This window comes from Pongo pygmaeus, chromosome 20, assembly GCF_028885625.2.
Source record: "Pongo pygmaeus isolate AG05252 chromosome 20, NHGRI_mPonPyg2-v2.0_pri, whole genome shotgun sequence".
NCBI classification, from domain to species: Eukaryota; Metazoa; Chordata; class Mammalia; order Primates; family Hominidae; genus Pongo; species Pongo pygmaeus.
This window is the reverse complement of record NC_072393.2, coordinates 18,348,939-18,474,146: the sequence shown is the minus strand read 5'-3', so window position 1 is coordinate 18,474,146 and position 125,208 is coordinate 18,348,939. Positions and strand designations below refer to the sequence as shown.

At 53.4% G+C, this 125,208-nt stretch overlaps 3 protein-coding genes across 6 annotated transcripts; all 3 read right to left on the bottom strand.

Moving 5' to 3' along the window:
• Nucleotides 1-25,033: 25,033 nt before the first annotated feature.
• ARRDC2 (arrestin domain containing 2) lies at nucleotides 25,034-36,461 on the bottom strand. 3 transcript variants are annotated; one of them, XM_054465259.2, is made up of 9 exons: nucleotides 31,783-33,649; nucleotides 30,568-31,564; nucleotides 30,374-30,440; nucleotides 30,033-30,180; nucleotides 29,461-29,563; nucleotides 29,117-29,373; nucleotides 28,798-28,960; nucleotides 28,427-28,584; nucleotides 25,034-26,223 (listed from the first exon to the last, which is right to left on the bottom strand). In XM_054465259.2, the coding sequence occupies exons 2-9, from the start codon at nucleotides 30,839-30,841 to the stop codon at nucleotides 26,170-26,172; spliced, it is 1,224 nt and encodes a 407-aa protein (XP_054321234.1). In that variant the 5' UTR covers nucleotides 30,842-31,564; nucleotides 31,783-33,649; the 3' UTR covers nucleotides 25,034-26,169. The 3 variants fall into 3 exon arrangements, with proteins under 3 accessions (XP_054321234.1, XP_054321236.1, XP_054321235.1); XM_054465261.2 differs by lacking the exons at nucleotides 30,568-31,564; nucleotides 31,783-33,649 and adding an exon at nucleotides 35,981-36,461; XM_054465260.2 differs by having other exon boundaries at nucleotides 30,568-33,649.
• Nucleotides 36,462-37,499: 1,038 nt separating this feature from the next.
• Nucleotides 37,500-84,789, bottom strand: KCNN1 (potassium calcium-activated channel subfamily N member 1). Of its 2 annotated transcripts, XM_054465734.2 has the most exons (10): nucleotides 84,725-84,789; nucleotides 82,386-82,506; nucleotides 62,972-63,454; nucleotides 61,955-62,050; nucleotides 55,371-55,789; nucleotides 52,045-52,186; nucleotides 49,025-49,135; nucleotides 47,718-47,845; nucleotides 44,016-44,085; nucleotides 37,535-39,428 (listed from the first exon to the last, which is right to left on the bottom strand). In XM_054465734.2, the coding sequence occupies exons 3-10, from the start codon at nucleotides 63,371-63,373 to the stop codon at nucleotides 39,174-39,176; spliced, it is 1,623 nt and encodes a 540-aa protein (XP_054321709.1). In that variant the 5' UTR covers nucleotides 63,374-63,454; nucleotides 82,386-82,506; nucleotides 84,725-84,789; the 3' UTR covers nucleotides 37,535-39,173. The 2 variants fall into 2 exon arrangements, with proteins under 2 accessions (XP_054321708.1, XP_054321709.1); XM_054465733.2 differs by lacking the exons at nucleotides 82,386-82,506; nucleotides 84,725-84,789 and adding an exon at nucleotides 69,871-70,081 and having other exon boundaries at nucleotides 37,500-39,428.
• An 8,291-nt stretch (nucleotides 84,790-93,080) lies between these two features.
• CCDC124 (coiled-coil domain containing 124) lies at nucleotides 93,081-105,277 on the bottom strand. The gene is made up of 5 exons (XM_054465543.2): nucleotides 104,826-105,277; nucleotides 100,497-100,666; nucleotides 94,220-94,409; nucleotides 93,690-93,804; nucleotides 93,081-93,558 (listed from the first exon to the last, which is right to left on the bottom strand). The coding sequence occupies exons 2-5, from the start codon at nucleotides 100,653-100,655 to the stop codon at nucleotides 93,351-93,353; spliced, it is 672 nt and encodes a 223-aa protein (XP_054321518.1). The 5' UTR covers nucleotides 100,656-100,666; nucleotides 104,826-105,277; the 3' UTR covers nucleotides 93,081-93,350.
• Nucleotides 105,278-125,208: the final 19,931 nt, after the last annotated feature.

Sequence of the window (125,208 nt, the reverse complement as noted above, 5' to 3'; positions counted from 1 at the left end):
CCCTCAAGTTCACCTATATTTTCTACCAAGACATTAAAGCTTTCTTTTGGGCCAGGCACAGTGGCTCATGCCTGTAATCCCAGCACTTTGGGAGGCTGAGGCAGGAGAATCACTTGAGACCAGGAGTTCAAGACTAGCGTGTGCAACATAGCAAGACCCTGTCTCTACAAAAAAAAATTTAAAAAGAATAGTCAGGCATGGTAATGTGTGCCTGTAAGTTTGAGGCTGCAGTGAGTGTACTCCAGCCTGGGTGACAAAGCAAGACCCTGTCTAAAAAAATAAAAAGGTTAATTTTGTTATATTTTTGTGTGTAACTCCTTAACCGATGTGGAGTTTTGTTTTACATATTGTGTGAAGTAGAGAACCAATATTGTTTTCAACATGGTCTCCCATTTCCCAGATCCTTTTATGGGATAGCCTCCCCTCCCCACTGCTGGGACAGACCCTCTCCTTCTTGAAGCAAAATTCCTGACCTGCATAGGGCTGTCTGTGGGCATTTAATTCTAATCCATTGGTCAATGTGCTTTTTTCTGTGCCAGTATTTTGCTGACTTAATTACAGGCTTTGTCATGGTTCCAATATCTGGTATGTCAGGTAGGACCGCCCTGTTCTTCTGCAGTAATGTCCCAACTATTTGCAACCCTCTGCTGCTCCAGTTAAATGTTTCGATTATCATATTGAGTTCCAGGGAAAGCTCTGACATGACTTTAATTGGGACTGTGTTGAAACTACAGAGGGGGAAATTAATTTAATATGTTTATTCTCTCACAGCTTTGGAAGCTAGAAGTCTGAAATAAGGTATCTGCAAGATTGGTTCCTTCTGGTGGGTTGGGACTATTAAATGAGTTAATCAGCATCTTTATGAACCTCAGCCTTCCTGTCCATGAACATGGTATACCCACCATCTCTTTAGCCTCAGTAGTCTCTCTCCACATTGTGTGTGTGTGTGTGTGTGTGTGTGTGTGTGTATGCGTGTGTGTGTTTTCTGGGAGACAGAGGCACTAAGTCTTTATTGGGAAGAATGTCCATCCACCTTCCCTCGCTGCAGATGATGAGACATACTCAGGGTTAGGGTACAATGGCAGGTTTTAGCTGGTACTTCTTTTCCAAAGCAGGTGGCAGTCAACAACCCCTCAAGTAGTGGTAGCAATCTGTAAACTAGGTTTCAGACTTTTTGGGTGCTATCAGGGAGAGAAGCAGGTCTGGCTGGATCCCTCCGGAGTTTTCCTTCTCCATGTCCCATCCCAAGGGAATGTCAGCATTGGCAGTGGCATAGTGAGTCCATTCAGGACACTCAGAATGTTACAGAGTGGCTTTCAAACATTGCCCTTGAAGCTGAAGCCAAAGATGGCATCCACCCCCAGCCCATATAGCTCATTGATCAGCATGGGCTCTGGGGGCATTTCACCAAGCAAAAGAATGCCCCTTTCCTGACGGTGGGTCACCAGCATAGTGTAGGGTGTCTTGTTGGGTCTTTTGGGGTCAAAGATGATTGGCTGGTGACCAAAATGTTTGGGGTGTCAGGCACAGAGCAGGCTACCTTCTCCATTATTCCCTGAGCCATGGATGATCGGGACATGGATATGGGAGGATATGCCTTGGCAATGACGGTGGAACAGCTGAGCCCAGCCAATTCTGTAAGTTGGGCCATGCTGGTACTCATGAAACAACTCCTCATCCATGGCCCGGGCCCCCTCCTGGTGCAGGAATTTCACTGCTGTGCTTGCCATGACCTCCAAGTCCCCACAGACAGTGGAGTTAAGCCACTGTGGTCCCCAGCAGGTGTGTCCTGGACATCCATCTTACATCATTAATCTCTCTTAATACAGTTTGTGTCTCTTTCCCTGCAGAGTTGGAAACACTTTTTGATTCCTTTATTCCTCTTTCTTTTCTTTCTTTCTTTTTTCTTTTGAGACAGAGTCTCGCTCTGTCACCCAGGCTGGAGTGCAGTGGCACAATCTCGGCTCACTGCAAGCTCTGCCTCCTGGGTTCACACCATTCTCCTGCCTCAGCCTCCCGAGTAGCTGGGACTGCAGGCGCCCACCACCACAGCTAATTTTTTGTATTTTTAGTAGAGACGGGGTTTCACCGTGTTAGCCAGGATGGTCTCGATCTCCTGACCTCGTGATCTGCCCACCTCAGCCTCCCAGAGTGCTGGAATTACAGGTGTGAGCCACCGTGCCCAGCCTTTTTTTTTTTTTTCTTAGATGGAGTCTCACTCTGTCACCCAGGCTGGATGCAGTGGCACAGTCTCCTCTTTCTTGATGCAGGGGTCTGTCCTGAGCTTCCACGGCACCAGATGATTTCTTCTCCACTATGTTCCTGATTCTACTAGATTTTCTCACACCTGCTATTTCTGCCTTTTTTTTTTTTTTTTTTTTAAAGACATAGTCTCACTCTGTCTCCCAGGCTGGAGTGCAGTGGCACAGTCATGGCTCACTGCAGCCTTCACCTCCTAGGTTCAAGCTATTCTCCTGCCTCAGCCTCCCAAGTAGCTAGGATCACAGGTGCATGCCACTATGCCTGGCTAATTTTTTTTTTGTGTGTGTGACGGAGTCTCGCTTTGTCACCCAGACTGGAGTGCAGTGGCGCGATCTTGGATCACTGCAACCTCTGCCTCCCAAGTTCAAGCGATTCTCTGCCTCAGCCTCCCAAGTAGCTGAAAGTACAGGCATCCACCACCACGCCCAGCTAATATTTTGTATTTTTATTACAGACAGGGTTTCACTATGCTGGCCAGGCTGGTCTCAAACTCCTGGCCTCAGGCGATCCACCCTCCTCAGCCTCCCAAAGTGCTGGGATTACAGGGGTGAACCACGACACCCGGCTCTATTTTGTATTTTTGTAGCAACGAGGTTTCGCCATGTTGCCCAGGCTGGTCTCGAACTCCTGGGCTCAAGTGATCCTCCCGCTTGGCCTCCTAAAGTGCTGAGATTACAGGTGTGGGCCACTGCACTGCACCCAGCTCCCTTAGGGCCACATTGCTGAGTCCCCAATGGGGCTCCTCTGTGTCCCTTTGCCTGAGCCACCAGCTCCCCGACTGGGACACTGAGTCCAGCTTCCAAGTGACCCTGGAACAGCATAGTATCGGGATCAAGACCACAGGATGCCACCCTGGCCTGGGCTCCTCGCTCCCAAGATTGTTCTAGAATCTAAGCAGCCCCAGGACTGGACATTTCAAAGGGGCAGGTGTGCAATGGGATGTGACCAGGAACTGGCTGATCCTGGGACATCGCTGCTGCTGCCTCGCTGCGCTGGCAGGGAAGTGCTTGATGATTAGCAGTTGGCCATTTGGATGATGACAAGATGTCAGAGTGAGACTTTAGGTTGGCTCACACCAGCGTAAAACAAATGAACGCAGCTGAGAAGACAAAAGACACTAAATCCAACCTGGGACTTATTTCTCCCGCTCTGACAATGCCCACTGCACCAGGCCCAACCCACCCTGTCCTCACAATGACCCCATGCGCAAGGGGGTGATGAACCTCATTGTCCAGATGAGGAAACTGAGGCACGCATCTGTATGTCTGAGACTGATGGGCATCATGGCTCACACCTGTAATCCCAGCTCTTTGGGAGGCTGAGGCAGGAGGATTGCATGAGCCCATGAGTTCAAGACCAGCCCGGGCAGGCCAGGCGTGGTGGCTCACGCTTGTAATCCCAGCACTTTGGAAGGCCGAGGCGGGCGGATCACAAGGTCAGGAGATCGAGACCACGGTGAAACCCAGTCTCTACTAAAAATACAAAAAATTAGCTGGGCATGGTGGTGGGCACCTGTAGTCCCAGCTGCTGGGGCAGCTGAGGCAGGAGAATGGCGTGAACCTGGGAGGTGGAGCTTGCAGTGAGCCGAGATCACGCCACTGCGCTCCAGCCTGGGAGACAGAGCAAGGCTCTGTCTCAAAAAAAAAAAAAGAAGACCAGCCCGGGCAACATAGCAAGATCCCATCTCTACCCCAAAAAAATAAATAAATAAAAAGGACTGTTTTATCCAGATTGATAGTTCCAGGGCTATTACGCATGGAACCGGAGCCATGGTGCCTGATTCAGTATGGCTGTAACCGCCATACTATCTCCACTTCTAAACTGACTGCTTTAAGGCTGGGTGTGGTGGCTCATTCCTGTAATCCCAGCACTTTGGGAGGCTAAGGCAGGAGGATCGCTTGAGGACAGGAAGTCGAGGCTGCAGTGAGACTTGATTACACCACTGCCCTCCAGCCTGGCTGACAGACTGAGACCCTGTCTCAATAATAAATAAATAAATTGACTGCTTTCTCCTTTTTTTCTGTGTTTCTTTAATGGTATGCTCACATATGTTTCATGAATGCTTTGAATATAGCAAGTTAATACTTAAAACACAGATGTGTTTTATTTTGAAGCAAGAAAAAGAACATGAACAGACACATCTGGATAGCTAGGGTATGTAGCAAGAGACCACTCTTCATCATTCCAGAGCTGGAACTAATAACACGAGTTTTCCAAAACAGAAGACTTTGTATAAAGCATTTGAATTTTTTTCTTTTTTTTTTTTTTTGAGACAGAGTTTTGCTCTGTCACCCAGGCTGGAGTGCAATGGCGCGATCTCGGTTCACTGCAACCTCCACCTCCTGGGTTCAAGCAATTCTCCTGCCTCAGCCTCCCAAGTAGCTGGTAGGACAGGCGCCCACCACCATGCCCGGCTAATTTTTGTATTTTTAGTAGAGATGGGGTTTCACCATGATGGCCAGGTTGGTCTCAAACTCCTGACCTTAGTTGATCCACCTGCCTCAGCCTCCCAAAGTGCTGGGATTACAGGCGTGAGCCACCACACCCGGGCTTCTTTTTTTTTTCTTGAGACAGTCTCACTCTATTGCCCAGGCTGGAGCGCAGTGGCACCATCACAGCTCACTGCAGGCTCAGCTTTCTGGGCTCAAGTGATCCTTCCATCTCAGCCTCTCCGGTAGCTGTGACTAAAGGCCTAGTCACAAGAACCATTGTGTAACATTCTGAGTGTCCACTGCCACACCTGGTTAATTTAAAAAAAATTTTTTTGTAGAGATGGGGGGTCTCCCTACATTGCCCAGGCTGGTCTCAAACTCCTGGGCTCAAGTGATCCTTCCACCTCCCAAAGTGCTGGGATTACAGGTGTGAACCACCACTCCTGGCCTGGATTTTATTCTTATGTTTTTTTTTTTCTCACGTTCTCAAAATAAAATATTAAATACATAAATTTTGAGTCAAGTGTATTAAGGTGTAACTTATATCCAATAAAGTACAGTTGAATGAGTTTTGTTTTGTTTTTTTGAGACAGGGTCTCACTCTGTCACCCAGGCTGGAATGCAGTCATGTGATCTTGGCTCACTGCAACCCCTGCCTCCCGGGTTCAAGAGATTCTCCCGCCTCAGCCTCCTGAGACGCTAGGATTACAGGCACACGCCACCATGTACGGCTGATTTTGGTATTTTCAGTAGAGATGGGGTTTCACCATGTTGCCCAGGCTGGTCTCGAACTCCTGACCTCAAGTGATCCTCCCACCTCGGCCTCTCAAAGTACTGGGATTACAGGCATAAGCCATGGTGCCCAGCGAAGCACATTTTTCCTTATGGGGTTAACAGTGAGTTTCAGACAGTTACATATACAACGGGGGTGGGGGGATAAATAAAAGTGAGGGGCCTTCCTGCAGCAAGCCCCCGGGGCTGAGCTCACAGGGGCCCAGCAGCCTGAGATGCAAGGTTGGCTCTTGGTCACCTGCAGTTGGCTAAAGTCCCATTTCATGGCCAGTGCTACTGAGGCTAGAGACAAAGGACCCAGTGGGCTCAAATGTGGCCCTGGATGCTGGCCCTCCATCTTCTCACCTCAAAAGCAAGGATAAGGCCAGGCGTAGTGGCTCACACTTGTAATCTCAACACTTTGGGAAGCCGAGGCAGGAGGATCGCTTGAGCCCAGGAGTTTGAGACCAGCCTGGGCAACATGGCAAGATCCCATCTCTTTAAAAAAAAAAAAAAAGTTATTAGCCTTGCACGGTGACAGGCACCTATAGTCCCAGCTACTCGAGAGGCTGAGGCAGGAGGATCACTTGCGCCTGGGAAGTCCAGGTTGCAGTGAGCTGCGATCGTGCCACTGCACTCCAGCCTGGGCGACAGAGCAAGATCCGGCCTAAAAAAAACAAAAGGTAAGGATAAAAGAGAAAGGTGAAGGCCAGACGCAGTGGCTCACGCCTGTCACCCCAGCACTTTGGGAGGCTGAGGCGGGCTGATCACTTGAGGCCAGGAGTTCAAGACCAGCCTGCTCAACATGGTGAAACCCTGTCTCTACTAAAAATACAAAAATTAGCCAGGTATGGTGGCGCACGCCTATAATCCCAGCCACTCGGGAGGCTGAGGCAGGAGAATCATTTGAACTCAGGAAGCAGAGGTTGCAATCAGCCGAGATCGCACCACTGCACTCCAGCCTGGGCGACAGAACAAGACTCTGTCTAAAAAAAAAAAGACAGAGACAAGGTCTTGTTCTCTCACTCAGGCTGGAATGCAGTGGTGCAATCATGGCCCACTGCGGCCTTGACCTTCTGTGCTCAAGGGATTCTCCTGCCTCAGCCTCCCGAGTTTGGGACTATAGGTGTGCACCACCACACCTGGCTAAGTTTTAAATTTCTAAGATTTTTTTTGTGATGTGGGAGGCTTCATCACAGGGGGATCAGGTTTAGCAAATACACATCCAGGCACCCCGTTAACTTTGAATTTCAGAGAAACAACTGTCTTAGTCAGCTTTCTGCTTTGCAATAACAGAATACCACAGGCTGGGTAATCTATAAACAATTGAAGTTTATTTGGCTTGTGGTTCTGGAGGCTGGGAAGTCCAAGATTGGGCCATATCCGGCGAGGGTCTCCTTGCTGTGTTATGACGTGGTGCAGGCATCATCTGGTAAGAGAAACATGCCAGAGAGCAAGGGAAGCCCCAAACAGCCCTGCCTTGGCCTGCCTTGGCCTGCCTTGGCCTGCCTTGCCCTGCCTTGCCCTGCCCTGCCCTGCCCTGCCCTGCCCTGCCCTGCCCTGCCTTGCCTTTCCCTGCCTTGCCTTGCCTTTTTTTCTCAGACAGAGTCTTGCTCTGTCGCCCAGGAGTGCAGTGGTATGATCTTGGCTCACTGTAACCTCCGCCTCCTGGGTTCAAGCTACTTTCCTGCCTCAGCCTCCCAAGTAGCTGGGATTACAGGCACATGCCACCATGCTCAGCCAATTTTTTGTATTTTTAGTAGAGACAGGGTTTCACCGTGTTAACCAGGATGGTCTCGATCTCCTGACCTAGTGATCTGCCTGCCTCGGTCTCCCAAAGTGCTGGGATTACAGGCATGAGCCATGGCACCTGGCCAGGCTTTTCTTTTAAATATTTATTTATTTTTACATTAAAAAAAATTTAAAGACAGGTTATTACTCTGTTGCCCAGGCTGGAGTGCAGTGGTACAATCTTGGCTCACTGCAGCCTTGACCTCCTCCCGGGCTCAAGCAATCCTCCTGCCTCAGCCTCTTGAGTAGCTGGGACCATAGGCCCACACAACCACACCCAGCTAATTTTGTTCTTTTTTGTAGAGATGGGGTCTCACTATACATATATATACTATAAATATATAATATATATGCATGTATGTATCTATATGTATGATATATATTTTCATATATTATATATATATTTTAGAGACATGTATTTGTCTCTAAAACAGAGACAGGGTCTTGCTCTGTCTCTCAGGCTGGGGTGCAGTGGTGCAATCATAACTCACTGCAGCCTTGAACTCCTAGGCTCAAGCGATCCTCCCACCTCAGCCTCCTGAGTAGCTGGGACTACAGGTGCATACGACCACACTGAGCTAATTTTTAGATTTTTTGTAGAGATGGAGTCTCACTGTGTTGCCCAGGCTGTTCTCAAACCCCTGGGCTCAAGCGATCCTCCTGCCTTGCACTGGGGTTACTGGTGTGAGCCACTGTGTCCAGCCCAATCTCACTTTTCTTTTTTTTTTTTGAGACAGAGTCTTGTCCTGTCACCCAGGCTGGAGTGCAGTGGCACGATCTCGGCTCATTGCAACCTCTGCCTCCCTGGCTCAGACAATTCTCCTGCCTCAGCCTCCTGAGTAACTAGGATTAAAGGCATGTGCCACCATGCCTGGGTAATTTTTGTTTTTTTTAGTAGAGGCGGGGTTTCACTATGTTGGCCAGGCTGGTCTTGAACTCCTGACCTCAGGTGATCTGCTTGCCTTGGCCTCCCAAAGTGCTGGGATTACAGACATGAGCCACTGTGCCCGGCCTCCAATCTCACTTTTTTTTTTTTTTTTTTTTTTGAGACAGAGTCTCACTCTGTCCCCCAGGCTGGAGTGCAATGGCAGGATCTTGGTTCACTACAACCTCTGCCTCCTAGGTTCAAGCAATTCTCCTGCCTCAGCTTCCCGAGTAGCTGGGATTACAGGCGTCTGCCACCACGCCCAGCTCATTTTTGTATTTTTAGGAGAGACGGGGTTTCACCATGTTGGCCAAGCTGGTCTCAAACTGCTGACCTCAAGTGATCTGCCTGCCTCAGCCTCTCAAAGTGCTGGGATTACAGGTGTGAGCCACCATGCCCAGCCTCCAATCTCACTTTTATAACAAATCCATTCCCACAATGACAAACCCACTCCAGTGATCGAATCATCTCTTAAAGGTCCCACCTCTCAACACTATTGCTTTCCGGATTAAGTTTCAAACATATGAACTTTGGGGGACCATTCAAACCACAGCAACAATGAATAATTTTTTTTTTTAGTATAAGTATATCCCAAATGTTGCATGGGATATACTTACACTAAAACCAAATTCAACATTGATCTGAACTTCACATTTAGCTGAGTAGCCTATCTTTTATCTGGCTACCTGGCTTCATCATCATGCCCATTTTACAGATGAGGAGGCAGAGGCCCAGAAAGGTTAAGTAATATGCCTGAGGCAGCACAGCCAGGGATGAGCAGAAGGAGAATCTAACCAAGATCATGGGTCCCACAGCCTTCAGGGTTGCCTCATTCCCCACCCTGGCTAGAGGTGGCCACAGGAGAGAAGCCCAACTTGCCAGGACCTCAGTACCCTGTAAACAGCTGGAGAGGTGCCAGTCCTATCCACCATCTGGACTTGGGTATCTGGAAGTGGGGCTGACTCATCCCCTGTAAACAGCCAGTCTCCTGTCACTGTAAACAGCTGGCATCTAGAGACGCTGTCACAGTGCCCAACTCGCAGTGTGACTTATCCGTGACCCGATACTTTGCCATCAGCCTGTCACTCGATACTTAGTAAACAGTATCCTGAGAGTGGACAGTAGTTGGTGGTTAACACGGTGCTGGGGGCCCCCAGGCAGGGTTGGACTTAAACCCAGGTCCTGACACCTGATTAGCCATCAGCGCTTGCTGTGTTCTGATACTTTGTAAAAAAAAGACTAATCCTGATACTTGCTATCTGTCAGTGATGAAACCCTGTTAGCCATAAATCTGTCCTCATACTTTATCAGCTGGTAACTTTAAACAAAGTTCTGATACTCTGTAAACACAAATCGTGACACTTATGATCCATCAGGCGTTGGCAAACTTCAGCTTTAACCATGACCCCAAAACAGTATTCACTTATTTTTCCCTTTTTTTTTTTTTTGAGACAGTCTCACTCTGTCGCCCAGGCTGGAATGCAGCAGCATAATCTCGGCTCACTGCAACCTCTGCCTCCCAGGCTCAAGCAAATCTTCCACCTCAGCCTCCCGAGTAGCTAGGACCACACCCAGATAATTACTGTATTTTTAGTAGAGACAGGGTTTCACCATGTTGGCCAGGCTGGTCTAGAACTCTTGGCCTCAAGTGATCCGCCTGCCCCAGCCTCCCAAAGTGCTGCTGGGATTATAGGTGTGAGCCACCGCTCCTGGCTCCTTTTTTTTTTTTTTTTTTTTTGAGATGGCTTTCACTCTTGTCTCCCAGGCTGGAATGCAATGCCTTCATCTTGGCTCACTAACCTCCACCTCCTGGGTTCAAGCAATTCTCCTGCCTCAGCCTCCTGAGTAGCTGGGATTACAGGCGCCTGCCACCACGCCCGGCTAGTTTGGGTTTTTTTTTTTTCTTTCTTTTTTGTATTTTCAGTGGAGACAGGGTTTCACCATGTTGGCCAGGCTGGTCTCCATGCCCGGCCCTGGCTCCCTCCTTTTTTTAGAGACAAGATCTTTCTCAGTCACCTAAGCTAGAGTGCAGTGGCGGGATCATAGCCCACTGCAGCTTCGAACTCCCAGGCTTAAGTGATCCTCCCACCTCAGCCTACTGAATACCTGAGACTACAGGCATCCCAGCTAATTTTTAAAACTTTTTGTAAGGATGAGGTGGGGGGGGTCTCCCTATGTTGCCCAGGCTGGTCTTGAACTCCTGGCCTCAAAAGGTCCTCTCACTTCAGCTTCCCCAAGCACTGGGATTAGAGGCAAGAACCACCATGCCTGGCCTACATTTTAAAATGACTGAAAAACTACCAGAGGAAGACTATTTGATGACATGTGAAAATTACATGAAATTCACACTTCAGTGTCCATGAACAGAGTTTTCCTGGGATACAGCCATGCTCACTTATTTGTGTATATGAATGCTTTCAAACAGCCGCAGAGTAGAGTAATTGCAAAAGAGACTGTGGAGCCAGTAAAGCTTCAAATATTTCCTATCTGGCCCTTTATAGAAAATGTTTGCCAATTCCTGATCTAAGCTCTTGGGCAGTCACTGTTCTTTATATTGAATTTAATACTCTGTTAATAGTCAATGGTCCACAGTGTTCACATGCAATGCAAACTGTGAGTCTTTTCACTTTGTAAAAGTCATATCCGAGACCAGGCGCGGTGGCTCACGCCTGTAATCCCAGCACTTTGGGAGGCCAAGGCAGGTGGATCACCTGAGGTCGGGAGTTTGAGACCAGCCAGATCAACATGGAGAAACACCGTCTCTATTAAAAATAAACACAAAATCAGACGGGCGTGGTGGCACATGCCTGTAATCCCAGCTACTCGGGAGGCTGAGACAGGAGAATCACTTGAACCCGGGAGGTGGAGGTTGTAGTGAGCTGAGATAATGCCATTGCACTCCAGCCTGGGCAACAAGAGCGAAACTCTGTCTCAAAAAACAAAACAAACAAACAAAAGTCATATCCTAACGGGCGTGGCGGCTCATGCCTGTAATCCAGCACGTTGGGAGGCAGAGTGGGGAGGAATCGTTTGAGTCCAGGAGTTCGAGACCAGGCTGGTCAACATGGTGAGACCTGTCTCTATAAAAAATTAAACAAACAAACACACAAACAAAAAACTTAGCCAGGTGTGGTGCTGTGTGCCTGTAGTCCCAGCTACTCAGGAGGCTGAGGTAGGAGGATGGCATGAGCCCAGAGGTCGAGGCTGCGTGAGCCATGACTGTACCACTGCACTCCAACTTGGGTGACAGAGTGAGACCTCATCTCTATAAAAAATAAATAAATTAGCTGAGTGTGGTAGTGTGTGTAGTCCCAGCTACTCGGGAGGCTAAGGTAGGAGGATCGCTTGAGCCTGGAGGTTGAGGCTGCAGTGAACCATGATTGCACCACTGTACTCCAGCCTGGGTGAAAGAGCCAGACACAGTCTCTTAACAACAACAATAAAAGTCACATTCAGCCTGATGGTCTCACATGATTAATGCAACGAACATTTGGTTTCTGACAGCAGTTAGTGTGCCCTGGGACTGTGTCAATGGTCAATACTGGGAAACATAACCAAGATGAGACCCAAAGAGTGACTGAAAATTAGACAAAGGAAAAAAGATCTTGCCACACTCAGGCTGGACAGTGACTGCTGAGCTGAGGAGCTGGACTTTCTCCTGAGGGTAATAGGGAGCCATGGAGGGTGTGTGAGCAAAGGAGGGACATGCTCAACCTGGACACAGGGACGGGATTGCTTCTGACTTTGGATATCCCTTCTGTGCAATGCGCTGAGGTGGCCAAAATAAAGACCTTTCCAGGCCTGGGGTCTGAAAGGAAAGGGCACTTGAATTTGTGATGTTAGGACTTTGTGACAGAAGCCAGTGTGCAAATAACTGAGCAGGGACTTCTGTTCCTCCCCTGCCAAGCAGGCTCCAGGGGCTGCTCACACAGTGTGATCTGGGGCCAGGAGGCTAGGGATGAGGCCAGAAGACTCTTCTTTAGGAGGCCAGAATCAGTGGGTCAGGGTCTCACTCTGAGCTTCATTAATCCATCATACACTAATTGAGCAGCTACTGAGGGAGGGCCCTTGTCTTCCACCTCCCCATTCCTGGCTCACTGCATCTTGTGCAGGCTCCGTGCTCTCATTTAGCATACTGCATTTATTTTTATATTATTTATTTATTTTAGAGATAGGGTCCCGTTCTGCTGGAGTGCAGTGGTGCAATCACGGCTCACTGCAGCCTCAGCCTCCTGGGCTCAAGCAATCCTCCCATCTCAGTCCCCCCAGTAGCTAGGACTACAGGTGTGTGCCACCACGCCTGGCTAATTTTTTTTATTTTCATTTTTAGTAGAGATGGGGCTTCACCATGTTGCTCAGGCTGGTCTCAAAGTCCTGGCCTCAAGCGATCCTCCCATCTCAGCCTCCCAAATCGCTTTATACAGGCGTGAGCCACCACACCCAGCCAGTAAATTTATTGAGCACCTACTGCATGCTATGACCCGCCCTCTTGGAGCTCCCAGTACCAAGGGGAGGTGGAAGACAGGCTGTGAACCTGTCAATACATTGTAATTACAAACTGTGAGAAAGGCAAAGCAAGGACTTGAAAGGAACTGAGAGAATAGGGCAGCTTTCGTGAAAGAGGTGAAAGGGGCCAAGCACAGTGGTTCACACCTGTAATCCTAGCACTTTGGGAGTCCGAGGTGGGTGGATCACTGGAGGTCAGGAGTTCGAGACCAGCCTGGCCAACACGTTAAAACCCCGTCTCTACTAAAAACACAAAAATTAGGCTGGGCGCGGTGGATCACGCCTGTAATCCCAGCACTTTGGGAGACCGAGGCGGGCAGATCACGAGGTCAGGAGATCGAGACCATCCTGGCTAATACGGTGAAACCCCGTCTCCACAAAAAAATACAAAAAATTAGCCGGGCGTGGTGGCAGGCGCCTGTAGTTCCAGCTGCTCGGCAGGCTGAGGCAGGAGAATGGCGTGAACCCAGGAGGCAGAGCTTGCAGTGAGCCGAGATTGTGCCACTGCACTCCAGCCTGGGCGACAGAGCGAGACTCCGTCTCGGAAAAAAAAAAACACAAAAATTAGCTGGCTGTGGTGGCGCATGCCTGTAGTCCCAGCTACTTGGGGGGCTCAGGCAGGAGAATTGCTTGAACCCGGGAGGCAGACGCTGCAGTGAGCCAAGATCACGCCACTGCACTCCAGCCTGCAAGACTCTGTCAAAAAATTAAAACAAAAAACAAGAAGAGGTGGAAAGGTCTCCAAGGAGGGGATGCTTAAACTGACATCTTCAGGAAGAGAAAGTGCAGGCTTTGTAATGAGTGAGAGGAAGAGCTATCTGGGCAGAAAGAACAACACGTAGAAAGGCCCTGAGGTGCCGGGCGTGGTGGCTCATGCCTGTAATCCCAGCACTTTGGGAGGCCAAGCCGGGCAGATCACCTGAGGTCGGGAGTTCAAGACCAGCCTGACCAACATGGAGGACAACCATCTCTACTAAAAATACAAAATTAGCCTGGCGTGGTGGCACATGCCTGTAATCCCAGCTACTTGGGAGGCTGAGGCAGGAGAATCACTTGAGCCCTGGAGGCAGAGGTTGCGGTGAGCCAAGATTGTGCCATTGCACTCCAGCCTGGGCAACAAAAGCAAAACTCAGTCTCAAAAAAAAAAAAAAAAAAAGGCCCTGAGGTGACAATGAACCTGTTGTAGACCAGGCGTGGTGGCTCACTCCTGTAATCCCAGCACTTTGGGAAGCTGAGGCAGGAGGATCACATTTTGAGATCAGCCCTGGAAACACAGGGAAACCTATGTTTCTCTACAAAAATAAAAATAATTAAAAAAATAAAATTACAGGCATGGTGGCTCAAGCCTGTAATCCCAGCACTTTGGGAAACTGAGGCAAGATGATCACTTGAGTTCAAGAGTTTGAGACCAGCCTGGCCAACATGGTGAAACCCCGTCTCTACCAAAAATATTAAAAATTGGCCAGATGTGGTGGTGCACGCCTGTAATCCCAGCTACTCTGGAGGCTGAGGCAGGAGAATCACTTGAACCTGGGAGGCAGAGGTTGCAGGGAGCCGAGATCTTGCCACTGCACTCCAGCCTGGGTGACAGAGTGAGACTCCATCTCAAAAAAAAAAAAAAAAAAAAATTAGTCGGGCATGGTGGCTTGTGTCTGTGGTCCCAGATGGTTGGGAGGCTGCAGGAGGAGGACTACTTGAGCCTGGGAGGTCGAGGCTGCAGTGAGATATGATTGCACCACTGCACTCCAGTCTGGGCAACAGAGTGAGACTGTCTCAAAAAAAAAGTGGCCGCTGCTCATGTCTGTAATCTCAGTGCTTTTGGAGCCTGAGACAGGAGGATCATTTGAGTTCAGGAGTTGGAGACCAGCCTGGGCAACATAGTAAGATTCCGTGTCTACAAAAAATACAAAAATTAGCTGGGTGTGGTGGTGTGTGTCTGTAGTCCCAGCTACTCAGGAGGATGAGGTAGAAGGATAGCTTGAGCCTAGGAGGTCGAGACCACAGTGAGCTATCAGGGCACCACTGCACTCCGGCCTGGACAACACAGCAAGACCCTGTCTCAAAATAAATAAATAAATAAAGCCAACATCAGCAGCTGAATCACGGCTGATCTGGGGTTTCAGAGGCCTTAGGGCCGCCATACAGGCTCTGCCGGCCCAAGTCAGTCCCAGCACACACCAGTCACCGCTGCTGACGGACACACAGACTTAACACTTAGACCCAGACTCAAAAGTGCCCCAACCAACCCACTCTCTGCTTCCCACGTTGGCTGAGATCCATAGATCCACATTCGAGCACAGGTAACGGTTGTGTGTGTACACGCCTCTGGGCAATGCCACGGGTGGCCCGACACACACACACAGACACACATATGCACACGCAGGGGGGTCCACCTATATTCCAGGCCGCCTGCAAACACGCAAACACACACTTGCCTGCCCACACTGCCCCAGCACGCGCACGTCACGCGGAGACTCAGGAAGCACAGCTGGGGGCTCCCACGAGAGCCGGTTTCCTGTTTTCAAAGAGGCTGGGAACTGCTAACGGCATGTTCCAGACGAGCCTACCCCTCACCCGCTGCCTTAGCACCCCCATGCTGCCCCACAGACGCTGCACACTCTGTGCCCAGTCCTGACACTGACGTACAGTGAAGTCAAGCTCCAGATGAGGAAACTGAGGCTCAGAGGGGCGCTGTCGTTTGCCCACGGTCACACAGGGAGGAAGAGGTGGTCCCAGAGCCCAGACCCGGAGCTCCACTCTGCCTCCCTCCTAAGCACCATGGCCAGGGTCTGGGGGTGCGGGTTCACAGATGGGGACACGCCCTCTCCTGCCTGGACTGTGGCCTGGGCCTGGTCCCTCCCGGGTCACAGGCTTCAGGGGCCACCCCCATAAAGCCCCAGGCTCTTCTGCCTCATGTACCCAATCCTTTCTATTCACCACCCCCTGCCCATCCTGCCTGTTTTGTGTCCCCAAAAGAAAGCGCTGGCTCTCAGCCCCGGTTCAAGGCTTCACGTGACCTGGTTCACCTGTATCACGAATATTAATGGACAGTTGCTGGCCACCAACAAAGCAAACCCGGTCCTGCCCTTAGGGGGCTTGTAGGTGGGAGAATTGAGCACAGAGACAAATAAACACATTTAAACCGGGCACGGTGGCTCACGCCTGTAATCCCAGCACTTTGGGAGGCTGAGGCGGGCAGCTCACTTGAGGTCAGGAGTTCAAGACCAGCCTGGCCAACCCCGTCTCTATTAAAATACAAAAATTAGCCGGGCGTGGTGGCAGGCACCTGTAATCCCAGCTACTCGGGAGGCTGAGGCAGAAGGATCACTTGAATCTGGGAGGCAGAGGTTGCAGTGAGCCAAGATCGTGTCACTGCACTCTAGCCTGGGCAATAGAGTGAGACTCCATCTAAAAAAATAAATAAATAGCCGGGCGCAGTGGCTCATGCCTGTAATCCCAGCACTTTGGGAGGTCAAGGCAGGTGGATCACCTGAGGTCGGGAGTTCAAAACCAGCCTGGCCAACATGGTGAAACCCCGTCTCTACTAAAAATACAAAAAATTAGGTGGGTGTGGTGGCGTGCGCCTGTAATCCCAGCTACTCAGGAGACTGAGACAGGAGAATCGCTTGAACCCGTGAGGCGGAGGTTGCAGTGAGCCAAGATCGCACCACTGCACTCCAGCCTCGGCAACAAGAGCAAAACTCCTTCTCAATAAACAAATAAACATATTTGCAGATGCCTCTCTATGCTCCAGCCCCATGGGGCCACTGGGGTGGCTGACGACAGGCCTAGCTCCCACCTGCCTGCTGTGGTTGCACAGGCTGTTCCCTGTGCTTGGAATGCCTTTCCCTAGTTCCTCTTCATCCATCAAAGCCCCAACTCCAATGTCCTCTCTTTCTGCAAGGCCTCTCAGGACCCTCCAGCCTTCAGCCTTCCCTCTGGCTCCACCCTGACTCCACAGGGATCTGAGGTTGTGTGAGTCCTGCTCTGCTCTTCACCAGTGTCCTTGGGACTCTGAACCACTGCCCTCATCATGCGTCCAAGATGGTTTTCCTTACTTCTAGGCCTTCTTCCAGGGAAGTCTCCAAACTCGTAGCATGACTGGCCCAGCCAGGATCACGTGCCCAGCCCTGACCCAATCCCTGTGTCTGTGATAACAAAAGGCTCTAATTGGTCAAACCTGGTCACATGACCACACAGGAAACCAGGAAGTGGATCTGGGTCTCAGAAAGTGGGGCAGGGAGCCGGGCACTGTGGCTCATGCCCGTAATCCCAGCACTTTGGCAGGCTGAGGTGGGCAGATCACCTGAGGTCAGGAGTTTGAGACCAGCCTGGCCAACATGGTGAAACCCCGTCTGTACTAAAAATACAAAAATTACCTGGGCATGGGGACAGGCGCCTGTAATCCCAGCTACTTGGGAGGCTGAGGCAGGAGAATCACTTGAACCCAGGAGGCAGAGATTGCAGTGAGCTGAGATCACGCCACTGCATTCCAGCCTGACGGACAGAGTGAGATCTTGTCTCAGAAAAAAAAAAAAAAAAAAGTTAGGGCAGGTAGACATTCCTCCAGACCCCTGTGTTAAGGATTTAGGGATCCCCTTGCCTGTACCATCTTGGCTGGGGGGCCTTGGCCAAGTCACTTGTTCCCTGTGTCTCAGTTTCCCCACTTGTCAATCAGGCCCAGCAGGGTTGAAGTGTTGGAGCACAGGGGGATCCATCCCCTCTCTGATCGTTCTTGGGCTGAGTCCTTTTTACCCCGCACCCACGCCCTCGTCTTTTATTGTTGTTTTCTGTGGATCCTCCCAGATCGGGCCGCGCAGTCCAGATCAGGCCACCCAGCCCAGCGTGGCAGGCACTGATGGCCACCGGCTGAGTCACCATTTCCTCCTGGCCCCTTGCCCGGGCCCAATGCTTTCTGGGGACTTTCCTGAACATCAAAAACAAGGTGCGGGGGGGGGTGACTCCCGGGTGGGGGAAGCGAGGGCAGACGCGTGTGTTTGGATAGGTTTGTGCATACCCTGGCATGGGTTCAAAGCCCACGTCTGGGCCCTACCTGTAGGATCCAGGCCATAACCGCCAATCCCCTAGGAGTTGGGGGACTCCACATGTGAGCACCAGGTGAACACCATGTGCCCAGCTGCTTGTGCCCGAGTTCACTGGCTGGTGTTTCTGTGTTGCTGACAGGCTTATGTGTGTGCGTGTGTGTTTGCACGTGTGTGTGTACATCATGACTGCCGTGTGCCTGGAGCCCAGCGACAGAGAGGCCCAGCCCCTCGCTCAAAAGGTGCATCTGAACTCCAGCTGCCCCTGCCCCTCAATGCACCCAGCCCCTCGCTCAGAAAGGTGCATCTGGTGGAGAGAACTCCCTGGGCCAAGGCAGGGGGGCTTGGGAAATCCTGGTGCATTGGGGTGCAGGGGTGGCGGAGGCAGGGCGAGGCAGGGGTGGGGTAGGTCAGAACTGTGGAGCCACATGGATGAGCCTGGGCGGGCTGAGCTTTGGGAGGAAAAGATGTCAGTTGTAAAAACCTTCACTGAGCCACCTACTGTGTGTTCAGGGTGCTGGGACACAGTGGGGACCTGGTGTAATAGACACCACATCAACAAACAAGTGAATATGTAACCCCAGGGAGGTGGGGAGGACCAGGAAGTTAAATGCACTGGAGCAGCAGGAGGGGAATTTGGGGTGCCCGGGCCTAGGGACAGAGGGTGCTGAGAAGGTGATGTGAGGTCTCAGATGTGCAGGCGGAGGAGGTCTTGGGGAGATCTAGGGAGACAGAGTGCCAGGTGGAAGGCATGGCTGGTGCAAAGTCCCTGAGGTGGGCACGAACTGGCAGAGGGGATTTGGCCTCATTCAGGAAGGTCTAACCCCAGAGCAGGACGGGGAGCCATCAGGAGGCTGTGCTGGTGGGGCCACCAGGACAAGCTGTCCTGTAACTGGAGCTCAGCAGGAATGCGTCCCCCTCCCACCCCCACCCCCACCCCCACCCCACCCCACCCCTGGCACTCTTTGCTTGGGACAGAATGTGCTGGGAGGAGAGGCTGGCGGTAGCCGCGCCTGGTGGCTGGAGCGGGGAGGCTGGAGGATTCCTGAACAGTGGCCCGGCTGGGCTGGGCTCCTTGCCAGTGTGGGTGGGAAAACAAGCAGCGGGCGCCCTGACTGCTTGTCACCCCTTGTCCCCCAGCTGGCCGGGCCAGGGCAGGAGGCAGAGATGGTGAGAGTGTCAGGGACCCAAAGAGACAGAGAGATAGTGAGAGAATCAGGCAGAGGGAGACAGAGACAGGGAGAAAGAGACAGAAGTACAGAGACAACAAGACTGACAGAGACAGACAGTAAGCAAGAGAGACATTGAGAGAGAGACAGAGATGGGAAAGAAAAGATGGTGAGAGTCAGAATTAAACAGACAGAGACACTGAGAGATAGAGACCTAGCATTTGACTCTGCATGGGGGACACGTCTGACTCTAGGGGGTCTTGGGAGCAAGTGCAAGGGGTGACACCTCCACCCCCATCAGAATCTTCATCCGACCTGGGTGCGGTGGCTCACGCCTGTAATCCCAGCACTTTGGGAGGCCAAGGTGGGCAGATCGCCTGAGGTCGGACGTTCAAGACCAGCCTGGGCAACATGGTGAAACCCTGTCTCTAGTAAAAATACAAAAATTAGCTGGGCGTGGTGATGGGTGCCTGTAATCCCAACTACTCTGGAGGCTGAGGCACGAGAAATTGCTTGAACTCAGGTGGCAGAGTTTGCAGTGAGCCGAGATCGAGGCGCTCCACTCCAGCTTGGGCAATGCTATCTCAAAAAAAAAAAAAAAAAAAAAAAAAAAAAAAGGCCAGGCGCGGTGGCTCATGCTTGTAATCCCAGCACTTTGGGAGGCCGAGGTGGGCAGATCACGAGGTCAGGAGATCGAGACCATCCTGGCGAACACTGTGAAACACCGTCTCTACTAAAAATAAAAAAATAAAAAATTAGCCAGGCGTGGTGGCTGGCGTCTGTAGTCCCAGCTACTCGGGAGGCAGAGGCAGGAGAATGGCGTGAACCCGGGGGTCGGAGCTTGCAGTGAGCAGAGAGATCACCCCACTGCACTCCAGCCTGGGCAACAGAGTGAGACTCCGTCTCAAAAAAAAAAAAAAAAAAAAAGAGGAGTCTTCATCTACATCAAAGTAGGCAGAGCAGTGGTCCCCCAGTCACTTAGTCAACCACCTTCATGCCTGCTGTATGCTGGGGCGGGGGTCAGAGCCTGGATCTGGCCCTGCCCACAAAGGGTCAGACAAACAAATGAACATCTAAGTAGTAATTTCAGAGCGTGATGAGGGCTAGGAAGACTACAGAACAGAGAGATAGGCGAGGGAGTGATGGAGGGGGTGGCAACTTTGGCCAGGAGGTTGGAGTGGCTCTGAAAAAGTGAGACCGGGGGTAAAGAGAAACCACCAATGGGGGAAGAGCCTTTTCGCAGGGGGAATAGTATATGAGAAGTCCCCAAGGTAAAAATCAGCTTGGAGGGCCAGGCGCGGTGGCTCATGCCTGTAATCCCAGCACTTTGGGAGGCCGAGGCAGGTGGATCATTTGAGGTCAGGTGTTCAAGACCAGCCTGGCCAGTATGGTGAAACCCTGTCTTTACTAAAAATACAAAAATTAGCTGAGCATGGTGGTGGGCACCTGTGGTTGCAGCTACTTGGGAGTCTGAGACAGAATCACTTGAACCTGGGAGGTGGAGATTGCAGTGAGCCGAGATCGAGCCACTGCACTCCAGCCTGCGCAGCAGAGTGAGGCTCTGTCTAAAACGTAAAAATAATAAAAATAAAAATCAGCTTGGAGTGTTTGAGTAGCAGACAGGGAGGGATGGAGAGCTGGAGGGAGAGATGAGCAGGGGAGAGGGTTGGGGTTTGTTGGGTTTTTTTTATTATTTATTTATTTTTGAGATGGAGTGTTGCTCTGTCGCCCAGGCTGGAGTGCAGTGGCGCAATCTCCGCTCACTCACTGCAAGCTCCACCTCCCGGGCTCACGCCGTTCTCCTGCCTCAGCCTCCAGAGTAGCTGGAACTACAGGCGCCCGCCACCACGCCCGGAGAATTTTTTGTATTTTTAGTGGAGACAGAGTTTCACTGTGTTAGCCAGGACGGTCTTGATCTCCTGACCTCGTGATCCACCCGCCTCAGCCTCCCAAAGTGCTGGAATTACCGCATCTGGCCTGTTGTTGTTGTTGTTATTATTATTATTATTACTATTATTTGAGAAAAATTCTTGCTGCGTCACCCAGGCTGGAGTACAGTGGTTTGATCACCGCTCACTGCAGGCTAGACCTCCTGGGCCAAGTGATCCTCCCACCTCAGCCTCCTGAATAGCTGGGACCATAGGCACATGTCACCAGGCCCAGCTAATGTTTACTTTTTTTTTTTTTTTTTTTGTAGAGATGGGGTCTCGCTCTGTTGCCCAGGCTGCTCTCAAACTCCTGGCCTTACGTGATTCTCCCACCTCAGCCTCTCAAAGTGCTGGGATCACAGGCGTGAGCCACCGCACCCGGCCTCATTTCATGTTTGATAGAAATTGACCACCTGCCTTTGGGCTCCCTAGGCCCCTCCCCATGTTCAGGAAGTTTCCTGAATTGGGACTACCTGGGCCAGCTTTATCCTGGTTGTCCATCATCTGAACCGGAAAGTTCTCCTTCTGTCGGGATCAAGTTCCCCATAGTTGCAGATTCATGAGTCCTGAGGACACGGGGCGTCTTGTCCTCCCGCCCCCACTGGGTGGAATCTTTTTGTCGCACTGTACCCACATCCCTTGCTGGAATAAATACCTTAGACTCTCCTCTGTTTGGGAACATGGATCTGGAAACTGATATGTCTTGCACACCCCGCATGACAAATAACTCATTTCCTACTGAGACTGTCAGTTCGGCTTCTAGTGACTGTGCTGTGGGAATGCTTCCCCTCTGCCTGGCCCCAGGGACCTCCCATGTATGGCATGCTCCAAGCTTGATGCCAGGTCAAAGGAGGTCTTGGTGGACCTTAGGACCAGGGGTAGCAGGAAAGGAGGGCTCACCCTCAGGCCAGAGGAAGGACGTGATTGAGGACTGTGGTAGGGTGTGGGGATGGGCTGTCTCCCAGAGTCTCAGATGACAAAACAGGCTCAGACACAAGGTGACCTGCCTGCAGTCACACAGACAGCCAAGCCCTAACCCAGATCTCCTCATGTCCAGCCCCTGGGTCCCCCAGTCCTCATCCCTGGCTCCTGGCCCTGACAATGGCCACTCCAGCCTCCAGCCTGCCAGTTAATTTCTGCTGCCTTGGGCAGGCTGGTTGGGACAGGCTGGGCTATCAGACTAAGGTTTCTTTTTTTTTTTTTTTTTGAGACGGAGTCTTGCTCTGTCGTCCAGGCTGGAGTGCAGTGGCACGATCTCAGCTCACTGCAGTCTCCGCCTCCTGGGTTCACACCATTCTCCTGCCTCAGCCTCCCGAGTAACTGGGACTACAGGCACGCGCCACCACGCCCAGCTAATTTTTTTCTATTTTTAGTAGAGACGGGGTTTCACCATGTTAGCCAGGATGGTCTTGGTCTCCTGACCTTGTGATCCACCCGTCTCAGTCTCCCAAAGTGCTGGAATTACAGGCGTGAGCCACCGTGCCCGGCCCAGACTAGGGTTTCAATAGGGCCTTGCCCAACCTTGGAGGGGCATGAGGGCTTAGGTGAGACAGGCGGAGCTTCAGCGGGAGCTTGAGGGACACAGTATCATGTGGCCCGAGGGCGGCATGGACTCTGGAGTCTAAGAGGCAGTGTTTATATTTTTTTTGAGACAGGATCTCGCTCTGTCGCTCAGGCTAGAGTGCAGTGGTGCAATCATAGCTCACTGCAGCCGTGACTTCCCAGGCTCAGGTGATCCTCCTAACCTCATCCCCCTGAGAAGCTAGAACTACAGGTCCACACTGCCACACCTGGTTAATTTTTTAGATTTTTTTTTTTTTTTTTTTTTTTTGTAGAGTCAGGATCTTGCTATGTTGCCCAGGCTGGTCTCAAACTCCTAGGCTCAAGCGATCCTCCTGCTTCGGCCTCCCAAAGTGCTGGGATTTACAGGTGTGAGCCACTGTGCCTGGCCCAAGGGGCAGTTTTGAGTGCTGGCTGTCTCAGTCCTGACTGTGGGACCCTGAGTGGGGTATCTCTCTCCCTCCCTCCCTCCCTTCCTTCCTTCCTCTTCCCTTTGTTTCTCTGTCTCTCCCTCCCTCCCCCCTTTCTTTTCTTTTTCTCTTTTTCTTTTCTTCTTCTCTTCTCTTTTCTCCTCCCTCCCTCCCTTCCTTCCTTCTTTCTTTCTTCTTTCCTTTTTTTTTTTGAGAAAGGGTCTCACTACTCTGTCACCCAGGCTGGAGTGCAGTGGCATGATCTCAGCTCACTGCAGCCTCTACCTCCCGGGTCCAAGTGATTCTTCTGCCTCAGCCTCCGGAGTAGCTGAGATTACAGGTGCCTGCACCACGTCTGGCTAATTTTTGTATTCTTTTTAGAAGAGACAGGATTTCACCATGTCGGCCAGACTAGTCTCTTTCTCTTGAGCTCACTATCCCCACCTGTAACTCCAGAAGAATAACAGCCCCATGCCACTAAGGCCACCTAACAGCTCCGTGGGTTTTCAAAGTAATCCTTGAACACGCATGTTCTTAGCAGCAAGATTCACTATAGCCAAGCCGTGGAAACAACCCAGATGTCCATCCGCGGATGAATGGCTAAACACAATGTGGTCTACGCACACAATGGAATATTATTCAACCAGAAAAAGGAATGAAGTTCCGATACATGGTACAATGTGGATGAACCCGGAAAACATGCTGAGTGATAAAAGCCAGACACAAAAGGCCGCATGATTCCATTGATGTGAAATGTTCAAAATAGGCAAATCCAGAGACAGAAAGTGGTTGCCGGAGGTGGGGGTGGGGGGGGGGTGGGAATGGGGATTGATCACTAGTGGGTACGGGGTTTCCTTTGGCAGGGATAGAAATGTTCTGGAAATAGATGGTGGTGATGGTTGCATAACATTGTAAATAGCCAGGTCGGCTGTGGTGGTTCACGCCTGTAATCCCAGCACTTTGGAAGGCTGAGGCAGGAGGACTGCTGGAGCCCAGGAGTTCAAGACCTACCTGGGAAACAAAGGGAGATCGTGTCTCTACAAAAAAATAATTAGCTGGGTGTGGTGGTACACGTTTGTGGTCCCAACCACTCGCGGGGCTGAGGCAAGTGGATCTCTTGAGCCCAGGATCTCTTGAGGCTGCTGTGATTGGGCCATTGCACTCCAGCCTGGGCAACAGAGTGAGACCATCTCAAAACCAAACAAAAGAAACATTATGAATGTACTAAATGCTACATTGTAAAGTGTACTAAATTGAACACTTTCAAATGGTGAATTTTATAATATGTGAATTTCACCTCAATAAAAACAAATCCAGGGCTAGGCATGGTGGCTTACACCTGTAATCCCAGCACTTTGGGAGGTTGAGGCAGGCAGATCACCTGAGGTCAGGAGTTTGAGACCAGCCTGGCCAACATGGTAAAACCCTGGCTCTATTAAAAAAAATAGAAAAATTAGCCAGGCGTGGTGGCACATGCCTGTAATTCCAGCTACTTTCAAGGCTGAAACAGGAGAATCGTTTGAACCCGGGAGGCGGAGGTTGCAGTGAGCCGAGACCAAGCCATTGCACTCCAGCCTGGGTGACAGAGCGAAACTCTGTCTTAAAAAAAAAAAAAAAGAAAGAAAGAAAAAAATAAACCCCGTCTCTACTAAAAATTCAAAAATTAGCCGGGTGTGGTGGCAGGCACCTGTAATCCCAGCTACTTGGGAGGCTGAGGCAGGAGAATCGCTTGAACCCAGGAGGCAGAGGTTGTAGTGAGCTGAGATCACACCACTACACTCTACACTATGCCTGAGCGACACAGCAAGACTCCTTCTAAAAAACAAAAACAAACAGAAAAAACCCCACAAAAACCAAACCTAGACTCAGGTGACAGGATGTTCCCGTACTCAGGCAGCTCCTCCCAGCCCCAGCCCCCTGCTCCCCACTCTCTGAGGATAGAGTTCTCTGCTTGTCCTCCACTGTTCAGCCCCCGCCAGCCTCTGAGACTCCCATAGGGAGTGCAGGTATGGGGCCCAGGGCTCGGCTCCCACCCCAACTCAGCCTCCTCATGTGTCCTTGGGCCAATCCCCTCCCAGTCCTGGGCCTCAGTTTCCCCTTCTGAATCATGGGCCCCTTTGCCTTCCTTGGCCAGGAATTTAGTCTCCAAGATAGTGACCAGGGATGGCAGTCCCAGTTCCGTCAGCAGCCAGATGGGGGCGGGGGGGGGGCGGGGGAAATAAACCAAGAAGCCCGGATTCTTTCTCCACACGTTTACTTTTAAAAAAATAATTGTACAAAACAGAATGAATTCTTAAGGCATATCAGAAATGCTGAGTCCCAGGCCAGGGCCCTGCCCCAGCCAGGTCTAGGACTCTGCAGTTGGGAGCTTGTCCAGCTGCCCCCTCTAATGCTCTTCTCCTCCAGGACACAGGGAGCCTCCGGAAGCACAGTAGTCCCCGTGTGTCACCTTAGGCTGACCTCTGCCCCCAGGGGTGATGTAATGCTGTCACTGTCTTGAATTCTTCATCGTTTAACTGGGAGCCCAGTGTTTTCACTTTGCACATTAGGTATCTGGTCTTGCCTGTCCTACCCTGAACCTGCATTCCTTGGGCCATGTAACACCCAGGCAGCTCTGATGCCCCTGGGTACTTGGAGGAGCTCCCAAGAAGTCCAAGCCTACGCCGGGAATCTCTGGCTTTCAAAGTCTTCAAAGGCTGGAGCGGCTGCCCCTGCCACCCACAGACTCCACATAGCTCTGACAACCTGCTTTCCTGAACGCCTCGTTCCTGGGTCCTTTCACCCACCGGACCTCACTGTGTGGCCTCAACTCTGAGGCACCTGCCCTCTGAACCCCCAATTCTACAATAAACGGGGTGGATTCCAAACATCACTCAGCTCTGACCTTCTCTGACCTTTCTTCCTCATTCGTCTGCCTGCTGAGCTCCTATTCATACTCCAAAGCCTCAGCTAAAATACCCTTTCCGCAAGGACGCCTTCTCTGCTTCCTGTCTGGACTCTCGCAGCTGCAGGTCTCTTCTTCTGGTTCCGTGATGCTGGAACTGTCTATGTCTGGCTCTGTTTCTCCCAGACTGAAGGCTCCTCGGGGATTCCGGCACCACCAACAGGCTGGGAAGACAGGTTATTAAACAGTCTCTCGGATACTGCACTGGGAGTTCAATGCCTCACAAGGACAGTGGTCCAGATAAGTCAGATTCCAGCCGGGCTCTTCCTCTGTCCCATGTGATATCCGAAAGGCCCCGCCTCACTCTGAGACTTGGTTCCCCAACTTCGATGCAGTCGGGGAGGTCAGCCCTTGGTCCAGCCACTCCCCACAGTCACGGTGGCTGAAAGCTGGTGTGCAACCTCGTTCCTTGAGGGATCCCTGTGCCGTTCAGCAAGTCATGCAGCGCGGCCTCATGATCCCCGAGGGTGGGTTTGGATCCTCCTAAGAGAAATGTTCCCATTAAGCCTCAGGGGACACTGGAAACAGAAATTCAGAAATACCGCTCCCCATCCAGCTGTCTCCCAACTCCCACCCTTGACCAGGGAAGAGGCCATCAGGAGGTGGTGTCTAGGGCAGACTGGGGTGCAAGGAGGGTTTTGGAGCTGAGTATATACTGTCCTTTGGTATCCACAGGGGATTGGTTCCAGGAACCCCGTGGATACCAAAATCCACAGATGCTCAGGTCCCTGATATAAAATGGCATAATATTTGCAGATAGTCTAAGCCCATCCTCCTGTGTACTTTATTTTTATTTTATTTTTTGAGACAAAGTCTCGCTTTGTCACCCAGGCTGGAAGGCAGTGGCGTGATCTTGGCTCACTGCAACCTCTACCTCCTGGGTTCAAGCGATTCTCCTGCCTCAGCCTCCCGAGTAGCTGGGATCACAGGTGGACGCCACCACGCCCGGCTAATTTTTGTATTTTTGGTAGATACCTGTTTCGCCATGTTGGCCAGGCTGGTCTCAAACTCCTGACCTCAAGTGATCTGCCCACCTCAGCCTCCCAAAGTGCTGGGATTACAGGCATAAGCCACTGCATCCAGCCCTCCCGTGTACTTTAAATCTCTTCTAGATTACCTATAATACTTTATGGCTGGGTGTGGTGGCTCACGCCTGTAATCCCAGCATTCTGGGAGGCCAAGGCAGGCAGATCACCTGAGGGCAGGAGTTTGAGACCAGCCTGGCCAACATGGCAAAACCCCGTCTCTACTAAAAAATACAAAAATTAGCTGGGCATGGTGGTGGACGCCTGTAATCCCAGCTACTCAGGAGGCTGAGACAGGGAGAATTGCTTGAAGCTGGGAGGTGGAGACTGCAGTGAGCCGAGACTGTGCCACTGCACTCCAGCCTGGGTGACACAGCAAGACTCCATCTCAAAAAAAAAAAAAAAAAAAAAAAAAAAGTATATATATACATATATGTATACATATATACGTATATATATATACACACACAATAGAAATGCTATTTAATCACTGTTATACTGCATTATTACTATTAATAGTAGTATTGAGATGAGAGGTCTTGTTTTGTCTCCCAGACTGGAGTGTGTAGTAGCACAATCATTGCTCACTGCAGCCTCAAACTCCCGGGCTCAAGCGATCCTCCTGCCTCAGTCTCCCGACCATAGATGGGCTCCACCAAGCCTGGGTAATTTTGTATTATTTGCAGTAGAGATGGGGGTCTTGCTATGTTACCCAGGTTGGTCTTATACTTCTGGCCTCAAGCAGTCCTCCCATCTTGGCCTCTCAAAGTGCTGGGATTATAGGCATGAGCCACCGCACCCAGCCTATCATATTTTTAATCTGTATTATCCATGTATGTATTTATTTTTCAAATGTCTCTGACCCATGTTTGGTTGAATCTGCAGATTCCAAACCAGCTAATGCAGAGGGCCGACTGTATGTAGAGAAATTCTGTCAACAATTAAAATCCACTGCCAGCTGGGTGCGGTGGCTGACCCCTGTAATCCCAGCACTTTGGGAGGCCAAGGTGGGAGGATCATTTGAGCCCAGGAGTTCAAGACTAGCCTGGGCAACATAGTGAGACCCCATTTCTACAAAAAATACAAAAATTGGCCAGGCGTGGTAGCTCACGCATGTAATCCCAGCATTTTGGGATGCTGAGGCAGGCGATCACCTGAGGTCAGGAGTTCAAGACCAGCCTGACCAACCAACATGGTGAAACCCCGTCTCTACTAAAAGTACAAAAATTAGCCAGGCGTGGTGGCTAACACCTGTAATCCCAGCTACTCAGAAGGCTGAGGCAGGAGAATCGCTTGTACCAGGGATGCGGAGGTTGAAGTGAGCTGAGATCGCACCATTGCACTCCAGCCTGGGTGACAAGACTGAAACTCCATCTCAAAAAGCAAAGCAAAACAAAACAAAACACAAAAATTAGCAGGATGTGGTGGCGTGCGCCTGTAGTCCCAGCTACTCAAGAGGCTGAGGCGAAAGGATTGCTTGAGCCCGGGAGGTCGAGGCTGCAGTGAGCTACGATTATGCCACTGCACTCCAGCCTGGGTGACAGAGCAAGACCCTGTCTAAGAAAACAAAAAACAGAAAAAACCATCTACTATGTCTGCCACCCCATCAAGGCTCCCAGGGCCCAGAGAGGCATGGGTGGTTCTCAGACCCCTGAGCTCACCTCAGAGTACAGCGGTGGCGGGCGGTAGCGGAACTCTTGGATGTAGGCGAAGAACGGGCCTTCAAGGCTCATGTCGGGGTCCTGCGGAAGCGGGAAGGGGCTCTGCCCCAAGGCTGCCTCCTCGGTGTCGGCTACCACCTCCGAGTACTCAGGAGGAGCTGGAAGCAAGAGACAGGGTGGGTGAGGTTGGCAGGAGAGAGCCCTGCTCCAAGGGACCAGGGGCCAGGAGCTGGCTTATGCCAGCTCTGGGGATGCCAGGCTGTATGTCCTTTGGTTGGGATTCCAGGGGACTCGTGGTGAGACAGTTGACCCGGCATCCACCTCTCCATGTATCCACCCCCCCTCTGTATGTAAGCAGGGTGGGAGCTTACCCTCAGGCCGCTCCGGCAAGGCCCCCAGCCTCCAGTCCAGCAGAAAGCTGGCGTGGCTGCCCACGCTGGAGGAACGGCTGCCAAAAGGGTGCAAGGGAATGGTGCCGATCACCAGTGGCAGCTCTAGCAGCAGCTTGGACGTTCCTGGGATATCCACACAGACCTGGAGGAAGGAACCATAAGGGAGGGTGCCCAGGCAGCCTCCCCAACCCCCACCTCCCTCCTATGCCTGGGGAGACTGAGGCCTCAGCTTCCCCCAGTCTGAGGGAATACAGGGTGAATGTAGCCACTGTCCCCCAGGGCCAGCAGGATGCCCTACCTTGAGTGCGTAGTCCACGTGTAGAACACGGCAGTGCAGGATGGAAGGACCCACTGGGGGGATCCGCAGTGCCCGGCCCTGCCACAGCGCCCGCTGCCCAGGGCCCACCGGCTCGCCCGCGAGGCTGGCCACCACTGCCCGTTTCTGCTTTCGGGCGCCTCGGGCCATGAACGTCTGTGTCTGCACCACGGCTGCCCGAGGCAGCACAGGACGTGTGGAGCCGTTGTCAATCTCGGCAAAGACAGGGATGACCTCTCCTGCAGCGAGGAGCAGTGGGGCCTCAGTTTCCCCTCCGCAGCCCCAACATCAGCCCCCGTCCCGACCCAGTCCGGTCCCCCTGCTACCTGGGGTGTAGCCCTTGCGGTCGATCTTGGCCGAAAGGGAGACTAGGCCACGGTTACAGTACCAGGATCGGGCAACCTTTTCCCGAGCCCCCGCTTGAGGTGCCTGTCGGTGTAGAGGAAAGTGACATGGATGAGTCACTTTGTGCAAACCACAGTCGCTGTGGAGCTTCCAAACCACCCCCAGCTAAGGGAGGACTTTGGGCAGGGCTTGGTTTCTTTTTAACAATCCAGGAACTATCTGTTAAATAGAGCCAGGGACACAACCCATCTTATAAAGCCAGAAATGAAATGTATAAGCCAAGTGTTTGGTGTGTAATTCGCACTTGGTAAGCCCTAGCTCTGGACTATTTCACAGAAGAGGCATCTGAGGCTCAGAGACGGCTTCAAGACACTTGCCCAGAGTCACACGGCAAATGGGTGCAGACCCCAGTGGATTCCACACGCATTCCCACACCTGCCTCCCTCCCTGCCAGGGCCCACCTATGACCTCCATCTTATTGGTTGGTGTCACCCAGCAGCCAGGCCCCTTCCTACAATACTCCCGTCCTACCTCCCCAAGGGCGGCCACTCACCAGCAGGGCTGGCGTGTTGATGTCCACAGGCTCGATGACAGTGAACACCTTCCTTGCCCGGCGTGCTGGGACCCAGGGCCGGTGCAGGGTGGCCTTGATACAGTAGCGGACACTACCGTGTTTGCCCTCGAAGGATGTCACCAGGGTCCTAGGGTGGAGGGACGGGACTTCAGGGGGCAAGATACAGAGACAAGCAGGCAGGGAGAAGGAGACACAAACACTCCGGGGGCCTCCCAGGGGGAGAGTCTTGGGGCTCAGAGATGCCCAGATACCCAGTATTGGAGGTACAAATCTGGAAGGGGCTTCAGGCTGAGGGCAACCCTGCACCCCAGAGGACTTACGGGGGCAGCTGGAAGCTGAACAGGAACTCATGGCGCCCAGGAGGCAGCGTCGTGGTCTCCCCGGTATCTGCAGGTAGGAGCAAAAGGAGGCGACTGAGCGGTTGTGCTGGGGTCCCAGGGCTGACGGAGGTACCGCCGTCCAGGTGCTGGGAAGCACACAACCGGTGCGCCGAGCAGGGGTCCCCCATCCGTACCTGGCGCCAGGAGCGTGGCGCGGTGGCTCACGACCTCCACGCGTTCACTGTAGCTCTGCGTGTAAGCCGTGCTCGAGCCCGCGCTGCGCGACTCGGTCCAGTGCACGTGGGCGCGGCCCCGCGCGCGCAGCCTCAGGGCACCCACGCGCGTGGTGCTTGCCAGCTCCAGCAGCACCCGGCCCGCCACGGCCTGGCCGCCACTAAACACGGGCTCGACGCCCGCGGTCGCGCCGTCCAACTGCACCGAAAATGCTTTCACCTTGTCGAATAGCATCGCGTCCGGGGTGCGAACCCACGACACGCGGAACCTGGCCTCGAACCCGCGAACCGGCAGCTCAAGATGCCGACGCTGCAGCCTCAGAACGCAAAATCGCCGTCAACGCGCAGGCGCGCTCACCAACCGGAGCAGAAAATCCCCGCGCCGTGCGACGGCGCCGCTTTTATACGGCAGGGCGGGGTGGGGTGGGGTCACCGTCCCTCCCCCGCCCCCGGAAGGGACTCCACCAATAGCGCGACAAGGGGCGTGGCTCTGCCCAGGCGTGGAGCAAAATAACAAACGCCCCTCCTCACCGCCGGCTGCCCCCTTCCCTCGTGGACCCCGGGGAGAAACTGAAGCCCTTAGGCGGCCAGAGCTGGTCTCTCGCGGACCCCGGGGGCAAAGAGGGGAAAAAGAGGTCTAGAGGCAGGGCCCAGGCCTGAGGTCACCTAGCAGAGCCTTCAGCCTCTCGGCTTAATCGCTCACCAGCCGCCCCTCGTAGACATGACTCGAGGCATGTCCAGCCCGATTTGGGGCAGGGGACTCTCGCCCCAGTTGAGGGCCAGAGAGCCTATGACTGTTCCAGGCCTGTTTTCCCCCCGCTATGCAAAGGGAGAAGAGGAGGAGGTGGGTGGGACCGCCCTCCACACTGGTGCCTGCTGCACCCCTTGCCTGATTCAAGTCCCGCTTAGCTGGTGGCTCTGGGCAAATGACAACCTCTTGGAGCCTCAGTTTCCACCTCTGTAGAGCCGAGAGAAAGTAAAAATCAGTCCTGACCTCAGAAGGTTGTGCATGGATCATCGTGCAGCCCCAGCTGGACTCCTCCAAGAGCCTCGCTCCCGGGTCATCAACCTGCTCTTGACATATCGTCACTCGGTCGCGCCTCGGCGCATTCGCCCAGGAGCGGTACCTACGACCTGATGTTCCCTTCCCAATTTTCAGCCTCTGGCAAACCCTACCTTCCCCGTAGCCCTTGTGCCTGCTCCAGTCATCCTCAGCCCCCGTCCCGCCACAGAGCTGAATGCAGGCGGACGCTCGGGCACCCCCAGGTCCACAGCTGCAGTGTGGCCTCGGGACGGCGTGACCTCTCTCTGGGCTTCAGTTTCCCCAAAGAAAAGTCGCGTGGAGTTTCTCCAGCGGGAGTCGCCTCTGCGTCGTCTGCGGGACGCTGGCGCCCTCTCGTGGCAGCGGAATGCACTGCCGCTGAACCCATCCCCTGCCCTGTCTGTCCGCCTCTGAGCCTGGCTCAGGAGAGCACGAGACTTCCACCACCTCAGTGAGGTGTGTGGGTGGAGGGGGCGGTCATAAACAAACACGGTCACCCGCAGCCCGTGATGGGGATCAGAACAGGAGCGACGGAGTTGGAGGCACAGTTATCAGCCTGGAAGGCTGCCTGGGAGGATGGGTCTTTGGAGTTGAAAGGAAGGTCTGGGACCTTAGGCCAGGTTTCAGTGGATACTAGAGGGGAGACAGTAGGCCGTTAAGTCCGGGAGGAGAAGCGGGATGAGGTAACCCTGAAGGGACTACTGAGCCAGCGCCTCCCTCAATTCATTTCACAGATGGACCCCAAAGGCCCAGAGAGGGGTGGGGCTCTGCCCGAGGTCACACAGCAGCTCCACTGGCCTCGCCCCTCCAGTGTCACTGTTTTTTTTTCCTTAAATGTTTAACAATTTAACAATTTTTTAATTTTTTTTTTCTTTTTTTTTTTGAGACAGGATCTCACTCTGTCGCCCAGGCTGGAGTGCAGTGGCGCGATCTAGGTTCACTGCAACCTCTGCCTCCCTTCCACCTCAGGTGGAAGGAAGCGATCCTTCCACCTCAGCCTCCCGAGTAGCCGGGATTACAGGTGTGTACCACCACGCCCAGCTAATTTTTGTATTTTTTGTAGAGATGGGGTTTCACCATGTTGCCCAGGCTGGTCTTGAACTCTTGAGCTCAAGCGATCTGCCCGCCTCAGCCTCCCAAAGTGCTGGGATTACAGGTGTGAGCCACTGCACTCAGCCAAAACTTTAATTTAATTTTTTTTTTTTTTGAGACAGGGTCTCACTCTGCTCTGACACCCAGGCTGTAGTGCAGTGGCGCCATCTTGGCTCACTGCAACCTCCACCTTCTGGGTTCCAGCGATTCTCCTGCCTTAGCCCCCTGAGTAGCTGGGAGAATTTAAAAATTAGCCCAACTTGGCCGGGCGGGGTGGCTCACGCCTGTAATCCCAGCACTTTGGGAGGCCAAGGCAGGCGGATCACCTGAGTTCGGGAGTTCGAGACCAGCCTGACCAACACAGAGACACCCCGTCTCTACTAAAAATACAAAATTAGCCGGGTGTGGTGGCGCATGCCTGTAATCCCAGCTACTTGGGAGGCTGAGGCAAGAGAAACACTTGAACCTAGGAGGCGGAGGTTGCAGTGAGGCGAGATTACGCCATTGCACTCCAGCCTGGGCAACAAGAGTGAAATTCCGCCTAAAAAAAAAAAAAGTTAGCCCGGCTAATTTTTGTATTTTTAGTAGAGACGGGGCTTCACCATGTTAGCCAGGCTGGTCTTGAACTCCTGACCTCAAGTGATCCTCCGGCCTCAGCCTCCCAAAGTACTGGGATTACAGGCGTAAGCCACTGCGCCCAGCCAATTTTTATGTATTTTGAGAGATGGGGGCCAGGCATGGTGGCTCATGCCTGTAAGCCAAGCATTTTGGAAGGCCGAGGTGGATGGATCACCTGAGGTCAGGAATTCGTGACCAGCCTGGCCAACATGGTGAAACCCATCTCTACTAAAAATACAAAAATTGGCCGGGCACTGTGGCTCATGCCTGTAATCCCAGCACTTTGGGAGGCCGAGGCGGGCGGATCACGAGGTCAGGAGATCGAGACCATTCTGGCTAACACGGTGAAACCCTGTCTCTATTAAAAATACAAAAAATTAGCCAGGCGTGGTGGCGGGTGCCTGTAGTCCCAGCTACTCGGGAGGCTGAGGCAGGAGAATGATGTGAACCCGGGAGGTGGAGCTTGCAGTGAGCCGAGATCGTGCCACTGCACTCCAGCCTGGGCAGCAGAGGGAGACTCCGTCTCAAAAAAAAAAAAAAAAAAAAAAAAAAAAAAAAAAAAAAAAATTAGCCAGCGTGTTGGCGGGCGCCTATAATCCCACCTACTCGGGAGGCTGAGGCAGGAGAATCACTGGAACCCGAAAGGCAGAGGTTGCAGTGAGCTGAGATTGCACTGGCGCCACTGCACTCCAGCCTGGGTGACAGAGTGAGACTCTGTCTCAGAAACAAAAACAAAAACAAAAACAAAAACAAAGTTAGCCGGGTGTGGTGGCAGGCACCTGTAGTCCCAGCTACTCAGGAGGCTGAGGTTGCAGAATCGCTTGAACATGGGAGGCAGAGGTTGCAGTGAGCGGAGATCGTGCCACTGCACTCCAGCCTGAGCAACAGAGTAAGACCCTGCCTCAAAAACAAAAACAAACACAAAAAGGGGGTGGAGGGTGGGAGGTCTGGTTATGTTGCCCAGGCTGGCCTCTAACTTAGCTCAAGCAATCCTTCCACTTCAGCCTCTGTGGTAGCTGGGACCACAGGTGGATCCACCAGGCTCGCTTCTCCAGTGTTTTCTGTTTGTTTGTTTTTGTTTTTGTTTTTGAGACGGAGTTTTGCTCTGTTGCCCAGGCTGGAGTGTAGTGGTGCCATCTCAGCTCACTGCAACCTCCGCCTGCCGGGTTCAAGCAATTCTTCTGCCTCAGCCTCCCGAGTAGCTGGGATTTCAGGCGCCCACCAGCATGCCCGGCTAATTTTTGTATTTTTAGTGGAGACAAAGTTTCACCATGTTGGCCAGGCTGGTCTCGAACTCCTGACCTCAGGTGATCTGCCCGCCTCGGCCTCCCAAAGTGCTGGGATTACAGGCGTGAGCCGCCGCACCGGGCTGCCTCTCCAGTGTTTTAAAGAAGTCGCCGTTGAGTGTCTGGGACAGCCTTCGGGTGAAAGCGGTCCCAATAGTTCTCCGAGTCGCTGGGGAAGGGAAGTGCCTCCTGGGCCCCTTCCTGCCCTGCCCCACCGCACTTGCTTCTGTTTCCACCGCTGGGGAGGGAAGGGTCCCCCGCACCTGTGGCTCTTGTGTGCCCAAAGCTTCTATTGCCCGCAGCGCTGGGAAAAAAGTGGGGCTGTCGGGAATCTGAGCTGCCTCCCTCCCGGCCCATTTTACAGACGGGTATAGTGAGGTCTGGCTTGGCCTAGAGGAATATCCAGGGCGGCCCAGAGAGGATGATGCCCTCCCGCAGCCACACAGTAGGGTGTGAGGGTATGGACTGCCTCCTTCTGTGACCCCTGGCTCGCTGGTGACCGGCTGTGTGGCCTAGGGGCGCTTGGGGTGCGAGAAGGGCTGAGGTTTGGGGAAGAGTAGGGACCTGCCCAAGACCCAGACTCCCAGGAGAATGTGACCCCACTTCATCTCTTCCCCTCTGGGATGCATTTCCACCTCCTCACCGGGAAATACCACCAGACCCCCAACCCTACCCCAGGGAAGAACGCAGCGCTGCAGACCCTGTGGGGTAAACTGAGGCGGGGCCCTGGGTAACACGAGTTGGGGGCCTTCTCTGAGAATCAGGGACTCCTGGCCTGGGATCAACGGGGACACTGGGGTCCACCAGGGAGATCTCCCACTCTATTTCCCTGGGGTTTCCTGGACTCTAATAGGAGGATCCCCCTGCTTTGAAAGGGGTCTCCCCACCGCACAGCCTCTAAGTCGAGGGCGTCTGGCTCCAGAGAAGGGAACACCCAGACCCTGGGTAGACGTTCCCGGTTAGTGGGGGTCCTGACCAGGGCGGGGTGGGTGTCCAGGCTGGAGTGCAATAGTGCGATCTCAGCCCATTACAACCTCTACCTCCCTGGCTCAAGCGATCTTCCGACTTCAGCCTGTAGCTGGGACTCCAGGCGCGCGCCACTAAGCCTGGCTAATTTTTGTAGTTTTTGGAGACATGGGGTTTCACCATGTGGCCCAGGCTAGTCTTGAACTCCTGACCTGTGGGAGGGTCAGGACCCCGGGAAGGGGGGGTTCCCGCTCCTTGAAAACGATCACCCGACCGCAGAGGTTCTAAGTTGAGAGGCTTCCGGCCATGAAGAGGGTCGCGGCCGAGAGGGTCCCGGCTGCTGCGGGGGGCGGCGCGACGAGTGTCTCACCTCGGAGCAGCAGCTGCCGACGCCGCAGGTAGGTCTCCGCGGCCGCGTAGTCGCTGGATACGGCGTTGACGCCCACGCTGCGACCCTCCAGCCAGTGGGTGGCCGCCCCGCCGCGCGCCTTCACCTCGAGCGCTCGCACCCGCAGCGGCGCCGCCGCCTCCAGCAGCACCCGGCCGCACAGCCGCTCCCCGCCGCGGTAGGCGCCGCCCGGGCCCCGCGCCAGCTCCAGCGCGAAGCTGCGCACGCCCCCAGGGCGCATGGCGCGCTGCTGGGGACACGGCCTGGACACGCGGCGAGGAGGCGCACAGCCGGGGCGCGCCTGCCGATCCCCGGGGTTTCCGCGTTCCCCCGTCGCGTCCCCCGAGCTTCCTCCGGGCCCCCCCGGCGAACTTGGGCCGGCGCCGGTGGCCCAGGGCGGGCGCGTCGTCGGCGAACTTCCTGGTCCTCTGCATCCGCCCCCGTGACGCACGCGGGCCGCCGGGGACTGGCCGCCCGCGTGCCCGCGCTGTTGACTTTGCCATCCTCGGAGATGGGCGGGCCCTGTTTTTGTAGGGTCGGCGCTGTTGAATCAGAGGCAGGCAGGGGCGGAGGTGGCTGGGGAGGCACCGAGGCGGCCGCAGATCTCAGCCCTATGGTCTCATTCGCCACCCCCTGCCCCCTCGCCCAGAACCCGGCACCGCCTCAGTCTCCCCGTCATTGTCACTTCATGGCTGTCCCCCAAACAAAATCCACCTCGGGTAGCCCTCTTCGCCTCCGCACTGGGCTGTTCCGTTACCAGATCGGTTCTCCCACCCATCCCGCCCACGCCCAAATGCCACTTCCTCAGAGTCCCCTTGCCACCTCTGGCCTTGTTTACTTTTCTCTTTGTTTTTTCCTTCCTTCCTTCCTTTCTTCCCTCCTTCCTCTCTCTTTCTTCCTTCCTTTTTTCTTTTCCTTTCTTTCTTCTCTTTCTTTCTTTCTTGCCTTGTTTTCTTTGTCTCCCTTTCTTTCTCTCTCTTTTTTTAAGACAGAGTCTCGCTCTGTCGCCCAAGCCAGGGCACAGTAGCGTGATCCTGGCTCACTGCAATCTCCACCTCCCTGGTTCTAGCAATTCTCCTGCCTCAGTCTCCTGAGTACCTGGGACGACAGGAGTTGTCCATGCCCAGCTAATTTTTGTATTTTTAGTAGAGATGGGGTTTCACCATGTTGGCCAGGCTGGTCTCCAACTCCTGACCTCAGATGATCCTCCCACCTCAGCCTCCCGAAGTGCTGGGATTACAGACGTAAGCTACCACGCCCGGCCCGTTTATAACTTTATGGCTTTGGGGTTTTTTTGGTTTGTTTGTTTTTTAAGTACTATGGGTTTACTGTGCCTCTGCCGTCAGACCTAGGAGCTACCACTGGCATGGAAGGTACACCCATGGATGTTCCTTAACTGAACCCTGGGTTCTCACCTTGAAGGACAGCCCCTTTCCTTCTCAGGCCTTAGTTTCCCCAGCCAGACAACAGGGTAGAAAGGATGAGTCCTGCCAAAGACTCCGATCCCTCAGGTGGGAAGGAGCATTTATTGAGCACCTACCAGTTGCCTGGCCCTTTTTAGGGAGTTCTGGTTAAATAGACTGTCACCCCATTTTACAGATGAAACAACCGAGGCTCCAGAGGGGCAGCCACTGCCCAGAGTCACCCAGCAGTGGCAGAGTCAGGACTCGAACCCCGGTCTGACCAGCACCTCCTCATACCCTTCTCGTGCTTGGGCCCAAGCTTGTCATTCATGCACCAGCCACGGCCTAATTATCTCGTTGAGCCAGGCGATGGACAGCCTTATCAGAGGCTGCCAGGACCTCAGGTTCCTCGGCTGTGCACAGCATCGTCTCCCCAGGAGCCAGGCCTCCTCGCCCCACCCAGGGCTCAGCATCTGCCAAGTAAGTGCCTGCTGCTCCCAGCACCCAAGCCCACGGCCTCCAGGAACCTTTCTGATTCTACTTGTCTGGAATCCTCCCCTTTAGCCCACCCCTGAAGGGTCTCTCTGACCCCTGGATGTCACCAAATACCCCCTCCTCCTGATGTCCCCATGGCTCCTCCATGGAGTCCCTACCACCAAGTCCAGGTTCTATTTTTTCTCACTGCAACCTCCACCTCCTGGGTTCAAGGGATTATCCTGCCTCAGCCTCCCGAGTAGCTGGGATTACAAGCGTGCAGTATCACGCCCAGCTAATTTTTATATTTTTAGTAGAGACAGGGTTTCACCATGTTGCCCAGGCTGGTCTTGAACTCCTGACCTCAGGTGATCCGCCCGCCTTACCCTCCCAAAGTGCTGGGATTACAGGTGTGAGCCACTGTGCCCAGCCAGTCTGGTTCTTTACTTTGGCCTAGGGGATTTCCAGTTTGAATGCACCATCCCTCCTCGCAATCTGGTCCCAGGTAGGTAGATTCACCTCTCTGCACCTCAGTTTCCCCCCATCCCACCGTGGTCAAGTTCTGATGAGGAATCAGTGTGGTAATTGACATCATCACATTCTCTGTAGACAGCAGGTGCTCAATACAAATCTCACAAAAACCCAAATGACCTTCCTCACCCAGGTCACCTCCCCCATGGGCCCTGCTGGGGCCTGGCACACAGTGGGTGTCCATCAATGTGGCTGGTTGAATGGGAGAGATGCTTCCGGCCAGGGCTGGGCCACAGTCTCTGAAGGATCTCAGCACCAGGTGGGGCTGGTACAGGTGTCCCTAGAGAGTTGTCCCTCACTGAGCTCCAGCCCAGAGGGACAGGGGGCTTCTAGGCTAGGATTCTAGGCTAGGCCGGTGATGGGAACAGGTTTTTTTTGATTCTCACATTCATCTTGGTACCCGGGGCTGGGGGTCTACCTCCTGGGACATCACCAGTGCTTTCCAGCCACGCACACAGGCAGCCACTAGGCGGGTCCTGCTTTATTCAGAACCAGCACGGACCCCTCCCCGGGCTGCTCCATGCCCACCGGGGGCCTGGGGAGAGTCGGGGGACCAGGTGACCAGAGGAAGCTCCGGGCTCCCCTGCCCTCACCCATGGTCCAGCCCTGCCCTCTGCCCGGGCAGTCTGGGCGGGGCAGGCCTCAGTCCACTCAGCCTGACTCAGCGTCGGCTTCTTGAACTCCAAGAGGCACCACTGTACAAGGCTTCCCGGAGGTGGCGGCCACACGATGGCCAAGATTTAGGGGTCTGGTGGCGGGCAGGGCCGTCACCCGCAGTCCGAGGGGGCCACGGGCGTCCACCTGCAGGGGGAGCTCCGGGCTGCCTGGTCTTGGGGGCCGGGGCCGGGCCGGGGAGGCAGGGGAGGCGGGGGTGGGCGTATGGCTTGGGCGATGAGGCCAGGCAGGGCCTGTAGAGAGGCACCCAGCGCATCCAAGCGGCTTTCCAGGGTGGCCAGGCGGGCCTCCAGCTCCTCGTGCTGAGCGTGCAGCTCCGATACAAGGTCATACATGACGTTCTGGGTCTGCCGGAGACAGAGAGGGGCAGGAGAGAGGCGCCGCTGAGTGAGAGAGGAAAGGACGATACCACGACACCAATGACAGAGAGGGACAGCCCACATGCTCCAGGTGGGTGGCGGCCGCTAATGGGGCCCATGTGAGGGGTGGCTGGGAGGACACTCCCAGCCCCAGAGGTCCCTTGCTGGGCCCAGGGAAGGATTGGAGAGTGGATGAGGGGAGAGACTGGTCTTTTCTTTTTTTTTTTTTTCTTTGAGACAGAGACTCCCTCCATCACCTATGCTGGAGTGCAGTGGCCCAATCTCGGCTCACTACAACCTCCTCTTCCCAGGAGGTGCCCAGCCTGAAAGACAGGTCTTAAATGCCAAGCTCAGCTGGTTGTGGTGGCTCACGCCTGTAATCCCAGCACTTTGGGAGGCTGAGGCGGGCAAATCGCCTGAGGTCAGGAGTTTGAGACCGGTTTGGTCAACATGGTGAAACCCTGTCTCTACTAAAAATACAAAATTTAGCCAGGCCGTGGTGGTGGGCGCCTGTAATCCCCGCTACTCGGGAGGCTGAGGCAGGACAATCGCTTGAACCCAGGAGGTGGAGGTTTCAGTGAGCCTGAGTGACAAGAGGGAAAATCCGTCTCAAGAAAAAGAAAGCAAGCAAGCCAAGCTCAGGGCTGGCAGGCCTGGGAAAGGCCTAGTGAGGTCCTGGGGTGGGGGGACATGCCCAGAGCTGCCCTGGGGGTCTAGTGGCCACAGGGCACACACAGCCACAGGCGGTGCTCAAGTAGTACCCACAGACCTGGGGGATGTTTGGGGCTGACGTTGTTCCAGGCTGGGGAACAGCAGGAGCTTGGGGACATGGCTGCCTAGGAGGAAGAGGAGGGGGTTCCCTGTTCAGTTGTAAACTGCCACCCCTCCCATTAGGCTGGGGAGGGGACAGGGGTCTGATGAGGAAGGTGACTGCCCTGAGAATCTGACACAATCACAGACTGGGAACACGACAGCCACAATCACTGTTACAGCAGCCAGTGGGGCGTCCCCACCACCTCAACTGCCCGGTTCTGGCACTGTCCCGCTATGGGCAAGGGAGGCCGGCCAGGCAGGGACAGTCCTGGGTGCAGACACCACTCTGGCCACCAGGTGGCACTGGAACATCACTCCACGGCTCTGAGCGCAGCTGGGTGAGGACACCGGTTTGCCACCCTGCGGAGGCCTCCATGGGAGGATGGAGGCAGTGGTGGAAGGAAGACAGGACAGGACGAGGTGCCCACCCCAGCTCCTCTGTCCTCTCACACCCAGCCTCTTCCTCCCAGCTTCCCCCACTGTGCCCTCTACCCTTTTCCTTCCATCACTGCAAGGCAGACCCCACTCCAAGTGCAAACACCTTGTGGGGGCCGCCCCTCCTAGCACCACTGACCTCACCCTGGCCTCTCTCAGGCGCCACAGTCCCTAGAGCCAGAGGGTGACACCTAGAGCCCAGAGCAGCGTCCAACCTTCGGGTGGTTCTTTTTAGTCTTTTCTGAGGTTTAAAATTTTTATTTTTATTTTTATTTTTGAGACGGAGTCTCGCTCTTGTCATCTAGGCTGGAGTGCAGAGGCATGATCTCAGCTCACTGCAACCTCCATCTCCTGGGTTTAAGCAACTCTCCTGCCTCAGCCTCCCGAGTAGCTGAGATTACAGGCGCCCGCTACCACACCCGGCTAATTTTTGTGCTTTTGGTGGAAACAAAGTTTCACCATGTTGGCCAGGCTGGTCTTGAACTCCTGACCTCAGGTGATCCGCCCGCCTTTGCCTCCCAAAGTGCTGGGATTACAGGGATGAGCCACTACACCCAGCCTTAAAATTTTATTTTTTAGAGACAGAGTCTTGCTGTGTCTCCCAGGCTGGAGTGCAGTGGTGCAATCACAGCTCACTGCAGCCTTTACCCCCCGGGCTCAAGCGATCCTCCCACCTCAGCCTCCTGCTAATTTTTGGTTGTTTTTTTTTTTTTTGTAGTGATGGAGTTTTGCCATGTTGCCCAGGCTGGTCTTGAATTCCTGAGCTCAAGTGATCCTCCCTCCTCAACTTCCCAAAGTGCTAGGGTTACAGGCATGAGCCACTGCACCTGGCCTGATTTTCTTAATATTTTCCTTTCTCTACCGTACCTTATTGTAAGAATACAGTATATAATATATATATATGAAATACATGTGAATCAACTGTTTATCAATAAGCTTTCGGTCAATGGTAGGCTATCAGTAGTTAAATTTGGAGTGAGGGGGCGTCAAAACTTATATGAGGCCGGGCACAGTGGCTTATGCCTGTAATCCCAGCACTTTGGGAGGCCAAGGCAGGTGGATTACTTGAAGTCAGGAGTTCGAGACCAGCCTGGCCAACATGGTGAAACCCCATCTCTACTAAAAATACAAAAAGTAGCTAGGCCTGGTGGCATACACCTGTAATCCTAGCTACTCAGGAGGCTGAGGCAGAAGAATACCTTAAACCTAGGAGATGGAGACTGCAGTGAGCTGAGATCGCACCTCTGCACTCCAGCCTGGGCAACAGAGTGAGACTTTGTCTCAAAAAGAAAAAAAAGAAGTTATATGGGAATATTTGACTTTTAAGGGGTCAGCACCCCATAACCCCCATGTTGTTCGAGAGTTAACTGTATATCTTCAGGGGTCTAGAATATGTTTTTCTCTCTGTAAGATTCTTTTCTGGGCGGCGCGGTGGCTCACGCCTGTAATCCCAGCACTTTGGGAGGCCAAGGCGGGAGGATCACTTGAGCTCAGGAGTTTGAGACCAGCCTGGGCAACATGGTGAAACCCCATCTCTACAAAAAATACAAAAATTAGCAGGACCTGGTGGTGTGCGCCTGTAGTCCCAGCTACTCAGGAGGATGAGGTGGGGGGATTGCTTGAGCCTGGGGAGGTTGAGGCTGCGGTGAGCCATGATTTTGCCACTGCACTCCAGCCTGTACCACAGAGCAAGACTCTGTCTCAGAAAAAAAAAAAAAAAAAGATTCCTTTCCAAATTAAATTTATTGTAGGTTAATATTAAGCTAGATTGCATTCTCTTCCTAGTGATGGAGAAAGTGAGTCCAAAATGCACTGGGGACAAGAAATAAAATAGAATAGGACTTAACATTTTCTAAAGATAACATGAAATTAGCCTAAGGCTGACTGATAGATCAGGGGATGTAGCCACTGAGCAAAAGCTATTTTCTGAAACTATGTCATTGGTCAGAAGGGAATTCAAATCAGTGTTGCAAAGATCTCAAGCACTTGATTAATTGCAACTGGTCCAATGACACATCTTCCAGTGGAAGAATTCAAAAAGTGGGAAATGGGCTGGGCACGGTGGCCCAGGCCTGTAATCCCAACACTTTGGGAGGCTGAGGGGAGTGGATCACTTAAGGTCAGGAGCTCGAGACCAGTCTGGCCAACATGGCGAAACCCCATTTCTACTAAAAGTACAAAAATTAGCCGGGCATGCTGGTGCATGCCTGTAATCCCAGCTACTCTGGAGGCCGAAGCACGAGAATTGCTTGAACCCGGGAGGTGGAAGTTGCAGTGAGCCGAGGTCGCACCACTGCACTCCAGACTGGGCGACAGAGCAAGACTCTGTCTCAAAAAATAAATAAATAAAGCTAAAAAAAAAGTGGGAGATGACTTGATATTCGAATCACCACACAGATCCATGTATAACACAAACTGATTTCTTTCTTGCTTTTTTTTTTTTTTTTTTTGAGACAGGGTCTCGCTCTGTTGCCCAAGTTAGAGTGCAGCAGAGTGATCATACCTCATAGCAGCCTTGACCTCCTGGGCTCAAGTGATTCTCCCGCCTCAGCCTCCCTAATAGCTGGGACTACAGGCACTCACCACCATGCCTGGTTAACTTTTTTATTCTTTTTGTACAGATGGGGTCTCTCTATGTTGCCCACGCTGGTCTCAACCTCTTGGGCTCAAGTGATCTGCCTGCCTCGGCCTCCCAAAGTACAGGGATTATAGGCATGACCCATGGCACCCGGCCCCAATGTCTCTTGAAATCAATTTAAATTTCCTGACAGATGTTTAATTGCTATGCAAATAAGCTTTCTCCCAAGGCTATCATTTGAATTTATACCCATAGCAAAGGAATTTTGTTTTTCTCTTCCGTTTCAGATCTTGAATTGAGGTGGTATGCCTAAATCTAGAAATACCTCTTCACCCATTTAGCCCCCTAACTGTATACTTTTAAATTTTTAAATTATTTTTTAAATTATTATCATTTTTTTGAGACAGGGTGTCACTCTGTCACCCAGGCTGGAGTGCAGTGGTGCCATCTTGGCTCACTGCAGCCTCAACCCCCCAAGTTCAAGCAATTCTCCTGCCTCAGCCCCCAAGTAGCTGGGATTAAAGGCGCCCGCCACCATGCCTGGCTAATTGTTGTATTTTCTTGTAGAGACGGGGTTTCACCATGTTGCCCAGGCTGGTCTCAAACTCCTGAGCTCAAGCGATCCGCCTGCCACTGCACTCAGCCCACAGTGGGTCCTTGTGCCCTCCTCCGGCAGGAGCTGAGCCCCATCTCATCTGTTCCGGGGCCCCACCTGCCCTGTCCGGCCCACCCTGCCCCAACCCACTCACCTTGGCCAGGTCAGTAAGCGTGTTAGCCTGGTCATTCAGCTTCCCTTGCTCGATCTTCACACTCCGGAGCCTGTGGGGACACGGGGTTGGGGGAGGGGGTTAGGCAGGTTCCCGTGGAGGCTGCAGTGGGGGCAGGGACTTTCATGCACCCACCCGGGGTCACCTATGGGACATGCATCAGAGGATGAGTTGGGAGGCCGATTCCCTGTAGTCTGTTCCCTCCCAGTACACAGCCGGTGCGCCAGGGCCAGAAGTCAGCCTGGCCACCGCCCACACCACCCATTGGCTGGTCCTGTCTCCAGCCCAACTCAGGACTGCCCCAGGAAGTTGGATCCCAGACCAAGGTGAAGCCTGCACGGATCCATGGGGCAGATGTGAACCCTGCCCGCCTCTGAGGCTGGGGTTGGCATGCCCCGGGTGTACCCCGTCTGTGACCACCATGTACCCCTGATTTCCCAGCCCCACCAAGCCCCTGGGAGAAGACTTACTTCTGAGCCCTGGCAGGACCGAGCAGAGCAGGAGAAAAATCACAAGGCAATTTTAACCTCAGCACAGTTGTTCGGCATGTACCCAACCCTGCCCACCTCCCAGGGTGCCACCCTAGGGCCCCGCGCGGGGTTCCCAGATGGCCGAGGGGCTGCCGTTGCTCTGGGGAGGTGCCCAGCCTCTAAGGGTTCTGTGCCAGCCCCTCAGGGGCACGCCTCTCCTCTGTCCACCACCAGAGGCGGTGTTTCATTCAGAAAACTATGCCCACACCATCTCCTGAGGGGGAAACTGAGGCTCAGAGGGGTAAAGCCACTGCCCATCCGCACCCCGGCAGGATTTGAACCCACACTTGCTACTTGGTGTTGGTGTTGGCACTGGTGACCCTGGTCTCTGGACAGCTGGCCACAGGGGGAGTTGGTTAGTGTATGCCCTCGCCTCTTTTGGCCATCCCTTTGTTTTTTTTGAGACGGAGTCTCACTCTGTCACCCAGGTGGGAGTGCAGTGGCACGGTCTCAGCTCACTGCAACCTCTGCTTCCCCGGTTCAAGCGATTCTCCTGGCTCAGCCTTCTGAGTAGCTGGGATTACAGACGCTCACCAGCACACCTGGTTTAATTTTTGTATTTTTAGTAGAGATGGGGTTTCACCATGGTGGTCAGGTTGGTTTCGAACTCCTGACCTCATGTGATCCGCCCGTCTCAGCCTCCAAAAGGATTACAGGCGTGAGCCACTGCGCCCACTTGCACTCCCTTCTGTACCTAAGCCAGTCCAGGGGACTGTCTCAGCGTGATCTTGGCTCATTGCAACTTCAGCTTCCCAGGTTCATGTGATTCTCCTGCCTCAGCCTCCCGAGTAGCTGGGACTACAGGCATATGCCACCACGCTCAGCTAATTTTTTTGTATTTTTAGTAGAGATGGGGTTTCACCTTGTTGGTCAGGCTGGTCTTGAACTCCTGACCTCAAATGATCCACCCATCTCGGCCTCCCAAAGTGCTGGGATTACAAGCGTGAACCACCGTGCCCGGCCTTTTGTACTTTTTTCTAATGTGGCTGTTAGCAAATTTAAAATTATATATGTTGTTCACATGATATTCTAGTGGACAGCATCGTCGTCAGCATATTATGGCCTGTGGGTCAAATCTAGCTGGCCGCCTGTCTTGGAAAATAAGGTTTCTTTGGAACATGGCCACACCAGGTTATCCTCACTGCTTCCCTGCCTCAGCAGCAGAGAGTTGAAGAGTGGGACAGAAACGGTCTGGCCCATAAAACCTGAAAGATTTACCATCTGGCCCTTTACAGAAAAAGTTTGCTGACTGGCTGCATATTGGACTCACCTGAGGAAATTTTATTTATTTACTTATTTTGATATATTTTATTTTTTATTTTTTGAGACTGAGTGTTACTCTGTCGCCCAGGCTGGAGTGCAGTGGTGCGATCTCAGCTCACCGCAACCTACAGGCACGTGCCACCACGCCCGGCTAATTTTTATATTTTTAGTAGAGACAAGGTTTCACCATGTTGGTCAGGCTGACATCGGGTGATCCACCTGCCTCGGCCTCCCAAAGTGCTGGGATTACAGGCGTGAGCCACTGCGCCCAGCCATATATAGTTTTTGAAGGCAAGGTCTTGTTCTGTGGCCCAGGCTGGAGTGCAGTGGCGCAATCACAGCTCACTGCAACCTTGACCTTCTGGGCTCAAGTTATCCTCCCACCTCAGCCTCCTGGGTAGCTGGGACCATAGACACATGCCACCACACTGGGCTAATTTTTTTATTTTTGTAGAGACAGGGTCTCACTTTGTTGCTCAGGCTGGTTGCGAACTCCTGGCCTCAAGCGATCCTGCTGGCTCAGCCTCCCAAAGTGCTGGGATTACGAGGTGTGAGTCACCACACCCAGCTTTATTTTTTAATTTTTACATAGAGTGGGGTCTTACTATGTTGCCCAGGCTGGTTTCCAAATCTTGGCCTCAATCAGTCTTCCCTCCTTGGCCTCCCAAAGTGCAGGGATTATAAGTGTGAGCCACCATGCCCAACCAAGCAGTCATTTGAGGAATTTAAATGTAAACCCAGACCGCAACCCAGACTCTACTAAGTAACTGATGTTGGATGTGGCTCTTGGGATTTTTGAAAAGCCCCCTGGTGACTTCAATGAGCAGCCAAGGATTTAGAACTACTTTATTAAATAATTCTCAGGGCAAAGAAACAACATTGGAAATCGAGCAATTTCTTTCTTCTTTTTTTTCTTTCTCTTTTTTTTTTTGAGACGGAGTCTCACTCTGTCACCCAGGCTGGAGTGCAGTGGCACAATCTCGGCTCACTGCAAGCTCCGCCTCCTGGGTTCATGCCATTCTCCTGCCTCAGCCTTCCGGGTAGCTGGGACTACAGGCGTTCGCCACCACGCCTGGCTAATTTTTTGTATTTTTAGTAGAGACGGGGTTTCACTGTGTTAGCCAGGATGGTCTGGATCTCCTGACCTCGTGATCCACCCTCCTCGGCCTCCCAAAGTGCTGGGATTACAGGCGTGAGCCATCGTGCCTGGCCTTTTTTTTCTTTCTCTTTTCTTTTTTTTTTTTTTTTTTTTTGAGACAAGGTCTCACTCCGTAATCCGGCTGAGTGCAGTGGCGTAATCATGGCTCACTGCAGCCTTGACCCTGCAGACTCAAGTGATCCTTCCATCTCAGCCTCCCGAGTATCTGGGACCACAGAGGCACACCACCACACCCAGCTAAGTTCTTAGTTTTTGTAGAGATGGGGTCTCCCTGTATTGCCAAGGATGGTGTTGAACTCCTGGACTCAAGCAATCTTCCTGCCTCCCAAAGTGCTGGGATTACAGGCATGAGCCACCGCACCTGGCCCAATTCATTTCTAGTTACCCCACATGATCCCATGGATCAGACCATGGATTTAACTATGAGCTTCCTGGCAGACAAAGCAAAAAGAGGAAATCGCTTCAAAGTCTAAAGGGTAAGAATTATCCTGGTTATTCCAGAGAATAAAATATACGTCCTGCCACTTACTGAGTCGTGTCCATGACTTAGCAGACCTCATCATCTGCCTCCCTCTGAAGATCCTCCCATCCACCCAGCTCAGAAGATGCAGGCCCCAACCAACTGACCACCCGTCCCTGGCAGGGAGCCATGAAGAGGCCACACAGAGCTGCGAGGGCTGCCTCCGCGCCATGTGGACACAGAAATGTGAGCTGGAAAGGTGCTGGACTTACTGATGGATGGCTTGGAGGAACTTACGCTGGTGTTTCCGAACCCGGGCTTGGTCTGGCTTCTTCACCAGCCTGGTGTGTTTGTAGATGAGCCACGTCTCCCTGAGAACGTTAGCAGCGGCGTTTTTGACCTGGGGCCAGAAAAGGAACAATTCCTCAGGGTTGGCACGAAATTCCAAAAGGCTCCAGAAATGTCTAGAATCTTCCAGAAACCTCTAGAAACTTCTCGAAATGCCTCTCAGGGTCCCTGGGCTATAAGGCAGGGCCATGCTTGCACAGTGTCTGTGCAGCGTGTGTATACCTAACACACATCACTCATGATGGGCCAGGCCCCTTCTATGCACCATGCAAATGTTTTTTATGTTTGTTTGTTTGTTTGTTTGTTTTTTGAGGCTCTTTGGCCCAGACTGGAATGCAGTGGCACGATCTTGCCTCACTGCAACCTCCACCTCCCAGGTTCAAATGATTCTCCTGCCTCACTCTCCCTAGTAGCTGGGATTACAGGCGCCTGCGATCATGCCCAGCTAATTTTTGTATTTTTACTAGAGATGGGGTTTCATCATGTTGGCCAGGCTGGTTTTGAACTCCTGAGCTCAAGTGATCCGCCCACCTCGGCCTCCTAAAGTGCTGGGATTACAGGCGTGAGCCACCACGCCCGGCCATGATGCAGATGTTAACTCAGTGAATCGGCGTGTGTTTTTATTTCCCTCATTTTCTATATGGGGAAGCTGAGGTACACAGCAGTCAACCTGCTAGGGTCAGGCAGCTCTCAAATTGCATATGGCAGTCCGGCCCAAGCCTCTTGCTGAATGCCCATGGCTGGACATGACTGGGCACAAGGGTAGATACCATGATGTCTCTCTGTGCATTACTCACAGATGGGTGCGTGGTGGCAGAGCCAAGCACAGTCTTTTTTTTTTTTTTTAAGACGGAGTCTTGCTCTGTCACCTAGGCTCGAGTGCAGTGGTGCTGTCTTGGCTTACTGCAGCCTCCGCTTCCCAGGCTCAAGCGATTCTCCTGCCTCAGACTCTCAAGTGGATGGGACTACAGGCGTCCGTCACCATGCCAGGCCAATTTTTGTATTTTTAGTAGAGATGGGATTTCGCCATGTTGGCCAGGCTGGTCTCGAACTCCTGACCTTAGGTGATCCACCTGCCTTGGCCTCCCAAAGCCAGCACAGTCTTGACACGGGGCTGCATGGTAACCCATGGGCACATGAGTGTGCCCAGCACGTACAGAGGGAAAGCAGGGAAGTTCTACGCTCGCTGACAAGGCCAGGAGGCGGCCTCCATGGGAACCGCGGTCCTCACCCGCTTGGTGAGCTGAGTGTCCATCATGAAGTTGTGCACGTGCTTCTCAGCCTTGGTGAGCTCCAGCTTCCGGGCCACCACAGCCACCACGAGCGCGGTACAGCCAGCTCCCTGTGTGCAGGGCAGAGGGGGCACATCAGCGTCCTGTCTTGAGGTCACTCCCTCCTCCAGGAAGCCTGCCCAGATTGCAGCCTCCCCGTTCTCTGAGCCAGCAGTGTGAGTGGATTCTATCTGCTGAGCTCACTGACTCCAGGTCTACTCGTTTCCTATTCATCAAATGTCAGGGGGAACCGTGTCCCACACGTTAGCTCATTGGACCCCCAACAACTCCAGGAGGTAGGACGATTCTTTTTTTTTTTTTTTTTTTGAGATGGAGTCTCCCTCTGTCGCCCAGGCTGGAGTGCAGTGGCACAATCTCGGCTCACTGCAACCTCCACCTCCCAGGTTCAAGCGATTCTCCTGCCTCAGCCTCCTGAGTAGCTGGAACTAGAAGCATGCACCACCACATCTCGCTAATTGTGTGTGTGTGCGTGTGTGTGTTTAGTAGAGAGGGGGGTTTCACCATGTTGGTCAGGCTGGTCTCGAACTCCTGACAGGTGATCCACCCGCCTTGGCCTCCCAAAGTGCTGGGAGTACAGGTGTAAGCCACTGTGCCTGGCCCTGTTTTTTTTTTGGTAGAGATATGGGGTCTCACTATGTTGCCCACGCTGGTCTCGGACACTTTGCCTCAAATGATCCACCCACCTCGGCCTCCCAAAGTGCTGGGATTACAGGCATGAGCCATTTAGATGCCAACACCCTGAGCTTGAGCAGGGTTGGCCTAGAGCACAAGCAGGGGCTCCCGGAGGAAACCCTGTCTCGGTTTCCAGGCCAGAACAAAGGTTTTGAGAGGACCCAGAAGCCTGTTCTCAGAAAAAGCCCTGTCAACTGAGACAGAGCGACTTGCTGGAAACCTCCACCTAGAATACTAGACAGCAAGGAAAAGGAATGGACAACGGCTCTGCAACAGCACAAGGCACCACACAGACACTGCAGGGAGGGACCCACGCTGGGCTGCCAGCAAAAAGCCAGACGTGGACCAGGTGCATTGGCTTGCACGTGTAATCCCAGGACTTTGGGAGGCCGAGGTGGGCGGATCACCTGAGGTCAAGAGTTCGAGACCAGCCTGGTCAACCTGGTGAAACCCTGTCTCTACTAAAAATACAAAAATTAGCCAGGCCTGGTGGCAGGTGCCTGTCATCCCAGCTACTCGGGAGGCTGAGGCAGGAGAATCGCTTGAACCTGGGAGGCGAAGGTTGCAGTGAGCTGAGATCACGCCACTGCATTCCAGCCTGGGCGACAGAGCGAGACTCCATCTCAAAAAAAAAAAAAAAGGGTGCCAGCGTGGTGGCGTCATGCCTGTAATCCCAGCACTTTGGGAGGCTGAGGCAGGTGGATGATCTGAGGTTGGGAGTTCAAGACCAGACTGGCCAGCATGATGAAACCCTGTCTCTACTAAAAATAGAAAAATTAGCCGAGCCTGGTGGCAGGCGCCTGTAATTCCAGCTACTCAGGAAGCTGAGGCAGGAGAATGGCTTGAACCCGGGAGGCGGAGGTTGCAGTGAGCTGAGATCGTGCCATTGCACTCCAGGCTGGGCAACAGAGTGAGACTCCATCTCAATGAAAAAAAAAAAAGTCGGACATGGGCCAAGTGCAGTTGCTTAGGCCTGTAACTCCAGCACCTTGGGAGGCCCAAGCAGGAGGATCACTTGAGCCCAGAAGTTCATGACCAGCCTGGGCAACATAGTGAGACCCCATCTTTATAAAAACATAAAAATAAAATAAAACATGGAAAAGCATTTGTTGGCATGGGCATAAAACATGTCTGGAGAGAAAGAAGGCTCTGGAAAGAGGGGATGGACAGGGACCCCGATGATTGAATCAGGGAAAAGAGAAAGCAATGAGCGTGAAAGGGTGTTCACAGGGACCCACGGCAGACTTGAGAATCCTTCAGGGAGACGGGGTGCTGCCTGCGCCCACTGTCACGAAAAACTCAGGGAACACCCCGAAAGTCAGCTAAGGAACGGGGTTTGGGCTGCAGAGGACACAGCCCACTTTTTTTTTTTTTTTTTGAGACTTAATTCACTCTGGTTGCCCAGGCTGGAGTGCAATGACGTGATCTCTGCTCACCGCAACCTCCACCTCCCAGGTTCAAGCAATTCTCATGCCTCAGCCTCCCTAGTAGCTGGGATTGCAGGCACCCGCCGCCATGCCCGGCTAATTTTGTATTTTTAGTAGAGACAGGGTCTCACCACGTTGGCCAGGCTGGTCTCGAACTCCTGACCTCGTGATCCACCCGCCTTGGCCTCCCAAAGTACTGGGATTACAGGTGTGAGCCACCACTCCTGGCTATTTTTGTATTTTTAGTAGAGACGGGGTTTCTCCATGTTGGTCACAGGCTGATCTCAAACTCCCAACCTCAGTTGATCTGCCCACATTGGCCTCCCAAAGTGCTGGGATTACAGGTGTGAGCCACCACCCCCGGCCCCCAGCAGGTATTTATAGCGTGTCCATGGCATTCACAGCTCTGGGATTCTCACATAAATAACCGACTTAGCCCTTGCAAAGCAGAGGAAGTAGCACTGGTCACAGCTGAGGAAACTAAGGCACATCAGCATCAAGCCCCTTGCCCTGGATCCAAAGGCTGTGAATAAATCGGGCTGTAGAGAATAAAGGGGTGACAGTGACTCTCTGGTCAGAGTGGACCGCAGCTTCTTACTGGGCAGGCATGGTGGGAGCTGCATATCTAGATCTGGAAGGACCGCAGGGAGATGTCCCAGGAAGCCTGTGGGTGTGGCTTCCATGTGACATCAGAGGAAAAGAGCAGAGCAGAGGAGGGGTGGACTGACAGACGGAGGGACGCTGATCAGGCACAGCTCGTGATGGGGTGAGCACCCTGTCAGCAAGGCGTATGCAAGGGCTGTTGGAGCGGGCGGCTGGCTGGACCTCCCAGGATCATATACATGGACCCTCACCCTTACCATGATGCCAGTGAGCAGGCACACACCCTTCCCACAGTAGGTGTGGGGCACCATGTCGCCGTAGCCGATGGAGAGGAAGGTGATGGAAATCAGCCACATGGCCCCCAGGAAGTTGCTGGTCACTTCTTGCTTGTCGTGGTACCTGGGGGAGCCAGAGTGGGAAGAGGGAGGGTTCAGTCTACACCATCCCTTCTGCCTCCATCACACCCCCTGGGGCGGCGCCAGGGCTGGAGGGCCCTGAGTCCACCTCGCTGTGTTGGGGCCATGTCCTGTGGGTACAGGACAGGCGCACCCTCTCCCCTCTACAGCCCTTCCACATTCCCTTTGCCTGCCCCCCAAGCTGCTTCCCTGAATGGGGCAGAGAGGGGCCCAGGTGAGGTTGTATGAACATACAATCCCCCTCCCAACGACAGACACACACAGATAGGGGGACGGGTGACCACAGCACCAGAAGCGGCAGAAGGTGGAGGCAAGGATTCAGGTCAGACACCAGGAAGAACTTCCCCAGCCAGCGAGGCCCCAAGGAGGGAGGAGGACTGGAGGAGGTGGGAGGCTGGAGGATCACCACCTGGGGCTCGAGCAAAGAAGGGACGCCCATATAGGAAGGACATAGACTGGAGGACAGCATGAGTCCCCCAACTCAACCTATGTTGCATCTGGGGATTGGGAAGAGAGGGGCATCGGCTTTGGCGCTGGGGAGATGCCTGGGGCTATATTTGGGACCCAGGGAGACAGGCCCCAAGACTGAAGAACTTAGTCCTGGTCACAGCCGGGTTTGGGACTTCGGCCAGAGGGGCTGCAAAGAGGTTCTGCCTGTGGCCATGCCAGGGGGCGGAGGGCTTGGCTCTCTGGGTCTGGGGGTGGCTCTAGGATCTGTTTCCACTCAGCTCTCAGTCCCCAAATCCCCTTGGCCTTTTTCTGGGGACTAGGCCCCCTCTGACCTGGCTTCCAGCTAACCCACTCCTTCCCAGGGCTTAGATCATCTGAGCCCCAAGCCAGCCTCTGGGGGGTTCAAGGTCAGAGGCCAACTGGGGTAGCACCAAGGAAGTGGCCTGGATAGAGCAGGATCTTCAGGGGAGGCCTGTGCCAGGCACAGTGGGTGACACAGCCCAAGGATAGGGCTGGGGTCAGGCTCCAGAGGGAAGGAGATGTAGGCTCCCCAAAGACTGGCATTTGGGGGTCTTCACTCCCGCGGAAGTCGAATGCCACTCCAGGCACCTCCAGTCTGGGCTTCTAGGACGCTTGCTGGGTAAAGGCCCAGGGACTGACCCCATCTTTTTTTTTTTTTGAGACAGTATCTCTCTCTGTTGCCCAGGCTGGAGTGTAGTGGCATAATCTTGGCTCACTGCAACCTCCACCTCCCGGGTTCAAGCGATTCTCCTGCTTCAGCCTCCCGAGTAGCTGGGACTACACGCATCCGCCACCATGCCCGGCTAATATACTTTTTTGTATTTTTAGTAGAGACAGGGTTTCACCACGTTAGCCAGGATGGTCTCAATCTGCTGATCTCGTGATCCACCCTCCTCGGCCTCCCAAAGTGCTGGGATTACAGGCATGAGCCACAGCGCCCAGCTGACTGACCCCCATCTTACACCAAAACATATGAGTCCCAAGCTGCCTGACCCCCAGAGGGCAGGAGGGGCGGGGAGGGGGTGCCCTCTAGTCGGTGGGTGGGTGAGCCCCAGATCCAGACAGAGCGATGGTGGGGGGTGCCGCGGGACCACCCAGGAGCAGGGCTGGGGGACATGCGGGAGGCGGGGGTGGGTCAGAGCGAGGCAGGCAAGGGGGCTTCAAGCATTTTGTCGCCAGGCTCAGAATTTAGGATTGGCTGCCTGCCGGCCCTGCCCCGTGCCCCAACCCCCCAGAGCCCTGCAAGGACCCAGCTTGGACCTCAGGGATACCTGATGAGGGGCACCCCATACCCCTGACCCTAGTTCTGACCCCACCCATCAGGGGTGTGGGAGCTGCATGGGGAAACATCAAGGGCCCAAGGAGACCCCTGGAAGCCTTGACAGCCGGAGAAACTGGGCCTTTCATCCCTGAGAGCCAGGCCTCAGGCCCAGGCCGGGCCCGTGGGAGTATGGGGGGTGGGGGCTGGGTGGAGAGATGAGGATAGGGTGCTGAGGGCAAGCAGGGGTCCAGCTAGGGACCCGTCCAGGGCCTCCACCAGCTAGGCACATGGCAGGGAGACCCTTTCCCAGATAAGGCACCCTCACATCCCAGGCCTGGCGGAGCCCCTCCTGCCTCTGAGACTGCCGGGACTCAGGCCTCCGGGCAAGTCCCTTTGCCCCCCCAGAGCCTCAATTTCCCTCTCTGTAAATCGGGTTGATGGCCCATCACCTCCTAGGGGTATTCACAACAGACTCCCTCCTGCTTGGAGGTCCCAAAGGCGCAGCCGGCTTTCCTTCACCCCAGACCCATTTATTTGTCTTTTTTTTTTTGACGGGAGTGCAGTGGCGCAATCTCAGCTTACTGCAACCTCCGCGTCCCAGGTTCAAGCGATTCTCCTGCCTCAGCCTCCCGAGTAGCTGAGATCACAGGCACCACCACCGCACCCAGCCCACCCCAGATCCATTTAAGTCTTGGGAGGAAACAACAGAGCTCCCAGGGGTCATCCGCCCAAACACAACATCAGAGCCAAGCCCTTCCTTAATCCCCCACCCTTCGGATACAAGGGCCCCGAGGCTCGGAGAGGACGCCCAGTGGAGTGGCCTGCCCCCGCGATGGGGGGACTTACCACGACCCACCCTGCCGGGCCATTCTCCCTGCCTCCCTCCCCTTGCGGCAGCTAATCTTAAATTCCTAGCGGGTCGGGGATGGCGGCAGTGGTGGCAGCGGCTGCTCTGCGCACACAGCTCAGCCGAGGGTGGGACTCACATGTTTTCCCTAAAGTCCAGTGGAGCGGGCAGAGGGGAAAATGAAAGCTGGTTAAACGTGGGAGGTGGGAGACAGAGGGGAGAGGGAGGCATCCCTGTGCCTGCTGCCTGCACCCCCCGGGGGACAGAGATCAGGAGTCAGCCTCCCAGGGAGCTGAGGGGCTGGGAGAAGGAGGCTTGGGAGACCCTGGCAGAGAGGATGAGGGAGAGGGAGCTGGAGTCCCTCCCTGGTTGAAGGCAGCTGGGGACACAGGGCTAGGTCCCCAGGGAGGATGATTACTGAAGCCACAAACTGGAAGACAGGAGGCACCACGCGTGTCTTGCAGTCGGGGAGACAGAAGCAATGGCCAGGGTCTGGAGGGGCCCAGGGTCAGTGAAATCACGAATGGGCACGGAGGTCCAGGGAGACGGGAGCTGGGGGATGGGGGGCTCCAGGGGCGGGGGTCGCACCTCTCGCAGACGCGCACGGTCCAGGCTGCGATGATCCAGGAGGAGATGCTGAAGACCAGCAGGACGGTGCCGGGGCAGATGGTCATGAGCGTCTTCATGACGAAGCGCGTGTTGAAGGTGATCTTGTTGAGGGCCCCGATGCTGCGGCTCGAGGCGTCCGTGAAGATTTTGCTGTGCAGTAGCATCACCCGGCCCAGCAGGTAGAGGCGCAGGAACATGGGGATGGACAGCAGCACATCCACGTCGGCCTCGGCCACCGAGGGCGTGTACGTGAAGGCCAGCCGCGCTGTCCACGTGAAGCGGTAGTGGCCAGGCACCGGGTGAATGGCGCACACTGCCAGCTCCAGCGAGATGAGGAACACGCGCTCGCAGGTCATGGCGATGCGCCAGTCATCAGCCCCGTTGTCCACCATGAACAGCTGTGGAGGGCGGGAGGGAGCCAGCCATGGGTGTCAGACACGCGCCGCGCTCCCTGCCCAGCCCCACGTGCCCCCAGAGAGTGACGTCAGCCTGGCCTGAAACCCCACAGGCTCGGATTTTTCTTTCTTTTTTTTTTTTTTTGAGATGGAGTTTTGCTCTTATTGCCCAGGCTGGAGTGCAATGGCACGATCTCTGCTCACTGCAACCTCCGTCTCATGGGTTCAAGCAATTCTCCTGCCTCAGCTTCCCGAGTAGCTGGGATTACAGGCGCCTGTCACCATGCCCGGCTAATTTTTGTATTTTTAGTAGATACCGGGTTTCACCATGTTGGCCAGGCTGGTCTCGAACTCCTGACTTCAAGTGATCCACATGCCTCGGCCTCCCAAAGTGCTGGGATTATAGGTGTGAGCCACTGTGCCTGGCGAGGATTTTTCTTTTCTTTTTCCTTTTTTTGGAGACAAGGTCTTGCTCTGTGCCTGGACTGGAGAGCAGTGGTGCAATCACAGCTCACTGCAATTTTGACCTCCTGGGCTCAAGTGGTCCTGCCGCCTCAGCCTCCTCCTGAGGAGCTGGGATTACAGGCATGCAACACCATGCCTGGCTAATTTTTTAAATTTCCTGTAGAGATGGGGTCTCCTTATTTTGCCCAGGCTGGTCTAAAACTCCTGGCCTCAGGTGTCCTCCTGCCTCAGCCTCCCAGAGTGCTGGAATCACAGGTGTGAGCAACTGCACCAGCTTCAAATTTTTCCAAGAGAAGTCAGAAACGTGACCTCGTATGCAAAACTCTCTAGTTCTCAGCACTGGCCACAATTCGAACGAAATATCAGATGAGTGTTCCCCAAAAAGTTCAACATAGAGTTACTAATGACCCAGTAATCCCACTCCTAGACAGACTCAAGAGAAATTAAAACAAGTGTTTAAGCAAACCCTTGGACAGACACATTCACAACAGCACTATTCACAACCTCCAAAAGTGGAAACAGAATGGGCGCAGTGGCTCCTGCCTGTAATACCAGTGCTTTGGGAGGCAGGAGGACTGCTTGAGGCCAGGAGTTTGAGACCAGCCTAGGCAACATGGCAAAACCCTGTCTCTACTAAAAATACAAAAAAAAAAAAAAAATTAGCCAGGTGTGGTGGCGGGTGCCTGTAATCTTCAGCCTTGAGAGGCTGATGCACAAGAATCATTTGAACCTGGGAGGCAGAGGTTGCAGTGAGCCAAGATTGCGCCACTGCACTCCAGCCTGGGCAACAGAGTGAGACTCTGTCTCGATAAAAAAAAAAAAAAAAAAAGAAAAAGAAAATTTATGCAGAGATGGGGACTCGCTCTGTTCCCCAAGCTGGTTTTGAACTCCTAGGCTCCAGCAGTCCTCCCACCTCAGCCTCCCAAAGTGCTGAAATTCCAGGTGTGCGTGCCCAGCCCTTCACTGTACTTTTCTCTTCCTTCTGAACGTGTGTATAACTCCTAAGTATCTTTTTTTCCTTTTTCACGTGTCATTTTAAAAATAAGAAGCAATAAAGTCATTCTAAAATAAGAAAAAGAAAAAAAAGTCACTTCCTTAAAATGTGGCGGCCGCGCATTCTAGGGGCCTCCTCCGCTCGCACATCGGCTAAGCGTTGACATAAAGGACACCCTGCAGCGCCACTGCTCCCCCGGGCCCTCCATGGGGTACCCTGGCCATGTCCAGGGTCAGTCCTAGGGGAGGTGAGCGGAGCGCTAAGATACATAACATCTGTCAGTTATGGAGCCGGGACCAATCATATTGGAGCTGGAGGCAAAAGGTATCATCAGGAATGCGGCCACGCCCCCTCCCCCACCCCCCCCACCCTTTTTTTTGAGACCCGGTCCTGCTCTGGCGGGATCATAGCTTACTGGAGCCTCTAACTTCTCCCCTTTTTTTTTTTTTTTGAGATGGAGTCTTGCTCCGTTGCCCAGGCTGGGGTGCAGTGGCGCGATCTCGGCTCGCTGCGAGCTCCTACACCCGGGTTCTCGCCATTCTCCTGCCTCAGCCTCCCGAATAGCTGGGACTACAGGCGCCCGCCACCACGCCCGGCTAATGTTTTGTATTTTTAGTACAGACAGGGTTTCACCGTGTTAGCCAGGATGGTCTCGATCTCCTGACCTCATGATCCACCCGCCTCGGCTTCCCAAAGTGCTGGGATTACAGTCGTGAGCCCGGCCTTTTTTTTTTTTTTTTTTTTTTTTTAAGAGGAGGGGGTCTTGCTATGTTGCCTTCCATACTGCCTCCATTTTGTTTGTTTGTTTGTTTGTTTTGTTTTGTTTTTTGTTTTGAGAGGGAGTCTCATTCTGTCCCCCAGGCTGGTGTGCAGTGGCGTGATCATGGCTCACTGCAGCCTTGACCTCCCTGGGCTCAGGTGATCCTCCCACCTCAACCTCCCAAGTAGCTGGAACTACAGATGTGTACCACCATGCCTGGCCAACTGTTTAAAAAATTTTTGTGTAGAGATGGTGTTTCGCCACGTTGCCCAGGCTGATCTCGAACTCCTGTGCTCGAGTGATCCTCCTGCGTGAGTCACTGTGTCCAGCCTGAATTACAGTAAAAAAAAAAAAAAAAAAAAAAAAAAAAAAAGCTGGGTCTGTGGCTCACACCTATAATCCCAACACTTTAGGAGGCCGAGGCAGGAGGATCACTCTAGCCCAGGAGTTCGAGACCAGCCTGGGCAACATAGGAAAATCCTGTCTTTATATATGTATGATTTTATATATCTGTATATATAAGGTTTTACGTTTAGCTGGGCATGGTGGTCTGTGCCTGTGGTCCAGCTACCTGGAAGGCTGAGGCAGAAGGACTCCTTGATCCCAGGAGGTATAAGCTGCAGTGAGCTCTGACTGCACCACTGTACTCCAGCCTGGGCGACAGAACGAGATCCTGTGTTTAAAAAAAAAAAAACAAACAAAAAAAACAGGCTGGGCAGTGGCTCACGCCTGTAATCCCAGCACTTTGGAAGGCTGAGGCGGGTGGAACACGAGGTCAGGAGTTCAAGACCAGCCTGGCCAACATGGTGAAACCCCATCTCTACGAAAAATACAAAAATTGGCCAGGTGTGGTGGCAGGTACCTGTAATCCCAGCTACTTGGGAGGCTGAGGCAGGAGAAACACTTGAACCCAGGAGGCAGAGGTTGCGATGAGCTGGGATTGCACCACTGCACTCCAGCCTCCGTGACAGAGCAAGACGCCATCTCAAAAAAAAAAAAAAACAAGTATACATATATGAAATTCACAAACCGTACAATTCTCCCATTTAAAGTGCACAATTCAGTGGCATTTAGTACACCTCTTCTATCTAATTTCAGAACACTTCCATCACCCCAAAAGGGAGCCCTGTCCCCATTAGCAGTCGCTCCTTTCCCAGCCCCCGGCAACCACTAATCTCCTTTCTGTCTCTGCGGATTTGCATCTTCTGAAAATTTCACATAAATGGAAGCATACGATTTCTGGCCTTTTATGTCTGGGTTCTTCTGCTGATCATCGTATTTCTGAGATTCATCCATGTTCAGTATCAGAAATTGTTATAGGTTGATTTGTGTTCTGCTGAAAAAGACACGTTGGCATCTTGACATCTAGTACCTCTGAATGTGCTCTTATATGGAGATAAGGTCTTTATGGAGGTCATCTCGTTAAATGAGGTCATTGTAACGAGGTCGGCTAGTTAAAATGAAGTTAAGCTGGAATCAGGCCAGGCATAGTGGCTCACGCCTGAAATCCCAGCACTTTGGGAAGCTGAAGCGGGAGGATCGCTTCAGCCCAGGAGTTCAAGACCAGCCTGGCCAACACGGTAAGACCCCCTTTCTACAAAAAAAGCAAAAAATTTAAAAATTAGCTGGGCATGGTGTCAAGTGCTTGTAATCCCAGCTACCTGGTGGCTGAGGTGGGAGGACTGTGTAAGCCCAGGATGTCGAGGCTGCAGTGATCTGTGATCAAGCCACTGCATTCCAGTGTGGGTGACAGAGCGAAACTCTGTCTCAAAAAAAAAAAGTGGAATCATCTAATTACAGTGGGCCCTAATCCAATAATGACTGGAGTTCTTATTTTAAAAAGGGGAAATTTGGACACAGACATTCAAAGGGAGAACATCATGTGATCCTCAAGGCAGAGATTGGAGTGACACATCTCCTAAGCTGAGAACCCCCAAAATTGCCAGCAGCAACCAAAAGCTAGGAGAGAGGCCTGGGATGGATTCTCTCTTATGGCTATCAGAAGGAACCAACCCTACTAACACCTTGATCTCAGACTTCTGTACTCCAGAACTTTCAGACAATACATTTCTGCTGTTTCGCTGTTTTGTTCTTTTGTTAAGGTTGAATAGGCCAGGCATGGTGGCTCACGCTTGTAATCCCAGCACTTTGGGAGGCCGAGGTGGGAGGATCACCTGAGGTCAGGAGTTCGATACCAGCCTGGCCAATATGGTGAAACCCCATCTGTACTAAAAATACAAAAATTAGCCAGGCGTGGTGGCAGGCACCTGTAATCCCAGCCACTCAGGAGACCGAGGCAGGAGAATCACTTGAACCTGGGAAGCGGAGGTTGCAGTGAGCCAAGATCACGCCACCGCACTCCAGCCTGGGCAACAGAGTGAGACTCCATCTCAAAAAAAAAAAAAAAAAAAAGGTTATGCTGGGCGTGGTGGCTCACACCTGTAATCCCAGCACCTTGGGAGGCCGAGGCGGGCAGATCACCTGAGGTTGGGAGTTCGAGACCACCCTGACCAACATGGAGAAACCCCGTCTCTACTAAAAATACAAAATTAGCTGGGTGTGGTAGCACATGCCTGTAATCCCAGCTGCTCGGGAGGCTGAGGCAGGAGAATTGCTTGAACCCAGGAGGCATAGGTTGCGGTGAGCTGGAGATCATGCCATTGCACTCCAGCCTGGGCAACAACAGTGAAACTCCGTCTCAAAAAAAAGGTGGAAAAAGGTTGATTAATTGTCCATTGTACAGGTGTACTACATTTTATTTATCCATTCATGCCTGGATGGACATTTGGATGTTGTTTCTGCTTTTTGGCTACTTTGTATTTTTGTTTTTTTGAGATGGAGTCTTGCTCTCTCACCCAGGCTGGAGTGCAATGGTTCGATCTCAGCTCACTGCAACCTCTGCCTCCCAGGTTCAAGTGATTCTCCCGCCTCAGCCTCCCGGGTAGCTGGGATTACGTGCACCCGATATCATGCCTAGCTAATTTTTGTATTTTTGTAGAGACGGAGTTTCACCATGTTGACCAGGCTGGTCTTGAACTCTTGACCTCAAGTGATCCACCCGCCTCGGCCTCCCAAAGTGCTGGGATCACAGGTGTGATTTTTGGCTACTTTGAACAGTGCTGTTATCAACATGCCTGTGCAGCCGGGCATGGTGGCTCATGTCTGTAAAGTCCCAACACTTTGGGAGGGTGAGGTGGGCCGATCACTTGAGCCCACGAGTTTGAGGCCAGCCTGGGCAATATGGCGAGACACCGATAAGACAATACAAAAATTAGCCAGGCGTGGTGGTGCGCAGCTGTATTCCCAGCTACTCGGGAGGCTATGGCAGGAAAATCTCTTGAACACAAGAGGTCAAAGCTATGACTGCATCACTGCACTCCAGCCTGGGCAACAGAGTGAGACCCTGTCTCAAAAACTAAACAAATAGGCCAGGAGCAGTGGCTGACACCTGTAATCCTAGCACTTTGGGAGGCTGAGATGGGTGGATCACTGGAGGTTAGGAGTTCGAGACCAGCCTGGCCAACATGGTGAAACTCCGTCTCTACTAGAAATACAAAAATTAGTAAGGTGTGGTGCCATGCGCCTGTAATCCCAGCTACTCGGGAGGCTGAGGCAGAAGAATCGCTTGAACCCAGGAGGCAGAGGTTGCAGTGAGCCAAGATCACACCACTGCACTCCAGCCTGGAAACAACTCGTGTGTCCCAGGGTCCCAGCTCATCCCCTCACTTTCTCACTACCTGTTCTTTTTTGTAAATAATCAATGAAAATTAAAACACAGATGTGTGTTTCAAGGAAATCTAGAATGATGGAAACTGTGTCTTTATGGAGATCTTTTTTCTATCAGAAGCCAATTATTCATCCTTTTATGTTTTGGGGTCAAAGGTGGGCTGGTGTGGGGGGATCTGGGGTTTGAGGAGAGGAGCTGCTTCCTGCAGCATTCAGCACTGACCTGGATCTCCCGGGCATGGTAGAGGACAACGAGACCCAGCAGGATGGCCGTGGAGAGGCTGATGAGGCATTTGAGTGCGAATGAGTACAGAGACTCCTGGTAAAGAGAGAGGACACAGCCGGATGGACGCTGGAGGCGGTGGGCCGGCGGCCCTCCCATCCCCTTACCCTGGCTCCCGGGCATGAGAGTCACCCAAATGGGGCTCTTCCCAGTGGCTTCTCCCACTGTACCCCGAATTTCTGCTAGTTCCCCAGTCCTGGGGCCACTGTGTGTGAAACAGCTTATCAGGGCTGGGCGTGCAGCAGGTGCTGTGTTCAGGAAGCGGTGCTCTCCTGTCCTTATTCCTAGGGACTGGGCTGACAGCAAGATGTGTCCAGTGCTTCACAGTTTATGAGGCCTGGCCTCACTTGGGCACAGCACTTCACAGTTTATAAGGCCTGGCCTCACATGGGGACAGCACGTCACAGTTTATAAGGCCTGGCCTCACATGGGGACAGCACGTCACACTTTATAAGGCCTGGCTTCACATGGGCACAGCACATCACAGTTCACAAGGCCAGACCTCATCCAGCCTCGGCACTTCACAGTTTATAGGCTGACACAGCCCTGACATCTCTCCATCCTCACACATTCTAGGTGGCATGAGGGAACCCACAGCCAGGCTTGTAACCTGGACGCACTCACTCTCGGAAGGGGAGGAAGCTCTTCTGTTGCTCCCCAGAGCAGGCCCACTCTGGGGAACCCCTGTCCTGGGGGGAAGCCCCCCTCCGCCTTAAGCCAGGGTGCAGCCCCTTGACACCTGGCCAGGGAATGGGCTGGAACCTTCCCTCCCCATGTGCAGCCTCCCTGCTGCCTTCCCGGAGGTGGGTATGCAGAAGGCCAGGGAGCCCTCACCTCCGGGAGCCCCCTAACACTCCCTATCTCCTGGGGGGCCCTGCCACCCCCAACTCCATGTCAAGAAAGCTAGGCGGGCTCAGTGGAACCTCCCTGGAGTGCCTGGGGGAGGACCACGCCTACCTTGGTGTACACCCCCCAGGACAGCTCGGTCTCTGTCACCATGACGACGATGCCAAACATGCCGAAAATGAGGGCATAGTCGCTGAGGCGCTTCCGCTTCTCGAAGAGCGCCCGCCGGTGGCCCAGGCGGTGGCCAACATTTGAGGGTTTCCCCGAGGCCCTCTGCCTGCCGGCCTCATCTTCCTCATCATCCTCGTCATCGTCCTGGTCCTGGGGCTGCCCCCGGGGGCTGCCGGGTGAGGGCCGGGCTGGCTCACTCTTGGCCACTACCACCTGGAGGCCCGGGCTGTGCGGGGGTTGTGGGGGGTGGCCGGCCTCGGGGTCCGGAGGGTCTCGTCCCAGGGCGCCTGGCCCGCTGCCCAGCGGCCGCCCCACGCTGCCATTGTAGCTGTGGCTGTTCATGACTACCTGGGTGCAGGGGTTGGGCTCGCTGCAGGCCGCCCGGGGCCCGGCATGGCTCAGCGGCTGGGCTCCTGCACTGACCTGCAAGGGCACAGACGGACATGGTCACAGCAGGGTCCAGCTTACTGATCAGAAAGGCAAGGACCATCCCGGCCATCCCAGAATGTTCTAAGTTTGGGAGTGGCCCAGAGTGCTGACACGTGGGTTTACCATCCCAGAAACATCCGAGTCAGCCTGAATCCCTCCCCTGCTCAAAGCCCTGCCATGGCTCCCCAGTGCCATCTCATTGAAAAAATCAACTCCAGAGAGCCGGGCACGGTGGTGCAGCTCTGGTAATTGCAGCTACTTAGGAGGCCAAGGCAGAAACTCCACTTGAGGTCAGGAGTTTGAAACTGGCCTGGCCAACATGGTGAAAGCCAGTCTCTACTAAAAATACAAAAATTAGCCAGGCGTAGTGGTGCATGCCTATAGTCCCAGCTACTTGGGAGGCTGAGAGAGAAGAATCGCTTGAACCCAGGAAGCAGAGGCTGTAGTGAGCCAAGATCATGCCCTTGCACTCCAGCCTGGGTGGCAGAGTGCGACTATGTCTCAAAAAAAAAAAAAAAAAAAAGAAGAAAAAGAACAAAGAAACTCCAGAGCTGGGCCCAGTGGTGCACACTTGTAATCACAGCTACTTAGAAGCTGAGACTGGAGGATCACTTGAGCCTGGGAGTTTAAATCCAGCCTGGACAACATAACAAGACCTGATCTCTAAAAAAAAAACAAAAACAAAATAAAACACCAAACTCTTCACTATGGCCAAGGGGCCCTCTGTATCTGGTTCCCACCTATCTCGTCCTTCTTACTCTCCCCAGACCCAATCCCTCCAGACACAATGGTCTCCCAATCACCAGATTCCAACAAGTTCATCCTTCTCAGAGCTCTTGCACAGGCTGTGCCCTCTGCCTGCTGACTTTATGTGTATCCAAGCACCTAGAACAATGCCTAGCAAACAGATGACACTCAGGAAACACTTGCTGAATGCTGGAAGATGAAATCTACCAACGGGCTTGCCTGGGGGGATAGGGTGGCTAACATTATGCTTAGAAGGTGGTTTTCATCTGAGCTCATCCTCTTCCAACCTTCAGACTCCTAGATGAGTTAACCTCACCTCACTGTGCCTCGTGCATTTGTAGGCTCCTGCACTGTGGCCTATGGGACATTAGGGACCCTAGCTGTGGCTACAGAGATCCTGAGGCTCCCTCCTGCCCAGGCAGGAGGGGATCCATAATCTCCAAACAGATTCCAGGACTAGTGTGGCAATGCAGGATTTAACTCCAAGATCTGGAATCGATTCTGCAGGGCTTTGTAAGACATAAGACATGCTTGGCTGGGCTCTATGATCTCAGGCCAGCCTGTTTCCCTGCCAGGCTATTTGAAAAGCACCCTGTGTGATTACAGAGCAATGTCCTGTGGCATCATGTGTGACAGCAGGGACCTCAATGACGGTGACACAGTCATCATGCTCACCAAGGCACTGATGAGGCTCTCTGAGTCTCTGGATCCAACTTGTCAGATTCTCCCCTGCCCTGCCCAGCCCAGTATCTCAGACCCTCAAATGCACCCCTTGCCTGCTCTGTAGCCTAGGCTGGAGTGCAGTGGGGCAATCCTAGCTCACTGCAGCCTCAGACTCCTGGGCTCAAGCGATCCTCCCACCTCAGCCTCCGAAGTAGCCAGGACTACAGGTATGCACCACCACCCCCAGCTAATGATTTATTTTTCCAATATCAGATGAGATCAGGAGTGTTCGGGGTGGTATGGCCATAGATGATTTATTTTTATTTCTAGTAGAGATCAGGCCTTGCTACATTGCCCAGGCTGCTCTGGAACTCCTGGGCTCCAGTGATCCTCCCTCCTCGTCCTTCCAAAGTGTTGGGATTATAGGCATGAGCCACTGAGCCCGGTCCCAGGCTCCATTCTTTATGTAAATGTTCTCCTGAATCCTAATACTGCCAAGAAGTGGGTCCTGGGATTTGGCCAGTTTTACAGATGGGGAAACTGTGGCATGATGTTGTGAAAGAACCTGCCTGGGCCGGGCGGGGTGCCTCACGCCTGGAATCCCAGCACTTTGGGAGGCCAAAGTGGGCAGATCATCTGAGGTCAGGAGTTCGAGACCAGCCTGACCAACATGGTGAAACCCCGTCTCTACTAAAAAGACAAAAAATTAGCCGGGCGTGGTGGCCCATGCCTGTAATCCCAGCTACTCAGGAGGTTGAGACAGGAGAATCGCTTGAACCCGGGAGGCGGAGGTTGCAGTGAGCCGAGATCATGCCGTTGCACTCCAGCCTGGGCAACAAGATCAAAACTCCGTCTCAAAAAAAAAAAAAAAAAAAAAAACAAACCTGCCTGAAGACACACCTTCTCCTTGCAAGGAAGATTCTGGACCCGGCTCCTTTGTGAGATTTTCCCAACAAGCTGGGCAGGGGTGGGTGGAGGGCCAAGCGTTATCCCCTTTGAAATGGTCACAATAGCATGCACTGGAGGTCCCCCATGTGCCAGGCCTGGGAGAAGGGTTGGGGGGCAGCTGTGTGCACAGGCAGGACACTTCCCACCCCCACTGGGGGTGACAGACTAACAGATCGTCATTCCAGGACACAGCAAGATGAGCCACACTGGCTGGGTGCGGTGGCTCACGTCTATAATCCCAGCACTTTGGGAGGCCGAGGTGGGCAGATCATTTGAGGTCAGGAGTTTGAGGCCAGCCTGGCCAACATGGAGAAATCCTGTCTCTACTAAAACTACAAAAATTAGCCGGGTGTGGTGGTGGTCACCTGTAATCCCAGCTACTTGGGAGGCTGAGGCAGGAGAATCGCTTGAACCCGGGAGGTGGAGGCTGCAGTGAGCTGAGATCACGCCACTGCACTCCAGCCTGGGCAACAGAGTGAGACTCTGTCTCAAACAAAAAAAAAAGAAAAAGTGAGCTACACTGCTGGGTGGGACATGGGTGACTTTGGCCGCCGCACACATTGCAGGACCACCTATGCCTTTGTCCGGCACCCCCCACACTGTGTCTTTCCCTCACCATGTGTCTCCTGATACTGGTGTCAGCACACAGGAGTGCAAGAATCATTCCTTCGTGGCCAGGCGCGGTGGCTCATGCCTGTAATCCCAGCACTTTGGGAGGCTGAGGCGGGTGGATCACTTGAGGTCAGGAGTTCAAGACCAGCTTGGCCAACATGGCAAAACCAGCTGGGCTTGGTGGCTCACACCTGTAATCCCAGCACTTTGGGAGGCCGAGGCGGGTGGATCACCTGAGGTCAGGAGTTTGAGACCAGCCTGGCCAACATAGTGAAACCCTGTCTCTACTAAAAATACAAAAATTAGCCGGGTGTGGTGGTGGGCACCTGTCATCCCAGCTACTTGGGAGGCTAAGGCACAAGAATCACTTGAACCCGGGAAGTGGAGGTTGCAGTGAGCCGAGATCATGCCACTGCATTCCAGCCTGGATGACAGAGTGAGACCCTGTCACCAAAAAAAAAAAAAATCATTCCTTCGATGGTCAGGTGACCTCATGAGTCTCAGAACTTGTCCCACCCTTTCCCACCCTCACCCGTCACATCAATCAGGCTGTGGTTTCCTGTGACCAGGCACTTCACAGCTTGTAAGGCCTGACCTCCCGCAGGCCCAGCACTTCCCAGTTTATGAGGCCTAGCATCATGTGGCCTGGTACTTCCCAGTTTATCAGGCCTGACCTCCTGCCGGCCCAGCACTTCACAGTCTATAAGGCCTGGCTTCGTGGGTCCAGCATTTGACAGTTTATGAGGCTGACCTGATCTTTCCCTAACCTCACAAACACTTAGGTGGGCCTTCTGCTCCGAGGCTCAAACTCCTGCCCACCGCCTGAACATCCGCTGGCTACCAGGTGGGGCTGGGAGCTTGCACTAGGGTGCACACAGGGACCCTAGATCCTGCCCTCCTCCAGGGGGCCCAGGAAAACCCAGGCACCCCTTCCACCATCCCCGAGGGTGCAAAACTTCCCCGGCTGGGGATTGGGGGCACAGGGATGAGAAGCGGGTGGCCTGGCAGACAGAACCCAGAGGGGGGTGTAGGCCTCCGAGGGCCTCTGCAAACGACCTTCTGAAACGCACCAATGAAGATGCAATTTGGGGATGTGACTCAGCCACCCGACGCATGGGCCAAATTCAGCCGTGTGTCTGCCATGTTCCTCCTCGCCTGGCAGCTGCGTCCTAAGGTGCCCTGGGCAGGGAGGGGGTGGGGAGGAGGAGAGAAATGGCAGGTGGCTTCCAAGAGGGTGGAGGGGTGGTGGGGTGGAGGGGTGGAGGGCTTTCCTGGCACCCACCACGTTACTGTGGACCGGGCTCTTACTGTGCTTTGAGCCTGAGATCAGAATGATCACATTTAATCCCTATCACCACCGGTGAGCAAGGTGGCATTCCATTCCCATTCCCATTTTACAGACAGGAGACAGAGCTCAGAGAAGCTCAGCACCTTTTGCCCAAGGTCACCCAGCCAGCAAAAGCAGGGACTAAATTAGTGCCATCCAGGCGTGGCAGGTGGCAGGGTCTGCTTTCTGGGAGGGGAACCGGCCTGGTCCTGCCCTCGAGAAGCCACTAGCTTGGAGCACAGAACTGATGAGTGCCTGGGCCTTCCCCATTCCTGAGTGCACATCCCCTCCCCCACTGCAATCTGGGCCTAACACTGGAGTCCCTGGGACCCTCAGGGATTCCCAGAGACCCAGGAGCCCCTGGGAACCCTCAGCCAAGGTTTGGATGTCCATGAAAGGGTATGTTTTTCTGGGTAACAGCCCTGGGTTTGCCAAGTGAGGAATACCACCCTATTAGCTAGGTATACATCTATAGTTCCAGCTATTCAGGAGGCTGAGGCAGGAGATCACTTGAGCCCAGGAGCTCGAGACCAGCCTGGACAACTAGCAATACTCTGTCTCTAACGAACGACAAACAAACATCCTATGGGGTGTATTTGGGTTGGAAGGTCTTTGATATTGCCTTACTTTTACTACTGTGTCTTGTCATGAGAGCTCCCTTCCCTGAAGCCTGGGGTGGGGGGGATGAGCAGAGACCCACTTCCACACCCTCCCTGGAGACACACACTTCTGGGGGAATCTGGTGGGCCTGGGGGGACCCAAGAGAGCTCTTGAGGAGAGGATGAGGGTAGCAGGGAGCAGGGCTGATGGCTCCTTAGATTCCCCACCCAACAGGACATGGGAAGAGACAGAATCCCAGCCAGGTCCCCAGGGCCCTCCAGCGAGCATTTTTACAAATGACAGGTTGGTTGAGGCAGCCACTGAGGAGGGGCCCTAGGTACCCCTGCCAGGGAGCAAGTTACTGCCCACTCCTCAGCCACCTGCTTTGTAAAGGTTCCTTATGGTGCCTCCCCCCCACCCCCCCACTACGAGGGTTGGTGTCAGAACAGAGTGAGATCTCGCATGGCAAATGCTTTGCAGGCTGTAAGAGCTTCGTGCCATTGATTTCTGTTCTTCAGAACTGGACCAAGAGAAGGTGCTCCCTGCTCCTCAGTCCCCAAGGCAGACCGCCCCTGCCCCCCAGATGCACACCCAGGGGCCTCCGGGTACCACAACCAGATCAGCACACAGCAGAAACTTCTGGGACATGTGGGCCTGTTGTGAGTCCCCAGCGGGCGCAGCCAGAGTCCGGGTGTCCCTGCTGAGGTTGAGGAAGGTCTCCGAGGATCCCCCTTCCCGCCACCACCCCCACCCCTCCCTTCCCCCAATAATCCTAGGGCCCTAGCTCTGCAGGGCAGACAGCCACTGCCTGCCCTCCTGTCCCATGGGCCGCCCAGGAGCCAGTGCAGCAAGGCGCTGGCTGCCCACCCGATCCCCCCATCACCACCCGCCAGGAGCCTGCCAGCAGCCAGCAGGGTGCAATTAGCCTGCTCTCCCGGAGGCTGCCTCCCTCGGGGGCCCTCCATTCTGATGCATCTCCATCAGCCTCTCCGCTCAGACCCCAGCCTCGGGAACTCCTATCTGCTGGCCAGCCCTCCAGAACAGCAGGGGCAGTGCCCCGAGCTGGGTCCGGGACTTCTGTCCAGGGAGAGCTGGAAGACGCGGTTTCCTGACCCCTCCCTGAGTGCCCCAACCCCTGGATCCAGGGGCCAGTGGTGGGTCGCCTCCCTCCCATTCCCAAGTCATTGCGGGTCACTGTCCATCCCTGAGAGCTCCCCGACCTCCAACCCTATCTGTGGAGTTTGGGGACTCACAGCTCTGCCCTCCCCCAAAGTGAACCCTGCACCCTCCCCCTCCCAGGATGGGGGTGCGTGGATCCTCACTCACTCGGGCAATGTACATGCATTCATTCCCCCCACCTTTCCTGTGTCTCCTAGGCTCCGGACCGCACGGAGACCCTCCTTCTTGGCCCCTGCCCCAAACCGCGTCCCCCTCCGAGACGTGCCTCCCTCCTTGGGCGCCCTGAGCTGCAGAACCTGGATCCTCCCGCACCCTCACCCATCCCACCCTGTACCTGCGGGGCTCGGCCCGAGCGGGCGGACAAGGCTGGAGGGGAGAGGGTCCCGCGTGGCCGCGGACCCCCAGTCGGGAGCTGGAGCCGGGGTCGCGGACGGGGCGGGCAGCAGCGAGCGGGCGCGGGGCCCGGGGGCGGCGGGGCCGGGGGCGGCGGCAGCAGGCGCATCCCCCGCCGCCCAGTCCACGGGCCCGGCGGGGGGCGAGCGCCCGCCCGGGCCGGGAGAGAAGGGGGCGGTGCGACGCGGGAGCCGCCGCCGATTGGCCGAGCCCGGGTTGGCACCGCCTTCGACGACCCCGCAAGCCCCGCCCACATTTAAAGATCCCACATTCCCCGGCGCCCCCTGCAACCCCCCGGCATGCGGCTGGTCTTCGAACTCCCCCTCTTGCCCCGTACGACGGGGAGGACCTTGGTGAAGCTCCAACCCCCGCCCCCAACAGCCCTCCGGACCTCCTAACTATAACCCCTCCCCAAAATTAGGTCCCAAACTTCAGCCGCTCTGTCAACCTTTGCACGCCTGGGGACTGTCCTCCCCGTAAGCATCAGCTGAAAGACAATTTTGCAAAGCAACTCAATGCCTGCCCCTCAAACGACCTCCTCCGGGGTCTAGCTCTGCATAGGGGAGCCGTGAGGGGGACTAGGGTGATTACAAGTTGGGGGGTGCCTGGGAGCCAGGTGTAGGGGCTTCCAGGGGTGGGACTGGGTACATGCTGGGGCACTCGGTTAGAGGCCACCTTCTGTGGGAGGAGAGACGCCCGTCCGGATCAGGCCACCCAGTCCTAACCTCCAACACCCATTTCCAGGATGACAGGAAGCCAGAGCCCCAGGGAGTTTGGGATCACCAGGGCTGGGGGTCCCCAAAACAGTGCTCCTTCCCCCAGCACCCAGGCTGAACTTGGCCGACTCATTCATTCAAAGTTAATGGCGGCTCCAGGGAGCTTTGGGGACCAGTGGGTAGGGAGCTCTTCCTTCCTCCTCTTCCAGTCTTACTGCCTCTGCCTCTGCCTCACCCTGTTCCCACCAGGCTTGGGGTGACTGTGTTCAGCTCTGTCCCCCACCAGCCTGGGGGCTTCCTGGAGCCAGCAGATCCCACCCCCTATCTCTCTCCCACACCCTCCATCTGTTTTCTTCCCAGCCCAGAGCTTTGGCCCAGGTCAGGAACATCTGAGTGTTTATTCCTGAGGGAGGCTGTCTTCTGTGTTTCCTTTGCAGAGCTCAGAAAACAGTTGGACTGAATGAAGGAAGGAAGGAAGGAAGGAAGGAAGGAAGGAATGCATGAATGAGGGATAGCTGCATGGGCTGAGGGTGGCGGTGAGTCACAGAAGGGCCAGGTGATGGCTCAGAGTCTCAGACAGGACCTTTGTTCCCTCCCCTGGAGAGCCTGTTCCTCATCCCAGCCTGTCCAGACTGCTCTGCACAAGGCCCGGCCGTGGTGACAATGCCCAGGGCTGTGACAATCAGGAAATAGAGGCCTGGGTGGTCCCGGTCAGATCCACAGAGGTACCAGGCAGGGCCAGATAGGATCAGTAACAGGGGGCTGTTACGAGTGATCTGACCAGACACAAGCAGTTTTGAGAGTCACTGCAGAGCAAGAAAGGGGTCGTGGGGACCCCGAAGGGGTGGGTTTTCACCCACACCTGAGAACCAGCCACCCGTCTTACATCTCTCCACTGACTCACCAGCACTCCGACCTCCAGCCAAGCCTTCTCAGTCTCCCCTCGCCACGGTTCCCATCTCCAGGCCTTTGCACTTGCTGTTCTCCTGCCTGGACCACCAGGAATCCTTTCTAAAGCACAACATTGGAGCCACCCACAGCTCCCTCAGGATTGGGCACATCCCTGAACCACATTCAATGCTCCTGGCCCCTGACAGCTCAACCCAGCCCTTGCAGGGGTCCCTGAGCCACGAGAAGCATACCATGCCCACGGGCTGACCCTGGTCTGCTTGCACAGGCTGTAGCATCTGACATTTTTTTTTCTTTTTTTTTTGAGACAGAGTCTCACTCTGTCGCCCAGGCTGGAGTGCAGCAGCACGATCTCCACTCATTGCAACCTTTAAACCTCCACCTCCAGGGTTCAAGCAATTCTCATGCCTCAGCCTTCCAATGTAGCTGGGATTACAGGCATGCACCACCAAACCTGGCTAATTTTTGTAATTTTAGTAGAGACGGGGTTTCACCATGTTGGCTAGGCTGGTCTCGAACTCCTAACCTCAAGCGATCCACTCCCAAAGTGCTGGGATTACAGGTGTGAGCCACTGCGCCCGGCCGGATGCTTTTTGAATCCAAGTCTAACATGTAACTGTCCCGAAATTCACAAAAACATCAGCCACAGCACTCCACTGCCCCCAATCTCCTGCATCCCTGCCCGCGCCCTGAAGCCCCTGTACCCACCTTCTCCCTCTGAAAAGACCTCTGTTTGTTCTCCTTTGCATTCACCTGCCCTGAGGGATCGGGGACTGCCCCCATCAAGAAGTGGAACTTGGACAATCAATCTGGTGATCAACGGCCTTGCCTCCCACCTGAGTCAGTCCTGCCACCTGCTGGAATCCCACCCCTCAGAGACAAGGTCGGCAGCATGAATGGGAGTCAGGTTGGATGGAGGTGGGACTTCTGGTGGGGGCCGTCTGGGTCTCCGTTCCAGGCAGAGCCTCTCACCAGCCCATGGTTGGCTGGAAGAGACCCAAGAAGCCTGCAAGTGAGCCTGTCAGGCAGCCAAGACGCCCCCGGGACTCATGCCCTGGGAAACTGCCTTGCGCACAGGCTGTGTCCTCTGCAAACGTCAAGCATGGTGGAGGCGGCTGGACAGCAAGCCCCTCCGCAGGGGGCCTGAGGGCTGGGCCTCTGGTCTCTGGGCAGTGACTCAGGGTCTGGGTGCAGGAGAACTGGAAGATGTTCACAGGAGCTGAGGGACACAAAGGTAGTGGCCTGAGCAGGGAGTGGCCTGGCCACACAAGCATCTCCCTACACCTCCATCCCCAGCACCCCTCCACATGTGCATCCACCGAAATCTTGGACCCAGCCCGGGCTGCCTGGATGGAAGCTGGAACCTGGGCCCCACTGAGTGTCAGGATGGCAAGGGTGAGTAAGATATTCACTCATTCAGCCATTTATTTATTCACTGATTCATTCATTCATTCACTAATTCATTCATTCATTCACATATCCACGTAGCCCCTTCTCTGAGCCTGGTGCTGGGGAATGCAGCACCCTAGAGAGATACAAACCATGCCCCTCTTGAAGCTGGCTTTCTAGAAGAGGGGGACAACCCTCTCCAAAAAGGGAAATAAAACTGAGAATTTTAGATACACAAAAGTACTGTCCAGCCTAGGCAACATAGCGAGAACCTGTCTCTACAAAAATTTTTTGAAAATTAGCTAGGCGTGGAGCCATGTGCCTGTAGTCCCAGCAACTCGGGGCGGCTGAGGCAGGAAGATCGCTTGAGCCCAGGAGGTGGAGACCACAGTGAGCTGTGATCATACCTCTGCCCTCCAGCCTGGACAACAAAGCAAGACCCTACCTCAAAAAAAAAAAAAAAAAAAAAAGTATCAGAAGTATCAGGAAGAGATCCAATAAAGTTGAAAGAACTAAGAACGAGGACAGGGAGACTTGAGTTAGGGCGGTCAGGGAGATCTCTTAGAAGAGAAATCATTTGAGCTAGGTGTGGTGGCTCATACCTATAATCTCAGCACTTCGGGAGGACAAAGAGGGCAGATCACCTGAGGTCAGGAGTTCGAGACCAGCCTGGCCAACATGGTGAAACCGTCTCTACCAAAAATACAAAAAATTAGCCTGGCGTGGTGGTGGGCACCTGTAATCCCAGCTACTTGGGAGGCTGAGAGGCAGGAGAATCGCTTGAACTTGGGAGGTGGAGGTTGCAGTGAGCCAAGATTGTGCCACTGCACTACAGCCTGGGTGACAGAGTGAGACTCTGTCTCAAAAAAAAAAAAAAAAGGCAGCCGGGTGCAGTGGCTCACTCCTGTAATCTCAGCACTTTGGGAGGCTGAGGCAGGCGGATCACGAGGTCAGGAGATCGAGACCATCCTGGCTACACGGTGAAACCCCGTCTTTACTAAAAATACAAAAAACTTAGCCGGGCGTGGTGTGATGGCGGGCGCCTGTAATCCCAGCTACTCTGGAGGCTGAGGCAGGAGAATGGCGTGAACCCAGGAGGCGGAGCTTGCAGTGAACCGAGATCGCGCCACTGCACTCCAGCCTGGGCTTGACAGAGTGAGACTCCGCCTCAAAAAAAAAAAAAAAAAAAAAAAAAAGGCTGGGCGTGGTGGCTCATGCCTATAATCCCAGCACTTTGGGAGGCCAAGGCAGGCGGATCATGAGGTCAGGAGTTCAAGACCAGCCTGGCCAACATAGTGAAACCCCATCTCTACTAAAAAATACAAAAAATTGGCCGGGCGTGGTGGCGCTGTAATCCCAGCTACTTGGGAGGCTGAGGCAGAAGATCGCTTGAACCCGGGAGGCAGAGGTTGCAGTGAGCCGAGGTCACGCCACTACACTCCAGCCTGGATGACAGTGCAAGACACCATCTCAAAAAAAAAAAACAACAAGATCTGGAGTATTGGCTCCCTCGGGCTCCTGGGAACTGCAGGGGCAGGAAGGGGAGCAGGAATACCAGGGTGGGAGCTGGGGCAGGTGTCGCAGAGGGCTTGTTCCTGAGCTCTTGGGATTCAGGGACCTGCGATTCCTTCCATCAACATCTACTGAGCACCTCCTGTATGCAGGACTTGTACTCTAAGGCAGGGACACTGTGGTGATAAAGACACACAAAGTTCCCCAAACTCCCAGTTTCAGGCCAGAAGACAAGACCGGCTTTGATATGATAAATACACAAGGGCCCTGCAGACAGAACATGGAGAAAAAAGGGGCCCAGGATGGGACGGGAGGGACTGGGCCTGATCCTTCCCAGTCCTCCCCATGGGCTGCCTGCTGTGTTCTCAGCCCTAGAGGAGGAGGTGGGGGCCTAGGGGCAACAGGCAGGCAGGGTAGCAGCTCCATCATAAGCAAGGAGTCCCCAAAAAGCATCCAAGGCTGTCAGGGAGCCCCTGTCATGCCAACCAGGGGCCCCACCCTGGGACTGTCCCATCCTGTCCATTCAGACATGAGCGCCCCTCCCTCCTCATGCTCAGGCTAGAAGGCTCTAGCCTCCTTCCTCTACCACCCCTACATCCAGTGGGTCCAACCGATCCCATAAATTTGCTCCAGGGCACCCCTCTCTCTCCACTATGGCAGCCCCATAGAGGAACAAAGGTTTGACTCCAAAGCCCAATGTCTTGCTACACAGGTGGACTGGTTTGAATGGTGTCCACCCAAAATTTAAGTCCTCCCCAGAACCTCAGACCTTATTTGAAAATAGGGTTTTTTTTGGCCAGGCTCAGTGGATCATGCCTGTAATCCCAGCACTTTGGGAGGCCGAGGTGGATCACCTGAGGTCAGGAATTCCAGACCAGGACCAGCCTAGCCAATATGGTGAAACTCTGTTTCTACTAAAAATATAAAAATTAGCTGAGCATGGTAGCATGTGCCTGTAATCTTAGCTACTAGGGGGTGCTGAGGCAGGAGAATTGCTTGAACCCAGGAAGCAGAGGTTGCAGTGAGCCAAGATTGTGCCATTGCACTCCAGCCTGGGCAACAGAGCAAGACTCTGTCTCAAAAAAAAAAAAAAGAAAAGAAAAAGAAAGAAAGAAAGAAAATAGGGTTTTCTTTTCTTTTTTTTTCTTTTGTTTTTGAAGCTGGGTCTCACTCTCTCACCCACGCTGGAGTGCAGTGGCACGATCACGCTCATCGCAGCCTCTATCTCTCGGGCTCAAGAGATTCTCCTGTTTCTTTTTCTTTTCTTTTTGTTTTTAAATGTAGAGACGAGGTCTCATTATGTTGCCCAGGCTGCTCTCGTATTCCTGGGCTCAAGTGAGGCTCCCATCTCGGCCTCCCAAAGTGCTGGGATTATAAGCGTGAGCCACTGTGCCTGGCCTGGAAATAAGGTTTTTGCAGATGTAGTTAAATGAAGAGGGGGTCATAGTGGGTTAGTTCTGGCTCTCATCTAATAACTGGTTTCTGGGTTTGTTTGTTTGTTTTTTTTTGAGTCAGAGTCTCACTCTGTTGCCCAGGCTGGAGTGCAGTGGTGTGATCTCGGCTCACTGCAACCTCCGCCTCCTGGGTTCACACAATTCTCCTGCCTCAGCCTCCTGAGTAGCTGAGATTACAGACGCGCACCACCACAGCCAGGTAATTTTTATATTTTTAATAGAGACGGAGTTTCACCATGTTGACCAGGTTGGTCTCGAACTCCTGGCCTCAAGTGATCTACCCGCCTCAGCCCACCCGATGAAGAGGGGCTCATGGTAGATTAGGGCAGCCTCTGATCCAACAACTGTTTTTTTTTTTAATAAGAAGCCCATATGAGGATACAGATGGACAAACACGGAGAAGGTCATGTGAAAACAGAGGCAGAGGTGGGGGTGACACAGCCAAAGAACACCAGGAGCCACCAGAGGCTGGAAGAGGCAGGAAAGGATCCTCCTGAGAGCCTCCGGAGGGAAGGCGACACCACCAACACCTTGATTTTGGACTTCTGGCCTCTAGAACTGTGAGAGCACAACTTTTTGTATGTTTTTCTTTTCTTTTCTTTTCTTTTCTTTTTTGAGACAGAGTTTCGCTCCTGTCACCCAGGCTGGAGTGCAGTGGTGAGATCCTGGCTCTCTGCAACCTCCGCCTCCCAGGTTCAAGCGATTCTCCTGCCTCAGCCTCCCGAGTAGCTGGGATTATAGGCACCCACCACCACGCCTGGCTAATTTTTGTATCTTTAGTAAAGACAGGTTTTCACCATGTTGGCTAGGCTGGTCTCGAACTCCTGACCTCAGGTGATCCGCCCGCCTCGGCCTCCCAAAGTGCTAGGATTACAGGCGTGAGCCACCCTGCCCGGCCAGCTTTCTGTGGTTGTAAGTCATCCAGCTCATGGTCATTTGTGGTGGCAGCCACAGCAATGAAGGCAGTGATTGCAGACAAGGGACTGGCAACTCTGAGCCTCTATTTCCTCTGCAAAGCAATGATACAGCCTCACTGGAGGCCAGTGGCATGAGGTTCAGCACTAGCGCTACATGAATGCTTACAGCTGCTACTGGCCTGACCATTACCTGAACTATTTCTTTTTCTTTTTTTTTTTGTTTTTTTGTTTTGTTTTTTTGAGATGGAGTCTCACTCTGTTGCCCAGGCTGGAGTGCAGTGGCACAGTCTCCACTTACTGCAACCTCCACCTCCTGGGTTCAAGCGATTCTCCTGCCTCAGCCTCCTGAGTAGCTGGGATTACAGGCGCCCACCATCACGCTCGGCTAATTTTTGTATTTTTAGTAGAGACGGGGTTTCACCATGATGGCCAGGCTGGTCTCAAACTCCCAACCTCGTGATCCACCCACCTCAGCCTCCCAAAGTGCTAGGATTATAGGCCTGAGCCACTGCGTCCAGCTGACCTGGACTATTTCAAAAGCACCTCTTGAACTCTTTCACTCGGGTGTAACCTCCCCCAGAGCCCCCCCACCTAGAGGGAATCTTTTTTTATTTTTAAGAGACAGGGTCCCATGGCTCATACCTGTAATCCTAGCACTTTGGGAAGCCAAGTTGGGCTGACTGCCTGAGCTCAGGGATTCAAGACCAGCCTGGGCAACATGATGAAACCCCGTCTCTACTAAAATAAAGAATAAATTTAAAAAATATAACCGGGTGCAGTGGCTCACGCCTTTAATCCCAGCACTTTGGGAGGCCGAGGTGGGTGGATCATGAGGTCAGGAGTTCAAGATCAGCCTGGCCAACATGGTGAAACCCCGTCTCTACTAAAAATACAAAAATTAGCCAGGCATGGTGGCAGGCGCCTGCAATCCCAGCTACTCGGGAGCCTGAGGCAGAGAATCACTTAAACCTAGGAGGCAGAGGTTGCAGTGAGCCAAGATCGCACCACTGCATTCCAGCCTGGGCGACAGAGCGAGACTGTCTCAAAAAAAAAAAAAAAAAAAAAAAACAAGACCAGTGTGGCCAACATGATGAAACCCTGTCTCTACTAAAAATAAAAAAAATTAGCCGGGCGTGGTGGCACATGCGTGTAATCCCAGCTACTCGGGAGGCTGAGGCAGGAGGCAGGAGAATCGCTTGAACCCGGGAAGCAGAGGTTGTAGTGAGCCGAGATCACGTCATTGCACTCCAGCCTGGGCGACAGAGCAAGACTCCGTCTCCAAAATAAATAAATAAATAAATAGGGCCACGCGCGGTGGCTCACGCCTGTAATCCAAGCACTTTGGGAGGCCGAGGCGGGTGGATCATGAAGTCAGGAGATTGAGACCAACCTGGTTAACATTGTGAAACCCCATCTCTACTAAAAATACAAAAAAAAAATTAGCCGGGCATGGTGGCGGGCGCCTGTAGTCCCAGCTACTCAAGAGGCTAAGGCAGGAGAATGGTGTAAACCTGGAAGGCGGACCTTGCAGTAAGCCGAGATAGCGCCACTGCACTCCAGCCTGGGTGACGAGGCAAGACTCCGTCTCAAAATAAATAAATAAATAAATAAATACAATTAAAAATATATGTAAATAAAATAAAAATTAGCCGGGCACGGTGGCAGGCACCTATCTATAGTCCCAAGCTACCCAGGAGGCTAAGGCACGAGAATCACTGAGCCTGGGAGGTGGAGGTTGCAGTGAGCTGAGATTGCATCACTGCACTGTAGCCTGGATGACACAGCGAGACCCTGTATCAAAAAAAAAAAAAAAAAAAGAGAGAGACAGGGTCTCCCTTTGTCTCACAGCAGTTTGGAGTGCAGTGGTGCAGTCAGAGCTCACTGCAGCCTCGATCTCCTGTCCTCAAGTGATCCTCCCACCTCAGCCTCCTGAGTAGCTGGGGCTACATGTGTGTGCCACCATGCCTGGCTATTTTTTTTTCCTTTTGTAGAGGGGGGTCTTGCCATGTTGCTGAGGCTGTTCTTGAACTCCTGTCCTCAAGTGATCCTCTTACCTTGGCCTCCCAAAGTGCTGGGATTACAGGGATCTTTCTTGGTTACAAATCTGATCATGTCGCCCAGATTCTGGGTGCTCAGTGACCCCCTGGCATTTGAGCAGTTATATCCCACATGACCCCAGCCTTATCTGCTGGCAAACTTCTACTTGACCTTCCAGACTCAGCCCAAAGAGCACCTCCTCCAGGCTGCCTTCCCAGGTTTCCCCAAGCACAATGAGTGCTCCCTTCTCTCACAGTAGCTCTTTGGCATGAGATGGAAACCTGGCCACATTTCATCCTCCATCCCCAACCCAGTCCCAGAATGTGCCCACTTTTTTCCATCTGAGGCCCTACCCTGGTACCAACCCAGCTGAAACCACCAGACATCTCCCGGGCCTCCACTCTGGGCTCCTGCCACCTCCACTCCTGACCTGTTCTCCACAGCAGCCACAAGGCTTCTGAAAATCCTAACTGAGACCATGCCTCTCCCCTGCTCACAGACCTGCCATGGTTCCCCATTGCTCTGAAGCCCACACCCTCACCGCAGCCCCTGAGTTCCTTGTAGCTTGGCTCCTACCTGCCGATCTTCTTGCCTTCATCTTCCTCCTCTCTCCCACTCACTCTGTTCCAGCCACAGCAGCCTCCTCATTGTTCCTCAAACACGCCAAGCTCATTCCCACCTCAGGACCTTTGCACATGTGGTTCCCCCTGCTGGGTATGCTGTTCCCCCAGCTGTCAGCAGGCCAGTTCCTCCTCGTCCTTCAGGCTCAGCTCATGATCACTGCCCTAGAGAGGCCTCTCTGACTTTTACAAGAGGCTTGCCTGCTCCTCTGTCACTAATACATCCTTATATTCTATTTTCTTCTTAATATAAAACAATTTTCTTCCTTCCCTCTCTCCCTTCCTCTTTCTTCTTTCTTTTCTTCCTTCCTTCCTTCTTTCCTTCCTTCTTTTTTTCTCTCTCCCTCCCTCCCACCCTCCCTCTCTCTCTTTTCTCCCTTTGCCTTTCCCCTTTCCTTTTCCCTTTCCCCTTCCCCACCGTCCCCTCCCCTCCCCTCTCCTCTCCTCTCCTTTTTTTCTCTCTCTCTCCCTCCATCCTTTCCTTCCTTCCTTCCTCCCTCCCTCCCTTTCTCTGTTTTTTTTTTTTTTTTTTTTTTTTTGAGACAGAGTCTCGGAGTCTCGTTCTGTTGCCAGGCTGGAGTGCAGTGCCGCGATTTCGGCTCACTGCAACTTCCAACTCCCTGGTTCAAGCGATTCTCCTGCCTGCCTCAGCCTCCTGAGTAGCTAGGATTACAGGCACTCTCGACATCACCCCTGGCTAATTTTTTGTATTTAGTAGAGATGGGGTTTCACCACGCAGGATGGTCTCTATCTCCAGACCTCATTATCTGCCCACCTCGGCCTCCCAAAGTGCTGGGATTACAGGCATGAGCCACCACACCCCACCCCCTTTCTCTTTCTCGCTTTCTTTCTGAGACAGAGTCTCAGTGTCACCCAGACTACAGTACACTGGTGCAATCATAGCCCACTGTATCCTTGACCTCTTGGGCTCAAGTGATCTCCCCATCTCAGCTTCCAGAGTAACTGGGACCACACGCATGCACCATCCCACTGGTTAATTAAAAAAAAAAAAAATTGTAGAGATAGGGTCTTGCTACATTGCCCAGGCTGGTCTCAAGCTCCTGAGCTCAAGTGATCCTCCTGTCTTGGCCTCCCAAGTTCTGGGATCACAGGCATCAGCCACTGTATCCAGCACAAAACACTTGCTTAATTGATGCCCCATGAAATTCCACAAGGGCTGACCTGGGCTGGCCTTTGTCCTTATTGCATCCCAGCATCCAGCCTAGGGCTTGGCAGACAGTAGCTAGCTTGCTCAGTGTTTGTTGATTGACTAAATGACCACCACCTCTGTTTTCTCCACACCCCCATGGGCAGCTTAGTGCTGACCTTGGATGTCAGTCAATGTTCACCAAGGAGGCCTGGCTCAGTGGCTCACGCCTGTAATCCCAGCACTTTGGGAGGCCAAGACAGGTGGATCACCTGAGGTCAGGAGTTTGAGACTAGCCTGGCCAACATGGTGAAACCCTGTCTCTACTGAAAATACAAAAATTAGCTGGGCGTGGTGGTGCATGCCTGTAATCCCAGCTACTTGGGAGGCTGAAGCAGGAGAATCGCTTGAACCCAGGGGGTGGGGGGCAGAGGTTGCAGTGAGCCAAGATCATGCCACTGCGCTCCAGCCTGGGCGACAGAGTCAGACTCCATCTCAAAACAAACAAACAAAACAAAACAAAACTAAAAAAAAAAAAGTTCACTGGAGAAAGGAGTACAGGAGCTGCCTTCCACAGAGCTGGCCTACCCTGGGGGCTGTCTCCAGTGAGACCACGAGAGCCGGGAGGTAGAGGCTGTGTGTGGGGGGTGGGGGGCGGGAGTGGTGGGACAGAGCTCTTCCAACCTGGCTCAACACCCCACTTCTAGGTCATCTGGCCTCTCTGAATAGGTTCCCCAACTCCAGTGATCAAAGAAAGTGGACAGTAACTCCCCAGAGGCTCTAGAAAGCATAGTCCTTGCTATCATCATCATGATATATATGATATAATAATAATTTTATTATTATTATTTTTCTTTCTTTTTTTTTTTTTGGAGATGGAGTTTCACTCTTGTTGCCCAGGCTGGAGTGCAATGGCGCAATCTCGGCTCACTGCAACTTCCGCCTCCTGGGTTCAAGCGATTCTTCTGCCTTAGCCTCCCAAGTAGCTGGGATTACAGGCATGCAGCACCATGCCTAGCTAATTTTGTATTTTTAGTAGAGATGGAGGTTTCACCCTGTTGGCCAGGCTGGTCTCGAACTTCTGACCTCAGGTGATCTGCCTGCCTTGGCCTCCCAAAGTGATGGGATTACAAGCGTAAGCCACCACGCCCGGCCTTTTTTTTTTTTTTTTTTTTTTAATTAAAGAGATGGGGGTCTCGCTCTGTTGCCTAGGCTGGAGTGCAGTGGCCATTCACAAGCATGATCATAGCTCACTGCAGCCTCGAACTCCTGGACTCTTGATACTCTCATCTTAGTCTTCCGAGTAGCTAGGACCACAGGTGCACGCCACTGTACCCAGCTTGTTATTATTTCAAAAGCTGGCACTTTTTCCTCAGGTCACCTTTTTTTTTTTTTTTTGAAACAGAGCTTTTTGCTTTGTCGCCCAGGCTGGAGTGCAGTGGAGCGATCTTGGCTCACTGCAACCTCTGCCTCCTGGATTCAAGTGGTCCTCCTGCCTCAGCCTCCCAAGTAGCTAAGATTACAGGTGCCCACCACCATCCCCGGGTAATTTTTGTATTTTTTGTAGAGACGGGGTTTCGCCATGTTGGCCAAACTGGCCTCGAACTCCTGACCTCAAGTGATCCACCTGTCTCAGCTCCCAAAGCGCTGGGATTACAGGCATGAGCCACCTAGCCTGCCCAGTTACCAATTTTTCTATCCATCCCCTGAGCAACCCCCATCCCCAAAGGCGACCTGAGTCTGGGACTCACTCACCCTAGGGTGCAGGGGTCTCCTCGCCGAGCCACTGCAAAGGGGCTGTCCCCTTCAGTCCTGCTGGTGACCACTTGACTGGGAGAGAGGGTGGCTGCTGCTGCCTTTCCTGTCCCTTTGAGATCTGTAATGATCAGACAGGGGGTGCGGGGTGGAGGCGGGGGACCCAAAACAGTAGGGTGCAGACAGCTCCTGGACTACAATGGTCTTTTTTATTTTTTATTTTTTTGAGACAGAGTCTTGCTCTGTCACCCAGGCTGGAGTGTAGTGATGTGATCTCAGCTCACTGCAACTGCTGCCTCCAAGGTTCAAACAATTCTCCTGCCTCAGCCTCCCCAGTATCTGGGATTACAGGTGCCTGCCACCATGCCCGGCTACTTTTTGTATTTTTAGTAGAGATGGGGTTTTGCTATGTTGGCCAGGCTGAACTCGAACTCCTGGCCAAAGGGGACCCACCTGCTTCAGCCTATTACATACAATGGTCTTTAGAGCAGATCTGCGCTCCGACTTGGTGTTGCTGAGCTGGGTCATCTCCTAAGCTTTCAGGAAGCTTAAGATCAGTGGCTTTATCGCTCCAATGGGGCCCTGGGCTAGCCCCACCTCTTCCATGTCCCCTACCTAAGGCTACTCCTCCTTTCACTGGGCTCCGGACACTAGACACTGAATGCTTTGTCTTTCCCAATGCTGTTCCTGCTCACCCCCTCACATTGCCCCTAGTTCCTTTACCATGGGGAGATCTAGGTGGGTGACATTCAGGGAGGTGACATTTTGTCACCCAGGCTGGAGTGCAGTCGCATGAACATGGCTCACTGCAGCCTTGACTTCCTGGGCTCAAGCAATCCTCCCACCTTCGGCCCCCAAGTAGCTTGGACTACAAGTGTGCACCACTACGCTTGGCTAATTTTTTTTATTTTTTGTAGAGACAGGGTTTCAGTACGTTGCCCAGGCTGGTCTCGAACTCCTGAGCTTGCCTCGCCCTTCCAAAGTGTTGGGATTACAGTTGTGAACTACCTCGCTTGGCAGACCAGCTGAACTCTTGCTCCCCAGCTCTGAAGCTGCCCTAGGGGCCTGTAGCTCCCTTGGGGTACTCCCTCCATCCATTTAGTGCTGTCTGCAGAGGGCTTATGGAAGCACATGGTACCCAAGTCCGATCCTGGAGAAGGGGGCAGAAAAGGACACCCCATGGTGGGCAGGGGCAATGCCAGACCCCAGAACAGGACTGAAGGGGAAACCCCCAGCTGCCCTTTCTCTCACCAGGACCTGGGATCCGGGCAATGGTCACCCTGGATGGCTCAGGGGCCACCTGTTCCAGCCTGGAGGGCTTGGTGCTGACCCTAGCCTTGGGAGGGCAGGGCCTTGTCCAAGGTCACTCAGCAGGTTGCCGCGTCGGAGTAAAAATTCTGTCCTCCGTGGCTCCAGAAGCTTTGACTTCCCCATCTATAAGCCCCCTCCCCCCAGGGATTTCCTTTGATGAGGTCTTGGGCAGCCTGAGGAGGCTGGGAGGGGGGGCACAGGGGGGACAATAAGAGGTGAGATCTGGGAGCCCCGGAAGAGAGCGAGGCCGGGGCTTGTTGGCTCAGTCCTGTCTGGGTCTCTAGCCAGAGGAGAAACTTGGAGAAAGTAAGGAATCCCCCCACTTCTGGGGCCCTGGCACCCCACGCTCAGGGTTAAACGGCGGCGGGGGCAGGGGATCTCAGAGCTGACCTCACCAGCTGGGTCCCGGGATTCGTGGATCTGACCAGAAACCTGCTCTGCCCCAGCCCAGCTGGGTGACCTTGGGCAAGTGGTAACCCTCTCTGGGCCTCGGCCCCTCCTCCTGTCCGGGAGAGGGGAGGGGGGAAGGGAGGGAGCTTAGGGAAAAGAACAGGAGCCCGGAGCCCAGCGCACAGTAGGCTGGCAGGTGGGGGGTTCCCTCCACTGCGCAGCGGGGCCAGCACAGGGAATCCCCGCCACCACGCAAGGAGAAAGGGAGAAACCTGAGGGGACAGAGAGGGAGGAGGGGGCAACGGGAACCAGCGCTCCTTTCCCCCCACCACTGAGGAGGGTGCAGGCGTGGAGGATCCCCATGTCCCCACCTTCACCTCGCGGAAGGAGGGGGATGTCTGCGCATCCCCAGACCTGGAAGCAGGAACCCCCTCCTCACAGGGCATGGGGGTGGGGTCAGGAGCTGACTCCCGGGATCGGTGTTGGAGGCGGGGGTTGAAGAAGGGATGCCCCCCTCCTCCCGCAGCTCCCCTTTGAATTCCCGGAGTCCGGCAAGCTTTGACCAATCCGCCCACCAAAGAGAAGGGGACCGCCGCCGGGACCGAACGCTCCCCGCCGTGCCCCCCACTGCCACTCACCGGCCGGAGTCGGCCGCCGCAGCCGGAGTCCCTGCGCCCTGCCCGAGCGCGAAGACAAGTGCACGGCCGGGCAAGGGCGTGTGAGCCGGGAGGGTGTGCGCGCGCCGCCGCAGAGCCGACCCCCTCCCCGCCGACCTGGGCCCCGCCCCGCCGCCCGGGGAGGGGGCGCGGACCCTGCAGGCCGAGGGAGGCAGCCCGTCGCGGCCACAGCCCGGGCCCTCCCCCCTGCGAGGCGTCTCCTCTAGAGCAGGGATGGAATCCCCCTCCAGGTCTCTCGCCAAAGCCCACTCTCCCCCCCTCCACCCAGGGGCGTGACAGCAAATCTTAGAAAACGGTCAAAGAGACGGGAGGACCCTCTGCCGCCTCTGGCCCAAGGTGCTCATCTTACAGACGGGGAAACTGAGGCCCGGAGAGCGGAAGCCCCTGGCCAGGGCCCAGTGTCCCAGCAGCACGGAACAGGGCTGCTCCCCTCACTCTGGGGGGCCGCTCTCCCGGCTCCAGGAAAGAAGAGAGTCAGGGAGAGAGGAAGGCAGACAATTAAAGCCTCCCCACCACGCCACTGGGGAGGATCGGGGGACCCAGAGGCTTCGGGCAGCTGGCGACGTTGACCGGGCTGGAAGGTCCCAGCTAGGAAGGGGAAGCCTGGGTGGCCAGAACCAAACCACAGAAAACTTCTCTATTTCATTGTTGGGCTGGTGACACCCTCCCCCCAACCTGCGCGATTAGGGACCCCTTGAGCCTGACTGGCCCGGGCTTGGGTGGCAGAGTTGTGAAGGTCACTCTGCCACCTTAGAACAATGTGGCTCCCGGGGTCTGGCTCGGTAGGCGATGGGAGGGAGAAGTCCAGGGGCAAGCCCTTCCCATGACCTCGGCCCTGCCAAGCCCCTTTCTGAGCCTCAGTTTCCCTTTAGCGACTGGACAAGTGCCCACCTCCGGGGTCCCTCCAGCTCTCCGAGTCCGTGGGGCCGCCGGATATGTCTTACTGTTCTCCTTCAGCTGCCCCCTCCAACAGAAAGCGTGGCTCCAGCTCAGACCACCGTGTTCCTCCTCGAAGTCCCCTGCCCCGCCCCGTCTCTGAACCCCCACCCACCTTCAGCCTTGGTCTGGGGCGGGGGACAGGGAGGGGGGTTCCTCTTGGAAGCGGGGAGGCTTCTACAAACCTCCATTCTGGTTTTTGTTTTTTGTTTTTTTTCCTCTCTTTTCTTCCATTCATTCTAAAAATAGCCCTCCCCCCTCCCCAGCCCCCCGGCGGGGAGCCTCTCTGGAAAGGTAACGAGCTTCCCGGGCGGGGTCTGGAGGCCGGGATTCCGTGGCGCGGGCGGGGCTCGGGGACGCCGATACTGAGGGGAGGGGAAATTGGGAGCGCACCCCCCACCCCCATTGTGTGTGAGATGCGCTCAGAGGGAGCCGCCGGTGTGACCGTGACCGTGTGGAGGGAAAAAGAACAAAGGGGAGGAGGCCTTCGGGTCTGCACTGTGGAGGCAGAGAGCCGGTGGGTTCGCAGGAGCCGAGGACAAGGGGTGCCACCCAGCACCCTCCCCGGGGGAGACTTCTCGCCCCTGTTGGGGAAGGCTGCGACCCATGCTTTAGTCAGACACGGTGAAGGAGAGTCAGGCTGCAGAGGTGACAAGGACACCCATGATCAGGGGATTCCCCCACGCCCTGTGGACCCCAAGTCGCCCAGTGGAGCCCGAAAACCCTCCCCAGTCCCGCGACTCCTCCTGTCCCCGCCACAGTCCTTCTCCCTGACGCAGCCACAGACTTCAGTCCTCACCCGTGTGACAGGTCACGTCCCTGTCCCGCATGATCGCCCTCCCCCCACCTCCCTTCTCTTCTTGAACCAAGAGGAGCACCCTGACTCCTCACAGGCCGGCGCGGTCTGCCCCCCCAACGCCCACCCTTTGTTCCAATCCCTCCGCGGTCTCCCTGGACCGCCCACCAGATTCTGGACACGCCCAGCGTCTCCCCCTAACCGGTTCAGCCTCAGAGCCTTTGCATCTGCGGTTTCTTGGGCCGCGATCGCCCTTCCCTGGCTCTCCTTACCCCCTGTTCCCACCCGTGGTCTTCAGGGCTCCATCCAAGGTCGCCTCTTCCCTAGAGTCGCCCCTTCTCTGGGCACGTCGCCCTGGTTTACTGTTCTCACTGCCCTCAACCCCTGGTATGAACTTGCTTGCTCTTTCATCTTCTTCTCTCTCCGCCCCTGGGAATGAGGGGCCAGGTGCAACTTGGTCCTGGCTGATGGGAGGAGAGGGCCGCTCCCGACCCAGCACCATCCCAGGAGCTACCTAGTTCCAAATAAAGGGACAGCACCACCCTCTGCCCAGCTAACCGCCCTAGAAATGCCTCCAAGACACGGCACAGCAGATCCACAGCCGTCTTCTGCAGGGGCGTCACCTAGGCCAGCGAAACTAAAAACACAGGAGCCGACGTGTCCCCAACCCGGGACCGCTCAGCCCGTTTCCGGAATAATATGCCCCTGGGGAAAATGATCCGCAGGCACCGAGCTCCTGGCCGGTTGAGCAGAAGCCAGGCCGGAGGCGCAAATGTTCCACTGTTCCGATGGCGAATAAGTAAAAGGAGCGAACGTGGCAAGTTGGGGAAGTGTTGGGGGAGACGCTGGGGGCAGCCCAGGGCCAGGGACCCCTGGGGGGCTGACCTTTCCCCCTTTGATTTTGTTTTGATAACAAAACAAAGTGTTTTGTTATCTTACACTTTTTGAAACCAAAGGGAAGGATAAAAGGGAAATTGCTTTGTTGGAGGGGACAAAGGCCCAGAGAGGGTATATGTCCCCAAGGGATGAAGACGCAGTTGTCCGTGTCGAGAAATGCAACACTCCCTCATCTGCACTTGCCTCCATAAAATCACCCTCAAATGTTTTTTTTTCATGAGCACCTACTACGTGCCTGTGTGCTTTTGTGCCCAGAGAGTGAGGGAGGCTGCCCGAAAGCAGAGCCCTGGAGGTTCCTGGAGAAGGAGAAGGTGCGGGTGTCTGGGACCCGCGGGGCGATGCGGCCTCGGCAGGGCCAGGCCCATAGCGGAGGGTTTGGAGGTCGTGGGAGGTGAGGAGCGCTTAGAAAATCCCCGAGGGTGCGTGCTGCACCTTTGCGCTTTCCCCTGCCTAGCCCGGACTCGACTTCAGGCTGTTGTTCAAGGCCAGGAGGACGGCAGATGGCTGGGGGAGGGGATGGCGGTGGCCGGGGGTACACCCCACATGCCGGGCTGTGGGGCGCTAGGCAGGCGGGAGACAAAGGCGTCTTCCGCGAGGGTCCGCACAGCTTTCGCAAAGGATAGGGACAGGTGGTGTGTAAATTGGGGGTTGGGGGGACGACAATAGCCAAGATTAGGGCTGCGGGATAAAGTAGAGGACACAGAACGGGACATACTTATAATAAAAAATTGCTCGTTTATCTGAAAGTCAAGTTTAAGTGGGCGACCTGTAATTTTTTATTATTATTATTTTTATTTTCTAAATCTGGAAACCTTAAGCTCGGACTCGAAGATCTTGACTTTCTGGCACAGCAACCCCCACCCTCGCAGACCAATCTGCTGGGCGGGAGACTGCAGGTGCCTAAGGTGTCCCCCAGCGCCCCCTCCCATCGCCCCCACTGCCCCAATGTACCCCTCTCCTTGTCCATATCCCTTCTCCCTAAGCTCCCCCTCCCATCCCCCTCCGCCTTTGTCGTCCCCCTCCCTCTACGCTCTCCGCCGTCACCCCCTCCCTGGCGCACATCCCCAGGCTCGCCTCTCCCTGCACCCCTCCCTACAGTCCCTACCCATTGCGTTTTCCCCCACCGCCCCCTCCTCGGCACCCACCCCTCCTCCCCTTCTCTCCTGCCACGCCGTCTCTTCCCCCACGGTCTCTTCCTCCCCAGCACCCGCTCCCCCACGCCCATCCTCTACTCCCCCGCCGTCCCCCCGGTGCTCGAGGGGGAACCCCGGCTGCAGGCGCGGAGCCCCGCGCAGGCGCAGAGCCACCCGGCTTCCCCGAGGCCGCCGCCGCCCGCGCACTGCGGCCCGCGCGCCCGGTTGCTAAGGCAACGGCGGGGGCCGGAGTGGGAACCTCGGGAAGACCCCGCTCTCGCTCCCTCCCCCGCCACCTCCTCGGCAAACCCCACTCCGGTTTGAGCCGGTTTCCCCGCCCCGCCCCCATGCGCACTGCGGCGGGTGAGGATTCCCCGGCCCTCAGGGTGAGTGGGTTGGGGGCGGGGTGGGGGGGGGGGTCGGGTGGGGCCAACGCATGCGCGCTGGGCGCGGCATCCCCTCTTCGGCTGGCGCGCGACGGGAAAGCCCCGGCGCAAATGGCGAGCACCCCCGCGCAGGCGCAGTGAGCGACCGGCGGCCCCGCGTCCCCGCCCGGTCGTCCTGGCAACGCACGCGGGGCCGACTGGGCGCGCACGGAACTCCCCTCTCACGCCCCCTCCCGCTCTCTGCGGCGGAGCTGGGGATTCCCTGCTGCCAGTGCGCACGCGCGGGCCCGGGATTCCGCGGGGGCGGGGTGGGGGCGGGGCCGGGGCCGGGGCCGGGGCCGGGGTCGGGGCTAGGGGCAGAAGCGAGTAAGGGCCTTTCTGTAACAGGGAACAAACGTCATCACCTTGTCTTTGTGCCCGAGGGCTGACGACTACCCTCTCAGCTCCTGTCCTGAGTTTCATCCTCACTCTTGTCCACCAGTTGTCCCTCTGCAGGCGCCCGGAAGAGCCTGCCGCGCGCCGTTCTGATCCGCTCCCTGCCCTACTCATAACCCCACCGGGGCTCCCCACCGTCCTGGGGTGAAGCCCCACTCCTTTGCCTGGCGTCCGAGGCCCTGTGTGCCCAGTCGTGGCTGGCTGGCCCTCCCGTCGGCTTCTTCCCTCGGATCGATTACCATTGGTCCCCGACCTTCTCTCATCCCCAGCCACAAAGACCCTAACATGGTCATGTGGGCCAAGCCCTTCCCCACGTACCCTTCCCAGGTACCATCTCCTTGATTCTCCAGATAGCCTGGGGTTGGGCGCGGTTTTTAGGCCTATTTTACAGGAGAAACTGAGGCTTAGATCATTCAGAACCTTGTCTAAGGTCTCAGAAGAGTCAGAGGCGGGATTCGAACCCAGGCCTCCATTTGTGGGGAGCTAGATGGGCTATTCCATTCTTTTCCTGGCTGGCATCTTCAGCCCCGATTCTGGGCCCCAAAAGTACCCCTGCTGCGTTCCCGGCGGCTCTGGGTGCTTCCCGGCTATGTGACACAGACAGGTGACAGTTTTCTTTCTCTTTTTTTTTTTTTTTAAGACAGAGTTTTGCTCTCCTTGCCCAGGTTGGAGTGCGATGGTGTGGACTCGGCTCACTCTGCCTCCTGGGTTCAAGTGACTCTCCTGCCTCAGCCTCCAAAGTAGCTGGGATCACAGACGCCCACCACCACGCCTGGCTTTTTTTTTTTTTTTAAGATGGAGTCTCTCTCTGTCGCCCAGGCTGGAGTACAGTGGCATGATCTCGGCTCACTGCAACCTCTGCCTCCCGGGTTCAAGCGATTCTCCTGCCTCAGGCTCCCGAGTAGCTGGGATTACAGGGATGCACCACCACGCCTGGCTAATTTTGTATTTTTAGTAGAGACGGGGTTTCTCCATGTTGGTCAGGCCGGTCTCGAACTCCCGACCTCAGGTGATCCACCCACCTGGGCCTCCCAAAGTGTTGGGATTACAGGCGTGAGCCACTGTGCCCAGCCTTAGTTTTCTTATATACAAAGATGATCAATATCTCATAGGGGCTGTCCCCAGGGCTCAGTGAGGGGCTGCCACCTGTTTGGCCAAGGCCTGGCACCCAGTGGTGCCAGTGCCTGTCTCCTCCCACGTGGGGGACTCTGCTCGTTGGTGCCCCCTGCAGGATGCCTTACCTTCCTCTCCTTTCCCTAACCCTCACCAAAGGTCTCTCCCAGATATCCCACATTTCCTACAGTCACTGTCTCAGGGTTGGTTCTTGGGGGACCTCCAAACTAAGCTAGTGCCCAACATATGTTGGTTAGTTTTTATGTTAACTTCAGCTGTACCCAGTTTATTTTTTAGAGACGGGGTCTCGCTCCGTCGCCCAGGCTGCAGTGCAGTGGCACAGTTATGGCTCACTGCAACCTCCTCACTGCAACCCCTAACTCAACCTCAAGGGATTCTCCCACCTCAGCCTCCGAAGAAGGTGGGACCACAGGCGCATGCCATCACGCCCTAATTTTAAACTTTTTCTATAGAGACAAAGTCTTGCTTTCTTGCCCAGGCTGGTCTCAAACTGCTGGATTCAAAAGATCCTTCCACTGTGGCCTCCCAAAGTCCTGAGATTATAGATAGGCGTGAGCTACGGTGCCTCACCTGTACTAGTTATTCCTGGCACCTTTTACCCTCCATTGAACAGGAAGCGGTGTGACTTCCAGACCTTTGCACGTGTGATTTCTTCGACTTTTCTGTCCCTTGTCTGTGTGGAGAGCTCCTATGCATCCTGAAAGTCCCGTCCTCCATGATACATTCTATCTCCCACCTCTGGGCAGAGCCTAGCCCCTTCCAGCCTGCCCAGCCCTCCAGCCCTGACTACACAGAGCTGAGGACCTCTGTGGGGACCTGCATGCACCTAAGCCTTGTGATCTGGGAGGACAGTGATTTTTTTTTTTTTTTTTTTGAGATGGAGTCTCGCTCTGTTGCCCAGGCTGGAGTGCAGTGGCTCACTGCAACCTCCACCTCCCAGGTTCAAGCGGTTCTCCTGCCTCAGCCTCCCGAGTAGCTGGGACTACAGGCACTTGCCGCCATGCCCGTCTAACTTTTTGTATTTTTAGTGGAGACAGGGTTTCACCATGTTTCCCAGGCTAGTGTCGAACTCCTGAGCTCAGGTGATCCGCCCGCCTTGGCCTCCCAAAATGCTGGGATTACAGGCATGAGCCACTGCGCCCGGCAGGATGGCGTTCTTGGTGGAGGGATCAAGCCTGCTGTGTTGGAGGCTTGAGAAGCCAAGAGTAAGGAGGCTGGAAGTACTGAACTGAGAGGGTAATGGGGAGTCAGGGGACAGCCCTGTGGGCATAAGAAGTGGGTATCACCTGGGCAAGAGACATAGCAGTGGCCTGGTAAGGCCTTCAACCCTACCCTCTACCTTTGTGCCTCAGTCCCCCCAACTGTTATGGATGACCTTGGACAGCAGGGCTGTCCAAGGCCAGGCACACAGTGGGGCCTTGATGACCATTTCCTGCACCGGGGGCTGCTCCAACCTCTACCCAAGCCCACTGGGTAAGTGCTGCAGATGATCTGACCACTGCAACTTTTTTTGTTGTTGTTGCCAGTCTTGCTCTGTTGCCCAGGTTGGAGTGCAGTGCTGTGATCTTGACTCCCTGCAGCCTCTGCCTCCCAGGTTCAATCAATTCTTGTGCTTCAGCCTCCCCAGTAGCTGGGATTATAAGCATGTGTCACCACACCCAGCTAATTTTTGTATTTTTAGTAGAGACGGGGTTTCACCATGTTGGCCAGGCTTGTCTCGAACTCCTGACCTCAGGTGATCTGCCCACCTTGGACTCCCAAAGTGCTGGGATTACAGGAATGAGCCACCGCACCCGGCCCTGACCACTGCAACTTCTGGGGGCACCTCCATCCCCTGCCTGCCCTCATGAGTCCAAGCAATTTGCTCAGCGCACACAGCCCCACAGGCCCATCTCCCAGATGCCCTTCCTCTATTCTTCCGGGCTGGCTAAGTTCTAGGAAGCCAGAACTAGGTTCAAATCCCACTCCACCCTTCCCAGATGTGCAGTCTCCGACGGGACGCTTGCTCACACCCACTCCGATCCACCTGTTCACTGCAGCCTCCAGGCCTTTCCCGGCCCAGTGCCTTCCTCCTCCCTCTGCAATGAGATCTGACTCATCCCCCACTAAGGAAGAAATCCTCCACTGGGAAGCCTGCCCAGGATTCAGCACAGAAGGATTTGGCCCAGATGCCTCCCCTGTAGGAATAACAGCAGAGCAGCCAGCATTTCCTGACCCCAAACACAGCATAGTACCCCCAAACACAGCATAGTACCCCCAATCAAGTCCTAGGGCCCACCCTGAACTGGAATCTCAGGAGGCAGATAGGCTCCAGCTCTTCTCTGGTTCTGCCCCTGAAGTGTGGCCAGCGCCTCCACCTCCACCTCTCTGAGCGTGTGCAGGGGACAGTGGAGCAGGTCCCTCACTGGACAAGTGGCACAGCCAAGGAGGGGTACTGGCAGGAGCCGATGAGGCACAGCTGGCAGCAGGAAGGAGCGCGCTGTTGGGGGCTCTTGTCTTTTCTAGCTATGATCCCAGTGCGGTTCACAGCAGGTCCCCAAAGCTGTTCCTTCTCCCCGCTCTCCGCCCGCCTCTCCCCACCCACTCACTTAGGCTTCAAGTGCCTCACCGCAGCCTTGCCGCCACCTTTATTGGGCACTCAGCCTTGAGGCTCTACACACACGCGCTGGGGGATGGGAGGGGATGGGGTGTCACTCGGGGCAGGGACCCTCTGGCGGGAGGACGGGTGGCTGGTGATAAGAGCATGGCCCCGGGGCCCGGCGCCTTGGCCCCCAGAACGCTCTGTGACCCTCGCAGCTGACCTGGCCTAAAGGCGTGCAGAGTCGTAACCTGGACCACCCGTGGGTGAACTGGCTCCCCAAGTTCTGGGCTCACTTGGGGGCATTGAAGGGCACGGCCCGCTGGTTCATGGGGTTGTCAGGAGAGCGGAGCCACTCCTTCTTGAGCAGCTGTTTCAGCTGCGACAGCCGCATGTTGGGGTTCTCTTGTTTGAGCCGCGGCAGCTGGGCTTCCTCAAAGGCTGTGAAGGCTGCCCGCATGCGTCTTTCTGGGTGCCGGTCGGCCGCCTCCTCCGCCACGCTGGAGGTGGACATGAGCGTCAGGGGACCTTGGGCGCAGCCTCGCCCCGAAAAGCCCGGCCCCGCCCCCCGGTAGCCCCGCCCCCGAGGACCAGCTCCACCCCTGGGAAGCCCCAGGCCCCGCCCCGTTACCTGAGCACCGCAATGGCGTCCTCGATGGTGCGCGCCTCCACGCTGCCCTCCTCCAGCACGCGGCGGTTCACGTTCTCCTCCAGCGGCACCTCCAGATGGCTCTTGGCTTTCTCGGCTGGGCGGGTGGGTGGGTGACAGAGACAGAGAGAGATAAGCAAAGATGCACAGTTCCAAGGAGATGAGACAGAGACTGGCAAGAGAAGCTAGGGGCGGGAGGAAGGCGGGAGAGATGAGGGGGGATGGACTCGCGACTTGAGCTGATAAGCCCTCTTGGGACAGGTCCTACCCTCCCGGCGCCCAGTTCTCTGCCTTACTTTCCGGCAGCCCTGCAAACAAGAGGACCCCGGGGGGCACAAGCCCTGAGGTTGTCTGCTCACGGCCGGGCCTACCAGGAGGCGGCCTACCCACCCACCCTGCACCACGTGGAGCCCCAGCAGCTTCTCTAGGGGCCAGGAGGGAGCTAATGGACTCAAGGTCCACTGCCTCTGCAGTGGGCAAAAGTGCAGCTCCAGAGCGGGATGCCGCCCGACCTGTGTCCGGGGCCTCCCTGAGCTGATGGTCTCGGCGCAGCGTGTCTTCGATCTGGGCCCGGGTGACCTTGCTGGACGTGGCCACCCGCGGCGCCTTGCCGCCCTTGAGCTTGGAGTCTTCCTCCTCCAGCAGGCGCTGCGTCTCCTTCTTACGTTCCAGCTGGTCGAGGCGCCGCTTCTCCTTCTCCTCCTGCGGGGGCCGCGTGCACGGTCAGGCAGAGGACCCCACACCCCTGCGCCACCCACTAGCCTGGGGTTCGAGTTTTCATCTCAGCCAACGAGGATTTAGGCTCTGTGCTGGGTGCAGGGGACATGCCAGGAACAAGATAGGTCCCGGTGCTGCCCTGGGTGGGGGATGTGAGGCCAACAGGGGAAGCTTGGACAGGGCAGGTGGGTGGCTCTTGAAGGAGAAGTGACGCTCCTAGGTCCGAAGAGGGCCGCCCAATGGGGAGAGCTGGGGAACAGGAGCGTCCTTAGCGGCAGGGGTACCAGTGCAAAGGTGCCGAGGCAGGAGCCATTTGTTATAACAGGAACAGCTTGGAGGCTGGAGTGGGAGTGAAGCGGGAGGGGGAAGAGGTCGGGAGGGAGACGGCTGGGCCATGCGGAGCCTCTGGGGGCCAGGGAGGGGTTCGTGTTGGATTCTAAGAGCCGTGGGAGGCCTGGACCGGTTTCAGGCTAGGGCAGGGGCTCTGCCCTTATGAGTCGGGCAGCACTGTCCAGGTTTCCCTGCGGTGGGTCACTGAGGCTGAAACTGATTCCACATCGGCCGCCCAGGGAAGCCCTGATGCTGGCTGGATGAAGGACATCTGGGCTACGGGACTTGCCCTTGCCTTGGCCTGCACGGACCCCAGGGGGCCGAGCGAGCCCATGGTTTATATACAGTGCTGCTGGAGGCGCATGGCAGTACTCTGCCCGCTGCCTGGCACTCCCGCAGGGCCCTGGTCTCGGACACTCCTGCCTGCCCCCTCACTGCCTGAGACTCCACCATCTGACTCTCACACCTTCAGCCTTCCCAAGGACGATCCCCACACCTGCAGTGTCCCCCTGGGACACTACCACTGCATCTCCAGATAGATTTGACAGAAGGGAATGTCGCAGAATACGGGTGGACGCACCTAAGGACACTGCCAGGGCCTGACCCCCACCCCCACCTGCACAGCAGGAAAGTGGAGGGAGTGGTTAAAGTCAAGGCTGTTGGAGCACACAAACTGGGCTCCCATTGCTGTGCTGAGGAGCCTCAGTTTCCCCCTCAGTCAGAGGCAACGTCCCGAGGCTCCCCGACCAATGCATGTCACACACACATTCTGCCTCGGACAGGGTCCTTTTTTTTTTTTTTCTGAGACAAAGTCTCTCTCAGTCGCCCAGGCTGGAGTGCAGTGGTGCGATCTCGGCTCACTGCAACCTCTGCCTCCCGAGTTCAAGCAATTCTCCTGCCTCAGCCTCCCAAATAGATGGGATTGCAGGTGCCCACCACCATGCCTGGCTAATCTTTTGTAATTTTAGTAGAGATGGGGTTTCACCATGTTGCCCAGGCTGGTCTCGAACTCCTGACCTCAAGTGATCTGCCTGCCTTGGCCTCCCAAAGTGCTGGGATTACAGGTGTGAGCCACTGTGCCTGGCCAATGCATGATGTTTGAAGTGAGGAGAGGTATCACTGGTGGGGGACTGACCAGGAGGGGTATGAGGGAAACTCACGGGGGCTGAGAATGTTCTAGAGAGCAGGGGTTGACAAACTATAGCCAACTAGCCAACTGCCTGCTTTGGTAAAGGTTTTTTGTGTTTTTTTCGTTCGTTTGTTTTTTTGAGACGGAGTCTTGCTCTGTTGCCCAGGCTGGAGTGCAGTGGTGCCATCTCGGCTCACTACAAGCTCCTCCTCCCGGGTTCAAGCCATTCTCCTGCCTCAGCCTCCTGAGTAGCTGGGACTACAGGTGCCTGCCACCATGCCCGGCTAATTTTTTGTATTTTTAGTAGAGATGGGGTTTCACCGTGTTAGCCAGGATGGTCTCGATCTCCTGACCTTGTGACCCGCCCGCCTCGGCCTCCCAAAGTGCTGGGATTACAGGAATGAGCCACCGTGCCCGGCCCTTTTTTTTTTTTTTTTTTCGGCGGAATCTTGCACTGTCGCCCAGGCTGGACTGCAGTGGTGCAACCTCCGCCTCCCAGGTTCAATCGATTCTCCTGCCTCAGCCTCCGGAGTAGCTGGGATTACACACGCCTGCCACCACGCCAGGCTAATTTTTTGTATTTTTAGTAGAAATGGGGTTTCACTATGTTGGCCAGGCTGGTCTCGAACGCCTGACCTCGTAATCCACCTGCCTTGGCCTCCCAAAGTGTTGGGATTACAGGTGTGAGCCACCATGCCCGGCCCCTGTGGTAAAGTTTAATGGGCATGCAGCCACACCTATTTGCTAACCTACTGTCAGTGGTAGCCTTCGTGCTCAATGATAGGGTCTAGTGGCTTCCTGTCTGGCCCCTAAGTGAAGTCTAAGCTATTCACCACCTGGCCCCAATTGCCTGTCCAACCTGCTCCATACCTTGTCCTGGATGCATGCAATACAGGTGTGCTCAGAGGTACATGCTTTCTGACCCACACTCCTAGGACAGGCACGCTTCGCTGTCCCTTAATCAAACCTCTTAACAGGCCAGAGGCGGTGGCTCACGCATGTAATTCCAGCACTTTGGGAGGCCGAGGTGGGCGGATCACTTGAGGTAAGGAGTTGGAGACCAGCCTGGCCAACATGGTGAAACCCCATCTCTACTAAAAATACAAAAATTATCCAGGCGTGGTGCCATGCCTGTAATCCCAGCTACTTGGGAGGCTGAAGCAAAAGAATCGCTTGGACCTAGGAGGCGGAGGTTGCAGTGAACTGAGATCACGCCACTGTACTCCAGCCTGGGCGACAGAGAGAGACTCTCTTAAAAAAAAAAACAAGGCCAGGTACAGTGGCTCACACCTGTAATCCCAGCACTTTGGGAGGCCGAGGTGGACAGATCACTTGGAGCCAGGGGTTTTAGACCAGCCTGACCAACATGGTGAAACCCCATCTCTACTAAAAATGCAAAAATTAGCCTGGCATGGTGGCGCACACCTGTAATCCCAGCTACTTGGGAGGCTGAGGCAGGAGAGTTGTTTGAACCTGGGAGGCAGAGGTTGCAGTGAGCCAAGGTCGCGCCACTGCACTCCAGCCTCTGTGACAGAGTGAAACTCTGCCTCAAAAAAAAAAAAAAAAAAAGCCTCTTAACAAACGAGAAGGTGCCAGTCTGGCTCCAGCTCTTCCTCATAGCCACATGATCTGGGCTTTCTGCCTTCTCTGCCTCAATTTCCTCATCCAGAGGATGGGGCCAACCCCAGTGGCCAAGATGCACGCCACAGGGAGGACTAGTCCAATGATCCTGACACTATGGGCGGAAAGGTCTCTGAATTCTGTCTGGATACTGGATCTTTTTGTTTTTTATTTTATTTTATTTTTTTGAGACTGACTCTTGCTTTGTCGCCCAGACTGGAGTACGGTGGCGCAATCCCGGCTCACTGCAACCTCCACCTCCCAGGTAAAAGTGATTCTTGTGCTTCAGCCTCCCGAGTTGCTAGGACTACAGGTGCGCGCCACCACGCCCAGCTAATTTTTTTATTTTTAGTAGAGATGGGGTTTCACCATGTTGGCCAGGATGGTCTCGAACTCCTGACCTCAGGTGATCCGCCTGCCTCGGCCTCCCAAAGTCCTGGGATGACAGGCGTGAGCCACCGCACCCGGATGGATACTGGATCTTTGACAAACATTGTTTTTCCTTTTGAGTTTTCAACTTTCCTATAGTGTCAAAATTTTGATGACCCCCCAACCCCCAAACTATAAATATCTCCATGGACCCAGTGCAGCAGGGTGGGTAGGGGTGCGGCTGGAAGAAAGCTAGGGACATTGAATGTGTGCTAAAAACAAGGCAGGATCTACCCCTTCACAGAAAGACAATGGGAGGCCAGGCGCAGTGGCTCATGCCTGTAATCCCAGCACTTTGGGAGGCTGAGGGGGGAGGATTGCTTGAGCCCAGGAGTTTGAGACCAACTTGGGCAACACAGTGAGATGACCCCCACCCCCTACACAAAATACAAACAATAGCTGGCCGTGGTGGTGCACGCCTATAGTCCCAGCTACTTGGGAGGCTGAGGCAGGAGACTTGCTTGAGTTCAGGAGGTCAAGACTGCACTGAGCTGTGATCATGCCACTGCACTCCAGTCTGGGCGACAGAGCAAGACCGTCTTTAAAAAAAAAAAAAAAAAAGATGATGGGTAAAACAGGTGGAAATGTCCAGATTCCTCCCAAGAACTGGGCATGTTGTCAGGATAGCAGCCCCTAAGCTGGGGGGTTGCCTAGAGGGCGGGTGTCTCAGCTAACCAGGGTGTGGAAACTAGGAGCTGTGGCTAGCATGGGTCACTGGCGCCACCTAGTGGGCCAAGCAGGTCAGCATCAGCCCTAAACCACAACCCAGACACCAATGAAGCACGGGGCTTGGCCCTGGGCTTTTTGATCCATCTTGAGTCACAATCTCATTCTGTTACGCAGGCTGGAGTACAGTAGCACGATCATAGTTTACTGCAGCCCTGAACTCCCAGGCTCAAGTGATCCTCTCACCTCAGCCTCCAAAGTAGCTGGGACCACAGGCACACACTACCATGCATGGCTAATTTTTACATGTTTTGTGGAGATGGGGTCTTGCTATGTTGCCCAGTCTGACCTCGAGCTCCTGGCCTCAAGCAATCCTCTCACCTCAGCCTCCCAAAGTACTGAGATTACAGGCATGAGCTACCACACCAAACCACGGCTTTTAAAAAATAAACACCTGGGCCAGGCACATTGGCTCATGACTGTGATCTCAGCACTTTGGGAGGCCAAGGCAGGCGGATCACCTGAGGTTGGGAGATCGAGACCAGCCTGACCAACCTGGAGAAACCCCATCTCTACTAAAAATGCAAAATTAGCTGGGCATGGTGGCACATGCCCGTAATTCCAGCTACTCAGGAGGCTGAGGCAGGATAATCACTTGAACCCGGGAGGCAAAGGTTGCGGTGAGCTGAGATCGCGCCATTGCACTCCAGCCTGGGCAACAGAGGGAGACTCCGTCTCAACAACAACAAAAATAAAATAAACACCTAGAAGAACCTGTGGACCTGGGTCAACAGGTTGGAAATGGGGGCCTGATCACAGCGTTTCTCAGCCTCAGCACGGCTGACATCTGGGGCTGGCTCATTCTTTGCTGTGGGGGCGTCCTGTGCATTCTAGGGTGTCAGCATCTCTGGTCTCCACCTTCTAGATGCCAGCAACACCCCCTCTCCCCGAGTTATGACAACCAAACACATCTCCAGGTGTTGCCAAGCGTCCTCAGGGGCAGAGTAGCTCCACGGTGAGAATGACCATCTAGCCTAATCCTGACATTACTCAAAGGAGAGAAACGTCCACAGAGAGCAATGACAGCCTCACTGTCCACAAACAAGCAAGACCGTGCCACCCCAGGGCCTTTCCACACACCATTTCCTCTGCCTCCCTCCCCTCTGCCATCTCCAGTGCCTCCTGGCATTTTGCTTTTTGTTTTCTGAGATAGTGTCTCACTCTGTTGCCCAGGCTGGAGTGCAACAGCACGATCTCAGCTCATTGCAACCTCCGCCTCCCGGGTTCAAGAAATTCTCCTGCCTCAGCCTCCCGAGTAGCTGGGATTACAGGAGCCTGCCACCACGCCTGGCTAATTTTTGTATTTTGAGTAGAGTCAGGGTTTCACCATTTTGGCCAGGCTGGTCTTGAACTCCTGACCTCAGGTGATACGCCCACCTTAGCCTCCCAAAGTGCTGGGATTACAGGTATAAGGCACTGCGCCCGGCCTCTTTTTTTTTTGAGATGGAATCTCACTCTGTTGACCATGCTGGAGTGCAGCGGGGAGACCTCGGCTCACTGCAACCTGCACCTCCCAGTTCAAGCAATTCTCCTGCTTCAGCCTCCAGAGTAGCTGGGACTATAAGTGTGCACCACCACGCAGTTAATTTTTGTATCTTTAGTAGAGACGGGGTTTCACCATGTTGGCCAGGCTGGTCTTGAACTCCTGACCTCAGGTGATCTGCCTGCCTCGGCCTCCCAAAGTACTGGGATGACAGGCGTGAGCCACAGCGCCTGGTCTCTCCTGGCCTTTCAGACCAAAGCTTAGAGGGGCCTCTTGCTATTCACCCACATTGACATAAGGACCACTGGCCTTGGCCACAGGGCACGTGGGCCGTGGGGACTCGGAGTGCACGCACCTTGCGCTGCTCCTTCCTCATGACGTGTTTGTCGTCGTCCTTCCAGTAGGCATCCTCCAGCTCCTTCTGCTTCTTGGCATCAGCGGCCGCCTTGGCCTCTGCCCTCCGTGCCCGGGCCGCTGCCGACTTGGTGTTCTCACCCTGGAACTTCTTGGGCATCCCTCAGCAGGCTGCGGGAAGAGGATGGGGACAGGGGAGCAGGGGCCGGTGGGGACATCGGCACTCAGCACCCCCAGACTCACACCTGGGCAGCCAGGACCCTCTTGGGGCCTCCGTGGCCTTCTCTGTATAAAACAAGGGCTTTGGAGTTAGCGCTCTCCTTGTAAAAGTTTATTAAGGCAAAATTCACATCATGACACCAAATGAGCTCATTTAGGCCAGGTCTGGTGGCTCACACCCGTAATCCCAGCACTTTGGGAGGCCGAGGCGGGCGGATCACTTACGGTCAGGAGTTCGAGACTAGCCTGGCCAACACGGCAAAACCCCATCTCCACTAAAAACGCAAAAACTAGCTGGGCATGGTGGTGTGCACCTGTATTCCCAGCCAGTCAGGAGGCTGAGGCAGGAGAATCGCTTGAACCCGGGAGGTGGAGGTTGAAGTGAGCCAAGATCGTGCCACTGCACTCCAGCCTGGGCGACAGAGTGACTCTGACTCTGTCTCAATGAAAGGAAAAAGAATCAATTTAAAGGTGTACAATTCCGGCCAGGCATGGTAGCTCACGCCTGTAATCCTAGCACTTTGGGAGGCCAAGGTGGGCAGATCACCTGAGGTCAGGAGTTCAAAACCAGCCTGGTCAACATGGTGAAACCCTGTGTCAACTAAAAATAAATAAAAATTGCTGGGTGTGTTGGCGGACGCCTTTAATCCCAGCTACTCGGGAGGCTGAGGCAGGAAAGCCACTGGAACCTGGGAGGCAGAGGTTGCAGTGAGCCGAGATTGTGCAACTGCACTCCAGCCTGGGCGGCAGAGTGAGACTCCCTCTCAAAAAAAAAAAAAAAAACTGGGTGTCGTGGCGCATGCCTATAATCCCAGCTACTCAGGAGGCTGAGGCAGGAGAATCACTTGGACCCGGGAAGCGGAGGTTGCAATGAGCTGAGATCACACCACTGCACACCAGCCTAGGTGACAGAGCGAGACTCCATCTCAAAAGAAAAAAAGGTGTACAATTCAGTGTTTAAGTATATTCACAGTGTTGTGCAAATACCACCTCTGTCTAGTTCTAGAACACTTGCACCCCGCCAAAAGCGGCCACATCACCATCAGCAGTCTCTCCCTATTCCTCTTCCCCTAGCCCCTGGTAACCACCAATCTGCTTTGTGCCTCTATGGCTTTCCCTGTTCTGGATATTTCAGTCCATATCAATGGAATCATAGGCCAGGTGCGATCGCTCACGTTTGTAATCCCCGTGCTTTGGGAGGCTGAGGCAGGAGGACTGCTTGAGGCCAGAAGTTCAAGACCAGCCTGGGCAACATAGCAAGAGTCCATCTCTACAAAATAAAAAATAATTAGGCACAGTGGCTTGTGCCTGTAGTTCCAGCTACTTAGGAGGCTGAGGTGGAAGGATCGCCTGAGCGTAGGAGGTTGAGGCCACAGTGAGCTATGATTGTGCCACTGCACTCCAGCCTGGGCAACAGAACAAGACCCTGTCTCTTAAAAGAAAAAAGAAAACAACAAGGAAACGAGGCACCAATACATACATGATACAATGTGGTTGAACCTCAACAACACAATACTGAGTGAAAGAAGCCAGACACAAAAGGCCACACAGTGTGAGAGTACATTTATTTATTTATTTTGGAGACAGGGTCTCACTCTGTCGCCCAGGCTGGAGTGCAGTGGCGAAATCTCGGCTTTACTGCAGCCTTGACCTCCTGGGCTCAAGCGATCCTCCCACCTGAGCCTCCTAAGTAGCTGGGACTATAGGTGCAGGCCACCATGCCTAGCTTTTTTTTTTTTTTTAAGGCAGGGTCTGACTATGTTGCCCAGGCTGGCCTTGAACTCCTGGGCTCAAGTGATCCTCCCGCCTCAGCCTTCCAAAGTGCTGGGATTACAGGCCTGAGCCACTGCCCCTGGCCCTTCTTTCCTTTTTATGGCTGAATATTCCTCCACTGCATGGATACGCCACATTTTGTTTATCCATTTGTCCACAGCTAGACATTTGGGCTGTTTCCACATTGGGGCTTTGTTTTGAGACGGAGTTTCGCTCTTTCACCCAGTCTGGAATGCAGTGGCACAATCTCCGCTCACTGCAACCTCCACCCACCCGGTTCAAGCAATTCTCCTGCTTCAGCCTCCCAAGCAGCTGGGATTACAGGCACCCGCCACCACGCCCGGCTAATTTTTGTATTTTTATAGAGATGGGGTTTCACCATGTTGGACAGGCTGGTCTCGAACTCCTGATCTCAGGTGATCCACCCACCTTGGCCTCCCAAAGTGCTGGGATTACAGTCGTGAGCCACCACACCTGGCCCCATTAGGTCTCTTACAAGTCATGCTTCTGTGACCATGTGGCGGTCTGTGTGGGGCCCCTCCCCTGTCTACCACCTGGGAGGCTTCAGTCCCTAAATTTCCTAGAGCTCGGTGAACAATAAAGCCACTATAAATTGCTCCTGATGGCTTGGGGCCTGCATCGCTGGGAGATGTTATAATAATCCTAAAGCTGCGGGCCCCTGGGCACCTGGTCCCTACCTGGTGTGAGGCCCACGTGGGAAGCCAGGAAATGACAAGGCACACACAAATGGTAGGCGCCACCATTTACCAAATGTCTAGCCCTTGGCGAAGTGCTTTACAAGGACCAAATCAATGAAATGTCCCCAAAACAAATGTGCAGACTGTCATTTATCCCCATTCTAAGGAGGGGAAGCCGAGGTCTCTGGCCAGGTCACACAGGGCTGAGCCTGGAGCCTTATCTCAAAAGCCTGTTTTCAGGTGAAGTGGGGGAAGGCTACCATCTGAGAAATTAACAGCACTCCACCAGGGTGCTAACTGAGGATGCCAGCGCTGTGCCATCTAGGGCATGAGACTTCAGCACTCTTCTTATTTTATTTTCAGATGGAGTCTTGCTCTTTCACTCAGGCTGAAGTGCAGTGGCATGATCTCAGCTCACTGCAACCTCCGCCTCCCGGGTTCAAGTGATTCTCCCACCTCAGCCTCCCCTGTAGCAGGGACTACAGGCATGTGCCACCATACCTATCTGATTTTTGTATTTTTAGTAGAGACGGGGTTTCACTATGTTGGCCAGGCTGGTCTCAAACTCTTGACCTCAAGTGATCCGCTTGCCTCGGCCTCTCAAAGTGCCTGGATTACAGGCGTGAGCCACAGTGCCTGGCAATTTCTGCTGTTTAAGCCACCCAGTCTGTGGCATTAGTTATGACAGCCCAAGGTGGAAATACAGACACTTTTCTCTGTGTGGTAAACACTCACTCACTTGCACACACGTCATTCAACAAATATGTACTGGGCACCTAATACATGTGCGATGCTGGGGAAAGAGGTGGCACAAATGAGCTTCCTGCCTGCATGGGACTCCCAGAGAAGAGCCAATACATGCAATCAGAGTCCTAATAAGGACACGCAGGGCGCTGGGGAAGCCCGGAGAGGGCTTCTGACCCAGCCTGGGTCAAAGGGCTTCCTAAAGGAGACATCTAAGGAAAAGTCTGAATGAGTGGGGGAGAGCGCAGCCTGCACGCGGGATGCAGGAGGTAGGCTGGAAAAGGGGACGATTTGTATTCCAGGGAGATGGGAAGGTGTGGAGGGCGTTAGAGCCGGGAGGCCCAATCTATGGGTCACACAAGCCCTCTAGGGTTAGTAAGGAGGTGGACTCCCCAGATGGCAGGAACTGGGAGCCCAGGCGGGACCCAGGGAGTGGCTCAGGCTGGGCGAGGGGCACACTTAGAAGCGAATCAAGACCCACGGGGATTAAGACCCCACGGATGTGAAGGTAAAATAACAGAATACAAAATTCAACAATGCCTCCTCCAAGCAGCCCTCCCGGCTATCCCTTTTGAGGTCCCCCACCACTAATCCCCCTACAAGAGGCCGGGGGCGTCCGCACCCAACTCTGTCCCTCTCGAGACCAGAAGCTGCCCTGGGGCAGTCCGGGGCCAGGTGGCCTCGAACACTATGCTGTTGCGTCGGGCTTCAATCGTCTAGTCTGGAAATGGGCATCACCCCCAACTAGGTGCGGTTCAGACTGGACGCCGGAAGTGCTCCCGCCTCCCAGCACCCCTCCTCCAGCCTTCCCAGGGGATGGTCCCAGGCCAAGCAGCCCCCGCCCCGCGCCTCTGCTCCCCGAACCCGGGTTCCGCCCGCGCCGCAGACGCTCCTACCTTCTTACCCCAGCGCCGGCCCGGTCGCGCCTCCGTGACGTCATCACGGGGCCTGCGCGCTGAGCTCCTGGCGGCGCGCACTCATTGCGCCTCGGTACCGCCGCCATTTTGGTAAAGAAAAAGATGGCTGGGCCTCGGACCCAAGCCAGGGTAGTCGGCCACTTCTTTGTCTCTTCAAGAAGAGGACACTTAATACGCCCTCATTCCCTACGCTCATTTAATATATTGATGAACCAAGAGGGGCGGGCAGAGGCGAAAATCTAGAACATTGCCTTTACCAAGATGGCCGATGCCCGGATGAAAGATGGCAGCTGCGACTACACACGTGGTCGGGCGGCTTCAGCCTGGAGCGGCCCGGCCGCTAGAGCGCGCCCGCGGTCCATGAGGGGAGGTGGACCCAGCAGAGCCCTGAGGAAGCCTCTCTGTAGCTCTTCGCAATCCCTTAGCGCTTTAAAAGTGCCTTCCTAGTCCTGAGTCTCTGCGTCCCACTGGTGACGCTGGGGCGGGGCTAGGAGAGGGGAGATAAATGGGGCAGAGAAATTAACACACACCGCGCAGTCCAGGTAGGGAAACCAAGGCTCAGAGAGACCAGGAATTGAGTTTGGCCAAAATGTAACCGCGAGTAGGCTCATAACCGCGAGTAGGCTCAAATTCCGTCTCTTGCTCCTGCCAGTGCCTCTTCCTGGATTGCTGACCTGCTCCCCACTTCTGCAGTATTATTTATCAATTTTATTTAGAAATTAGGTTCGAGGCGCCAATTTGTCTTAGGCACTATACTTTAGATTTTCTGCATTTACTACTTCTCAGTGTCCTCAACAGTAAAAATGGCAGTATTGGGGTCTAAGGTCACACTGGTCCTGACTGTGGAGAGGGAAAAGCAAATGCTTTGGGGGCAGTTCAGGTAGGAGTAGTTGACCACAGAGTCCATTCCCTAAAAGGCATCCCCCCAGCGACCTTGCTGGGACCTAAATCCCAGTGCGCGATGCACCTCCCCTGGTCTAACGCCTCCCCTGGGTTCCCATTGTCCCACAAGACTCCTCCCACCTCCCACCCCATCTCCCTTGCCTTCCCTCATCCTCCCGTTAGCTCTTTGCTCAGGTCGCACCAGCCCCCTTCTTACAAATTGCCAGGCGCAGTCTTGCCTCAGGGAGTTCCCCCAGGAATTTCCCAGGTTTTTCCGTGGCCAATTCCTTCCTTTCCTTCAGGCATGAGACAGAAAGGTCTCTGGTTGCAGGGGGCTTCAAGTCGGAAAATCACATGAAAGATTATTATCCTGGCTGGTCGCAGTGGCTCATGCCTGTGATCCCAACCCTTTGGAAGGCTAAGGTGGGAGGATCGCTTGAGGCCAGGTGTTTGAGTAGCCTGGGCAACATTATGAGACCCCATCTCTACAGAAAATAAAAACATTAGCTGAGCATGGTGGCATGCTCATCCTCCCATTCAAGAGACTCACTTGAGCCCAGAAATTGGAGGGTGCAGTGAGCTATGATAGCGCCACTGCACTCCAGCCAGCCTGGGCGAAGGAGCCTGTCTCTTAAAAAATACTAATAAAGGCCAGGCATGGTGGCTCACACCTGTAATCCTAGCACTTTGGGAGGCCAAGCCAGGCAGATCACCTGAGGTCTGGAGTTTGAGACCGCTGTGACCAACATGGCGAAACCCTGTTTCTACTAAAAACACAAAAATTAGTTGGGCGTGGTGGCGCATGCCTGTTATCCCAGCTACTTGGGAGGCTGAGGCAGGAGAATCACTTGACCCCAGGAGGCAGAGAATGCAATGAGCCGAGATCGTGCCATTGCACTCCCGCCTGGGCTACAGAGCATAACTCCATCTCTAAATAAATAAATAAATAAATAATAATAAAGGCCAGGTGTGGTGGCTCATGCCTGTAATCCCAGCACTTCAGGAGACTGAGGCGGGCAGATCACTTGAGGTCAGGAGTTCAAGACCAGCCTGTATACCATGGTGAAACCCCATCTAAAAATTACCGAGGCGTGGTGGCATGCGCCTGTAATCCCAGCTACTTGGGAGGCTGAGGCAGGAGAATCGCTTTAACCTGGGAGGCGGAGGTTGCAGTGAGCTGAGATCACACCACTCACTGCAGCCTGGGTGACCGAGTAAGACTCTGTCTCAAAAGTAATAATAATAATAATAATAAAATAATGCTCCTAATTGTGACTAAAAGATGTGCCTGGGGTTGAAATAGGGTTGTGGAGGCCCACAGCCTGGGTGATCAAAGAGAGCTTCTCAGAGGTGGTGGCATTTAAGCAGAGCTCTGAAGCTTGAGAAGGAAAAAGCTGAGTGAAAAAGAGAGGGAAAGGTCTTCTGGGCAGAGGGAACAGCATATGCAAAGGTAAGGAGGTGAATATAAAGTGAGGAATAAAAAAGTAGCCCTGGACCACAGTCAGCTAGCAGTTGGCCTGGCAGTCACAGCTAAGCTGTGGAGTTTTTTGATTCACCAAACCAATTTCACGGAATGTCCACATCAGACAGGGACACTCAGACCAGTGACACTTGGCCATAGAAAAACAAAACCCTTCCGTAATCGAGTCTTAGCACAGGAGAATACAAGAGCGTTGTCCAAACCACAAAAATGGCCAAACCTCCCTATCTCCTGGCCAAAGGGTGTGACTGCTAGTTTTCGCCAATTCCCAGCAGGTTCCCCTGCCTTCTAGGTAAAAAGATTATTAAAGGCCGGGCGCGGTGGCTCACGCCTGTAATCCCAGCACTTTGGGAGGCCGAGGCAGGCAGATCACGAAGTCAGGAGATTGAGACCATCGTGGCTAACATAGTAAAACCCCATTTCTACTAAAAATACAAAAAATTAGCCGGGTGTGGTGGCGGGCACCTGTAGTCCCAGCTACTCAGGAGGCTGAGGCAGGAGAATGGCGTGAACCCGGGAGGCGGAGCTTGCAGTGAGCGGAGATCACGCCACTGTACTCCAGCCTGGGGGACAGAGCAAGACTCCATCTCAAAAAAAAACAAAAAACAAAAACAAAAAACAAAAGATGATGAAAATACTTAGAGAATTGTCCCCACTAGCTGTTTGCATGCAATCCAGGGCAGAATCTCACTCCCTTGAACTCAGATCACCCCACAGTTGCCCTAGTTCCATAACACCCTCCTTCTCACTGTCTCTTTCTGAGATAAACAGAACCCCTTCTGCTGTTTCTTCCTTCAATGCATTAATCCATAAACCCAGTTGGGTTTCACTGCAGCTGTTTTTCTGGTGGTATTTGACATCAACAGGACTGGACGTCCTACTGAGATTGGGCTGAGACCCTCTCTGCTACCAATCAGTACCCTGGACTCAGCAAAAGTGCGCCCATCTGAGGTCGGGTGCAGTGGCTCACGCCTGTAATCCCAGCACTTTGGGAGGCCAAGGAAGGCAGATCACCTGAGGTCAGGAGTTGAAGACCAGCCTGGCCAACAGGGTGAAACCCCATCTCTACTAAAAATACAAAAAGTAGCTGGGCATGGTGGTGTGTGCCTGTAATCCCAGCTACTCGGGAGGCTGAGGCAGGAGGATCGCTTGAACCCGGGAGGAAGAGGTTGCAGTGAGCTGAGACTGCGCCACTGAACTCCAGCCTGGGTGACAGAGCAAGACTCTGTCTCAAAAAAAAAAAAAGCGTGCACATCTGAGACCCTTGTGTCTCTATCTGCTTAAGGTGATTCTGCCTGTGGCTGGAAGGTAAGTTAATGCTGACTGGAGCTTCAGTTATGATCTCATTAGGGCCCTTCTGTGTAGGGTTTATTTCGTTTACTATTCTAGGAATGAATTTCTGCACGGCTTTTTGGTTTTCTGATCAGCCACTCTGTTCCTTGGTGAAATTGTTTTCTCTCTCGACACCTCCTCCTGTGGTCTGTCTCTTGTACAGGGCTGTATGAGTTTCTGGTGGCTACAGTAGCAAATGACCACAAACTAGTGGTTTTGAAAACAACAGAAATTGGCTGGGTGCAGTGGCTCATGCCTGTAATCCCAGCACTTTGGAAGGCCAAGGCAGGTGGATCTCCTGAGGTCAGGAGTTCGAGACCAGCCTGACCAACACGGTGAAACCCCGTCTCTACTAAAAATACAAAAATTAGCATGGTGGTGTATGCCTGTAATTCCAGCTACTCAGGAGGCTGAGGCAGAAGAATCTCTTGAACCTGGGGGGCAGATGTTACAGTGAGCCGAGATAGTGCCACTGCACTGCAGCCTGGGAGACAGAGCAAGACTCTGTCTCAAAAAAAAAAAAAAAAGAAAGAAAGAATGCAAATCAATTCTCTCATAGTCCTGGAGGCTTCAAGTCTAAAATCAAGGTCTCACTTTGTTGCCCAGGCAAAAGTGGAGTGGTGTAATCTTGGCTCACTGCAGCCTCGACCTCCTGGGCTCAAGTGATCCTTCTGCCTCAGCCTCCCAAGTAGCTGGGACTACAGGCCTCACCACAAAGCCCAGCTAATTTTTGTATTTTTAGTAGAGACGGGGTTTCACCTTGTTGGCCAGGATGGTCTTGATCTCTCGACCTCATGATCCACCCACCTCGGCCTCCCAAAGTGCTGGGATTACAGGTGTGAGCCACCACACCTGGCCAATTTTTGTATTTTTTGTAGAGACAGGGTCTCACCATGTTGCCCAGGCTGGTCTCGAATCCTGGGCTCAAGTGATCCTCCTGCCTCGACCCTCCAAAGTGCTGGGATTGCATTGTGGGTCCATGGGGGGAAATGTCGATAGAGGGAGGACGGGCCTAGACTCAGTAAGTCACCCTTGAGTCAGTGTTGATGGCCAAAGTATTCCAAAGATCTCCTTGGACCACTGTCCTTTGGGCAACTTTTCACCATTTCAAAATCTTAGAAGGAAGCTGTGCACAGTGTTGTGTGCCTGTAGTCCCAGCTACTCGGGAGGCTGAGGCAGGAGAATCACTTGATCCCGGGAGGCAGAGGTTGCAGTGAACCATGATCACACTACGGCACTCCAACCTGGGTGACAGAGCCAGATCCTGTCTCAAAAAAACAAAACCAAAACCAAACATGTCTCTCTCCAATGGTACCTCCCACTGGGGACAGTTTAGAATTTGAGTGGCCACTGTGAGACTTTTCCACTGGAGAGGAGACTTACAACAGAAAGACAAAATTCTCATGAGGCGATCATCTGTTGTGTTTTCTATTTATTTATTTATTTATTTATTTATTTGAGACAGGGTCTCACTCTGTTGCTCAGGCTGGAGTGCAGTAGTGCAGTCACGGCTCACTGCAGCCTCGACCTCCCAGGCTCAAGCGATCCTCCTTCCTCAGCCTCCCAAGTAGCTGGGACTACAGGTGTGTACCACCATACCTGGCTACTTGAAATGTTTTTTAAAAAATTGCGATAGGGTCTCCCTCTGTTGCCCAGGCTGGTCTCGAACTGCTGGGCTCAAGAGATCCTCCCACCTTGGCCTCCCAAAGTGCTGGGACTACAGGTGTGAGCCACCATGCCCGACTAATTTTTGTATTTTTAGTAGAGACGGGTTTTTGCCATGTTGGCCAGGCTAGTCTCGAACTTCTGACCTCAGGTGATCTGCCCGCCTTGGCCTCCCAAAGTGCTGGGATTACAGGCGTGAGCCACTGCACCTGGCCAATTAATTATCTTTTGAAGGTCCAATTTTTATGTTTGTCTAGAGCTCCCTTTATCTCCGTTCTTTAATTTTTCTTTCTTTTTTCTTCCTTCCTTTCCCTTTTTCTTTTCTTTTCTTTTTTCTTTCTTTCTCTTTCCTTCCTTTCTTCCATCTTTCCTTCCTTTCCCTTTCTTTTCTTTCTGGTCTCTCTCTCTCTCCTTCCTTCCTTCCTCTTCTTTCTCGCTTTCTCTTTCTTTCTTTCGATAGGAACATGGCAACATATTGAGACCTATAGGAAGAACTGTTCCTCTAACTTATTTTTTTCTGGCTTTCTCCCTCCCTTTTCTCCTCGCTTGGGAAACTTGAAAGATGACAGGCCAGCCACAATGGCTAATGCCTGTAATCCTAGCACTTTGGGAGACCAAAGTGGGAAGATCACTTGAGGCCAGGAGTTTTGAGACCTGCCTGGGCAAGATAGAGAGACCCCTGTCTCTACAAAAATAAAAAAAAATCAGTTGGCGTGGTGGCAAGCTCGCCTTCCCAGCTACTCAAGAGGATTACTTGAGCCCAGGAGTTGGAGGCTGCAGTGAGCCACCATTGCATTGCCTGCACTCCAGCTTGAGCAACAGAATGAGACCCTTGCTCAAAAAAAAAAAAAAAAAAAAAAAAAAAATCCTTACTGTGACCAAAAGATGTGTCTGGTGTTGAAATGGGTTATAGAGGCCCACAGCCTGGGTGATCAAAGAGGGCTTCTCAGAGGAGGTGGCATTTAAGAGCACTCTGAAAATTGAGAAGGAAAGAGCTGAGTGAAGACAGGGAGGGAAAGGCATTCTGAGCAGAAGGAACAGCATGTGCAAAGGCGAGAAGATGAATGTAAAGTAAAGAAGAAAAAATTGGCCCCAGGCTCTGGTCAACTGGGAGTTGGCCTGGTAGTCACAGTGAAGCCGAGGAGTTCTTTGGTTGAACATATACGATTTCACAGAATGACCACATCAAACAGGGCCACTCTGTCCAGGATGAAACCAGACAAAAATCAAAACCCTTCCGTAATTGAGTCTTACCACAGATGAATATAAGAGCATTGTCCAAACCATAGACATGGCCAGACCTCTCCATCCGCTGGCCAAAGGAGTGACTGCAGTGAGATACAGTCACACCACTCCAGGCTGGGCGACAAAAGTGAGACCCTGTCTCCAATTAAAAAAAAAGAGAGAGAGAAAGAAAAGGAAAAATCACTGTTATTCTATGTGTGGAAAAATCATTGTCATTCTATGTGCAGAAAAATCATTGTCATTCTATGTGCAGAAAAATCATTGTCATTCTATGTCCAGAATAGGAGTGTCCACTTCATGGCTGGGCATGGTGGCTCACGCCTATAATCCTGGTACTTTGGGAGGCCGAGGCAGTTATATCACCTGAGGTCAAGAGTTCAAGACCAGCCTGACCAATATAGTGAAACTCTGTCTCTACTAAAAATGCAAAACTCAGCCAGGTGTGGTGGTGCATACCTGCAGTCCCAGCTACTCGGGAGGCTGAGACAGGAGAACTGCTTGAACATGGGAGGTGGAAGTTGCAGTGAGCTGAGATCACACCACTGCACTCCAGCCTGGGTGACAGAGTGAGACCCCATCTCAAAAAAAAAAAAAGAAAAAAAAGAAAGAAAAGGAGTATCCACTCCAGTTAACTATTCAAAAAGGACTAAAAGACACACACGTTTATAGTAGTATTGTTCACTGTCGCCAAAAAGTGGAAACAATTCAGCTGTTCCCTTAAAGGATGCGTGGATCAACAGACTGTGGTCAATCCATGAAATGGAATACTATGTAGCCATAAAAAGGAATGAAGCACTGATCCATCCTACAGCACGGATGAACCCTGAAAACACGATGCTGAGTGAAAGAAGCCAGGCACAAAAGCCCATAGAGTGTCTGATTCCATTTATAAAAATGCCCAGGGTAGGCCGGGCATGGTGGCTCATGCCTGCAATCCCAGCACTTTGGGAGGCCGAGGCGGGTGGATCACCTGAGGTCAGGGGTTCGAGACCAGCCTGGGTAACCTGGTGAAACCCCGTCTCTATTAAAAATACAAAAAACTTAGCTGGGCGTGGTGGCGGGCACCTGTAATCCCAGCTACTCGGGAGGCTGAGGCAGGAGAATCTCTTGAACCTGGGAAGTGGAGGTTGCAGTGAGCCGGGATTGTGCCATTGCACTCCAGCCTGGGTGACAGAGCGAGACTCTGTCTCAAAAAAAAAAAAAAAAAAAAATTGTCCAGGGTCATGGCCGGGCATGGTGGCTCACACCTATAATCCCAGCACTTTGGGAGGCTGAGGCAGGCAAATCACCTGAGGTCAGGAGTTCGAGACCCCCTGATCAACATGATGAAACCCTGTCTCTACTAAAAATACAAAAGTTAGCTGGGTGTGGTGGTGGTGCCTGTAATCCTAGCTACTTGGGAGGCTGAGGGAGGAGAATCGCTTGAACCCGGGAGGCGGAGGTTGCAGTGAGCCGAGATTGTGCCATTGCACTCCAGCCTGGTTGATAGAGTGAGACTCTGTCTCAAAGAAGAAGAAGAAGAAGAAATGTCTAGGGTCAAGCATGGCAGTTCACACTTGTAATTCCAGCACTTTGGAAGACCAAGGAGGGAGGATTGCTTTGAGCCTAGAAGTTTGAGACCAGCCTGGGCAACACAAGAAGACCCCATTTCTACAAAAAAGCCAGGCACGGTGGCTCATGCCTGTAATCCCAGCACTTTGAGAGGCTAAAGCCAGAGGATCACTTGATCTCTGGAGTTCAAGACCAGCCTGGGCAACATAGAGAGACCATGTCTCTATCCAAAAAAAGTTTTAAAAATTAGCCAGGGCCGGGTGCGGTGGCTCATCCCAGCACTTTGGGAGGCCGAGGCGGGCGGGTCAACAGGTCAGGAGATCGAGATCATCCTAGCTAACACGGTGAAACCCTGTCTCTACTAAAAATACAAAAAATTAGCCAGGCGTGGTGGCGGGCGCCTGTAGTCCCAGCTACTGGGGAGGCTGAGGCAGGAGAACGGCGTGAACCCGGGAGGCAGAGCTTGCAGTGAGCCGAGATTGCGCCGCTGCACTCCAGCCTGGGCAACAGAGCGACACTCCACCTCAAAAAAAAAAATTAGCCAGGCATGGGGGCATGCACCTGTAGTCTCAGCTATTCAGGAGGCTGAGGCAGGAGGATCACTTGAGCCCAGAAGGTTGAGGCTGCAGTGAGCATTGATCACGCCAATGCACTCCAGCCTGGGTGACAGAGTGAGACACTGTCTCCTAAAAAAATGAATAAAAATAGAAAGAATAATTTCAAAAATAATAAATAAAGTGTTAAATGAATTGGGCAAAAATAAGGGCTTAAAATAAATAAAGCCAGCCTGGGCAACATGGCAAGATCCCATCTACACAAAAACTTAAAAAATTAGCCAAGTGTGGGGCTGGGCACTGTGGCTCACGCCTGTAATCCCAGCACTTTAGGAGGCTGGGGTGGGCGGATCACTTGAGGTCTGGCATTTCAGACCAGCCTGACCAACCTGGCGAAACCCTGTCTCTACTAAAAATACAAAAATTAGCCCAGCATGGTGGTGGGCGCCTGTAATTCCAGCTGCTTGGGAGGCTGAGACATGAGAATCGCTTGAAGCTGAGAGGTGGAGGTTGCAGTGAGCCGAGATCACGCTACTGCACTCCAGCCTGGGGGACAGAGTGAGACTCCATATCAAAAAAAAAAAAAAAAAAATAGCCAAGTGTGATGGCGCATAGTTGTGGTCCCAGCTACTCAGGAGGCTGAGGTGGGAGGATTGCTTGAGCCCAGGAGGTTGAGGCTGCAGTGAGCCATGATTGTGCCACTGCACTCCAGTGTGGGTGACAGAGCGAGACTCTGTCTAAAAAATAAAAAATCAGGCCAGGCACAGTGGCTCATGCCTGTAATCCCAGCACTTTGAGAGGCAGAGGCACCCTGAGGTCAGGAGTTCGAGACCAACCTGGCCAACACGGTGAAACTCCATCTCTACTAAAAATACAAAAAATTACCTGGGCGTGGCGGCGCGAGCCTGTAATCCCAGGTACTCAGAAGGCTGAGTCAGAATTTCTTGAACCCGGGAGGCGGAGGTTGCAGTGAGCCAAGATCACGCCATTGCACTCCAGCCCAGGCAACAAGAGCGAAACTTCATCTCATAAATAAATAAATAATAAATAAATAAAAAACCAAAAAACAAAGATGAGGGAATTTGGAACGTGGGGCTGTGTGATGAAGAAGGCAGTGACTGGAGAGATGCGGCCACAAGCCAAGGAATTGCCAAGGATGGCTGAAGCCAGGAGAGAGGCCTGGGATGGATTCTCTCTCGGAGTCTCCAGAAGGAACCAGCCCTGCCCACACCTTGATTTCGGACTTCTGGCCTCTAGAACTGTGAGACAATACATTTCTGCAGTTTTTTGTTTTTCTGCTTTTTGTTGTTGTTGTTGTTGTTGTTGAGACAGTGTCTTGTTCTGTCACCCAGGCGGGAGTGCAGTGGCACGATCTCAGCTCATTGCAACCTCCACCTCCTGGGCTCAAGCAATCCTCCCATTTCAGCTTCCCTAGTAGCTGGGACTACAGGTGTGCACCACCATACCTGGCTAACTTTTTGTATTTTTTTAGATACGGGGTTTCGCCGTGTGGCCCAGGTTGGTCTTGAACTCTTTGGCTCAAGCAATCCTCCTGCCTCGGCCTCCCAAAATGCTGGGATTACAGGTGTATGCCTCATGTCCGGCCTTTTCTGCTGTTTTAAGCCACCTAGTTTGTGCAGCTAGGTTACATCAGCCTCAGGAACCTCATGTCATAGATTTCCTTCTGTAGGCCCCTCCTAGAATGTACATTTTCTTCACATACTTAATCCCAACCTTCATCTTTCAAAATTGGATCTTAATCTTAAGTCCACAAACTGCTTCTGTTGAAGTCATTACAGCCCTATCAGTAAGCCCAGCCCATCAAGACTGGAAACAAATATTGGGATTATCCTTGTTGTAATAGTCAATATGTTCTTAGGGACGCCTCAGCCACTGCAGGAACTGTTTAACTGACCTTAGACAATCCCTTCCCTGGCCGGGCACAGTGGCTCATGCCTGTAATCTCAGCACTTTGGGAGGCCGAGGTGGGCAGATCACGAAGTTAGGAGATTGAGACCATCCTGGACAACATGGTAAAACCCCGTCTCCACTAAAAATACAAAAATTAACCGGGCGTGGTGGTGCGTGCCTGTAGTCCTAGTTACTTGGGAGGCTGAGGCAGGAGAATTGCTTGAACCCAGGAGGCGGAAGTTGCAGTGAGCTGAGATCATGCCACTGCACTCCCGCCTGGGTGATAGAACAAGACACTGTCTCAACAACAACAACCAAAAGCAGAAAAACAAAAAACTGCAGAAATGTATTGTCTCACAGTACATTCTGCATTCCAACCTGGCAACAGAGTGAGACTCTGTCTCAAAAAAAAAAAAAAAAAAAAAAGAAAACCCCTTCCCTTAAGGGATTACTGTGTGGCTCACTCATTTATTTGTTTATTGAGACAGAGTCTTGCTTTGTTGCCCAGGCTGGAGTGCAATGGCACTATCACAGCTCACTGTAGCCTCAAACTCCTGAGCTTAGGCAGTCTGCCTGCCTTAGCCTCCCGAGTAGCCGGGACCAAAGGCATGGGCCACAAATGCCCAGCTAAATGTTTCTATTTTTTCTTTTTTTTTTGAGGTGGGGATGGGGTCACTCTATGTTGCCCAGGCTGGTCTTGAACTCCTGGACTCAAGCGATCCTCCTGCCTCAGACTCCCAAAGCACTAGGATTACAGGCATGAGCCAGTGCACTTGGCCATGGGGGAAGCCTTTAAGATGGTTTGCAATGATCCCCACCTCCTGGCATTCTGACTTTTCTAGAATTCCCTCTCTCTGAATGTGAGTTGATGGCCTTTTTTTTTTTTTTTTTTTTTTTTTTGAGACAGGGTCTCACTCTGTCACCTAGGCTGGAGTGCAATTGTGATCTTGGCTCACTATAACCTCTGCCTCCTGGGTTCAAATAATTCTCCTGCCTCAGCCTCCCGAGTAGCTGGGATTACAGGTGCCCACCACCACACCTGGCTAATTTTTGTATTTTTAGTGGAGATGGGGTTTCACCATGTTGGCCAGGCTGGTCTTGAACTCCTGGCTTCAAGGGATCCGCCTGCCTTGGCTTCCCAAAGTGCCGGGATTACAGATGTGAGCCACCACACCCGGCCTTTACTGACTGCCTTTTAATCAATATTATGCAATAGAAGCAAGGAGCCATCACTTCTGAAATTAGATTTAAAAGACAATGGCTTTCTATTCTCCCATTTCCCAGCCACCTCTGCAGGTAGAGGTGGCCCAGGACCCAGTTCTGACCAATGAGCCCTAAGAGGAAGGATGCTGTGGGAATTTCTAGGAAATATTTTTATGCCTTTATCTGATCAAAGGGAAATGCAGCTGGCTTTCCCCCTTACCCTCTTGTTTCTGCCTTGAATGTGATGTCTGGAGCTGCAGCAGCCATTCTGCAACGAGAGGCAAGAAGCATGAGGATAAAGGGAACACACTAGAGATGGCAGAACCAAAAAGAAAATCTGTGTCATCATGGAGCAGGTAAAGAAGAAATATGTGGGCCGGGTGTGGTGGTTCACACCTGTAATCCCAGCACTTTGGATGGCTGAGGTGGCTGGATCACCTGAGGTCAGGAGTTCAAGACCAGCCTGGACAACATCGTGAAACCCCATCTCCACTAAAAATACAAAAATTACCCGGGCATGGTGGCACACACCTGTAGTCCCAGCTACTCAGGAGGCTGAGGCAGGAGAATTGCTTGAGCCCAGGAGGCAGAGGTTGCAGTGAGCCGAGATCACGTCACTGCATTCCAGCCTGGGCGACAGAGCAAGACTCTGTCTAAACAACAACAACAACAAAACAACCAAGAAGAAACTTGTGAAGCTACCTCATTCTGCATTTCTTCTTAATGCTAGATAAATAAGCAAAAGGGCTGGCGGTGGTGGCTCACGCTTGTAATCCCAGCACTTTGAGAGGCCAGGGCAGGCAGATCACTTGAGGTCAGGAGTTTGAGACCAGCCTGACCAACATGGTGAAACCCCGTTTCTGCTAAAAATACAAAAAATTAGTGGTGCATGCCTATTATCCCAGCTACTCAGGAGGCTGAGGCAGGAGAATTGCTTCAACCCAGGAAGCAGAGGTTGCAGTGAGCTGAGATCATGCCACTGCACTCCAGCCTGGGCGACAGAGTGAGACTCTGTCTCAAAAAAAAAAAAAAAAAGAGTTTTTCTTCGGCAGTTGTGGTGGCTTATGGCCTGGAATCCAGTGCTTTCTGAGGCCAAGCCAGGAGGATCCCTTGAGGCTAGGAGTTCAAGACTAGCATGGACAACATAGTAAAGCCCCATCTCTACCAAAAAAAAAAAATCTTTTTTTTTTTTTTTTTTTTTAAATGAGCTGGGTGCGCTGCACGTGCCTGTAGTCCCAGCTACTCAGGAGGCAGGGAGGGGAATGGTTACAGAATGTTTTCAAGCAGATTACATTTATTGTGCACTTTATTATTATTATTATATATATGACTTTCGAGACAGAGTTTCACTCTTGTTGACCAGGCTGGAGGGAAATTTGCAATCTCGGTTCACTGCAACCTCCGCCTCCCAGGTTCAAGTGATTCTCCTGCCTCAGCCTCCCAAGTAGCCAGGATTATAGGCGCCCACCGCCATGCCCAGCTCATTTTTGTATTTTTGGTGGAGATGGGGTTTCACCATGTTGGCCAGGCTGGTCTTGAACTCCTGACCTCGTGATCCGCCTGCCTCAGCCTCCCAAAGTGCTGGGATTACAGGCATAAGCCACTGCACCTGGCCTATTTCTGTTACTATTACATTGTAATAATACAACTGACCATAATGTAGAATCAGTGGGAGCCCTGAGCTTTATTTTCTGCAACTAGATAGTCCCATCTGGGAGTGATGGGAGACAGTAACAGATCATCAGGCATATCAGGCATTAGATTTTCTCTCTCTCTCTTTTTTTTTTTTTTTTTTTTTTTTTGAGACAGTCTCACTCTGTTGCCCAGGCTGGAGTGCAGTGGTGGGATCTCAGCTCACTTCAACCTCCACCTTCCAGGTTCAAGTGATTCTTGTGCCTCAGCCTCCTGAGTAGCTGGGATTACAGGTGCATGCCACCACACCTGGCTAATTTTTGTGTTTTTTTTGTAGAGATGGGGTTTTGCCTTGTTGGCCAGACTGGTCTCAAACTCCTGACGTCAAGTGATCTGCCTGCCACTGCCTCCCAAAGTGCTGGGATTACAGGCATGAGCCACTGCGCCCGGCTGCTTCCTTCCTTTTTATGAGGAAACCGGGAGAGTCTTGAGTCTGTGACCCAACACTATGAGCCCTGTCCATGCTCTGACCCCAGGACTCCCTGCCTGGAGTCTCAGAGTTGGAGACAAACCTACAGGTCCAGCCTTCTGCAGCCTCTCCTCCTCTGCCCCAGCTGTGAGCTCTGGCCTGGCCGGAGGGCATGAGGCCCCCGCAGGCATCTTGTCTCAAAAAAATAAATGTTTAGGCAAGGATTGAATTCAACAAACAGCCTGTGCTTCCGTGCAGGATGGCTGGGCCAGGGTGGGCTGGGGCAGGAACCGGGCGTTAACGTGCAACCAAGCCCCTCAGAGACACAAAGCCTGTGTTTGCTTTCTGAACTTGACCCTTCTCCCCAGTAAACTGCAATCTGTGGGCTCCCTGCAGCCTTTGTTCACCTTGGGTGTGTTTTCCCTTTGTTCTGATAGCTGCCAATCTGGTGCCTCTTTTCCCTATATCAAACATGACCTTCCCCACGAGCAACTGAGGCTGGGGTCTTTACTCTGGCCACACCTCTGGCCAAGGGCACACTTTTCTGTTTTGTTTTGTTTTTAGGCAGCCTGTTGCCCAGGCTGGAGTGCAGTGGTGGGATCTCAGCTCACGCAAGCTCGCACTCCCAGGTTCAAGCGATTCTCATGCCTCAGCCTCTGGAGTAGCTAGGATTACAGGTATGCACTACCATGCCCAGGTAATTTCTGTATTTTTAGTAGAGACGGGGTTTCTGCATGTTGGCCAGACTAGTCTCGAACTCCTGACCTCAGGTGATCCACCCACCTCAGCCTCCCAAAGTGCTGAGATTACAGGTGTGAGTCACTGCGCCTGGCTCATATTGTGATTTATGGTAAGATAAATATTTGGTCTTTGCCCCAGTTCCTGACACAGAGCTCCTGAGACCTTTGTAATCTCCTGAGTGATGGGAACATCTGATGCAGAGTTCCAAATTTCCTTGGGATTTCCTGGGTGACAGGAGTGTCCTTTGTTCTAATGAGGTGATGCTTGGGAAGTTCCTGGGTTGGGACCAAGAAGACCAAGCCATGATTACAAGCCTGGAGCTTTCAGCCTCACCCCCTTTCTCTGGAGAGGGAAGAGGGGCTGGAAATGGAGTTAATAATCGATCATGGCTTCATAATAAAGCTTCCATAAAAATCCCTCAACTACGGAGTTTGAAGAGCTTCCACACCGGTAAACACTTGCACATATCAGGAGGGTGGTGGTCCCCACTCCATGGAGGCAGAAGCTCCTGTCTCCCTCCAGACCCTGCTCTAGGTATCTCCTCATCTGGCTGTTCACCTGAATTTTTTATTATTATTATTACTACTATTATTATTATTTTGAGACGGAGTTTCTCTCTTGTTGCCCGGGCTGGAATACAGTGGTGCGATCTCGGCTCACTGCAACCTCCACCTCCCAGGTTCAAGCGATTCTCCTGCCTCAGCCTCCTGAGTAGCTGGGATTTCAGGCATGTGCCACCACGCCCGGCTAATTTTGTATTTTGGTAGAGACGGGATTTCTCCACGTTGGTCAGGCTGGTCTTGAACTCCTGACATCAGGTGATCCGCCTGCTTCAGGCTCCCAAAGTGCTGGGATTACAGGTGTGAGTACTATTTTCTTTTTCTTTTTCTTTTCTTTTCTTTTTTTTTTTTTGAGATGGAGTTTCACTCTTGTTGCCCAGGCCGGAGTGCAATCGCGCAATCTCGGCTCACTGCAACCTCCACCTCCTGGGTTCAAGCGATTCTCCTGCCTCAGCCTCCCAGGTAGCTGGGATTACAGATGTGCGCCACCATGCCCAGATAATTTTTTGTATTTTTAGTAGAGACGGGATTTCACTATGTTGGCCAGGCTGATCTCAAACTCCTGACCTCAGGTGATCACCTGCCTCAGCCTCCCAAAGTGCTGAGATTACAGGTATGAGCCACTGTGCCTAGTCACCTTTTTTTTTTTTCTTTTTTTTTTTTAGCAGGGTCTTGTTCTATCGCCCAGGCTGGAGTGCTGTGGTGATCTTGGCTCACTACAACATCCGTCTCCCAGGCTCAAGCAGTCCTCCCACCTCAGCCTCCTATGTAGCAGGGACCTCAGGTGTGTGCCTCCAACGGCTGGCTATTTTTATGTATTTTTTGTACAGACAGGGTTTCACCATGTTGTGCAATCTGGTCTTAAATTCCTGAGCTTAACTGACTCTCCCACCTTTGCCTCCCAAAGTGCTGGGATTACAGGTGTGAGCCACTGCACCTGGCCACCCCCACTTTTTAAAAAAATAATACTTTTTAAATTTTTTTTGAGATGACATTTCACTCTTGTTGCCCAGGCTAGAGTGCAATGGTGCAATCTCGGCTCACTGCAACCTCTGCCTCCTGGGTTCAAGTGATTCTTCTGTCTCAGCCTCCTGAGTAGCTGGGATTACAGGCACATGCCACCACGCCCAGCTAATTTTTGTATTTTTAGTAGAGACGGGTCTTGAACTCCTGACCTCAGGTGATCTGCCCACCTTGGCCTCCCAAAGTGCTGGGATTACAGGCATGAGCCACTGCGGCCAGCCATCATTTTTTTTTAAGATGGGGTCTTGCTCTGTTGCCCAGCCCAGAGTGCAATGATGCGATCTCAGCTCACGGCAACCTCCACCTCCTGGGCTCAAACGATTCTCCCATTTCAGCCTCCTGAGTAACTGGGACCACAGGCGCACACCACTATGCCCAGCTAATTTTTTGTAAAGATGGGGTTGCACCATGTTGCCCAGGCTGGTCTCAAACTCCTGAGCTCCTCCCATCTTGGCCTCCCAAAGTGCTGGGATTACAGGAGGGGACTCTGTGCCCAGCCTAAGGGAGTCTTGATTTACAGCCAGTGCATTAGAAGTACAGGTGAAAACCTACTGTTTGCAGATGGCATCTGCAGTAGGGACCATCTTGTGGGACTGAGCCCTTAACCTATGGGATCTGATACTATCTTCAGGTAGATAGCTTCTGAACTGAATTGAATTTAAAAACACTCACCTAAAAAAATAAAAAAGACAAAACCAATCAAACAAAAAACCCCACCCAGCTGGTGTCTGCTGGAGAATTACTTGATGTTTGGAAAAGTTCCCATACATCTGATGTCAGAAATTTTGTGTTAAGGCTGGGCACAGTGGCTCACGCCTGTAATCCCAGCACTTTGGGAGTCTGAGGCTGGTGGATCACCTGAGGTCAGGAGTTCGAGACCAGCCTGGGCAACATGGTGAAACTCCATCTCTACTAAAAATACAAAAGTTAGCTGGGCGTGGTGGCACACACCTGTAGTCCCAGCTACATGGGATGCCAAGGTAGGAGAATCGTTTAAACCCGGGAGGCAGAAGGTTGCAGTGAGCAGAGATCACGCCATTGCACTACAGCCTGGGCGACAGAATGAGACTCTGTCTCAAAAAAGAAAAAAGAAAAGAAAAGAAAAAAGGAAATGTTGTGTTGAGTGATGTGTGAGCAGAAAAAAATTAGTTTATGTTTTCTTTTTACTTTTGGTGTCAGAAGTGGGATTTGGACTTGATGCAGATCTTAAGTGTAATAGTACACTATCTCAATGATATTATGATATTGTTGGAAACTGAAGATCAAGCTAGGACTGAGTTGAATGCAGTGGGGACCCACATGACCAACCAAAGCTGGCTATAGCTGTCCAAATGGTGAAATTCTTAGAATAGGCCAGGCACCGGTGGCTCAAGCATGTAATCCCAGCACTTTGGGAGGCCAAGGCGGGTGGATCACCTGAGATCAGCAGTTCAAGACCAGCCTGGCCACCATGGTGAAATGCCATCTCTATTAAAAATACAAAACTTAGCTGGGCACGGTGGCAGGTGCCTGTAATCCCAGCTACTTGGGAGGCTGAGGCAGGAGAATTGCTTGAACTGGGGAGGTAGAGGTTGCAATGAGCCAAGATCACCACTGCACTCCAGCCTAAGCGACAGAGTAAGACCTTGTCTTAAAAAAAAAAAAAAGAAAGAAAAAAAAATTCTTAGAATAATCTAGGCAGGAGCCACCCAGGATAGTCCACAACTGAGTAAAAATAAATTGCTGGCCGGGTGTGGTGGCTCACACCTGTAATCCCAGCACTTTGGGAGGCCAAGGCGGGTGGATCACCTGAGCTCAGGAGTTCGAGATTAACCTGACCACCATGGAGAAATCCCATCTCTACTAAAAATACAAAATTAGCTGGGAGTAGTGGTGCATGCCTGTAATCCCAGTTATTCGGGAGGCTGAGGCAGAAGAATTGCTTGAACCCAGGGGGTGGAGGTTGCAGTAAGCCGAGATCACACCACTGTATTCCAGCCTGGGTGACAGAGCAAGACTCCACCTCAAAAAAAAAAAAAAAAAAAGAAAAGAAAAGAAAGAAAAAAAGAAACAGCCATCGTTACCTACCCCCAGGACCAAACAAGAAATGTCAGTGTTTCTGGAGTCTCCAACAAGACTCAGTCCCAACACCTCTGCTCCCCATGAATTCAGAGAACAGCATTGGGGCTGGAAGGGCCTTCAGTAGGTCCAAGGCCAGCACGCACAAGCCCCACTGCCCAGAGAAGAGGGAGATTCGGGTCCTCCAGTGGTCCCCAAACCAGTTTGTTTGACAGATTGAGGAGGTCCAAGCAAGCTGGTAGCCTCTGAGTCCCCCAGCCTCAGGCCTCAGTGTCTGGCACTCCAGCTTCACAGGCGTTTGCAGTGGGGCATCCTCAGGGAATACAAAGTTTTGTGAAGACCTGGAGATCTTTTTTCAAAAGCACAATTACAGGTTTTCACACAGACTAGTCTTCATTCATACCTAAAACTCTCATTTCCGGTACAAAATACGCACCAGTGAAAAACAGGGCATGGGGCTGGGTGTGGTGGCTCATGCCTATAATCCCAGCACTTTGGGAGGCTGAAGCAGGAGGATTGCTTCAGCCCAGGAGTTCAAGACCAGCCTGGGCAACTTAGTGAGTTGCTGTCTCTACAAAAGATAAAAAATTAGCTGGGCATGGTGGTGTGTGCCTGTAGTCCCAGCTACTCGGGAGGCTGAGGTGGGAGGATTGATTGAGCCTGAGAGTTTGAGGCTGCAGTGAATCAAGATCTCCCCACTGCACTCCACCCTGGGCAACACAGCAAGATTCTCTTTCTAAAGAAAAGTTTAAAAATAAAAATAAATAGTCTGGGCAGGGTGGCTCATGCCTGTAATCCCAGCACTTTGGGAGGCAGATTACTTGAGGCCAGGAGTTTGAGACCAGGGTGGCCAACATAACAAAACCCCATCTCTACTAAAAATACAAAAATTAGCCAGGCCTGTGGCGCACACCTGTAGTCCCAGCTACTTGGGAGGCTGAGGCAGGAGAATCGCTTGAACTCAGGAGGTGGAGGCTGCAGTGAGCTGAGATCGCACCACTGCACTCCAGCCTGAGCAACAGAACGAGACTCCGTCTCAAAATAATAATAATAAATAAATAAATAAATAAATAAATGAATATTTGGTCTTTTGACCCCAGTTCCTGACAGAGTGATGGGAGTGTCTGACATAGAGCTCCTAAATCCCCTAGAGTTTCCTGGGTGACAGAAGCGTCTTTGGTTCTAAAAAGATGACTCTTGGTGGGTTCCTGGGTGGGGACCAACAAGACCAAGCCATGATTAGAAGCTTGGAGCTTTCAGCCCCACCTCCTTTCTCTGGAGACTGGAGAGGGGCAAGGGACTGAGTTAATAATCAATCATGCCTTCATAATGAAGCCTCCATAAAAATCCCCAAAAGATGGGGTTTGAAGAGCTTCCGAGTTGATGAACACATCTGCAGGTTGCAAGGGTGGGGTATCCCACTCTGTAGAGACCATTGTGTCTCAAGGCGGGCTGTTTTGTGGGATTGAGCCCTTAACCTGCAGGATCTGATGCTGCGTCCGAGTAGATAGCATCGGAACCAAATTGCATCAGAGGAATCCCAGCTGGTGTCCACTGGAGAATTGCTTACTATGTGGAAAAAATAAAATCAACCCACACATCTGGTGTCAGAAGTGTGGTGTTGAGTGGGGTGTGTGTTTTGTTTGTTCCTCTTACATTGTGTTTTGAAATAAAACCAATACTCAGCCGCAAAGCAACCGCAGTGGCCACACTTCTTCAACGATTGTGTTAATGTTTTTCTTGATTTCCTCAAACATGAGAGCCGCGGGGGTCTGCAGATTTTCATAACAAAGCCTCCAGGACAAATTGGCTCTTGAAATTGTTTTGTGATTAAAAAAAAAAAGAAAAGCCAAATTTAAAAAAATAAATTAAAAGAAGATTTAATAAGATTTATATGTATTCAAAAGAAGATTTAATAAGATTTATATGTATTCACCAGGAAACATGTTTTATGATTTGTTTTGGAAGGCAAAAGCAATTTTCACAGTAATGTGAATTTTATAATCTAATATTCTTTTTTTTTCTTTTTTTAGATTTTTGAGGCAGGGTCTCACTC

What these genes read in the sequence shown, in the direction of transcription:
- KCNN1 (XM_054465733.2), bottom strand. Translation starts at nt 70,038, where the DNA reads ATGCGCCTGCTGCCGCCGCCCCCGGCCCCGCCGCCCCCGGGCCCCGCG. An exon ending in GCCTGCTCACTGGCATCATG is followed by an intron (nt 49,136 to 52,044) that starts GTAAGGGTGAGG and finishes CCCTGCACACAG; the next exon opens with GGAGCTGGCTGTACCGCGCT. An exon ending in CGCTTACTGACCTGGCCAAG is followed by an intron (nt 39,429 to 44,015) that starts GTGAGTGGGTTG and finishes TGTCTCCGGCAG; the next exon opens with ACCCAGAACGTCATGTATGA.
- CCDC124 (XM_054465543.2), bottom strand. Translation starts at nt 100,655, where the DNA reads ATGCCCAAGAAGTTCCAGGGTGAGAACACCAAGTCGGCAGCGGCCCGG. An exon ending in TGAGGAAGGAGCAGCGCAAG is followed by an intron (nt 94,410 to 100,496) that starts GTGCGTGCACTC and finishes CGGCCCCCGCAG; the next exon opens with GAGGAGAAGGAGAAGCGGCG. An exon ending in GACGCCATTGCGGTGCTCAG is followed by an intron (nt 93,559 to 93,689) that starts GTAACGGGGCGG and finishes GTCCACCTCCAG; the next exon opens with CGTGGCGGAGGAGGCGGCCG.
- ARRDC2 (XM_054465260.2), bottom strand. Translation starts at nt 30,841, where the DNA reads ATGCTATTCGACAAGGTGAAAGCATTTTCGGTGCAGTTGGACGGCGCG. An exon ending in CTTGCCGGAGCGGCCTGAGG is followed by an intron (nt 28,585 to 28,797) that starts GTAAGCTCCCAC and finishes TCTTGCTTCCAG; the next exon opens with CTCCTCCTGAGTACTCGGAG. An exon ending in CGCCACCGCTGTACTCTGAG is followed by an intron (nt 26,224 to 28,426) that starts GTGAGCTCAGGG and finishes CATTTCTCTTAG; the next exon opens with GAGGATCCAAACCCACCCTC.